The 143,833-nt window shown below is 44.2% G+C and overlaps 2 protein-coding genes and 1 long non-coding RNA gene across 10 annotated transcripts; 1 reads left to right on the top strand and 2 right to left on the bottom strand.

The window, feature by feature from the left end:
- Positions 1 to 47,474: 47,474 nt before the first annotated feature.
- Dll1 (delta like canonical Notch ligand 1) lies at positions 47,475 to 56,434 on the bottom strand. Its single transcript, XM_074069931.1, has 11 exons — positions 55,341 to 56,434; positions 54,831 to 55,124; positions 54,112 to 54,172; positions 53,608 to 53,865; positions 51,784 to 51,844; positions 51,052 to 51,182; positions 50,740 to 50,909; positions 50,410 to 50,626; positions 48,418 to 49,216; positions 48,210 to 48,327; positions 47,475 to 48,105 (listed from the first exon to the last, which is right to left on the bottom strand). Exons 1-11 carry the CDS (start codon positions 55,392 to 55,394, stop codon positions 48,100 to 48,102), a joined length of 2,169 nt encoding a protein of 722 aa, XP_073926032.1. The 5' UTR covers positions 55,395 to 56,434; the 3' UTR covers positions 47,475 to 48,099.
- A 7,571-nt stretch (positions 56,435 to 64,005) lies between these two features.
- LOC109700765 (uncharacterized) lies at positions 64,006 to 70,385 on the bottom strand. Its single transcript, XR_012447057.1, has 2 exons — positions 69,978 to 70,385; positions 64,006 to 64,903 (listed from the first exon to the last, which is right to left on the bottom strand). It is a non-coding gene; the product is annotated as an uncharacterized lncRNA (long non-coding RNA).
- A 12-nt stretch (positions 70,386 to 70,397) lies between these two features.
- On the top strand, positions 70,398 to 134,891 carry Fam120b (family with sequence similarity 120 member B). Of its 8 annotated transcripts, XM_074069885.1 has the most exons (11): positions 70,596 to 70,781; positions 77,002 to 78,287; positions 79,824 to 80,004; positions 93,769 to 93,870; positions 103,319 to 103,491; positions 106,600 to 106,692; positions 123,668 to 123,874; positions 124,999 to 125,107; positions 128,309 to 128,401; positions 134,366 to 134,417; positions 134,578 to 134,891. In XM_074069885.1, the coding sequence occupies exons 2-10, from the start codon at positions 77,022 to 77,024 to the stop codon at positions 134,404 to 134,406; spliced, it is 2,265 nt and encodes a 754-aa protein (XP_073925986.1). In that variant the 5' UTR covers positions 70,596 to 70,781; positions 77,002 to 77,021; the 3' UTR covers positions 134,407 to 134,417; positions 134,578 to 134,891. The 8 variants fall into 8 exon arrangements, with proteins under 8 accessions (XP_073926013.1, XP_073925979.1, XP_073926001.1 ...); XM_074069912.1 differs by lacking the exon at positions 70,596 to 70,781 and adding an exon at positions 70,398 to 70,523 and having other exon boundaries at positions 134,366 to 134,891; XM_074069878.1 differs by lacking the exon at positions 70,596 to 70,781 and adding an exon at positions 70,557 to 70,565 and having other exon boundaries at positions 134,366 to 134,891.
- The last annotated feature ends 8,942 nt before the right edge of the window (positions 134,892 to 143,833 follow it).

Here is a 143,833-nt window from a genome sequence, read left to right as displayed (position 1 = left end):
CCACCAGAAGTTGCCCAGCTTCCTAGTGCATGGCAGATTCACAAATCAGATTGTCTCTTTGTTTTGAAGGCCAAAATCTAGAATGTAAAGAGAAACCTCTGTATGAGTGTCAATTTTTGCTTCTCTCTGACAGAGAGGCTCAGCTTGAAATTGTGTCTTCTCTGCTGTGATTTCAGAGTTGCATACCTCCTGGGCTGTGCACTCTGCCTACTCCTTCACCTGTGGTGGGACTGGTTATTCCGTGTCGTATGCCTTCATTGTCCTGCTGGTTCTTCTGTGGTTGTAAATGTTACGTGACTGACCAAAGACCCTCAGTGCTGCACCTAGCTATTAAAAATCCCCATAAACTGATTTTAATCACTAAAGTTTACTTGTCAACCTGAATGCTATTATTTTCAAATCTTCACTAAAGATTTAAGAGGCTCTGAGAGATTTTGAAATTGGTGAAATATTTAATACTATGAGATTTATTTGAATGAATGACAACTCCATTAAAGTAGTTAGTCAGTGTAGTACATTCAAGAAAAATCATGCCAATAAAAATGTGTATTTGGAAGCAAAAATAAGACTGTGAAGTAGGAGCAGCCACCATCAATACTGTCAGGAGTTTTGTTGTCCTTTCCTGATACATCCTTTTTCTTCTGTTTTTTTTCTTTTTCTCTCTTTTTTTTTTTTTAACACTGCCAATTAGATGGCTTTAAAATTCAACCCAGGCATCTTTTTATTCAAAAGAACCATTTTTGACTGAGAGCAATGCCTGAAAGCGGAGACCCCTGTGGTGTAGTGATTGACTATTGATTTATTGATTGGGGGGGTGCAAGCTTAATCGTCATTGCTAAATAATGGGCCTTCAGCTCAGAGAGCCTGGGTTGAACACATTCGTTATAGGAAAAGCAAAGCCAGCCTTTTGTGGAGAACCAAAGGCCCTGGTCTCTCTGGAGGGAAAGAAATGTTAATTGAAAAATTCCTTAACTAAGTGAAGGCTCTGAAGTTCGCCCAACATAAAAGGTATGAAATCACCATGGGCTGGAAAGAAAGGGCCCTGCCGTTTAAGTGGAAGTTTTCCCCTAATGGTGCTGATTAATTTCCTATTCACGTGACAGTTTGGTGGAACCAGCCCTTGACATCTAGACCCGCATACATAGGAAAGTCTGAATTAACTGGCTCCTTGACAGGGAAAATTAAAACAAAGAGACTTCCTATTGGATGCAGAAAAACAAAGCCTGATCATTTTTGTAAATACCTAGCACAAGGCTGTTTTCTATTTTGTGGGATGATATTCAGAGAAATCCCCACTGCCACCATGACAGTTCCTCAGACAGCCCTGAACACCTCATCTGGGGAGCTCTTCCTTCTCCCAGCACCCTGCTCCCCAGGAGATGAGCAAAGAGGAGAATTCTGAGGCAGCATTAGGAAGTCGCAGGCTGGAGGATAGGTGGGCAGTGACAGCAGAAAGGAGGGTGGGTGCTGGGTAGTGCCTTCTGCTGAGACATGAGTCTTTAGTCCTGCTCGCCATTCCACCACTGGCCAAGGGAGCAGGTGACACACTGGCCAGAGTGGAGAGAAATAAAACACTCAAGTTCCTTTTGTCTTGGCCAAAAAACTACCCAAGGACAAGGCGAGTAACTGCCCAGAGCACGTGGGCATTAGTCAGGCAGCTGGGATGGCTGAGAGATGCAGGAAGGGGCTGCACAGGGATGTGAGGCACCCAGGGACTCCACAGAGCCACAGGCCTCCACGCTTAGAAGGGTCCACAGGTGACAGCCCATGTGCACCTGTTTGTCCCCGTGTATTGACCACTTGCTTGGAAAGCACTCACAGTGGAGGAGCAGAGACTGGAGGATGGCTCTCAACCTTGATCAGTCACAGCAGCTTAGAGTTGGGTATCCAAATGAGCTGTAGTACCCCTGAAACTTGCACCCCCACATACACAGAAGCAAATATCTCTTTAATGTGACCTCTTTCCTGTTAATTGAAGTGCACACTTAAGAGTTTCCATTCAGACTGGTGTTCCTCATCACTAACCAACCTGCTTTCTTCTCCCTCCTCCCAACAGCAAGCCCAGCACAGCTTCTTTGCCCCCTGGTCTGGTTGGAGAAGTGTCTCACCAATAGGACACAACAGTAAGCAGGTCGCAGTGAATCCCATAGAGGGAGCATGCATGGCAGCTGAGCTTGGTCTTCACTGTGCAGGAAGTCAGGCCCAGAGGGCAGGTGAGCACTTCAGGCTGCATCTACCCATAGGTGCTCAAAGTTCCAGTAGGACCAAGGGTCTCCTTGATAATTTTTTGCTGTATGTTCTTAAAATTAAACAGAACAAATTCCACTGACCAAGGCAGTAGGCCTGGCTAGGACATCCATGAGGTTCTATTAAGCAAGGGGCACTCACAGAGAGACATGAGCAGTCTAAACCTTCTAGCATTGTGCAGACACCATCTGAGGAAATGCTTGGGATGGGGGGGTTGGAATTGGGAGCTGCAGTCATGCCCCGGGAGAGGCAGTGGGGACCAGAGCTGTCTCCAACTGGAGAGGGGCCAGCACACCCGTACCAATAGGACCACCAGAAGGGCTGTTTGGCCTGGGGGATTGGCTGGCCCTCCTCTCCCTAGAGGCCTCACTCCTGGGCCCAGCAGGATTGCCTAAAGCTTAGCTCAAACATCCTTCCTCAGGGAAGCAGGCTGTCATCACACAGAGTTCACAGAACAAGGTAGAGCCTGTGAATATCATCTCATGGTCCTGAGCCTGGCCAGGTCCTAAGAGGGAGTTGTGCATTTCCCTCTAGATGTCCTATGGGGTAAGGCCTTGCCCCCATGTCCCTGTGATCAACATGAGCTAGATTCACAGGGCTCACATGGGCTGCCCAGCCAGTAACACGAAGCAGAAAGCCCAGGTCAGGAGGGACTCCAAGCAGAACCCACACACACACCCCAGTGATGCAAACCCACAAGCAGAAGCCATGCTTGATGGGCAATGGGGTGAGGGAGACCCAGAGCAGGCACACAACAGGACAAGCGCATTGCTCTCTGCAGAGTTTGCACCAGCCCTTACCATGATCTTCAAATGACCAATAAAGACCAGAGAAGTTCTTGGCAAGGTCTACAGTACTGTGCACCTCCCAAGAAAGTAGAGGACAGATTCCTCCAGAAAAAAAGCAGGAGCTTACAAGGTGGTTCCAGTAGACAGCAGAATCAGCTCAGGACAGTCATATTCTGAGCTCAAAGGTAGGCAGAGAGGGGCCTGGAAGTATCTCTGTGGAACCTATGGCTCCATCAGAACCAATGCTCAGAGCACCTGGAGGGAGAGGAGGATGGGGGTGTGGAATATGAGACATGTGTAGGAAGGTTCTGCTGCAAAGGTGAGCATTAGACAAAAGAAACAACCTGAGAAGAGAGCAATCTGATAGAATTACGTTTTTACAACAAAGCACAGACAAAATATAAAACCTGCAAAGGGGATTGACTAAGTAAATTCAGAGCCTATTCAAACAACATATCCCATAAACATCAACAATCATGCTTTGAAAAGATTTCAAACCAGCACAGGGCCTCTCAGTCTGGCTTTACAAGAACAGTCAGTGTTGAAGTGGGCAGTGTCACCCTCCCTGAAGCCAGAATTTGTGTAAGAGGTAGCTGGCCTCCATGTCAAAGGTCTGCACAAGGAGCTTAATTATTAAAGAGAAATTGACCCTTTGACAAGAAACTGTGTGCTTGGAAGAACTCATAGAAACTTACCATCTTGCCCAGTTTTAAGAGACCCAAATCCAGAAGTCCAACTTCAGGTAAAAGTCCCATTCTAGGCTTTCCCAGGGCACACAGCACTGTCCTTGCTCACAGCACTGTCCAGGACCTACAGTGCTCTCCATGTCTCTTGTCTGATACCCATGCAAAGACAAAATCTCCCGCATGGGCACGTACTGGAGTGGGGTACATCCACTCCAAGACAGAGCCTCCTTGTTCCCTCCGTGTCACTGCTCTTAACTTAATGGACCCCCAAAGTCAGAACTCAGTTTTCCAGACCTTGGGTTTTCTTATTTTTTATTTTTTTTATTTATTCATTTATCCATATGTGCATACATTATTTGGGCCATTTCTCCCTCCCAACCCTCTCGCTTCCAGGCAGAACCTGTTCTGCCCTCTGCTCCAATTTTGTTAGAGAAGACATAAGCAATAATAAAAAAGACATAGTGTTTTGTTAGTTTGAGATAAGGATAGCTATACAGAGAGATTCCTAGCATTGCTTCCATGCACTTGTGTATTACAACCCAAATTGATTCATCTCTACCAGACCTCTTCTCATAGTGACTTCTGTCATTTTAGGGTTACTATATTAGCTCCTCTACAGTGGGTACATCAAACACTTTCAAGTTTTGGATTTCCTACCTTTCCCTATTCCTCTTGTATGTGTTCTCCCCTTAGCATGTGACCCATGTCCAACAATATTACTGCATTTGCTTTAGGTCTAAGGTCTACATATGAGGGAGAACATATGAGTTTTGGTCTTCAGAGCCTGGCTAACTTCACTTAAGATGATGTTCTCCAGTTCCATCCATTTACTTGCCAATGACAAGATTTCATTCTTCTTCATGGCTTAATAAAATTCCATTGTGTATAAATACCACATTTTCTTTTTTTTTCTTTTATTATTCATATGTGCATACAAGGCTTGGGTCATTTCTCCCCCCTGCCCCCACCCCCTCCCTTACCACTCACTCAGCCCCCTCCCTCTCCCCGCCATCCCCTCAATACCCAGCAGAAACTATTTTGCCCTTATCTCTAATTTTGTTGAAGAGAGAGTATAAGCAATAATAGGAAGGAACAAGGGTTTTTGCTGGTTGAGATAAGGATAGCTATACAGGGAGTTGACTCACATTGATTTCCTGTGTGTGGGTGTTACCTTCTAGGTTAATTCTTTTTGATCTCACCTTTTCTCTAGTTCCTGGTCCCCTTTTCCTATTGGCCTCAGTTGCTTTTAAGGTATCTGCTTTAGTTTCTCTGCGTTAAGGGCAACAAATGCTAGCTAATTTTTTAGGTGTCTTACCTATCCTCACCCCTCCCTTGTGTGCTCTCGCTTTTATCATGTGCTCAAAGTCCAGTCCCATTGTTATGTTTGCCCTTGATCTAATGACCACATATGAGGGAGAACATACGATTTTTGGTCTTTTGGGCCAGGCTAACCTCACTCAGAATGATGTTCTCCAATTCCATCCATTTACCAGCGAATGATAACATTTCATTCTTCTTCATGGCTGCATAAAATTCCATTGTGTATAGATACCACATTTTCTTAATCCATTCATCAACAGTGGGGCATCTTGGCTGTTTCCATAACTTGGCTATTGTGAATAGCACTGCAATAAACATGGGTGTGCAGGCGCCTATGGAGTAACCTGAGTCACATTCCTTTGGGTATATGCCTAGGAGTCAGATTACTGGATCATATGGAAGATCTATGTTTAGTTTTTTAAGAAGCCTCCATATTGTTTTCCAGAGTGGTTGTACTAGCTTGCATTCCCACCAGCAGTGTATGAGGTTACCTTTTTTCCCACATCCTTGCCAACATTTTTGTTGGTGGTGTTTTTGATGATAGCTATTCTAACAGGGGTGAGGTGGAATCTTAGTGTGATTTTGATTTGCATTTCCTTTATGGCCAGGGGTGGTGAGCATTTTTTCATGTGTTTTTGGTCATTTGGACTTCTTCATTTGAAAAAGTTCTGTTTAGTTCTGTTGCCCACTTCTTTATTGGTTCATTGGTTTTGGCGGAGTTTAGTTTTTTGAGCTCCCTGTATATTCTGGTTATTAGTCCTTCATCTGATGTGTAGCTAGCAAATATTTTCTCCCACTCTGTGGGTGGTCTTTTCAGTTTAGAGACCATTTATTTTGTTGTGCAGAAGCTTTTTAATTTCATGTAGTCCTATTTATCCATCCTGTCTCTTAGTTGCTGAGCTGCTAGGGTTCTATTGAGGAAGTCCTTGCCTATACCTATTGCTTCCAGAGTATTCCTTGCTCTTTTCTGTACTAGCTTCAGAGTTTTGGGTCTGATATTAAGGTCCTTGCTCCATTTTGAGTTGATACTACTGCAGGGTGATAAACATGGATCTAGTTTCAGTTTTCTGCAGGCAGATAACCACTTTTCCCAGCAACATTTGTTGAAGAGGCTGTCTATTTCCCATCATATGTTTTTGATGCCCTTGTCAAAAATAAAGTGGGCATAGCTGTGTAGATTCATATCTGTGTCCTCTATTCTGTTCCACTGGTTTTCATAGGTTTTTATGAAACATAGGTTTCAGAGGTTTGTTGTTCAGGTCATTCATATCCTTTGTTAAGTTTACTCCTAGGTATTTGATTTATTTTTTAGGCTATTGTAAATGGAATTGTTTTCATATATTCTTTCTCAATTTGTTCATTGTTGGTATAGAAAAACTAATGATTTTTGTAAGTTGATTTTGTATCCTGCCACATTGCTGAAGCTGTTTATGGTGTCTAGGAGTTTTGGGGTAGAGTTTTTTGGGTCTTTGAGGTATAAGATCATGTCGTCTGCAAATAGGGATATTTTGACAGTTTCTTTACCTATTTGTATTCCTTTTATTTCTTCTTGCCTTATTGCTCTGGCTAGGAATTCCAGGGCTATGTTGAATAGGGATGGGGAGAGTGGGCACCCTTGTGTCATTCCTGATTTTAGGGGACATGGTTTCAGTTTTTCTCCAGTAAGTATGATGTTGGCTATAGGTTTGTTGTATATAGCCTTTATAATGTTGAGGTACATTCCTTCTATTCCTAGTTTTCTTAGCGCTTTTATCATAAAGTGGTGTTGAATCTTATCAAAGGCTTTTTCTGCATCTATTGAGACGATCAAGTGGTTTTTGTCTTTCCTTCTATTAATGTGCTGTGTTACATTTATAAATTTGTGTATGTTGAACCAACCCTGCATCCCTGGGGTGCATGACTTGGTCATGGTCAATGATCTTTTTGATGTGTTGTTGGATTCAGTTTGCCATTATTGTATTGAGGATTTTTGCATTGATATTCATTAAGGAGATTGGCCTGTTGTTCTCCTTTTTGGATGTGTCTTTGTCTGTTTTGGGGATGAGTGTAATACTCGCTTCATAGAATGAGTTAGGCAGTATTCCTTCCTTTTCTATTTCATGGAAAAGTTTAAGGAGAGTTGGTATTAGTTCTTCTTTAAAGGTCTGACAGAATTCAACAAAGAATCCATCAGGTCCTGGACTTTTCTTTTTTGGGAGTCTCTTTTTTGCTGCTTCAATTTCATTTCATGTTATAGATCTATTTAGGTAGTTAATATCCTCTTGGTTCAATTTTGGATGGTCATAAGTATCTAGAAATCTGTCCATTTCTTCAAGATTTTCAAATTTATTGGAATAAAGCTTCTCAAAGTAGTCTCTGATGATTCTCTGGATTTCCGTGGTGTTTGTTGTTATCTCCTCTTTTGTATTTCTGATTTTACTGATTTGGGTTTTTTCTCTCCTCATTTTAGTCAGATTTGTCAGGAGTCTGCCAATCTTGTTTATTTTTTCAAAGAACCAGCTTTTTGTTTCATTGATTCTTTGTAATTTTTTTTGTCTCTATTTCATTAATTTTGACCCTTATTTTTATTATTTCTCTCTTTCTGCTTGTTTTGGGGTTTGCTTGTTTTTGTTTTTCTAGGAGTTTGAGATGTGTCATTAGGTCATTGATTTTGTATCTTTCAGTCTTTTTAATATATGCACTCATGGCTATAAACTTTCCTCTTAGGACTGCCTTTGCTGTGTCCCATAGGTTCTGGTAGGTTGTGTTTTCATTTTCATTATCTTTCAGGAACCTTTTAATTTCCTCTTTTATTTCATTAATGGCCCACTGATCATTGAGCAATGTGTTGTTCAGCTTCCAATTATTTGTGCTGTTGTTTTTGTTGTTGAGTTCTTGTTTTAATGCATTGTGATCAGATAGAATGCAGGGGATTATTTCTATTTTCTTATATTTGATGAGGCTTACTTTGTGCCCTAAAATATGATCAATTTTGGAGAAAGTTCCATGGGCTTCTGAGAAAAATGTATATTTTACGGTTGTTGGATGAAATATTCTGTAGACATCAGCTAGGTCCATTCGATCTATGGTGTGACTTAGTTCTAGAATTTCTTTACTGATTTTTTGTTTGGATAACCTATCTATTGGTGATGGGGAGTATTAAAGTCTCCCACTACCACTGTATTAGAGTCTATATTTGCTTTTACGTCCTTTAAAGCATGTTTAATGAAATTTGGTGCATTGAGATTGGGTGTCTATAGGTTGATAATTGTTATTTCCTTTTGGTGTATTTCCCCTTCTATTAGTATGGAGTATCCTTCTTTATCTCATTTGATCAATGTAAGTTTGAAGTCTACTTCGTCTGAGATAAGTATTAGTACTCCTGCCTGTTTTGGGGGGCCTTTGGCTTGGTAAATCTTCTTCCAGCCTTTCACCCTAAGCCTGTGTTTGTTTCTGTCAATGAAATGGGTCTCCTGTAAACAAGAGATTGTTGGATCTTCCTTTTTGATCCAGTTTGCCAAATGGTGTCTTTTGATGGGGGAGTTGAGTCCGTTGACATTCAGTGTTAATATTTATACGTATATGGTGATTTCTGTCATTTAGTTGTTTTGTTGTTTAAGGGCCTCATTGTGTGCAGCTGAATCAATGTTACTCTCCGATTCCTTATTATTTCTTCTCCAGTGGTTTGATACTGCCTGTCCTCTTGTGGTTTTGTTTGATTTCATTTTCTGTGTGCAGAATTCCTTGGAGAATCTTTTATAGTGGTGGTTTGGTCAGACCTTGGTTTAGAATGACAGAACTATGGACAGTACAATTGTCATGCCCTCAAGAGAATCAGGAAGGGCCAAGGGATCTGAAGGGTGTAGAGCTCATGTGAATTCACTGTTGGGTTCTCAGTTCTTTCACACATGAGGAGAAGAGAAAACACCACCTGACCTCTGCTTGAACACAAGTACCAGACCCTGCAGAAACAAGCCACAACTGTGCCAGGCTGGGACTCAGAGACACAGTCCCAGAAGTTTGCTTCCCAAAGTCCTCCAGAGATTTAGCAGAGAAAAGTGCCACCACACTGTCTAGCAGCAGCTCATCATCACCAGTGTCAAGCATTTTGGAGAGGTTCTAGAATGACCAGGTTACAGAGAGGAAATGCAAGTGACATGCAGTCAAAAATGTAAATTAATATGTTGTAGTAAGTTTGCAAAAAATGTTAAGGTATCTGTACTTGGTGTTAGCAGTGACACAGAGTGCTGGGGGAGGACACATATGTTCAAATCTTGAAGGGAGATGTGGTATGTAATAAAGAACCTTGAAGGCTGGAAATATAGCTCAGTGTCAGAGCACTTGCCTAGCTTTGAGCTTCAGTCTGAAAAAAAAAATCTTGAAAAGGTTCATGCTGTTTGTTTTAACCAGTAATTCTGCTTCTCAAAATTTATCTTAAAGAATTAACTAAAAATTTACAGAATAATTTTTACCATAGTACATTCATCAATGCTTTATTTAATAATAACAAATAGACAGCAATGACCAACAAAAACAGGTTAGTGTTGTGGTTTGTATATGAAGTATCCCCCAAAAAACTCTGTGTTAGTTCCCAATGCAATGTTCAGAAGTGAGTCTTTGGGGAAGTGGTTGCATCGCCAAGGCTCTGACCTCATCAATGGATCAATCCATTGATGATCAATCCATTGATGATTCATAATTTGATGGTATTGTTGGGAGGTGGTGGAAACTAGGAGTTAGGGTCTGGTTGGAGGAAGCCTGGGCATGGAGGTGTGACTTTGAGTGGTGCATTTTGTGCCTGACCCTTCCTCTCTGTTTCCTGGCCACCATGAGCTAAAAGCTTTGCTCCACCACACCCTCCCCACCATGATGTTCTCTGCTTCAATATAAGCCCACTTCAGTGAAGCAAAGTGACCGTGTACTGGAGCCTCTGAAACCGTGGACCAAAAGAGCTCTCCTCCTTTAAGTTGATTAGGTTTGCTATTTTGTCACAGCCATGAAAAGTGACTAATGCAATTAGTTAAATACATTTTAGAAAATCCATGTAACCATTATACAATCACACTGAAAGTGTTCGGTGACGAAGGAAGATGCTTGCCACATAAGAGGTTAAAGTTCATGATTGACAGTATCATTCTGCATGCATGGAAATTGTTGGAGGGTGTATTTTGCCAGAATTTTTAAAGGCTTAGTACAAAACTGAATGACTTCAGTTTTGATAAAGACTTACATAATGTAAACATAAGGAGGAGACTATAAGGGCATTCATTACACATTGACAATGGCTCCATTTATTTTTCTTTCTTTCTTTTAGCTGCTTAATACCTCTCTCCTTCACAACCCATTTGCAATGGCTTTGTACTTCCAGAACAGGGAAAATGGTAACTACAGTTCCCATTCCTGCATCTATCCCATTGTGCTGCTCCTGAAAGTTTAGCCTAGGGAAATAAATTTGGCTCTAGAAAATAATTTTTAAAGTAAGTTCATCCAGCATTATCTATAAAAGTGCTTTACCATTTCAAATACTCAACTAATACTGAAAAGAGATAAAATAATGAATAACACAATATATCAAGTCAATGGCATATTATATACACAAGACAACGCTTGCAAGGTAAAGGTACATATAAAAAGGTAAAGCAAAAATATCAAGATATAAAGTGATATGTGATGCACAATTCTAACATTCTAAAAACAACAACCATACACACTTGGCAAATCCAAGAAGAACACAGACCCAGCTGGCCTTTGTCGCCCTTAGCACTCTGCTGTCTCTACTTCCAGATTTTCAGGAAGAAGCAGCTATTATTTTTTAATTGGGGCAAGTGAATAAATTTCATTTGTACATATAAAAATCATGTCCAGGTTTCCTTCCACTTCAAGGAGAGAAAGTTTAAGGTCAAAGACTCCAGACACTTGCCTCCTGCTCCACCACTGAGAGTCCTGTGGGCTGGGCCAGGCTAGCCACTCCAAAGCCATCTCCCAGCCCAGGCTGCTCCACGAAGCCCTAACTGTCTGTCTGGAAACCACCCAAGTCTTTGAAAGGAGGTTTAAAATATAGAACATAAGCATTGCAGGAAATCCTAGAGTTGGAGTAACCTTTAAACAGTCTTTCAACCCATCGCTGAAAGCATTTAAAACACATGGCTTATTTCTCATAAGGTACAATCATTGAGGGATGTCCCTGTGTTCACCCAATGCACACACACACACATACCTCAAGTCCATGCACACATATGCAAAGACACTCACACATGTACATGAGATGCTGACCTCACCATAGCCAGGTACAGGAAGAAACACTCAGTCCACAGCTCCTGTCATGTTTCTGGTCCTCCCCATAAATGCTGCCTCTTTAACGGAAATAAGAATGTCCCCTAGGACATCATGAAGCATCAGGGCCCTATCCTGAACTTTTGGTTAGGAATCTGAACAATTTATAAGAATTTCACCTGGACACTCATGTTGACATAAATACAGTCGTTCTCAGCCGACACACTGCACAGGCCAAAGATAAGGAAGGAGAATGTTCTGAGCTCACACTGTAAGAGTGATATTTGTTCCACAACGAAAACAGCCCACGGCACACAATGAGATGACAGACAACACATCAAACCAAACATTCAAGGCTTTTAAATTTTCACATTTGGCATTGGTCGACATCAATTATTTAAATGCAAATTAAATTAGCAAAATATTCAACATATGTTCTCTTTAAATTCTGCTAAATCGGATGAGGCCCCCAAAAGCTGATCCAGGGTCAGCGGCCCAGGCAGTGGGGCTGCCTCTGGGAAGGGTCACAGCAAAAGGCGGCGAAGGTGGTCAGCTCAGCCCTGTACTGGAGGCCTGGACTCTGAGCCTCCAGAGGCGGGTGATTAATGCCTACACCTAACCCTGACCTCATCAAACCCTGCTGCCACCATCTGCTGTTTTAATTCCTCCGCAATTTTTGTATTTGCTGCCTCCCTCCGACAAAGGGCGGGGGCGGGGAGAAAATGCACCCTGCTCAGTGGTGAGTGCTGGTTGGCTGGATGGCCAGGGCCAGAAGGCATCTGTTGCTCGTGGCCCAGCAGCATCTGCTACTATTTCTCACTTTCCCCAGCATGCTGTGAGATATGGTTTCTCCCAAAGGTGGCCTTTCCCTGCACACTGTCAATCCCATCATTGTCCGCCCGCCTGTTCCCACGGTGCTGGCCTCGCTGTCATGCTGCCGGGCTTTGCTGGCTGTCTGTCTGTAATCCAAGATATTGTGCAATTGAGTTATGCCATTAGCCCTTCCCTAAGCATCAGGACATTCAATTAAGTTCACAGGAGAAGCAGGAAGGCAGCTCCAGCTGGGAGAGTGCTGATCCCAGGAAGCTGGAGGTTCAGGACCATCCTGTAGGTGCTAAAACTTACTTCCAGAGGGGCAGCAAGTGGCTGCCAGCTGTTTTCTCCTCTCTGGCTTTTCTTGGTTTTATCTTAAAGTGTTGTAAAAGGATGCATTGTTTCCCTTTGAAGTCTTGATATGGTACCAAGTGTTATAATAAAATGCATGTCTGTGCTGCTCTTCAAACACCTTCTGCTGATGGGGTGCAACCTGGCTGCTGATGCACACATTGTCCCAAACTGTCACCTCCCTGTCATATCCAGATCTTCTGCTAGGGACTTTCAAAGATGATGTCTGTCCTTCCTACTCTGATGGCATCCTTAGTCACCTTGTAGATGGAGGAAGAGGAGAGAACAGCAGGTCCTCGAATCCTTCAGGACATTCTGAGAGTTTACGGGAAGCCTAGTGAATGTCACCTAGTAACTCTCAGGAGCAAATGAACTCTGACAAATGGCAAGGTGTTGTAATGGCCTCACAGGTACAGGGCATCCCCAGGGCTCCCACTCCCCCTTGCTCCAGAGTGAATCTGAGCCATGAAAGCCTAACCTCTTCTCTGCAGGGCAATGTGAGAGAAGCTGTTGCTGCCCAGATGTCCTGCCTGCTTCTGTGTGGCCGTGTTGTCCTAGCCTCCAAGGCTCTGAGATCACCCAACACCATCACTCTGTGAAGGATCGTAGAGCACAAAATAAGTTCTTGATCAGGAAGTTCAAAGCCAGTGTGGGCTTCATAGTGAGAACCTATCCCAAAAAAGAAAACAACACTAAACAGGGAAAGATTTTCTTAAATTAGAAAGAATTTCATGTCATAACTAAGAGCATATGAGTATCAGTAACTCCTGGATAGTATACATTTGTAAATAACTGGCAATTTGCTGACCAGGGACACTTATTAGATACCTACTGTGCACCTGGCAGCACAGAAGTAATTAACTTATTGTCCGCTCCCATTATGCTAACCCCACACACAGGAGAGAAACAAGGTCAGAGAGGTCCTGACACTTGCTGGCGCAGGCACTGCCCACCAATGGGCAAAACCCATTCTTGGTCCAAGCTACCTCTCCAAGGCTTTGTGACCCCGAAATGTGGGGGAAAATAAATGTGAAATGCAGGGAGAGCACCACGGTTAGTTCTTATCCATGGAGCAACAAAGAATGTGGGCTTGTCCCTGGTGAAGCAGCTGGATGTGTCACACCTCTATGGGGAAGAATGAGAGTGGAGAACAAACCCGAAGCCTAAAGCTATGTCAAGGGCTAGGAACTTCCCAACAGTGGCTATCCTACAGCCTCCCAGTGAGGCTATCTTGGCCAGAGCACTTCTACCCATAGTCACCTCTGAGATGTCCTCCGTCAATGCACCCAAAACTGATACCAAACAAGGCCTCAAGGTCACAAGGTGCCTCACGGTGCAAGAGACATCAGCTGTGTAGTATAGCTCCTGGCCCCCTGAGGGCCATGGGAAAGCAAGTTTATGAGTTTGGGTGTTTGCCTGTGTGGTCACCCACTGCCATGCTATTAATCACAATGTACCCTGTCCCAGTGAGACTTCACTACCTCATGAAACGCATGGACTCACCACCCAGCTGAGGCATACTCAGCACACCATCCCTGGAAAGAAGAGGCCCTGGTGGCCTGGTGCTTAGGCCTTCCTCCAGGATCTCTTTCCATGGATGGAAGGCCATGTCTCTGACATACAGACAGTACACAATTGTCAGGCAGATCTGAACAGAAGAGCTGCTGCTCAGGCAAGGTGTCCTCTCTGGTTCATGGGGCATGTCTGTGAGAGCTGCCAGAGCTCTACAACACTGAGGCTAGAGCAGTTCCATCTCTGGACCTCCATGGCCTCTTCCTGCTGCCTCCAACTATTTGTACTTTCCTGTTCACCACTGCACCTTACACACTTCTCCAGGCTCCCCTTAATCAGTCAAGGGGAGCAGGTCAGGGCACTGGGGCACTGGCACTGCTGGTGCTTGGTGCCTGGTGACTTTTCTGATCTCTTGTTGGGTGCCAGCTGCAGCCTCTAGGCCTTTCCATAGCCAGTATCTCTGCACCCTGGGCAGAAAATGCCACCCAGAAGAGGAGCTCTCAGAGACTGGATGACCTCAGCAGTGGGTGCATGAGGCACCACCAGTGCTGGGTCCCTCATCCCATGTCCTCCTCAGCTCTGCCCACAGGGAAAGATGCTTCCAAAGAATAATGTCCCTTTTACACTGTATCACTGTGAAGCTTTAGGGCAGAAACATTGAAAAACAAAGTCAATAGGCCACAGAGCCCAATGTCCAGGTTCATCATGGGGCCTGGAGGGGCCACCTCTGACTCTTTCCATCGGGTTGCTACCTGAGCAAAAGAGCAGGTAGAAGACTAAGGAAGAAGACAAGGAAATTGGGCAGGCCTCTGCTCCCTGGAAGGAGTTCCCAGAATCCCACACCAGTGTCCCACACTGTTACCTCCTGCAGAGCAGTCCTGCTGGACCCAACTCCAGACACTGTAGCAAGGAAGCAGTGTTGGACTCCTCCCTTGCCCCCAGAGGAAAAACTGCTCATGGCAGGCAGCCAAGGAACAGGTGTGCTACATAGTACAAAAAGGGGTTCACACACAGGGTGAACCACAGAAGGAAACTCCCCCACCATATCCTGCTGGGTGTCACCCCAGCTCTCCTAGACACTGGACCCTTGGAAACAGAAACCACCATGGCTACGTAAGCATGTCACTGCTCACAGCCATCTAGAGCACTGTGAGGAAACCAGCGATGGAACCATCTCTGGCCCTAGGATGCTGCACAGCAGCTCCCCAATCTCCTCATTCATGTCTCTTCTCTGTCCTGAATACCCTGCTACCTTCTGGGAGAGAAGGATGGGTTCAGCACCCCCTGGCCCCCCACCAGTCTTGATAACAGGTCAGAGCAGAGACCATGGCCAGGTCCATCTTCTTGCTTCACTCTGTACCTGGAGTTAAAGCAGACATGTGTCCCGAGAGTGCAGGGAGCCAATCCTCCCCGGTCAGGAGGACTCTGCTGCCAGCTCAGACTCAAAGCATTCCTGAAAACTTACCTTCAACCCAAGATTTGTTTCTCCCCAGAAAAAGAACTGTACGTTAAGATGCACAGTGGTTGAATATTGGGTACAGTCAGGTGACTTCTTGATCTTTGGGAGAGGTGACCAGGAAGGGAAACTGAGACTGGGAACTTAATATCACAATTTATGGTTGAAAGCCAGCTGTTCACAAGAGCAGGGCTAATGAGGGCGGCCGCATGCACACACAGAAAGGGGATGTGGATGACCTGCTTGCTCCCAAGTCCCTTGCTCCATAGTGGGAGCAACGAATGCACTGTGACACCAGGGCTCTGCTTCCACCGCCCTTGCCAGGATCATAAGGCTTCTCTCTGCTTCATCTTTTCCCATTTTGAAGTGTTGCCTAAAATAGGTCTCTTGGAGAATGTCATTGTCACTCTGCTTCTCCAGAGGCCCCTGAGATGAGACATCCCCGAAGCATCAACTCTGCCCCTGGAGTACTGGGCACAGCAGAGTCCACCTGGCCACCAGAACCCAAAGCAGCATTTATTAGCCTGTGACCACAGGAACAGGTCAAGGCATCAGGATGAAGTTCCTGGCCTCTGCACCTCCAGGAAGACATAGAGGGCACAGGCAGGGCTCCTGCGATAGCAGCCATCAGCACACAGGGGAGCAAACAGCACCGAGGGAGAAAGTTAATTTTCCCTAAGGAGTGTTAAAATTTATCTTAAAATATTTTTATCTACCTAACTTTTTGAAATTTCTGCCAGGTGCACTTTAAAAAGGATGAGGGGAAAGGAGCCTGGCTGCAGGCTCAGCAGGCCTGAGGCAACCAAGAGCGGAGGTAACCCCACAGTGGAGGCCACAGCACAGGATGCACACATCAGTCACTCACCTTTTCAGCGACACTTGCACTGTTGTGGAAATAGCCTGATTCATCCTCACTGCATTCCGGGGATTGGGGATACAAGAAATGGCTTTACAAAGCCAGTGTCTAAGTGAAGAAACCAGGTAGAGAGCCACATAACAGTTGGAAGAAAACCTTTGGCTCCTGTGAGATTCCTGGCTCTCACTTCTGTGCATGCTGTTTAGTTAGGAAGCCTCTTACAGAATCTCCACCTGACAAAAGGCTTCTACTCCAGCATTCCATGACAAGAGGGGACAAGTCCTTCCAAACAGAGCTGTCATGTTCAGTCAGTTGATTCAACAGGTTAAAAAGTCCAAGGTGAAAAAGGAAAGAAAAAGAGAGAAAAGTGTACTCATTGAACACTCATGGCTCCCACTTGCAGACCTTCTACAAAATGCAAACACCAATTATTAGGAATTGAAAGAGATCTCTCAAATTGTTCTGAATCATAGGCAAGAACCAGACAGGCTGCCTTCACCTGACCATGTTTTTGGCTAGGAGTCCTAAGAAGTCAAATGTTTGTGGCACCCACTCAGCAATGACAACCCTTTTGTTCCAAATGAAATGTAAACAAATTTGAGACCCATATGACATCTCCCCTTCCCACTACCCCTGGGGCCTGCATCATGATCTCACCACCTCATGGCAGACACTTTTGGCTTGGAAAACAGGTGCCAACAAAATGGGCAAAGATTACATTAATATGTGTGGGGATAGAAAATGGAGTGGCCCTTTCCAGCTGGTGGAACCAAGCCAAGTATCTAGGAAGAAATGTCCACAACACCAAGAAATGAACAAGTTCCAAATCCTCTATACGGAAGACCCCAGGATGGTGGCCACAGCCCACCTTATAGGCAGAGACATGCTCACCAAAAATAGGAATATGTTCCCCATATCCAAACACCTACTCTCCAAAGTTTTCTACTCCCCAACATCCAAGAAATCCTGGATTCTGGTCCCTGCTAACAGACATACCAAGTCACCCTTCCAGCTCTCAATATAGCTGATTCCTACAGCCAAAACAGCTGCAGAAATAACAGGGACACCATGGTGTTCCATGTGCTGACCTGAAGCTCCTGGCACCATGTTTCCTTAGATCACCAACCTGACCCTTAGTCTGCCACCTCTTGTGCTGACAGGGATCAGCCCAAAGCCAAGTGGCCTTAACAGGTGTCATTGTTTTTAGTCTAGTGAAGAGGCCCCCTTCCTGAAGAATTAAGTGTGTATCTCCAGGGATGGCTATGAGCAATTCCCCAACATGGCTGACAATGTTCAGGGGACCTGAGACCTAACAGGCACAGCTTGGGTGGTCACACAGCCCAAACCCCAGGGGACTGGTTTTCCCCTCACATGATTCCTGCATGCACAATAGGGTGCTGCTCTCCAGCACAGTTCCTGCTCTCTGGAAGACCATGTCACATGACCTGCAGGCTTGGCACCTGACCTGGAGTCCTGGGAATGCAGAAGTCAACTGAAAATCAAATCTATAGATGCAGGGGCCAGGGCATCTTTATTGGGTGGCAGGTGGGGAGCAAGGCAGCACTTTGCCATCATTCACTGGTCACTTTGCACCTATCTTTTCCTTTGATCAGGGAGATGTCTTGATCCCACCCAGAGAAGGGAATGGAGCCAGTGTACACAGCTGTAAAGATAAAGCAGACTGGAACTCAGCCCACTCTCCAACAAGCCCTTTCTACACAGAGCTTCACCCCAACCCAACAAGTTGTCCAAATGAATTAAACAAATGAGCGCATTTAAACATGGCCATTCTCCACCCTTTTTCCCATCCATAGCAACTTTGGCATCTTAATCAAATGCCATATCAGTCCTGTCTAGAGCTTACACCAGAATTTTCATTAAAATGACCTCTTGACCTACATTACCTTATCTACATTGCCTGGATTTATAGCCCATGTCCACCTGTGTAGGCAGCACCAAGTTCTAGTGACAACAAACAAAGCTTCAAAGGGGCGTGAGTTTAGTGGCTCTGTTGGTGGTCAGACCAGGGAACAATTTATAGGAAGTTTTGAATAACCCTTCTTCAGACTGTTTCTAAGGATGCTCAACCAAAGAGCAAGCGTCAAGGACAGACAGGGTCTTCCCCCACAGCCGGGGCTGATGGCATTACTGAATCTCCTCACCCTTTCCTTGTTTTCTTATGGCTCTGCAGTTAGCAGGATGTTGGATAACTGTTAAGATTCTCAGGATAAAGTTTTAGGTAGAGGCTGAAGCTTTGTTGGGAGTCTGGAGGAAATCAGCTTTCCAGTTATCACCCTGCCAATCCTGCACTCTGCAGGGTGCTGCTGCATCTATGTGTGGTGCAAAGCCCCAGCATTGTGAGGTCTTATGGAAGCTCAGCATTCCAGAGCTTGGCTGGATCTCTCCAGCTGGACTAGAGGTACAGATGGGTGCATCTCAACCTTACCCCTTACCTACACAGAGCCTGTGTATGTGAGGTGATCAGACTCCATGCTGATCAGGCTGTATCATCCAATGACCCAAAAGAAGGATTTAAACATTTGACCCAGAATACTGCTTGTAAAAAATTCCAGATTCTTAGTTGAAATTTCCAAAAGAACCAAAGTGTAATGTCACCTATCTCTGCTGCATCCAAAACATTGTGTAAGAAGCCACACGGCCATGAAGCTCTGTGCTGTCTGTGGGTTTCAGACCCCCACTGCCCTTGGTCTTCAGCCATGAGTTCACCAGCCAGGGATGGTAAGCCAACAGTCAACCACCCTGTAATTATCCTTGAAAAGTCGAGGGCATCAGACACTTGTTTTTCTGTGGCAAGACAGATACCACTGAGAACCAGGTGGGCCCATATTCAGCTGAACAGCTGGGGTAGTAACTCTGAGGAAGGAAGCGCAGGCAGGCAGCATGGGTGCTCAGCATGTGGAAGCAGAGATGGACGAGAGTGGCACACATGTTTTACCAAGCCACCTGTTTTTGTTTTTGCACATGATGGAGGTAGTAGATCTTGTAAATCTGATACGGAAAATACCTAATATATACACTAATTCAGTATTTCCCATCTTTCAAATTGACCACAGGCCCAAGAAACACTAAGTGTGGGCTAGATCCAGGAAAGAGATGAGTGTTTTATGGGCCCTACATGACTCACAGTATGTGTGGGGGAGACAGGCAAGGTCCAACGCCCAGTGGATAGGCATTAACCCTCCTGGACCATGGGATGGGGGCTTCCTGGAGAATGAACAAAACCTTCCTGGGAACACAGTGTGTGAGGTTGTGGTTCCTAGAACAGGTCATCACCCAGTGGGATGTGACCTCTCCCTGCAGTGAGGTGATGAAACGACAGGAAGAGTGAGCCCAGCGGTGTGGATGCGTTCAGCCTGTGGAGAAGCACAGCATTGTGACAAGCCCTTTAAGGCCCAAGCGTGCCATGTGCTGCAGAAGCACTGAACACTCAAACATCCTGAATGTAACACTTGGGGCTGGAAAAGTGGCTCAAGGGGTGGAGTGCTTACCTCACAAGTACAAAGCCCTGAGGAAAAAATATAACACTTGTCCCTTCTAAAGTGCGTACTTTTGATACCACATTTTCTTAAAATTGTCTATTTCTTTGTTCCAGTATACCTGAAAAAGTAAACTGCATTTCTTTGAAAATACTTTGTTACTTTTGAACTTTTCACTATTTAGCCACAGCTTTGCACTGCCAGAGGCATTTGGCCCTCCTCTGCAGAAGTGCAGGCCACACACAGTAGCCTGTGTGGCATTCACAGCTAAGCCTTCAGAGAAGCCATGCTCCAACCAGAAGGGGACATGAACCTTAGATAAAATGCTGCTGTATGCTGAATTTAATCAGCCCAAGTCTACAACCTGACAAGCTGTTTCAGGACAGCTTTCTGGAAAGTCAGGAAATGACAGGCCAGGCCTCTGGCAGGCCCTGACCAGTGTTCCTCAGTCTGAGTGTGCACAGGCTCAAATTCAGTCAGAATGCAGCCCTGCAAGAGGCTGCTGCTGAGGTAGCCCTAATTCCCATCACGCCTTCTTCTCAAACCCCTACATGAGGATGCCTGTACTCCACTTCACCTGAACTCTTGAAGCGGCTGTGGCAGCTCTTGTATGTGTTCAGCATGTGAAGAAGTTACATCTGTGACACTCTTCTGTTCTAGAAATGAGGACCCATTCAAAGGACACAGAGGAGAATGAGAGGAGACAGGGAGACAGGAGTCACCCTTCATTCTTTATTCCCAGTCTTATTGTTCTCCCTTTATTTATTCCTTCTCTTTGATTCTCCTCATGTAAAACCATGTACACGAACTGATTGGCACCCAGCCAGGCACTAGGCACTCCCTAGTGGTGACAGAGCAAGTCCTTTCTTCTTTTTTCTTTTAAAAATTGCCTTAACTAATACATAAAAAGTATACAGATTTATAGGATGTCATGTGATGTTTTGCTAAACGTACGCATTGTATAATGTTCAAGTCAGCGTAAACTTATCAGTCTCTTCACTTATCGTTGCTTCTTTGTTGATCTCAATAGTTTTTTTCAAATAGTTTTATAGCATTTTCAATTAGTATATGTTAATAATAGGAGGATACTTGGGATATTTTCATACATGTGGATAGTGTACTCTGAACAAGCTCACTTCCTCCATTGTATTCCTGTTCCCTCTTCTTCCTCCCTGCCCTTTTCAATGTTTAGTGGGTTTCATTGTGCTGCTTCATGTATGTGTGCAACATATCTCAATCTTCTTCCCCTCTCAGTGTCCATTCCATATGACTCCCTTTCACATTCATGTCCCATTATTATTATCATCACCATCATTTTAGGTCTAGGTTCCACAAATGAATGAGAACTTAGTTTATCATACTTAACATAGTCATCTCCAGTTCTATTAATTTTCCTGCAAATAACTTTAAGTCATTTTCCTTTGCAACTGAGTAATGGTATAAACCAGTTTACATTCCCACCAATGGTGTATTAGGATTCCTTTTCCAATATTTGTTGTTTGTTGTTTGCTTGTTTTTTAATTGACATCTGACCGGGGTGAGATGCAATGTTAGTGTCATTTTGACTTGCATTTCCTTCATGGCTTAGGAGGTAAACATTTCTTCAAATATTTATTAGCCATTTATATTTCTTCTTCTGAGACCTGTCTGTTCTGTTCACTTGCCCATTTATTAATTTAATTGTTTGTTCTTTTGCTGCTTAGCTTTTTGAGCCCTTTGTATATTTTCATTATTAATCCTTTATCTGTTAAATAGCTGGTAAATATAGTACTAGAATTCCTAGCCAGAGAAATAATACAAGAGAAAGAAATAAAAGGGATTTGAATACAGAAGAAAAAAGTCAAATTGTTTGGAACCTGAAGGTTCCACCAAAAGACCCTTATTCTGACAAATACTTTGGGGAACACAGTAGGAAAAAAGGCAACATACAAAATTCAGTGGTTTTTCTTTATACCAACAATTCCATCAACAATAACCTCAAAAAACCTAGGTATAAACTTAACCAAGGAAGTGAAAGACCTCTACGGTGAAAACTACAAAACCTTGAAGAAATTGAAGAAGATGTCAGACGATGGAAAGACCTCCCATGAATTAGTATCATGAAAATGGCTATACTACTGAAAGTAGTCCACAGATTCAATGCAATTCCATCAAAATCCCAATGTCATTCTTCTCAGAAACAGAAAAATCAATCCTAAAATTCATTTGGAACCATTAAAGGCCCTGAAAAGTAGAAGCAATCCTGAACAAAAAGAGCAAACCTGGAGGTATCACAATACCAGACTTCAAATTATACTACAGAGTCCTAGTAATAAAAACAGCATGACACTAGCACAAAAACAGACATGAAAGACCAGTGGAACAAAAGGCCCAGAAATAAGACTACATAATTACAGCCATCTGATCTTTGACAAAGGAGCCAAAAACATACACTGGAGAAAAGACAGCTTCTTCCATAAATGGTGCTGGGAAAACTGGCTATCTATATGCAGATTAATGAAATTAGACCCCTACCTCTCATCGTGTACAAAAATTAACTCCACATGCAGCAAAGATCTTAATATAAGAACTGAAACTTTAAAACTGCTATAGCAAAATTCTGAAAGATATAGACATAGGTAATAATTTTCTGAATAGGACTTCAACTGCCCAGAAAATAAGAGCAAGAGTTGATAAATGGGATTGCATTAAATTAAGAAGTTTCTGCACAGCAAAAGAAACAATTACCAGAATCAAGAGACAACCCACAGTATGGGACCGAGTCATTTCTTTAAGTCGCCCTCAGAGGGCGTGACAGCGCTAGCTGTGGACAGCAGCCACAGGGAATGATTTCACCCACTGGAACCCAAGGTCTTGTCTGCACAGTCAGCTGCTCCTCTTGGCCCCAGTGTGTGTGGCACAGCCGGGGCCTCCCCAAGGCTGTAGTTGGTACAAACCACATGGGGCAAAAATAAAACTTCATGCCAATAAGTGACCAAATCAAAATAGAATTTCTTTTTTTGGTTCACCGCCACCACACAAAGACCTATCTTGGGGACTGGCTGAGGCACTCAGAACACTTCATTCCACATTCATGTGGCTCCTGAGAAGCTGAGAGTGTTCACAGATGCTGGCACATTCTGTGCTGTCATTGGTGTGTGACAGTGTGCTGTTGGTCATACCATGACTGCCCTCACAAGAGTCTGTTGGGGGCTGACCCTATGCAAAATAACCATAGCTGCTCCTACACATCTAAAACATGCCTCTGCCCTCAAAGAGCCTGTGATCCAATCAGACACAAACACAGACCTGCACACAGCAATGTAGGCCACAGGAAAGCTATTGCCTGCTCACCTTGGCATGGACAGAACCACTCAAAGAGCTCAGGTGGAATAGGAGGGACTTCTGCCCAGGATATCACTAAGCTGTCTTATAAACTTATTTATGTCTGGGGTTATTCTGAGTCATGAAAAGCAGAGCTTGATTTGGGCGATAGTGTTCATTTCTGGGTAGAATAGATGTGACTGCTGAGAAATGGTGTGAGGAGTTTATAACCACCTTTCCATCTACATATCCCATTGAACCTTTCCAGCAGCACTGTGAAGTCAGAACAATCATTCCAGTTTTCAGATGAGGAAATACCCTAACTGAGGAGCAAATGATGGAGGGCCATCAGAATGCAGCTGTCTTGGCTGAGCCCCCAGAACCCCATTGGCAATCCTGCCTCTACTACCATGGCTGTTGGGACTCTGATATGTGTAGATCCATGTTCAAGAGTTAAAAGAAATAAAACCATTCACTGCTGTGGGCTGAGCCCTCAGTGACTGTCACAAAACCAAAGGGGCTTCATGTTCCCCAGGTGTCTTGCCCGGCTGTCAAAAACCGGTCAACACCCAAGGGCAATGGTACATGATTTCTCCTTCTTATTGTTAGCGACTGACTTGACCCCTGGTGAAAAGAGGGAAATTCTAGGGAAAAAGCCATTTCTTCGGCACTGAGCCCTGTGACCATTTCTGTTTTGATAAGCAAATAATTTGCTTAATAAAAGTGTTTAAAGCTCTTACTGTATTTTTCTAATACATGCTTATTGCTAAAAGACTTCTAATTATAGAGAGAGGACAAATAAGAAAATAGATCCCCAGACAGCTTGTCTGACCCATGTAAAGCCAAGCCTTGCCTTATACCAACCATCAACACTAAAGCTCCAGGTGAAAGCCAATGGATTCTACAGGGATACATGCATGGGAACAGCTCCATGTCTCCAGGGCCAGTGGCCAGTATAAAAGCAAGAGATGGTCAGACAGACATGGGCCCTGGGCCTCTCTAGCTGCTCCACCAGGAAAACCTCCTCACCTTCATGAGATCCAGGTCCCTGTAGCTGGAGTGAAGCCTTTCAGAATTGTCATGAGAGACAAGGTCAATGTGCATAAGGTGCCACTGCACTTGACCATTGGCACAGTTGTCAGCTGTGATTTTCATCCGCCCAGCTTTCTCAATGCTTTGGAGATAGAAAGATTCCTTGGGAATTTCCATGGGTCCCCAGAGTTAGGAGTGTATTGTGATTTTGTAAAATGAATGAATTCCTAGTGCCTGAGAGGCTTCCTCACCATTTGGGTGCTGGTTGAAGGACAGAGCCAAAGTTGCCCCTCACTGCCTGCAACCTCCCCAGAAAACTGAGCCAAGGCTCAAGAACCCAGTAGAGGCTGGCTCAGGGCAGGGGTGGAGTCATGGCTGCTGAGTGGGAACTGTGCTGGGAATCCTGGAGTGTCCTCCAGACTATTACAGAGATGAATGGATCAAGGTCTCAGTCCAACTGGAATAATCTCAGGTCAGGTTGGTGTTCTGGCCAGCCAACACTCAACAGCTGCCTTCTTTGGCAGCTAAATGTGCACACATAGCAAAGGAGAAATAAACAAGGTTCTATGAAGAAAATAACAAAAAGGGCCTTTGACATTCTTAACATGTTCTAATAGCATAAGTTAAAAATTAGTTATAGCAACATTGGAAAGGATTATTTATGTAATAAGATCAAATAAATCAATAGGAAAATCATTAATATCCTAGTAGATAAATGTGAAAGAAAAACCATAAATCTTACAGAGGGATTGTCAAACTTGCCCGTGGGCAAACAGGATAATTAAAATAATTTCCTTTCTGTTATGTTACAAATGTTCATGATGAGTAGTGATAAAACAGGCATTCTTAAACATTGGTGGTATTGACATTGATTCAATTTGTGGAGAAGAAATTTGACAATGTGAGTCAAGAAACAAAATCATATTCCTGTCCTATGACCCAGTAATTACTATGTCAAAGCGGGGGGGTCTCTGGGACATTGAGGGTCACAGAGTTACTTCTAGTGGTAAGAAATTTCAAAGTACACGAAATGCCCAAAACAGTGTTAAGCAGCCTTTTAAAATTATGGTTTTTAAGACTATGTGGTGGCATAAAACTTGTAGATAACATAATGTCTAGTTTTAAAAAGCAGAATATAAAAAGTTGTTCGTAGACTATGATTGCAACTTTGTAAAACGTGTTCATAGGTGATAGAAATGCAAAATAGTTAAGAACTCTAAGAGTGGGGAGGGGTAAGATGGGGGTTGGAGCACCTCCATTTGGCTCTGTGAATGAGAACAATTGGGGTAACAAAAGAGAGAATGAGAGTCTTCTGAAGACAGAAAGAGGGAAAGAACACCGGAATCACGACAGAGGTAACAGAATAGCTGAAGCACATGGAGAAGCAGAAAGGCAACGGAGGAAACCAGAAAACAGCCTGCAGCTCCAACCCTGGTTCTCCAGGGTGGGGGGAGGGAAGCCAAAGTCACAGCCACAGAGCTAAGCCAAGCACTCTGAGGACAGACTGGCAGACATAGCCACAGGATAAGTCCATTTCCCACAAGCCTTAAACCCATGGTGGGATGTGATATGACTGTGAATACCCCTGCATGGCAGGCCAGCTTCAGAGAGGAAAGACATTTCAGAGAGCTGTAGTGAGGTGCCATCTTGAGACTGAGCTACTCAGGGGACTTGAAAACAATCAACAATTATGGCTTAGGGAGGTTTGGAACACCTTGCCATAGTGTCTGAGAAGGAGATGGGCATGAGAGGTAGTCATGCAGACAGAGAAGTTTAAGCAGCTGGGAGATTGGGCAGTGAAAGGCATGGTGGTCAGTGACCCCACCTCCCTGGCAAAGAGTTAGTCCTATTGCCTGAAAACCACTGAAAAGCAGAGAATCTAGTCCATGGCTGGCAGAGCTCTCAGCCTCCAGGAGTTGCCTCCAGGCTATATGTGCTTGCTGACAGGCAAGACTGAGACCTATGAGCCTAGATCCAGAGAGCCACACGATTTCCCTGGCTCACTTCCCCCACCCACACACACACACAGGGTAGGTAACTGCTGGGCAGACTCTGAAAGCACTGAGACCAGCCTCCAGGAGCTGCCTTCCAGCTGCATGTGTTAGCTGCCAGGCAGGACTGAGAGCTCTGAATGTAAGACCCTTGGATCGTGTGATTCTCCCCAGTCTCCTATCTCCCACAGAGTGGTGATTTGAAAGCTCTAAGTCTGGCAACCAAAGTGCTTAGGTCCCTCAGTTCTCCCACACTAGTGGAGACTGCTCTCCATTTGCTCCCCCTACTCTCCCATGCATTCAGGGGACAGTCCTAGGCTTACTCTCCATGGAAGCACAAGCGAGGGGGCTTGCAGAGCAAGTGGGAACCTTCCCACTCCACAAGCTGCAAAGCTCCATAGGCCAACAGCAGCTCCTGGTACGCAAATAAGGAATTCTCTTTCTTTTTCTTTTTCTTTTTTTTCTGGTGGGGCTGGAGTTTGAACTCAGATCTTTGCACTTGCAAATAGGCACTCTACTGCTTGAGTCCATTTGTTATTTTGGAGATGGGGGTCTCATGAATTATTTGCCATTATTGAACTCAAATCACAATCTTCCCAATCTCAGCCTCCCAAGCAACTAGGATTACAAGTATGAGCCACCAATGTCCAAGGGAATTTTCTAAAGTGCAAGAAGCCCAGAGGCAGACAACTGATTCCTGACTGGCCCCACCCTCAGCCCACACATAGCAACAACCTGTGCACTAGGGACTATAAGAGACTCTGGCTACTTTTTCTGTATCTGTGAGGTGCTGGGGAATGAGACATGATGCCCTAAGCATGTGAGCAAATGTTTAGCTACTGATCTATCTCCCTAGTCTAATGATGAGAAACTAGACCTTGACCCTGCCACTACACAGTCCTACCTGAACATTGGCAGTACTTCAACTGAAAAACCTGGAAAGTTTTAATTGATTAAAACTTCCAGCCAATGACTTAGCCTTAGATGTGCAAATCCCAATGCAGAAACAACAAGAAATATGATAAAGCAAAGCAACGTGACCGCTCTAAAGTTAAAAATTCCACAATAATGGACACTAGTGATAGTGAAGTGGATAAAATCCCAGGCAAAGAATTCAAGAAATGATTACAAGAATGATGAGAAAAATTAAAGAATCCATGAATAAATACCTGAATGAATTCTAGGAGAATACAGACAAAATAAGGAAGACAATGGAAGATAGGAAAGAGGAATGTGATGAAGACATAGAGATCCTCTGAAATAAATAAAGATGCACTCAAGCTCTTAGAAAGATAAGAATAAGTCAATCCCCAAAGTAGTAGACAGAAAGAAATAATACAGATCAGGCAGAAATGCTGAAAGAGAGACTAGATGAACAAAAAGAATCAATGAAACAAAGAGTTGGTTCTTTGAAGAGATGAAAAGATCGACAAACCCTTAGCTAAAGTAACCAAAAGAAAGACAGAAAGGGTACAAATTAATAAAAACTAGAGGTAAAAAAGGGGAAATAACAAGAAATACCACTGAAACTCAGAGGATCATTAAGGAAAACTTGGAAAGCTTATATTCTAATAAATTGGAAAACCTAGAAGAAAAATGCTAGATGCATATGACTTACAAATTGAACCAAGGGGATACAAACAACTTAGATCCCTAATAAACAATGAAATTGAAGTAGTAATAGAGTCCCTCAACGAAGAAAAAGTCTTCACCAGATGGATGTACAGCTGAATTCTACCAGACCTTAAGAAGAACTAACCCCAACACTCTTCAAACTACTCCAGAAAATAGAAAAAGAAGGAATGCTACCAAACTCATTTTATGAAGCAAGTATTACCCCAATACCTAAACCTGACAAGAAGTCAAAAAAGAGAAGTAATAGTTCTATTTCCTCAGTGAACATAGACATAATAATTCTCAATAAAATATGTGCAAGCCAAATTCAACAACACATTTAAAATATCATATATCATTATCAAATTGGCTTCATTCCAGCCAGACACTGGGGTCTCATGCCTGTAGTGCTAGCTACTCAAGAGGCAAAGATCAAGAGGTTTGTGGTTCAAAGCCAGCCCTGACAAATAGTTCATGAGACCCTATCTCAAAAACACCCATCACAAAAATATGGCTGATGAGTGACTCAAAGTGAAGGTCTTGAGTTCAAACACCAGGACCAAAAAAAAAAAAAAATTGGCTTCATTCCAGGAATGCAAGGATGGTTCAACATACACAAATCAATAAACATAATACAGCATATAAACAGAATAAAAGACAAAAATTTCATGATCATCTCAATAGATGCAGAAAAAAACCTTTGACAGAAAAAAACCTTTGACAAAATTCAACATCTCTTCATGATTAAGCACTGAAGAAACTAGACAAAGAAATAATGTACTTAACATAGCAAACCTATAACCTTAAACCTATACTTATATACCTAAAGCTATAAACCTATAGCAAACATCATACTAAAAGGGGAAAACTGAAATTATTTCCTCTAAAATTAGGAATGAGACAAGGGTGTCTAGTCTTCTCACTCTTATTCAATATAGTGCTTGAATTCTTAGAGCAATAAAGTAAGAGAAAGAAATAAAATGGATACAAATAGGAAAGGAAGAAGTCAAATTATCCCTATATGTAGTTGATATGATTATATATTTAAAAGACCCTAAATATTCCACCAAAACCTCTTAGATGTGATTAACACTTAACAGCAAAGTAACAGGTTACAAAATCAACATTAAAAACTCAATAGCTTTTCTATATAACCAAAATGATCAGACTAAGAAGAAAATCAGGAAAGCAACCTCATTCACAATAGCCTGAAAAAATAAGATACCTAGGAATAAACCTAGCTGAGGTGAAAGACCTCTACAATAAAAACTATAAAACACTGAAGGAAGAAATTGAAGAAAAAACTAGAACAGGAATGGCCTCCCATAGTCATAGATCAGCAGAGCTAATATGAAAATGACTATAATTCTGAAAGCAATCTAGAGATTTAATGCAATCCCCATAAAATTCTACTGCCATTCTTTACAATAACAGAGAAAATAATCCTAAGGTTCACATGGAAGCATAAATGTCCCTGAATAGCCAAAGCAACCCGGAGCAAAAGAGCAATGCTGGAGGTATCTATCACAGTACCTGACTTCAATATATGAGAGAGCTCTAACACAGACAGCACAGTACTGGCCAAAACCAGACATTAGACCCATGGAATTGAACACAAGACACTTAAATAAACCCACACAACTATAAGCCATCTGATTTTACAAAAATACCCAAAAATACATTAGAGAAAAGAGAGTCTCTTCAACAAATGGTGTTGGGAAAACTGGATATCCACTTGTAGAAGTCTGAAGCTAGATCCCTATCTCTCACTCTGTACAAAACTTAATTTTAAATGGACCAAAGATTTTAATGTAACATCTGGAACTTTTATACACAGAAAACATTTGAAAACATAAGTATAGGCATAGGCAACAACTTTCTGAATAGGAGTCCAATTGTCCAAGAAATAAGAGCAAGAATTGACAAACAGGATTGCATCAAATCAAAAGCTTCTGCACACCAAAGAAACAATTACCAGAATGAAGAGACAATGTACATAATGGAAGAAAATCTTTGCCAGTTATTCATCAAAGGATTAGTATCCAGAATATATAAAGAGCTCAAAAAAAAACACCAAAAGAACAAATATACCAATTAATAAGTGGGTAAATCAATTGAACAGACAGTTCTCCAAAGAAGTACAAATGGCCAGTAAATACAGAAATGTTCAACACCCTTAACCACAAAGGAAATGCAAGTCAAAACAACACTGAGATTCCATCTTGCCCTAGTCAGAGTCGCTACCACTAAGAAAACAAGCAACAACAGATGCTGGCAAGGATGCAGGAGGATAGGAGCCCTCGTACTCTGCCGGCAAGAATGTAAATTAGAGCAACCACTATAGAAAACAGTGTGGAGATTCCTCAAGAAACTAAAAATGGAACTGCTATATGATCCTGCTATATCACTCCTAGGCATGCATCCAAAGGAGTGTATATTAGCATACAAATAGAGATGCCTGAACATATATGTTTGTCGTAGCACTATTCACAATAGCCAAACTATGGAATCAGCCTAGGTGCCCATCAGTGGATGAATGGATGAAGATAATGTGGTATATCTACACAATGGAGTATTGTTCAGCCATAAGGAAGAATGTAATTATGTTGTTTGCAATAAAATGGAAGAAACTGGAGATCATCATGTTAAGCAAAATAAGCCAGACTCAGAAAGACAAATATCATATGTTCTATCTCATATGCAGAATACAGACCTAAAAAATGACATGAATATAAAAGGGGGACTTTTGCAGTGAGGGACCAGAGGAAATGGGGAGGCCAAAAGAAGATATTGGAGTGGGGTGAATATGATTAAAATATTTTATGTATGAAAATAGAATAATGAAACCCATTAAAATTATTTAAATATGGGGGTTAAGAAAGTGTAATTAGAGAGGATGAATCTAATCAAAACACATTATAAGCAAGTATGGACATATCACAATGAAACCCCTTTGTATAATTAATAAACACTAATAAAAAAGAATGTTAGGATTTGTTTTTACAATTTTATGTGACTTGATTTTATGAACTTAGAATTTAAAACTAAAATTATTTTTATAGCACAGAAGAGTTTGGGTTTTCTTTCTTGGTAGAATGATGAGACAGCTCCAGGCTAAAACAGGACACAGGCTCTAAGCAGAATCACAGAGTGTCCACCTGTGGCAAGTGACCTTGAAGCCAGTGTCCAATGCAAATTGATAGACCCCATAGCCCTCCCTATGCTGCTTTTCCTGCTTGAACCAAATAAGCAAATAAGCAAGCCTCCTCAAGAACAATGTAACAACCCAAAATAAGTAAATGGAAAATAACAAATGTTGCATAACACAGGTACAATACCTAGCTAGCCACTTAAGAAAATTAATTCATTTGGACCTATTTTAAACTTAAAGTTTATTATCTAGAATAACGTTATTGAGCAATTATCCACACACCCCTGTCCACCATGCTGAATGTCATCTGATGTATGATCCAGACCTCTATTTATCTTGTTAAGCATAATCTTAGTTGCAAACATTTCACTCCATAAAACAGCAACTGTTTTCAGAATAATAAATCTGAAATATACCAATACTCTTCCAAAAACTCACTACCTCAGATGTTCTTGAATGTAGGCCTCAGAAATACTTTTCCATGCTTATGTCTCCTTAATGGAGCCCTTCCGAGCTTGAAGGCTGGTTTTACTGATGTGAATGCAATAAGACATGAGTAGAAGATGTGAAGTGAGTCCAAGCTATGACTATTGCTACTATCATAATATGTATCATTGTCACTACTGTTGGAAAGTCAAGTCCTAATCACACAGGACCATCCCGAAACCCACAGAAAGGTGGCATGTACAGCAATGTGATGGGTTGACACCGACTCTTGTTGGCCTGCAGAAGCTTTAGGTCTTAAACGGAAAGTCCATCTCCTCAGTTGGCAGCTGCAGAAAAGCAATTAAACAGCAATCAAAGAACAGTGTGAAAATCTGCCAGTACCAACTCTTCAGAGAAGAACCCAGGGAGCCGCCATTTTCTCATTAAGGCCATGTCATGCTGTCTTGGAAAGGTCTCAAATCACACAGAGCCACCTAACAATCTCTCTCAGACTCTCAAGCACCCAGTGAGGAAGGATTGCGGTGACCTCCCTGTGTACCCAAGTCTACTTTAGCTTGGCCAGGAAGGCAACAGAGGATCTCAAACTGTAGTCCCCTCTCCATGGCACCAGCCTCAGGAGTCAAAGGTCAACATACCCAGGCACAACACACCTGGGTGCTCTCCTCTCCAACTCATTTTGGCTCATTGTACCAGCAGCGGCAGGGAGGGCTGGTCAGAAGCTCCAGCTGCACACCTTGCCCTATGCTCCCTTGGGTTGACATCTGAGCCACACCGGCACCAAGATGAAGGAGAATGTGAGCAGAATCTAGTGCCTTCTCTGCGGCACCAGTGGGAACACACACTTGCCCGTCTCCATGGGAGGAGGTGGCATAGACGCACACCCCTAGGCCCAAAGCTATCTTTCCTACACAGAAAACATTTCCCCAGCCTCAACCCAAGGCCTGAGCTGGTCAGCCGATGTAGACGACTCTGTTCCTCTCAGTCAAATCCACAAGACATCATCTCTAAAGCAGCTTTAAATTGACAGTGTATCCCACCTTTCAAAACTGCAGCACCAACAGGAAGCAAGACTTCCAACAGTTGGGAGGACCAGGCTCACAAATGCCAGGTACTCACTGGGCTTGTGGCACATGTAGTGCCCAGGAGTACAGCCGGAGTCTCATGCCATGGTCAGGGAGGCAATGAGCCTGTCATGGAGTCTAGTCCGCACCCAAATTTATTATTTGCAAATATTCCCTAATATTTACTAATGACAAGAAAAACACATCCTGAAGGACAATTGGAAGTCCTGAGTGGAAGTCACAAACAACACTGTGGCTGCTATGTGATCTTAGGCCAGGCTGTCAACCTCTCTGGCCCTCAGATGCTTGCACATTTTGAAACTTCCTTCCACCCTGACACTGTAGTAAAGAAGAAATGGGCTTTCAAGTATCTAAACCAAATCATGCATTTTTCTCTCTCTCTCTCTCTCTGTCTCTCTCTCTCTCTCTCTCTCTCTCTCTCTCTCTCGCTCTCTCTCTCACACACACACACACACACACACACACACACACACACACACACAGCTTTTACTTCTCAGACCTATGCAGAACATTTTAGGGAGGTCTGCATGATTTCAAAGTAGTTGATGCAGTGCCCACATCCACGAAGAATGGGTGGGGTCAGCGCAGGCAGAGCAGAGGCCCTCAACCTGGATCCCTAACCAGAGATTCTTGGAAGAAGTGAGTCTGGCTTCCTCCATCAAACCTTCAGTGGGCTCTGTGTGCACAAGGTGAGTGGTATAGGCACACACCTGCAGCTGTTCCTTGCAGGCAGCTCCCAGGTCTACAGGTAGGAAGCACCAGGTCGGGTTTGGGGCTCTGTTCTTTCTAACACTTCCTTCCCTTCAAATCAGTACTCCAGAACCTGGCTTTTTTCGAGATTTGCATTTCTCTGGACTCTGATCCTGGAAGTAATTGTCGATTCTTTTCCTGTACTGTGGCTGACCCCAGGGAAGAACTAGTTTCCCGTGTTTCCATTCTGGGATTTCTGTTATCTACTCAATCAGCTGGGTGGCTTCCGTGGAAAGACCCAAACTGGAGGAGGCAGGATTCCCTCGAACTCATTGCCTCGTCCTGTGTCAGACACGAGCCGAGCCCATCGCTGCGGGAGGGACCCACGTTCCTGCGTCTGTGTGTGGTGCAGGAGAAATATTCTGGACCTGGATGTCCAGGGTGCAGAAGCCAGAGCACCTGATGGAATGGACATGGCCTCAGTTTCTCTACCTGAAGTCCACCCAGGATCCTGCTATCCTGTGTAGCTGGTGTGCTATTCTCTGAACACAGGGCTTCTCCCTTTGTACAGCAGACTGAATAAACAGACACAAGAGTGCCACATGTTCCTCAGAAGGGCAGTCCTGCATGGGGTGTCCTCAGCCTATGGGTGCTTGGGAAAGGCCTCTGCAGGTGAAGCCAGAGGCACAGACCTCTGGGTGGTCTTGACCCCCCAAAACCAGCCAGCCCAGTCTGGAAACAATGCATTGCCTCTACTTCCCTTCCAAAACTGGCTCATTTCATTAGCATTCTTGGGAAAATCAGACAAAAATGACTGGACAATTTCAAAGAAAACATTGATAAAGTTGAATCAGCTGACATTATTTACTCTTGTACAAACTGAAGCCTAAATCCACCCCCCCTACACACACACCAGAATATAGGTGGTGAGAAGGGGGAGAGCTGTGGGTTGTGGAGTAGACACAAACAAGGGACTCTCATCTCCTGAGTCTACAGTGTGTGTTTACAATGTGTCCTGGAGGGACCCAGAAGTCAAAGTTAGGATGTGAGTTACTCACCATCATTTAATTTGTGCATGCCAGTTACACTGCAATTTAGGCTGACATGGCTTTGGACATGGCACTAACTTTACTTTTTGTTTTTCAAAGAGGTCAAAGGTTGGAGGCTAGAGGTTGAAGGGGCTGAGGAGGGAAGTGGCCAGGGACTCTGATTTCTTGGAAAACAACCCCCTGAAAATACTTCTGTCACAAAACGTTAACATCAACCAGACATCACTGGGTTATTATTTTTTTTGCATGTGTCCCATAACAGTTGGCAAGAACATTGGCTTAAATTATTACCCACGAACACACACTTTCTGTTTGTCTCTAGGTAAAGGGATTTGAAATGCGGTTTGTCAGTTAGGGGTGAAGAGATCTGAAGAATGGGCTTTTCTAGGCAGAGGGTAGGTAATTCTCTTCTGCCCTGCAGCCCGCTGCATCTTAGGAAGCAGAAGAACTGGGTGCCAGGCTGAGGCTCCAGGGGTGGCTCTAGGTCCTACCCTTCAGGACAGCATTTGTTGGTGTAACATCAACCCCCTAGGTTGGGAGTTCCATGGTTTCTGCCATGCCTGTCACATTCAGTGTCTAGTTTAGAATATTGTTTCATATCCATGCACCTGAGTGCTCACCTAGTCACAGAGTGGCCTCGGGATCTCACACCTCGGGAAGATCGTTTTCAACTTCATTCACTTCTCTGGATGCTTCAGACACAAGATCTCAGAAAATACTCACTGAGGAAAAGTCAGAAGCAGACGAGCTTTTGGAAGCTTTGCTGATTGATGGTGATATGACACCTCTAGTGTGTTGAATGGTGGCCCCAAATTTCATACCACTGGGACCTCACTGTGTGGCCTTTGTTGAAAAGAGAGTCTTTGCAGATAGTTAGTAAGTGACATCACACCAGACTCAGCTGGGGTCTACATAAAGACTGGTGTCCCTGTAAGAAGACATGAGTGGGAGACAAGGAGAACGCACATGAAGGTGGGGGCAGGGGTGAGGTTGCACCTATAAGCAGAGGAGAACCAAAGACTTCAGCATCTGCAGAAGCTGGGAGAGGCCAGGAGCAGACCCTGATGGACAACCAGCTCTGCCTGTCAGACCTCACATTTGTGATCTCTAAAACATGAAAAGAATAAATGGGTGCTGCCTCAGCCCACCCAGTTTGAGCGATTTGTTAAGGCAGCCATAGAAAACCAACACAGAAACCAAGAAAATAGTCCTGACTAGTTCTAAGATAAAACAACCACACCCCAGATGAAGAGGCTGCTGACCTCCCAGAAGGCCTTGGCATTGCACCTGATGACCACTGGCCTGTAGTCCCTCTGAACACCATGCTGCTTTAGGCAGGCTAAGGAGCCCACATGCAGGGAGACAGGCTAGGACCTTGGGGAGATTCCAGAGCCTTGGGCCCTAACAGGTCAACTTGGGCACATAGTGGGCCATGAAGTAGGAAAGAGCCAGTGACATCATTCTGTACAGTGGCCTCAGAACTGTGTGCCTAGATTATTGCATACTTTCCTGATTCCCTTAGGATTGATAAAAGCAGAAAAGGCAAAAGACCAGACTCTCATTTCACCCACCCAGAAGCCAGGAGATTCTTCCTAAAGTTGTAGAGTTAGACTGTTACTGATTGCAGACATGGAGACCAGCTCACACTGTAGCTTATGGGAGGCACAGGAGAAAAGAAAGGCAGTGAAGAGCTATCCTGAGACCCAGGTGGTGTGGTGTACAGTGGAATGACATCCAAGCCTCATCAGCTTTGGGGTCAGCAGGCTTTTGAGAGTGACATCCTTATTTTACTGCTAAAAATACCTGTGGCCAGCACTTATCCTCACAACCTGTGGAGGTTGAACACACAGCTCCTGCTGTCACAGCAAGGTGAGTTCCTCCTCAGCACAAGTGCTCTGGGGCCTATATCCAAGCATTGATGCTTATGCCAAGCAGGAACGCTCGTGATTATCCAGCTAGAGAAGCAGCTTCATTGACTTTAGTCAAGCATCTCAGGGAGATGCAAGGTATGACTAAAAACCAAGAGTGGAAATTGGTGTTGGCAGTGTAGTCTGTGTAGCATGGGGCCATAGGACCAGGTTCCATCCTGCAGGCTCAAGGCCTCCTTTTATCGCTTGTGCAAATAGACACACTGCACATCTGTCCTGTGGGCCATAAAAGCTCCACCGTGACACATACAGCCCTGCCTGAGGTAACTCAATAAATATTTATGGAGTGAGTGAGTGAGCATGATCACAGCCGAGGAACTTTGGTGTGTACTGGCTTATTCACAGGACAGCCAATCCTGGGGGGTGCTGTGTGACAGGAGGGCAGGAGGCCAGCATTTGTGGAGTCTAGACATTGTTGTCCCTGCTCCACCCCTACTCTATGCCCCATTTGCACAATTCACACTCTCTCCGAGAACTTGTCATGGCCTAGGTTTGCAAAGGAGCCAACAATTCATCTCAGAACCATGCCAGTGGAGACCCAAACACTGTTCCAAAGCAGCTGCAGGGGTTAGTAATTGAGGTTTTCCTTCTGACCTGCACTTCCCAGCTCCCTGCCTCCTGACTCAGCTTATAAACACCAACACTGCTGCGACAGGGAAAGGCAGGAAACAGCCCTGAACATTCCAGAGCAAAGCATGCTGAAAGCCCTTGGTTTCCCCACAGAAAATATATTTGAAAGAAGAACAGCCATAAGTCAGCAGCAGCTGCTCCTGGCACCTGTTATTTATCCCCATTGTTGAAGCTCTCACAGCATTCTGGAAAGAACTGCACATTTTTCCTGGAGAAGTACCCTGGGCCCTGGACATGTGGTTGACTGCACCCACATGTTGGTTGAGACAAAGGACCCCAAGAGGTGAGTCCACAGCAGAGCCAGTCCCTGACAACACCAACCCCTGCCTGCCTCCTATCCTGGGGACCTGCATAGGTCCAAGAAATAAAGCACTAATGAGCAAGCTTTCAACCTCTAGCAGGCTGCTCAAGACACTGCACAAGACTCCACTCCCAAAACCTCCCTCTGTCTACCACAATCCCTCCTGAGTCACTGCTCTTTGGGTTGCTATAATGCCCTTCCAACACAGGCTTTAGCAACACAAGTTACCACTTAGAGTCTGAAGGTTAGGTGTGGAGCCCAGGTTTTGCTGAAGTCTGGGGATCATAGGGCTGGTTCTTCCTGGAGGCTCCAGAGAGAATCACCTTGCCTGAGCAGATCCTGGTGGCTGCACCCCATGGCTCACTCCATCTTCAGGGCCTCATTTTATCTTCTGTGCATGTCCTCCAGCCCCACTCTGACTCTCTGGTCCCTGTGTCAGCCCTCTTGTCTCCTTTCCCAACTCTGGCCCTTGTGCCTTCTTCCTTCCCTCCTGAAGACCCTTGTGACTACATCAGGCCACCCAGTGACCCAGGAGAGCTCCCCAATGGCCAGGTCCCTGATTTAGTAGCATCTAAAATGCCCCACTGCCACATGAGGTGACTGATACCTTCACAGTTTCTAGGGTTGGAATGTGAACGTCTTGGAGGCCATGGTTCCATCTGCACCACTGATCCCCATAGATGTCTAATGATCTCCTCAAATTGGACCAGTTTCTGTCATCCTGCACCCAAGCACTAACCTGAATTTTAGCCTCTTAGGACTCTGGAAGATGGACAGGTGGCCATGGTGGGAATCCCTTTCATCTTCATTTTTCCGCCAATAACCTACTCAGCAAGTGTAGGTTGCTGAGTGCCTACCGTGTGAGACCATGCTGGGGACATGAGGTGGTGGCAGAGCCCAGAGCAGCCTAGGTCACAGCTGGAGAAGCTGCCAGCAAGGAGCAAGCTTGTGAAATGTAGATGCCAAGAGCACAACCAGAAATCATATGACCTGTAGACAGAGCCTGACACATTCCTGAACCAGAGGTAAACTTGGAGCCAAGGAGTGGTCCACAGAGGAGAACCACTTTCTGAGAAAGTCTGTCACTTGGGAAAATGCATCATATTGACCTGAATGGCCTCACATGCTGATTTGGGATTTTCACTTCCTTGGTAGACCAAAGGAGAAAGTGGAAGAGGGCAGAGGGGTAGGAACCTGCTTCCTAGAACTGTCAGCGTCATGGCAGATAGACTTCTGTGGATAAGAAAAGTTGATCCATGAAGCACAAAGATGTCTTTTTGCTTCAGTCCTCAGTGGAGGAGAAGGTCCTGGGAGAGTCACCACATGTAAGAATTCATCCACTTCACCTATGCCTTTGTTGTCCTCACTGCTTGCATCACACCGTGTGGCCCCAAGGTGAGTGGATGGACATTTCTGTGCTTTGATTTTGTGAGGAGTAAAATGTAGAAGGGTAGAGACAGGTGCTATGATGTGGGTGTGGACTGAGTGTCCCCCAAGACTTCATGTTTTGAAATTAATCCCCATTGAAAGGGCTCAAAAGGGGGAAATTTAATCTGACTGTGGTGTTCAAAGGCAGAGCCCGTAGGAAATGATCAGTTTGGGCAAGGTGGTCAGGGTTGATTTCCATGACAGTCCTTGTAAGGAGAGACACTTGCACATACATCTCTCACTATGTGATGCCCTGTGTCACCTGATGATTCCCCAGAAAGACCCTTGCTCCTTGTCACAGTGTAGGTAGGCTGGTCTCTGATGACTCCCCTCTGTATGTGAATCATGAACATGTTTTCATCACCTATGTGTACCTCACTGTACATGAGTAATGCACCTCACTTTGTGTAAATCACACATGTGTACCCAACTCTGTGAATCATTGACCTTGCTGTGTGAGAACCATTGATATGTGTATACCTCACTGTACATGAGTTGTTGACACATGTGCACCTTGCTTTGTGTAAACTGTTGACACGTGTGTACCTCACTCTGCATGAATCATTGACAAGTGTGCACCTTACTGTTTGTGAACCACTGACAAGTGTGCACCTCATTGAGTGCAAACCATTAACACCTGTGCACCTTACTGTGTGAACCATTGACATGTGTGTACCTCACTGTGTGTATATCATTGACATGTGCATACCTGTGTGTGAATTATTGACACATATGTGCCTTACTCTGTGAATCTTTGACATGTGTGTACCTCATTCTATGTGAATCTTGACATGTGAACACCTGTGTGTGAATTATTAACAGACATACACCTGGTTGTGTGAATCATTGACATGTGAGAATCTTGTGGTATATAAATCATTACCCAGATAACATTAGCTTTAAAAAATAAAGACAAAGCTATACCCACAAATAAGTAAAGCCTAAAGCACACAAAGGAGTTCTCTTATTAATGGATTTCCAGCAGGATGGCAAGGCCTTCCAGGAAAAGCTCTCACCTCGGGCCTGGCCAGCCCTAGACATAAGAACAGAGCACCAACAGGCCTCCAGGTTCTGCTTAATCACATGAGAACATAGCCTTTTTGTGCCTGATAGGAAGAAACTAATTATACCTACTTGATGTGTTATGAACTATAAATTAAACACACAGTAGGTCTACACTGGTGGGTAAAGTGTGCCATGGTGCAGTGGGAATATGCCAGCCAAGTGACAGACAGAAAACTCTCCAGTCACTCTGTTAAACAGAGTCAAAATAATTCTGACACACTATTTTCACTAATCAGAACAATGGACTTTTTTTGTGAAGAACAGCTGGTAGGTTTATAAATTGGTATACATTTTATGGTAGGAGTTCATAATTATATTTTAAGAGTCTCTAAAATGTTTATGCCCTTTGACAAAATAATTGTACTTCTACAAATTTATCATAATGAAAAATGAAAGACAATTACGATGAATTACATGGATGTCCAATGAAATATCGTGAGTGCCAATATTTGCAAACATTCTAAATGTCTTAATAGGAAAATGATAAAAATACATTAGGATACAGTTAAAGAATAGCATACAGTAATCTTTCTTCACCTGAGATTTTTGCCTATTGCATTATAAATACTGGGCAGCTCTTTGGTTGGTTGGTTGGTTGGCTGGCTGGTTGGATAACAAATTTTACAGTCAAATTCTTTTCATAGGTCTTGGTGCAGTCTCCAAGTGAAACATCCCAGGACATGCCAGAGCTCTTGGGATCAGTAAAGGGAGTCTGGAATGTGAACCCAGCACGTACCACTCCAGTGCAGGTCACCTGCCTTCCTTCCACTCTGGGTCTTTGGCCAGGGTGATCACATAGCAACATGCCCCTCTGAGTTTGAGGAAGTGTAACCCTCTGTGCGCCTGAGGGAAAAGAGCTAGTGAGCATCAGTGCTGTGCCATTTCTTTCCAGAGAAATGTGTGCCCTTCAGGATAGGTGTGGGTCTCACTCATCACTTACCTATTGTGTAGACCAGTGAAGAGGCTGGAGGAGAGCTCAGAGAATACTCATGGGAATCGATGAACTGCACTTAAAAGAAGTACAAGTCTTTCAGAAAATAACTAAGCCAGGAAAGGCAGGCAGGCATTTTTGTGCTAAGTCCTCATTTCCAAGGTCAAATTGCCCCAGTAATCAAGTGCCATTTTGTTACCTAAATGCTGGTGCTCTTCAAGACAAGGGGAAAGACAGGGAAGGAAAAAAAGCACAGGCCCTGCCTCCTCAACCCACACACACCCCCACACACACACATATACACTCACCACCCAAATGTACGTGCACACACCCCCTCACCAAACATGCATGTGCACACATATACATACATACATGCACACATGCACAGACACAAACCACATACACAACAGCACAGTACACACACGTGCATGCACAGTAAATGCCTGGAGTTGCTCAGGTACCACCTCAGAAGTGAGAGGAATGTGTGTTCGGTCTGATGCTCTCCTACCAAGTACAGAGGGCTGACTAGGTTCCTCTGTAATGCCAGCTCTGGAGACTCAGTGCTCAGCCACCCATCACTCCTAGAGGATCTTTCCTCAAGAACTGCTTGGTTCTCCAGGGAGACTCCCTACCTTTGCACCCTAGAAGACTGGAGGAAGCTCAGGTGTATCGGGGCCACAGTCCTCATTTCCATCTTGACTTGTCCTTGTGCCAGAGAAGCATGGGACAGAACTGTGGGGAGGAAGGGAAGTTTCCAACTATAGGGCCCCTCCTGGGCTGCCAAGGGAGCAGAATGCACTGTATCCATGAGGCAGAAAGGGGTTGCAACATTGCCAGCCTTCCCAGCTCTGCTCAAGTCTACCTGTTAAAGTTGGTTTGTCTTCTTGGGAACACAACCAATGCAGGATTTTCTGGAGCAGAAGTCCAGGGAAATCTCACGTTGGCATAACCAACTCATAGAGCAGAGCCTCCAGTATTGTCCATGGAGGATAGAGGGGTGCTGTCTCCCCTTTTTCCCTTAGTGTTGAGATCCCCAGCTCCTGCAGGGGCATCCAAAGTGTGAGGTGGGCTCAGACCACCAGGTGGGTCAGGAGAGTGGCCAAACACTGAGATGAAAGTGCCCTGAAAGAGGGCTAAGGCTGAGGCTAGCCATAGATCCGGCTTGCAGAGCAGCTGGGTGAGCAGTCCACCTTCCGCTTGTCTTTTCTTGACCTACAGACCAGATCCCACCTTAGCCTTTTTTTTCTCTCCTTTCTCTCCTGCCCACCAGCCATGCACCACATTCCAGACACCCATCTGACAGCAGGGACACTGGGTACTCTTCCAAGGGCCTGAGTCCCGGGAGGGTTCATAAGCAGCAGCACGGAACCTTCCACCTCCCACCAGGCTGCTTCACAAGGGTGTGACCCAGAGGAACAGTCAGTTACCTGGCATGGCTTTTCATCTGAACAAGAACTCCCACACTTACATCAGTTTAAATGCTGTGTGTAACTTGACTTTTTATACCATTTCTTGTTTGTTCTTTTAGGTTGTTTTTTTTTGGTGGGCGGCAGGGGGAGTGGTGCTCAGGTCTGAACACAGGGTCTTGCACTTACTAGGCAGGCACTCTACCTCTTGAGCCACTATTCTAGCCCTTTTTGCTTTAGTTACTTTTCAAACAGGGTCTTCCAGTTATCCTGGGCTGGCTAACGGAGGTAGGAACTGGGGTTTGAGCATGGTCCTCCTACCTACACCTCTGACATAGCTGGAATTACAGAGATGTACCAACACATCCAGCTTGTATAATGAGATAGGGTTACACTAAAGCCAAGCTAGCCTCAAACTGTGATCCTTCTATCTCCTCTTACTAAGTAGCTGATATGAGCCACCACTCTCAGCCCCAAAGTCTTTTCTCATCTTCCAAAAAAACGTTGAAATTCACAAAATCAAACAGATCCATTCGAACTCTTAAAGAAGTGATGTGTGCCATTCTGCAAGTATACAGGCCACCTGAGATGTACCTGTCTGAGACCAGAAGCTCACCTGCTCTGCCTTCCTCCTTCACTGTTCCTTCCCTCCCTCCCTTCCTTCTTCCACTCATCAGGATTGGAGTACAGCAAGAAAGCAAGAAAGAAAGTACCCAAAAGCCTCACCAATCCTATCAAAGACACAACTCAGCTCACTCCTTAAAAGTGCAAGTGACCCTAAACATCTAGCCAAAGCAGGACTTGCAGTCTTCACTGTCTTTGAAGTGGTATCCAAATTGTGATCACCCGGGGTTCAGACTGCAGACCAAGGGGCGGAAAGTCACAAATGATGACCCTGTCAATGAAAAGTGACTTTACTCATCAAACATGCAGCACTCAGTTGTGTCGAAAAGTCTTCCGCCTCCTTGATGGTCATGGAGAGCCTGCCTTCCTCCCTTCTTGCAATAGGAGGCCAGGTGTGTGATCTTCTGCTGTGTGCTCTCATGCTGCCTCAGTTTCTCCTTCAAGAATATAATCAATCACTCAGGTTTTGTTGTCACTCCTCTCTGCTTTAAGGATAGACTCTGACGAGATGTAAGCATCCCGAATGCAGCTTTATCCAGCTGCTTTGGGTGCCCATTCTCATCTCTACTGAAGTTGAAACCTCGAGAACACAGATTAGCAAAGGCCAGATGTGGAGCACTGGATGCTCCCTAAGAAGCATGAAAAATAAGAAAGAGCATATTGCTTTCAAGGCTTGTCAGCAAGAAACCACAATGAAAATACCCCATCTCCCAGAGGAAGTGACATGGGTCACACCAGCATCTCTAAGATGGAAACATTTGCTTATTCAAGCAAATAAACATAGAGTTGCTCTGCAAAAAAAAAAAAATGCTAATAGTCTACACTGACACATATCCTCTTAAAAATTGTCTTTGAATTGCTTCCAAATAACATGTTATTTCAGGGTGTCTTGTACTTGTAGTGGGAAACACTGCATTCAGTACCCAGTTATGATCACCTCCAATGTGTGAGGCCCATGGCCTTCAGACTACCATCCTTCCCTATATGCCTATAGTTTTAGGCATTCAGCTGCTTTTTTGTCAAAAACCATTTACCTTCCCTAACCTGCTTTATAAAGTTCATAGACTGGGAAATGACTTACTGTAGACTTTGTTTGCCTGGTGCCAAGTAAACACACCCTCACCATATGCTTGGGTTGTGTCTAGGTGACCAGTTATGAGAGTAAACACAAAGTAGCATGGTCATCTGCTCAGTTAATCTCTGTTTGGCTTCATGCTATGGTTCAAAACTCCCGGTGACACTGATCACGATCAAATGTCCAGAGAAGGCTTCTTGATGGCAGGACATATCCTGGGGAGTTGATTAGAGTAGCAGCAGAATACAGCATTCAGACAGATGGAGGGTCACATGCCTAGTTCCAGAGCTAGGGAGCTACCCACGGCCAAGTGGCTGGAGCCAAGAGCTAAAGGATCAATGGAAGAAGAAGACGAAATGAGGTTTTGGGGACAGTCAGGAGCCTGATCACTCAAGGGACCAAGAGACCAAGTTAAGGATTTTGAACTCTGTGCTAAAAATGTGTTTCCAGAGCACATGCTCAGATTTGTGCTTTGAAAAGCACCCAATGGTAGCAATAGGGACAAGGACCCTCAGGAAATTCCACAGATACCATCTTAACAGTATCGCTCTCCTGTCACACACTCAGGAGAGTGGATCATCACCCACATGCTTAGGCAGAAGGTCACAGAGTCTGAATTTGGACCCGAGTTCTTAATCAATCTACTATGTCTCCACCCTACTTGCTTAGTTTGGATCCTAGGAGACTTCTTATCTGGAATTGCATGTGCAGCTATGGAAAAACCACCTAAAATCTACCAAGCCCTTGCCACAAAATAGAGCATCATAGGTCATCTCACATACATGCATGTGTGACCACTAATTGCTGTACATGTCATCTCAGCACTTCTCATGAAAAGTTCCAAACACACAAAAGAAGAGAGAACCATCTAGCCTTAACCTTAACCATCTAGTCCAGGCTACTTGGAATAGTCCCTCCTGCTTCACCTGTACCCCTGCTTTCTTGCACATCCCATCTGTGGTGGAGGACATTTGAAGTAAATCCCCTAACTCCAATTTTTTCATCCATAAATACTTCAGAATTTTTCTGTAAAAGATTAAGGCCCTTCTGGGTTGGAGGCATGGCTTAAATAGTAGATTGCCTGCCTACCAAGAGCAAGGCCCTGAGTTCAAACGCTTGTATAATCAAAAAACAAAAAGTCAAATTCAACAGTAATAACATATCACCCCTCAAACTGAGCAAGTACACTTTAAAATAATTGAGGTATCCAGGCAATTTTTACATTCTTCCAGTTGATTCATAAATTTTTTGAATGGTTTGAAATAGAAACCAGGTCTGGACCTATTAAAATTGCTTGGTATGTCTCATCTCTTTTAACCTGTAGGTCCCTATCTCTTTCTGTATTGTCCTGGCAGCTTATTTGCCCTGCGCAGCTCCTAGGATTCTGAGTGTAGATCCTTGATGTCCTTCAGGTGCTTTCAGCCCCTGTGAACCTGGGGCTGGTAACGAGATTAAGATCTAGGATCAGATACAAGTTCATTTCAGGGAGCAAAAGTACTTTGCTGCTGGTGGTGGTGTCTGTATTGAGCACAATCTCAGCAATTCTTAGCAGGAAGCAAACCGTGAATCCTTCTGGAGGGTGAGGAAGCCCTTGCACTGAGCCCCTCTGAGGAGCCCTTGTGTAGCTTGTCCACCTATACCTTGTTGCCTGTTGTTGTTTTGAGCCTCCCAAATACAAAATTAATAATGCAATCGCTGTTGTTGCCCACCAAAAGGAACCAAGGATGCTTGCAAAAGCAAATTCTAATGAGCACTCAATGAACCTGTAAGCAAGATGGCACTCAGACAGGGGCCTGCCAATCGGCTCCACCAAAAGGCCAGTCCAGCTCAGCTCTGCTGCCCCATCTGTGACATCAAGAAAGGATGGCCACAGCTGTCATTGTCAGGTAAAGAGCATGCAGGAGTCTACATGGAGGTGAATGAGCCAATATGGGAGGGTTTGCCTTTACTATGAAGCATACCAATAAACGTGGACGGTAATGGAATAGAAAACTGCTTAGACGATGATTTTAATGAGATTCTTTGCACTATTCTCGTGATGCTTATGGAAGTACAAACTTATATCCAATGAAATGAAGGGAAAAAGGATCTAAAGGTGAGTGTATGCCCCTCTCTCCTCCCTGGCCTGTGGTCTCACTGAGTTTCCACATTCTGACACTCCTTAGAACTTGGAAATGCTGGAGCCTAGCCTGAGCACTACTCCTGTTGAGAGGATCTGCTATTTTACATTGTCATTTTAAGTGCATTTATCCATCCCTCCTTCCTCATTCCTGTGCATACTTGGAGAGAAGAGCCGGGCAGGCCTTGGTGGGCATGACTGGAGGCTAATAGTGGTTGGGCGCCATTTGGTGTGGTGAGTCGCCACTGGCCTATACACGTCCATGGTTTTATATGGCTGTTTTTAACCAGTGTACCTGAATTTCCCACTACAAGTAGCATAAACACAAAGTCTGAGAACCTATCCAAGCTCAGATAAAATGTCAACTTTGAAAGGACAAAGTCACCTCTTCCAACAGGGCACTGGTATTCACAGCCTGAAGTTTTAAATCACCAACTTTCTCCTTAGGCAGGCAGGTCCCTTGCTTGCCCCAGATGAAAGATGAATCATTGTAATTTTACAAGAAGCCTGGGAAGATGAAAGGGAGATTGTTTCAGTGCTCTGAGGAATGGGCTTCACAGGAACCCAGCATGTTACGTATGCTGAACGTGATGAGATTTCATTCATCACCCGACCTGAGCTGGTGGGAGTGGAAGTGGAGCTATTGCTAGGTCACACTTCCTTCAACAGGACTAAATGCAGAGAGCTCTGGAAACCACTTCTGGACCCTGGAAAATGCTGCCATACCGTTAAAAGAGGAAGGCACAGAGAATGGAGGCTCCCCCCACCCCAGCTCTGCCTTGCTTCTCTGGGAGGACAGATTTAGTTCACTAGAAGTCCTGGCTGTTAAGCATTATTCCAAAATGACAGTACAAAGTGGTCATTGGGTCAGGGCAAGGCTGGGTTGTGTTGGACACAGAAGCACCAGCTGAATGTTTGGGGCTTCTCAGTGGTATTCAATCCCCCTCTAAGGCTGGGTCTTGTCAGCATCAAACCTGCTGGGCCCCCATACACTCCTGTGGACATAGAAAGTGGTGTGGAAACTGCCTTGCCTCCTCCTTTGCTAACCAGGCTCAGGTGGTTCCATCCCACTGCCTGACACTTCAGATCCCAGAAATAGGCCCCCGCTTTCCCAGCATGGACTTGCCATGTGACAGAGCTAACATCTGCACAATGCCAACTGCAGAGTGGTCTGAGATCCCAAATCCTTCTGTCAAGAGAAGCTAAGTCTCTGGCAAATACGACTTATGATTCAACTAGGGTCGAGCCTCTGTGCCTGGATCCTACTGTTGATGCAGTGAACCTGGAGTCAGTAACTTGTTTCTCATTTGTAACATGAGAATGACAACACCTGCTTCATGAGCATGCCCCCAGGACTGGAGAGGTGGCCTGGCACACAACACAACGGGCACTCAATAAAGAGTGAATTTATTGTTATTATTATCTGTCCCTCCATGACTATGCTTGAATTAGAAAACAATTAACTCTTTGGATCAACTAAATTCACAAATGAATGCTAAGTGATATCATAAGACAAAAGGCTTTGCCATAGCAATATAATAGTGCCTTGTAGGTATCTGACTCCAAATGAAGCTTTGTTCCAGTATTAAGAAAAATAATAAGGTTCAGAGAAAGTAACCAGCTCTCCGAAATTTCTCAGTACCACTCAAATATGGCATCAAGACGTGTTTTAGCTCAATGAGCTGCTTCACAGTCCTGCCACTATGACAGAGGCAGCTCATGACAGCCAGTGGGGAGCTCCAGATGAGGCACAGGACATTTTTCACTGATCTGGTGGAATGGGTGTGCAAGGAGCCTGCAGCAAGAGGCAAATGGTGAGGGGCCAGCCAGTTGTCATTCATAGTATTTATTTTGGAAAAATATTTTAAAAAGGAATTTCTTCATTAACAAAACAGTAAAAAACTCAAATAACATTTGCACAATATTCCATAAATACATTTATATACAAAAAATATAGTCACATAGACCCGAAGTGCCTTTGTACATATTTACCAAAATTTAAATTATAAAAAAATGAACATCACAAAATACTCAAGCTTTACAGATATCGTGAAAAATATTTTTACAAATCCAAAAAATAACACACGCTTTTTCCATCTAGAAAAAACACGTTTCAGTATCAAAAAGGACGAAAAAGGCAGTTTGTGTTTCTAGTTCAAGGAAAGACTGGCTCATAAGAATCCAAGACAGACACATCGGCAGTGCATGCTTCCGTCCATTTAAATAGATACTCTCAAAAGCAACTGTTCATAGTGCAACGGGATGTCCAGCAGGCAGGGCAATGGCACCGGAGCCCTTGGCCAGGTGGGTTGGTGCCTCTGCCCACTCCGAGAGGAGAACCTGCTTCTCAGCAGCAGCCCCTGGGCCCCCCTTCCTCTTTCAGCAGCATTCATTGGGGCTATATCCTTGGAATTTTATTTAAGAGAAACAGGAACTTCGCCATATCACTTGCATCTTACACCTAGAGGGGCCCAGGAGACAGAATGGGAAGTTAGTGGCAGACCGAGATGTATCTTCTCCGCATCTCCCTGCGCCCCCCACCATGTCCCTACCCAGCACACTGACCTCAGTTGCTATGACACACTCGTCCTTCTCCTCAGATATGACATACACTGACTGGTACTTGGTGTCCTTTGAAGTGGAGTAGACAGACTCGGGCCTTTTTCTCTCAGGTGCTTCCCCACTAAAACAAAAACCATAGAGAACCATGATAAACAGGAGGAAACACACTCAAATAGAAACATAGCCCTTTTTCCCTTCCCACAGCACACACCCCCTGAGTGTTGGGGCGCCCTTCTCGTCCCCAGCAGAGCCCTGCTGCTGGCACTTGGTGTCCCTCTTGCTGTGTGCATCTCTGACAGCAACTTCATCACTCTTGAGGTCCTGCACAAGGTTATAGTCCACCACGGGGTATCGGGCCTTGAAGCCACTCTTGTCAGCACCATGGTCCCCTTGGAAGTCCGCCTTCTTGTTGGTGTTCTTGATCTGCGTGGTCCCAATGACACTGACGGAGATGTCCTTCTCACGCTGGCAGTTGGCCAGGTTGTTCATGGTCTCTGTCTCCCCTCGGCAGGGGTCAGCTGGAGGCCGGTGCTTTGGCAGCCTCAGCCGGACACAGACCACAGTGGCGGCACAGCCTAGCAGCAGCAGAAGCACAAGCACCGCCCCAGCACACACGGCCACCCAAGGCAGCGGCCCGCCCTGGCCCTCCACATACTTCTCGGTGAGGTCCACCACCACGGGGCCTGGGGGTGGCTCCGGGAGCAGGAACTGGCAGTTGGGACCCCCATAGCCCCGAGCACACTCGCACACGTAGCGCTGGCCCCTCTCGTGGCAAGTGGCTCCGTTGTGGCAGGGTGAGTGCTCACACCTGCTGACAGGGCTGCTGCAGTTCCTGCCCATGTAGCCAGGTGGGCAGGTGCAGGAGAAGTCATTCACGCCATCCCGGCAGGTGCCCCCATTTGCACACGGGGAGAAGGCGCAGTCATCCACATTGTCCTCACAGTGCCTCCCAGAGAAACCGGCCTGGCAGCGGCATAGGTAGGCATCACCGAGGTCCACGCAGGTGGCACCTAAAACACAGATCAGGAGCAGTCACACATGTGTACACAAGTATGCTCCTGAACAAATATCCTGATGCAGTGCCTATGAGTCTGTCACTGATAGACACCTGAGATACACAGACAGCCAAGGGCACACAAGAGCCCTAGTTGAGGGCTACATAGCCTAGGACCTCAAACATGAGCCCGTGGAGGAGTCCAAGTACAGGCCCACACATTGGAAATAATAACAGCTAATACCTTGAGCAGAGTGGCTCAAGTGGTAGAGCATCTGCCTAGCAAGTGTGAGGCTCTGAGTTCAAACCCCAGTACCGCCAAAAAAAAAAGTATCTTTTGATCAGCATGGTTTGATAGGCACCATGAAAAGCATTTTACCTGATTATTCATATTTACAACTACCAGACAAGGGACAGACACCACTAGACTCAGGTTATAGTAGGAGAGACTGAGGTTTAAAGAGGGTACCATGTTCACCCACAGCTGCACTACTAGTGAGAACAGCAGAACTGAAAAGAGAGAGGAAGGGAGGGAGGAGAAAGAGAAAGAAGCTAGGGAAGGAGGGAGGGGGGAAAGATGGAAGGAGGAAGGGAGGAAAAAGGAGAAGGAAGGAAAGGAGGAAGAGAAGGAGGAAGGGAGGGGGAAAGAGAGGAAGAAGGAAAGGAGGGAGAGAGGTAAATGGGGGAGGGAAGGAAAGTAGGGGAGGAGGGAGGAAGATAGAGGGGAGGAAAGAAAGGAGGAGTGAGGAAAGAGCAATCATTAGGGCCAGCTTGCCTCCTGAGTCTGCTTTGGACATCACATGCTAGCAAGTGACTCCTGGTTCACAGAACATGCCTCCTTATACAAAGACACCTCAGAGCTGGGCTCCCCTTCAAAAGTATCATGGCTGTGTTCACATCTGAGTAGGGCTTTCAGAGCCACTGACGGTAGCAGACATCTGAACAATGCTGACCCTGAGCAAGTCATGTCCTGCTGGCCCCAGGTATCCCCTATAGAACAAGCATTAGAACAAACACTCCTGCTTGCCCAACTCCCTCCAGACTCAAGAATAAAGTCTCTGCAGACTTTATTCTCACTTTGTGGATGAAGGGCTCCATGAACTCAGGTGGTTCACAAAGTGATGTACGCCCATTACACAAATGCACATGTTTTAGGGGCTCTTAGTGTTAACATCGGACAGTCTCTGAGCAATCCTGTCACCTCCTCACCATTAGAACAGGGGGAAGAGCTGCAAAGATCCATTTTCTTCTCACAGTTGAAGCCAGAAAAGCCCACTGGGCAGCGGCAGGTGTAGCCTCCATCAGGGTTGTCTGAGCATCGCCCCCCATTGAAGCAGGGGCCATCTGCACAGGTCATGGCACTCAGCTCACAGATCTTGCCATAGAAGCCAGGCGGGCAGGTACAGGAATAGCCGTCCTCAAGGTCCTACATAAGGAGGCCACAAGAGGCTTTCCAAAGCTGCTCCAAGAAACTCACATGCTTTATTTAAAACCAGGGCTCCTGGCCTCAGATAAGACAGTGCAGGGCACCTGACTCACCGTGCAACTCCCTCCATTCCTGCAGGGACTGGGGGCACACTCATCAACTTCCAGTTCACAGTTGGCACCTGTGTACCCAGGTCGACAGGAGCATGTGTAGCTCCCCTGGCCTGTGTTAGTGCAGGTGGCGCCATTCCTGCAAGGCTTGTGATGTGTGCAGTAGTTCAGGTCTGCCAGGGGTGGAGACAGGAAAAGGAAGGATAGGAAGCCCAAGGTCAAATGCAGGAAGAATTTATTTTTCCAGTGGCTGAAGAGCCAGGCAAGTCCAGGCTCTTTGGAGGGGACCAGGCAGCCCTAGGGAGAGGGGCTTACCCTGATTGCAGAAAAGGCCCCCCCAGCCTTCCTGGCAGTTACACTGCCAGGGTTGCTGGCAGGTGCCGTGGAGACAGCCTGGGTATCTGATGCACTCGTCACAGTAGCGGCCCTGCCAGCCAACTCTGCACCTTGAAAGAAGCAGAATACAGTCACAAGGACAATGAGCATTCCTGGATTCATAACTGACTTATTCTCACACACTAGAAACTATCTCTTCATCATTAATAAGTCACTGGTTCTCAAGCTAGGCAGAACATGTAACCACCTTGAAAGCTTAAAATATCCTGACCCAGTCTCAACTCAAAGGAAGGTTCTGACTAAGAGCACAGCAACTACCCTGGGGGAGTCTAACATGTGCAAGGTCTGAGGACCATAGATATAAACTCTCGTTTTCCATACAAACTGCACATGTGCATTTTCATAACCACGAGGAGCTTAAGTCAGTGACAAACCCATGCCCTTATACATTTCCAAGCCCTTACTAAGCAGAGTAATACTAACCCCTGCTCAACTCTTCTTACCATTCTTTCAAGTGATCATCCAGTACAAATACTACAGGTATAAAGGGGCAATTAAAAAAAAAAAAAAAAAAAAGATGAGCCAGCCTCCCAGCATTTGGGAGGCTGAGGCAAGAGGACTGCAAGTTTGAGGCCAGTCTGAGCTACATAATAAGACTATCTCACAAAGAAAGGTGAAAAAGAAAATGAAAAAACAACTGTGCAAACTTACTTGCATTCTCCTGGCTTGTCACAAAATCCATGCTGGTCATCACACCCTGGCAGGCAGATTGCTGCAGACAGATAAAAAGACAGGTTAAGCCCCATGTCAGGGCTTCCCAAGCATCACCAGGTGGGGCTGGGCAAAACTAGCTGAGCAAATCCCAGCCTACAAGAGGGCTGGCCCATCCTGGCTAGTGGCTTTGGACTTTACTCAGCCCTGAGATGAGCGTTCTTTTTAACACAGTGGCTCCAGGACAAAAGGGCTCTCGGAAGCCCCCACCCCCACCCCATCCCCTTTTCTTCTAAGAGAGGGTCAGAAGTCTTCCCCCTCCTCCTCCCCCACTTCCCAATTCTATGCACAAAGCTCCACCTCTTAATATCCCAGAAAGTGTGTGTGCAGATAAGAGTGGACAGCTGGTGTGCAGGGTGCAGGGCAGGACAGCTGCTCCATTGTCTCTTCCCTCCCGCAGCTGCCCCAGCGCAACAATGCCACCCCCACCCGTGCCCCCCCCAGCCACCCTAGCAAGTGTGTGTGTGTATGCGCACATGCATGTGCACACATTCTTCTGCCAATGGGAGCAAACAGTGTCCCTGCTGCCTATCCCAGAGATCTAATGTATGGCACGTGTGAGCGGGGGTAGGGAGAGACTCCCATGTTTGAAAGAAGAAAAAAGTTTAGGTTTCTGTCTACCTCAAAACTATTGACCAAGAGAGCGAGGGTGGGAGGCAGCCTAGGACACCAGAGGTGCCCAAGGGTGTGGGGATGGTGCTCACTTCCTCAGTTATGAAAGTCATTTACGAGCAGCACCTCCAGTTCCTAAGAAAACACAACAGCTCAGTCCAAGGCAGGGCTTCAAAGGAGCTTAGTGTCCTTATGGAGATGGGAAGCTAGGCAACAACAACATCCAGGCTCCTGCAAATGTGAAGACCCCCACGGCCCCAGCACAAATAAAGCTAAGAAACTGCACCCCTATCCCCTACCCTGTCCCTGTCAGAGGTTCTGGGCCTCACAGAGTCCAAAGTTCGCCTGCTGAGGCCAGGAGAATGGAAGTTCAGAACCCCTGACTATAGGGAAATGCCCTGCCAACAGGCTGGGGCGCCAGTCTGCAGGTGAGGCCTCAGACAGCTAGAGAGAAGCACACTTAAGTCAACATGAACATCCCCACCCCTAGTGGCACTGGTCCCTCTGCCTGCAGGAGCATTGTGGATGTCAGCAGCTACATTTCTTTGCAGGCAGGGTGCTGAGTATTCAAACAAGATAGGGCACGTGTGACCCTCACCCATGCAGCCTTGTAGGCCAGCCTCAACATACACTCTCCAGCTGTCCACAGTCTACAAGAGTAAAGACCTCTCTTAAGACAGTGTACACAGTATGCCTCACAGGGAATCTGGGGGCAAGTCTGACACCCCAACTCTGGCGAGAAAAGGAAGCTCTTCTCAATGAGACATTGACACAGCAAGAACTTCAGTGGAAAGCATGTCCCCACACTCCCTCCCTGTTCCTCCCTTCCTTCCTCCCCTCCCTTTCTAATGCACACGCCCTGAGGGGGAGTGCAGTCTTACTTCCTGACCCCTGGCCCTATCTCTGAACTCCTCCCTGATGAAGAAAGGCAGCTTCCTATAGTGGATAAACACTCCTGGATGTTAAAACACACAGCTGACCCCGACCTTGTTGGCTATTAAACCTTAGCAAGGAGCTTCTGCTCTCTGGGCCTGTTCCCCCACCATAACACCTCTACTGTCCCCTATTGTAATCAATCTTGTGACCCTGGAGGCTCAGGAATAGCCTCCCATAAGTACACCCACAGAAAAGGTGGCCACCACAAGGACTCACGTTCTGTGCAGTACTGGCCTTTCCAGCCGGGGTTGCACACCTTCTCCCCTCTCTCCCCACAGGTGAAGTGGCCAAAGGCATCATCCCGGGGCCGGCAGAACACGGAGCAGCCTTCCCCGTAGTAGTGCTCATCACACACAAATCGGTAGGAGTACTTGAGGTCTGTTCGGCCACTGCTGTGCAGGTCCTGGGACCACTCCTCTCCCACTGTCAGGTGCCGCTGTGTGGCCAGGCGGCTAATGAGCCTTTCAGGGTTTTCTGGAGAAGATGCTCTGGTTGGTTTTGACCAAGAACCCAGAGGCTGGGGACTGAGGGGTGGCAGAATGTGGTCAGGGTGATGGGATGGTGTCAGCATGAGAAGGAGGCCAAGGACCCTCTACTCTGCACTCATGGGGGATATTTAGAATTAAAGACATTGAGTTCTTGAGGGAGGGGGCAAGTAAAGTCAAACATGTATCAAGTAGAAGCAGTTTGCACAATTTGGTGTTTGGAGTTTGTTTTTACCTGTTGCAAGGTCATCAGGAGAATCTGTGTGGAGGGCTTCAATGATCAGAGAGAAGGTGCCCTGAGAGAAAGGGAGAGGGGGCATGCTATAAACCAGAAATGTAAAAAATAAAAACAAGAAAGCCCAAGGCTTTGGGGATCCCTAGGTCAGGAACAGAGGTTTGGGGGCCCAGATTTGTGCTGGAATGGTGAGAGGAGGGTGTCACCACACTCGCTTTCCTTAAGGAAATGGAAGAACTTTTAAAAAGAGTGGTTTCCTGACGTGTTTTCTCAGCCTGTTAGTACAGGATATTATGCTTTTTTTTTTTTAAGGGAGCGTTATGGAGCAGGCGGGGTGGGGTAGTGGAATAGGCCTGGAGGGCAGCTGTCATTAGTCTTCTGGGATGGGACTGTGAGGGTAGGGACTGTCGCTCCTTGGGTAGTTGGGTAATGACACAACCAGCGAGATTAGAAGCAGGGGCTCCCACGTTACAGGGCTCATTCAACACCAGACATACATACAGAGGTCCATGCGAAATGTCCGGCGTTGGACCACTAATCCAATGCCCAGCCTTCCTCCTCACCCAGCTCAGTGTCACCCTCCAGTGTCTGCTGGGCAGTTCCCAGCAAGGAGTCCAGGACGCAAGAGAGGCCCACCTGCCGCTGCCAGAGTCTCCAACCCCTCCAGCGCCCAGCCCCTCCCTCCAAGCCCAGCCCTGTGCGCCCAGATGCGCACTCACTGGCCAGGTGAAGCCGAAGGGGAAGCGGATGGGGTTGCTGAAGGCAGGGTCGGCGCCCGAGCCGTCCGGCAGGCTGAAGGAGTCGACGCCCAGCACCGGCGTGACTGCGCTGCCGTAGGTGCAGGGCGGCTCCGGGGACACGCTGGCCTGGTAGTGCTTGAGGCACACGCGGAAGAAGGTCCTGCAGGCGCACGGCGGGCCCGCGCCCCCGCGGCAGCAGTTGCGGTTGCCTAATAGCCCCTTCTTGTTGACGAATTCCTGCAGCTTCAGCTCAAACACACCAGAGCTCCAGACCTGCGCAGGGAAGGAGCGTGAGCACGCGCCGGCTGCGGAGGGGCCCGGGGCGCGCCAGCCCTCGCGAGGACTCGGAGGCCGAGCACACCGCAGCATCCGGCCCGGAGCCAGCCAGGCCCGCGGTCGTAACTCCCGGAGTCACTTTCGGAGGGACAGCTGCACGGCTAGTCGGGCTCCCCTCCCTCCACCACGCTGCGGCCCCGCGCGGCTCCCTACCTGGCACAGGAGAGCCGAGAGGACGGCGAGGGCTAGCGCACTCCGACGGCCCATGGTACCGCTGGACGCGCTCGCCCTCCTTGAGTTTCCTTTTTGCACCGCTTCTCTCTTCTTCAAAGACCAGGGGATGCCAAGAGGGTCAATGTGCCCTATGGAGCGCGGGCAGGAAGGCACCCCGCTTTGCTGTAGGTGGAACACTTGGGGGTCCTGGCTTCAGGAGTGGTCTCCCGCTCTCGCAGGCTGCGGTTCTTTAGATCCGCCCCTCGATGGCTGCCGGCGGCGCTGAGATGCGCGAGAGAAAGGACTCGCCCTGAAGACCGCGGCTGGAGGGCAACTTTCGGTTTCCTCCTTTCTTCCAATCCACGGGTAGGTGAGGGTCGCCTGCTTCCTGGTTTTGTCTTACCCCGCGAGAGAGCGAGCGGTAGAGATGTGACAGAGAGAGAGCGAGAGAGAGAGAGAGAGGAGAGAGGGAGTGAGGGAGAGAGGGATAGAAATTGAGAAAGAAAGAGAGGAAGAGGAGGAAGCGTCCAGATATTCAGTTTAATTCCCAAGAGAGCTGCAGCGGCTTCCTCCCGAAGCCGATTAGAAAGCGACGGTCTCGAAATCCCACGGGCGAGGCGATAATCCGGGGCCCCGAGGAGGGACAGTCCGCGGCGGTGACGGCGGGCGTGCGGCGCGCGCCCTGGTTCGCGGCTGGGTGTCACTCGGCGGCGGCCGCCGCTCTGGGAGCGCTCTGGACCTGTATCTCCTGAGGCACCGCAAAGACTCGGCTCTTCCCAACCAATCCAGCCAACGCCATCCGAATAAACGCACACAGGACTGGAGGCCCGGGCGTGGGAGGCTCCGCGCGGTGCCCGTCTTCTCCCGTGACCTGCTTCGGCCGGGCCGGGTCTCCGCGAGTGCGCGCCGAGGACTGGCTCCGGCCGGCGCCTGCTGCCCTTATATCCCGCCGGCCGCCCGCATGGCTAATGAGATGCAAATGAACAGCCCCCCAATCTGGCGAGAGCTGTCACAAAGGAACCACTTTTCCAAACCCTCCTCTCAATGGATCGCCAAATGGTCAGTGAGCTGTAAAATGTGCAACCCTCCTCCCCGCCCCCACCCCTCCCCGCCCCCAGAGTCCTCCCTGCCCCCGCCCCCAGCCCCCCTCTGCCTTCCTCCCTCACAGCACAAAATGCACTCATTTACATTCCTGCAAAATGTTCGCGGCAAGAATCTCCTCAGCTCCTGGAGCTGGTGCCTCCGCCGCGTCCCCCTCCGCACCCGGGGCCGCAGGCCCGCAGACCCTTGGCGGCGCACGGGGGCGGCCTTCGCCTCCTGCCCGCGGTCAACCTCCCGACAAGCTTGCCGGCCGCGGCCTCCGGGCGCTCCAGAAGGCTGTGTCCGCCGCCTGATCTAGCGCCGGCCGCGTCCAGGGGGCTCCGGAGGGCGCGGGGGCGAGGTTAGAGGCCCGAGTCCCGGGCGGCCGCTCCTCCTTCGGGGAAGGCGCTTCCTAAGGAGGAGTCTCGGGGCGGGGGCGGGGGCCGGTAGGAAAAGGGCGGGCAGAGCGGTGGGCAAAGGGTTCCGTGGACGCGGCGGCAGTTTCGGGAAGTTTGAAGAGGATGGACACGGATACACCTCCTGGTCTAGGATGGCGATTGCGCCTACGGGAGCGCAGATCCGGCGTGCGGGGCCGGGGAACCTGGCGTCCCTGTGCCCTGGGAGTCCCCGCCTTGTCCTCGACCACTGAGGATGAGAGTCGGAGTCCGGGCAGTGCGTCCCCAGAGCCGGGAGAACCTAAAGCTTTAACCTACCCCTCTCCAATACACACCCACCCACTCCCGAGCGATTTTCGGCCGCTACCACCTTTCCTGTGTCTCGGACCCCTCTCTCCTGGGTATTCCCCCCAGGCCTCCCTCTGCTTAGTAAAAAGTGAGTTTGGTGTGTGTCGTTCGCGTGGCTGTCATTAAGGCAGTCTGTTATTGTGCTAGGCTGAATCAGTGGCTCTTTGTGCGCTCAGCTGTATGGTAATGCAGACAGCACCTGCTCCCTGCACAATGCCGAGAGAAAGAGCTCCCCTCCGCGCGCGCCGCGGCCTCTGCGACAATGTCCGGCACATGTTCCAAAGACCCCTCCAGTCCGGCCCCCCATCCCACAACCTTTACACAACCGTCAAGTTATTAGGTTTTTACACATCCATCAGACACTAGAACTTTTGTTTTCATTTTTAAAGGGAAATGAAGTTTATTGGGGGGCTGAGAACACACATATCACAATGAATTACCTGAACTGTTCTGTTTACAGGCACCAGGGAGAAGTTCCAAGTGTAGACTCCTACTTGGCACCTAGCTTTGTGCTGGGCATGCACTGATTGCTGTCTCCCCACCCTGGCTATTCCTTCCTACCCTCACCCCCACCACCACCTAGGCAGCTTCATTAGAATGCAAGGCGTGAGTGCTAGAGTGTGTCCCTTTGATTGTAGCGCAGCTCCCAGAATGCCCCTGGTCAGTGTCCTCACCGTAGGTGTTACAGCTCTTACTGTTGAGAGAGTGCACTATCTTGGCAGACTGTTGCTGTCATATACTTTCTCAATCACCATATATAGAATGCACAGAAAGGAGGAAAGCCTCAAACACCCAGAAAACACTAGCAACAGGAATCTAAGTAATTCACTTAGCAGCAGCATCTGTGTCAGGCCCTCTAGCCATCTGGCAACTGGATTCACAACTCCATGACTCCTTTTCAGTTGACCCAGCCTGTCTCCTCCTACCTTGTTTCCCAGATGCCTGTAAAGTTTCAGGATCAACAGGGATTTGCACTTCAGGTTTTCATTGCTGCCTCATGGGCAACCAAAGAGTTAACCAAAAGCCATGTGCACAGTGTTCAAAGCTGAGGTGAGAAAAGCAGGCTTGGGCCCCACTAAGTACCCTACTGTTTGGTATAGAACAAATGGAGGCTTCAAGAGATATTGCTGCCCCCAAGGCAGTTGCAAACCCAGAGTCCTTGTCCTTTGCAAACTCTGTAGGAACCTGCTATGTCACCACAGGGCTGGGCTAGCTTGAATCCTAATTTAATCTTGCCACCTAGTGTCAGCTTCTTTCTTTCACTAGGTTGATGCTGTCTCCAAAAGCTGCTTTCTGAGAACTCTGCTCCTGGTGGCTGGGAAGCTGTTCCCTGGGGGTGGGTGGGGGGTGAGAGGGTTCCCTGAGCAGGGGAGATGCAAGGGAGGAAAGGAATGTGAGGTCAGAATGCAGACTCCCCGAAGCCTGCAAGATTGTGTACACATTTCAAGAAGAAATGAAATATCAGGAACCTTTTAATTAGGAGATGGAAGTGGAAAACATGCTCATTTGAATGCCTGTTTAGAAAACTGGAAATAAAAAGTTCCACGCGCAAGGGCTTAAACCTCTGGGGAAATGAGACTTGCCCCAAATCTTTAACAACTCCCCCCCTTAGTATCAAGTATTTGTTAAATTGACATGGCACAGATTTCTCGATTACAGCGGCAAAGCGGAACTGAAAGGCATCATAAAATCCATCAGAATCCTGCCCAAAGCGTTCATTCTTTTCCAACTTAATTTATGCCACACGATTCTGTATTGGGGAAATCAAGCAGAAAGCCCCTTTCTTTTCCCTCATCCTCCTGCTCTTCTCCATTTTCTTTCTTGCTCTCTTCTTTCTTTCTTTCTCCTCCTTCTTCCTTCCTCCTCCTCCTCTTATTCCTCCTCCTCTTTCTCCACCTCCCATTTGCCCCTCCCCATTTTCTGTCCCTCACCCCCAAGTTGGTTCCTCTTCTCCTCTCTTTCAAAAGCTGAGCTAACGGGGAGACTGTTTAACTTCAGCGTTTCTATAGGAGCCTGTTGTAGTTTAACTCCTGCACACCAGTAGCTGGGATGAACAAAGGAGAGACTCGAGGTCCAACTATTCATCCTTTCTTTGCACTTTAATTTTCATTGATTGGGAAGACAAGGGGAGTCCTTAGGGATTCGAGCTGGAGGGGGATGACACGCCTTTAGACGCCATCAGCCCCCTAGCCAGCCATCTGCTCCGAACCAAATGGCGTTTTTTCACTCCCTAACTGCATGTCTCTATACTCCCACAGCTAAGCACTGGAACCCCCCAAATACAGGAGGGAGTTTAAGCCAGAGTATATTAAATAGACTTGCCTGAATGTTGGGCCTAGTAGACAGGTTCCCCCTCCCCACGCACCATAAATCCTCACCTTCCCCATTAGAAGAAAGCAGAAAACTTTTTTTTAAATACTTTTTGATGTCCCAGCAAATTTACTGTACAAAGTGAGGCTCATTAGGGTTTAGATACAGGAGTGGAAGGAGGAATTTGCTGCCTGGTGGTGGTGGTGATTTTTTCTAACCATACACAACCCATACTCTAAATAATGTCAGTGGCTAGGGTAGGCTCAAATTGCATAATAATCAGAACCATGGCCACAATATGCACATCTGGAGCTCTGTGTTTGGGAGACCCTGGTTATTTCCTCCACTTTATTAGACCACATGGGAACTAAAGTATCATCTTATCAAATGAGATGCCCATCTTGGGCAGTATGTGATCTAACACTGCTCACCCAAACCTGTTCCAGCCCCCGTGGCCCAAGAACAACTCGATTCGCAAGGTATGTGTGTGATGGTTGCTGTGGATGGACACTGGGGCCTGGGCAGACTGCAATCACAACACCCAAAGCAGGCTTCAGACTCCAAGCCAGCCCAGGTTCAGTTTTCAGTGTAAACAAGTCTGGAGACTTGAGTGGGGTTTGTGTTTTTTCAAACCAACTAAACTGTATACCCAACAGAGAGGTTCTCTCATTTCTAAGAAGAATTAGGGTCCTTGTAACAACAAAATAAAAAACTTGCAGCCCCAATTCTGGTGTTGATCAAACATGCCAGCTTGCTTGAAAAGGAGAAAAAGAAAAAAAAGGGGACGGGAAGCCAGTTTATTAGTATTAGTATCACATCTCGCTCAGCACACACCCCCTTTGCCCACTCTCCTCAGCCAGTTTTGGAATGGAGAGCAGTTTAAATAGTAGAGGACCCCCTGCCTGCTGTGAGAGAGAGCCAGCAGCTTCTGCTCACCTGTCAGGTGTGGTTGTCATGGCTGCTCCTGGTCTTTGTACACACACACTTAAATGTGTGTACAGACACGTTCACTCTTGGTTCCAGGTATGTCTGGACCTTTACATTCTAACCTGGGGTATGGGTTCACCCACAACTAAAAGGATGCTTTTTGGCTTCCATTTGGACAGGAGACCCTGCTCCTGCTGACCCGCAGATGCCAGGTGAGCAGGCAGCCCGAGGTTCTCCTGCTCTCTGTCAGAGGGCAGTGGTCCCACAGACGCTCCGACCCCCAAGAGAGTTGGAGTCCTGCCTGCCCTATGCAGCAGGGTCATGGCATGTCAGCTGGGACAGGCAGCTGTGTCGAGGAGGGAGTGCGCCAATCCACCTGGTTGGTTTTGCCGGAGGTGGGGCGGTGGGGAGGGGGGATTTGGGACGTAGAGCCGCGCTGCGCGCGCCGGGACACCCACCTCTGGTGCGTGGTTGGAAGGGGAGGCTGCAGGTCCGCACAAAGTTGCAAAGGCATGTGCTGATTTGCATGAGAAAGCGTGAGTCGCGTGGCTCAGCTGGCGGCCCCGAGCGCAGATGACTGATCGCCCCCCGCCCGCCAAACCCCGCCCCGCCCCCCCCCCCCCCCGCGCCGCTTCTTCCCCTCGGAACCGCGGGTCATCTGCTCCGGGCTGTCCCGCGCTCATCTCCATGACAAAGCGCGTGTTTACCTGCGGCCCGGCACCGGCGGACGCGCCTTTGTCCCAAGATCAGATTACCCCCGCAGCTGCTCCAAGCCCGCTCGCGCGAGGCGCGCACGGCCACTTAGTGCGGTCCGCAGTGCCGGGCCCACCTCAGGGTGGGGGGCGGGGTTGAGTGGAGACCTGTGTGGCCCGGTAGAGGATGCTTTCGGTATGGTGCGTGTCGGTGCTTGGGAAGCACGACCCGGAGCGGATGCCCCCAAGGGCTTCCTGGAGGAGGCGGTGGGGCGGGCGGGCGCCGTTGCCGAATCTGGGTTGGGAAGGCGTAAACTGGACCATTGGAGTAGGGTGCGACGTGGGAGCAATGCGCGGGGTAGCAAGAGGCCTCCGGTAGCTTCGAGTCAAAGTTGTGCAGCGGGGAACCAGCAGGCTGTGCCGCAGTCATTGGAGTGATGAATGCGAACCGCCGAGACCTCGGGGCCGGGGGTCTAGGCAGCCAGGGCGCTTTCTGTGCGTTCCAGAGCAAACCCCACGCTTCTGGGGCGGCACCGTCGCAGACACCTGGGCAGCACCCCAGGAGTGTTGGGGTATCCACAAGGGTGGGGTTCTCTAGCCAGGGCCTCGGCCTCGACATCTGTGTGGCCTGCGGAGCCCCCTTCACTACTCACAGAGTGGAGGCTTCGCACCTTGAAATTGCAGCCAGTGACAGTGAAAGAGAGGATGCAAGGAAAGGAAAAAGGTGCAGAAGCCCTGCTGAGGGTATGAGCCGGTCCCTTCTTGGTGCCAGGATGCGCCACCATCCTGGTGTGGTCATGGGCACCACTCGCCACCCCCAGTGTCCGTCAATCACCCACCTTGCGCCCTGCTCTCAGGGACCAGGGCACCAGGTGAGGGGCTTCAAGGCCAAGCTCACAGAGGCTCTAAAACAATAACCTCAAAAACGTAGCGCACCTGTAGGCCTAATGAGACCCCAGCCGCTCCCTCAGCTGACTGCCCAAGTGTGCTTCATAGTCTCTTAGGCCTCCCCCAGGAGTGTCCGGGTTGGACCCTGCGTCACCCAAGGCCACTCCGAAGGAACCCTGGACAAGGCGACCTGGAAGCTTTCAATGCGCTGTCCTACCCTGGCCTCCCCCACCTCCCTTTTCTGTGAGCATCTGCCGGGGAGAACAGATGTGGGCACCTGCAGTGACAGGCCGCATATGCTCTGTCCTATTCACAGGCATTCAGACGTGGCACAATGAGCGGCCTTTGTGTGCAGAGAGTCACTAAATATATTAATCTGTACTCCCCAGAGCACCGGGCTGTTTAATTTTTCACTAGCAATAACATCTGATCTAATCCTTAAATCGGCTCCCAAAAGCCTTCTCTCCAGCCCACCCCCCCTCTCCTGAAAAACGTGTGAAGTTATTCAACTTTCCACCTGTTGCCTGCTGAATTGGGCTGGGTCACTGCAACATCTAATGTTGTTTCCGGCAGGGGGTGAGTAAATGAAGGGGGGCTCCATGTGGGGAGCTGAGGGCCACATGGACATGGCCAGGGCTTGTTTATCAGAGGGAAAATAAATGCCAAGTATGGAGTGTGGCTCCCCAAATGTTGTGCAAACAAAGAACAATAATTATTAAACAACTTCCAAAGCAACTCAGCACACTTACCCTTTCTGTGTGAGCCCCTTTAAAAATGTCCGTAGAGTTCCCATTTATCTTTTTGTTTATTAAACTCTAGTGGTTATTATAAATACTGGTCAACAGACCAGGCAGCCAAAAGGTAACATAAATCTCCGAGTAAGACTGATTTTTTTTTTAAAGCAATTTTGTTGCAGGGCTCTTTTATCTTAGCATCCCTTATTCTATTTTGATTTGTTTTCGGCCACAATGAGTCCTTTAGCGCCATTGTGGCTATCACAATGCACATGGACATCAGGCTGTGAATGAAGACAGAGGCAGTTTAAACAAGCCAAACTCTTTCTTTGCTTTCTGTCCAGCCCATTGTCATATGAATGGCCTCTGCATTTGGCTGCTAGGAGACAAGCAAAGCCCTACTCCAGTAAACAGGCTGGGGAGAAAGGGACCCCAATAAACAGTCCTACAGTAAAAGGGAGGGACAGATTTAGACACTTTTTACCTTCAAGTAAACACATTTCCTAATTTCAAAATGTAAAACATACTTCCTATCATTGCATTTCATACTTCAAGTTTCCTTCCTTGTCTTTTTAATTCTTTCTCCTCTCTACCACTTCTCTTAGGCAACACAGAGTGAGGACAGTACTGGACCATTAGCAGTATTTGTTTTCAAAGTAGTATTTTCTCTTTTATTTTAGGAATGTGGAGGAGTTGGCATGTCCATTGCTCACCATCACCAATGACTCATGGGTACCCAGGGACTTCAGGATGTGCACATGGGACCACTGCTAGCCAGCAGGAATATAGTGATGAGTCTAGACTCTGGAGAATAATCACAAACTATGTTCTGTTTCAGTGGTGGTTGGAATTGTTCCTGTTCCTATTAATAAGCTAATTGAGGTGAGACAGGTCTCTGTTTTCCAGTTATAAAGGTCCCCAGCTCTTATTGTGTTATCAAGGGCCAGTCCAACACCTGCCAGCAGGTAGTCTCTCATTTCCCAAAGGCTAGATGGAGTTCCATGGCCACTAAGGAATCAACCACTGTCAAGGCCAATGGAAAACCACAAATGACTTAAAGCAAGGGGTAGGGTCAGTCATGGCAGGAAGTAGAAGACTGTTCATTCTATTACTGATCACAAGGCTTGGGGTTCAACATGAAATTGGATCTGCTCTCTGCCGCCATTGCAAATTATAAAATGAGTTGCAGAAGGCTTTTTACACTTTTACTTCCTGAAAGGGTTTGTACAAAATCAACAAGCTTCCTTAAAAGCATGACACAATTCACGATTGAGGCCATCAGTGCCTGCCATTTTCTTGGTGGGAAGGATTTTACTTACAGTTTAAATTTAACAAATACAGGTTTACTCAGATTTTCTGTTTTTTTGTGGGGGTGTCAGTTCTGGCAATTTGCATGGATCAAGGATTCCTTAGTCATCAGAAGTTGTTCAAATACTCTTTTCTGTTTTTGCCGAATCTGTAGGTATTCATAGTGATAGGGTCTTCCATTGTTAATATGAGTCATCTGTGTCTCCTCTCTTCTTATGATCAGTGCAACCACAGGTCTGTTTTATGAATGTCATCAAAGAACCAACCTTTTGTCCCACTGATTTTCTCTGCAGATTTAGGGCAGAAATTAGGACAGTCATTAGTCTCACTCACCTCATTTGTTTTCCTCCTTTCAAGAATCACCATTCTTTACTTCATAGGTCTATTGTCTGAAAACAGTAATTTCATATTTTGTTACGTTTTATTTAATTATTTAATTATTTAAAGTGAGAGAACAAATTCTGAAGGAATTATTCCATCATCGGTGGAAGCTGAAAGACAGGATACTTTTGGCTGTAAGTAATAGAGAAGCCTGGTTCCGTACTTAACTACAAAGAGAGGTGGTACCTAATCGGGTCAGGAGAGAGGGGGTGTGAGTGTGGGTGATTTGGTGGCTCCACCACATCACCTGGCCCACAGGCCTCCATCTGCTCTGCATGCTGGTGAGCTCCATCCTGAAAGTAGGCAGTCTGCAGCAGTTCAGGAATCTCACACATAGTGACTGTCAGAAGAAGAGGGACATTTTCTTTCTAGATCACCTTTTATCAGCTGCAACACGCTGTAGTAACATGTAATGTGTGCCAACTATGGGTTTTATGGTTGTGGCTTTTCTTCTTTTCCATTTTCAGATAAACTGTTACCCAAATCTTGGGCCCACGTTGCTGCAAAGAAATTCAATTCAACATCTAAATAAGTCACAATTTTTATTTAGTAGCAAATAAATCTTGCAGTCTACTAAAAGGACCAACTTGTTACCAGAGACACTTGCCTACACACACACACACACACCCGTTTTCTGTTTATCTATTCTCTTTCTCTTCATTTGCTCTCCCTTAGGCCCCAGCTTTGACCTACAGGTTTTCACCATGTTCTTCCTCTTTCTTTCCTTTTTTATTTTTCTCTTTTGTGTCATTACATTCCATTTTTAGATTCTCTTCCAGACTGATACATTGGGTGTAGAATAACCAAGGGAAAGAAGTCTGTGTGATATTGTTATTGGCACTCACTGTTCTCAGAAAATCTTGGTTCTTGTGCTCCAAATGGAAGAATCCAAGCAGAACACATGGATGGAGTGAGGTAGAATAGCTTTATTGAGGGAAGGGGAGTAACCATTCTACCAGGTGAGGGTAGGGAAGAAGAAAGGCCAGGGTCTCTTGGTAGGTCATTTTTATGCCACCTTGAACTTGGAGGTAGGGAGACAGTCTTTGACTGTCCTTCCCTTCTCTATGTGCACTATAACAAGTTGTAAAAGCTTTAGAATTTTAGCTGGGCTACTTACTACCACTTGTACTAGTTATTTAAACACTTTTTAATATTTTCCTTTTATCAAAGTAATATAATTAGAAGTTCAAGCAGTATTTCTAGGTTTGTAATGTAAATAGCCTTCACCCACATCACACCTTCCTATTCCCCATACCTTCACACTGATCTCTTAGCTACTTCTTGCAGAATTTATTTTCATATTTTAAAGAGGTGTTCCTGATGCTGCCTTTATTTCCAGCTGCGTAGTCTCTAGACTTCTGACTCTGGATCTCCCATGCTCATTTCCTGGACATGTGTATCTGTAAGTACACAGAGTCACTTTCCTTTTTTATTAGATTACCATTCAGCATTTACCTTATTATTCATGTAACAGTTATTCACAGTTGAGGCATAGGGTGTAGTTATGTGTCCTTTTTGAACATTGTTTTGTCTTTACTGGATTCAGTAATTGCCTGGTTTATTTGCTTATTGATTTTTGTATGTATTTATTACTTATTACCAAACTTTGAAGATCCCCTAACAATAGTCTAACAGATCAGGTGTTTTGAGGGCTTTACCCTTTTCTGGAACTATTTCTTCTGGACGCCCGGATCCTCCAAGCTACAAGAGTTTCCAGCTTTGGGCTGGGCATGGTGACTCACATCTGTAAACTCAGCTACTCCAGAAGTGGAGATCAGGAAGATCAGGTTAAAGGCCAGCCCTGGCAAAAAGTCCGCAAGACCCTATCTCAACAAAAAAATCTGACTGTGGTGGTTCATACCTGTCATCCTAGCTTCATAAGTAGGAGGCTTAAGTAGGAGACATAAGTAGGTTTGGTCCAAACTAGCCTTCATAAAAATTACTAAAGCAAAAAAGAAATGGGGGGGAAGTGAGGGATGCCTTAAGATAGAGTACCTGCCTAGCAAGCATAAGACACTAAGTTCAAACTGCATTACAGGAAAAAAAAAAAAAAAACTTTACAGTTTTTGTCCTGGGACTCCCTCCATCTTCTATTGGGCCCCACTTCCAAGATCCTAAATATTCTTCTTGAACTCATTTCTTAATTTTGAAGAATATCCTTTGGTAGTATTCTGAGATAAGGTAGAGAACATTTTTGAGCTTGTGCATCTAAACATCTTTATCCTATCTACAACTTAACTAAGATTTTGACTGAGCCCAATTCCATGTCAGCATTACTTTCTTCAGAATTTTGAAGTTGATACTCAACTTCCTGGGATCCTGTGGAGAGTTTCCATGCCATTCTGATTTCCAATTCTCAAAACCCATGTGTTTATCCCTGGTGTCTTGAAACTTTGTGAAGGTGTGCCTTATGTGGTTCCTTTTAGCTGTTCTGTGCTAGGCACCTGGTGACCCTTTAACTTGAGAACAAGTCTTCTTAGCTCTGGGAAGTTTCCTTGAATTATTTGAGTAATTTCCTTCTTTTCATTTTTCTCTATTTTTTCCTGTAATTCCTACTTTTCAGATGTCAGACCACTTGGTTTAATCTTCTGTCTTGTGCTTTCTCTTTCTCCATCTCTTTTTCATTTTCTCTTATCATTTGAGAGATGTCATCACATTTATCTTCTATGAATTTATTGTTTCTCAAGAGTTCTTTCTTATTCTCTGAATGGTCCTTTTATCTTTTCTCTTTCATGAATGTAATTTTATCTTCTGAGACTGAGGATAGTAAAGTTTTCTACAACTTTTTTCCTCCTTGTATTTTTTCTTCTTTCTAGTATCTGTATTTGCCTCCTTTGTCTGCCTTCCTCAAATATCTGTTGATTCTTGGTTATCTGTGCCTATTTAAGAGTGAGTGAGAGAAATGTGGTCTACTTGGAAGAAGCTCTGTAGTCCATGAAGAGTGTCATAGACAAAGGCTTTGGCTGGCCTGCCTAAAAGGTCCAGCCCTGATTCCTATTGCTCCTTTGTGTGAAAGTACTGCTTCTGAGTTTAGTCTCCTTTGTTGCTCTGTCTTAACACCTGAGTTCTTACCTCCACCTCCTAGGTTTGTACCTTCGGCCTGAAAGTCCTTTCTCTTAATCCTGTCTCAGCTTCACTGCCTCCTTTCTATCTTTGTCATTCCTATCTTTGTCCTCAGGCTGCTATAACAAAGTACCACAGACAGGGTGATTTATAAATAACAGACATGTATTTCTCACAGTTCTGGGCTAGAGTCTTGAGATCAGGATGCCACTCTTATCCTTATATACCAAATGGTGGAAAATGAACAATAGGGCTCTCTGGCCTGTCACATAGGGGAACTGATTTCATTCCCCAAGGCTCCATCCTCATGACTCAATCACCTCTCAATGACCCCACATCCAGATACCATCATGGTAGAAACTAGATTTCAGCATGTGAATTTTGTGGGGACACAAACATCATAATCCTTACTGTATGTTTCACTTATTTCTTAATACTTAGTGTGATAGTTTGTGTCCCCAACCACAATGTGCATTCCTTAATATAGAAGACATTGCACATATTTGTGATGAAATCCCTCTACCCTCAACTAGTACTGTTTGGGCACTGTACGTTGATTTTACTTAGAAGGAAAAATTAGTAGGGAATGAAAGCCTTGTATACTGAATGGAAGATTCCTTCACAAACTCCTTAATGTATCTATGGTGTCACTTCAACTTGGTAATATATTTTGGGTGCTCCATCAAGTGCTGTGCTAGAGATTCTGAAGGAAATCACTAATACTTTTGCCACTTTGCTTCTCTGATCAGGAGCCGTTGATCAAGCAGCCACTCCCTTGGAGTCATAGGGACAATTGTGGCTGTTCACCAGGAACCCGTCTATACAATGTGTGTATAGATAGGTTTGGGATGCATCTTAAGCAGTTTGGCACATTAATAACTGAAGCTTGTCAATAGTTTACAATGAAAAAAATTACATTGGTCCAAATATTACTCTTTGTTTACATGTGGTTACACAAATGCTCTCCTGATTGTTGAGAAGTGGGTAGAATGGAAAGTAGAGGAAGGTATGGAATTGTGTAATCCAGGACCTGAAGTGATCTTCTGCACAGGCACTGGGCCTGGGGTGTTCTGAGTCCATGTGGCCTTACTGAGGCAGATCAAAAGGACCCAACCTTCCTTAAGGTCATTTGGCTAGAGGTTAACCATTATTAGAACAAGTTCACTGAGAAAATTATTGAATGCATGTTCTAAGTACCCCTTAATGCATTTCCTTTTAAATGATGGAAGCAAACAGTTGTAGGCAGTTTGACTACTTGATCAATATCTGTCAAACCCTTTTCCTGCATCAGACTATGGCAGCAGTTGCCTGAGAGCAAAACTGAGCAACTACCCTAGGACCTGGAGAGATGAAAGCTGGATCAGGGGCCACTACTATCATCTCCATGGTTCCCAAGACTGTGAACGATATTGCTGCTATTCCTGAAGAACCATACCAGAGGCTACAATTGCAATTTCTGCCCTAGCATTTTCTGCAAGGCCTGAGAACTATCAATCAAGCAGCAGCTCCCTTGGAGGTTCCTGGAGCTGTCAACAGGACAATTCACCTGTCTTAAAACCCTCTTGGTTGCCATGGGGAGATGCCCCCAAAGAGACTGTCATGGCCACAACCCCAACTAAAATTTTGCCTTGGGAGGCTCTGCTTTGACAATGACAGCTTCAGATGACCCTTAGATGATCCCACTACAGACACTGCAGACAGGGACACTTCCCCTCTTCACTTGCCCCTGTGCTGCAGCATAGGCCCAAATAAAGCCTTGACCGAATGGTTTTATTGCCTACTTTAGTCTTATCATAGGTACTGTGCTGAGCAGGTTGCAAAAAGAGGTGATTTGCTAGACTGCTACCCCCAGGCACATCCAGCAGTAGCTAGAGGGCAGCCAAGCACAGAGACTGCGCAGAGCTGAGGCTATGAAGCACTGCAGAAGCCCTGAGAAGGCAAGGGCGGGCAGAAGTGAGAGACTACATAGAACTGAGAATTGTAAAGAGTCACAAGCCAGAATTGTTGGAAGAGTTCCAGAAAGCCACTTAAGAGTCACTAGCCTCCGCTGCTGAGCGGCATCCCACAGTCGCAACACTAAGAGCTGAGGGTCTTGGCACCCTAAGCTCAGAGCTGTAACATTAGCTGCTAAGTGCTGGCCCACTGGCATTGAAAGCCCAAAGCAATTAACAATAAGGTTGGATTCCTGACACCCCAAGCTCAGAGGTGCTGACACAAGGGGAGCTAAATTTTGCCTATTTGCGATTTCCATCCTAATACTGCACCACTGGGACAGGGCTGGCCTGAGTGAGCGTGGTCCCCGCTGCACGGTCGGGCTTGGTCTTACCTACCGGGCCCAAACCCGCCACACGATGCGGTGACCAGACACCCACGGTGTTCCTGTGGCTACTCCCTCTTCCAAAGCGCCACCCTGTGCCCCGAACCCTGGTCCTCTGCGGACCGGCGAGCAGTGGAGGATGAGGACCAGTCACTACCCCGCGCAATGACTGAGCTCCGAGGCAGCCCCCGTACCGTTATCCGCGCGGAGGTTCCAGGCTGGCCGGCGTCCTCACTGCCTCCCCGGCTTTGCGTGAACGAGGGCAGCCGCCTGCGGGGTGGAAAGGCCTTGCAGACCGCATCCCCTCGGCCTGTCTGCATGCGCCGCGGAGGCAGGGAGATCACGGCTTGAGGCCTAGGCCTAGGTCTAAGTAAGACCAACGTACGCTAGAGCCGCGCTGCCTCAGGATCCCCAACCAGGGCGGAAACTACGTAATCCTGAACCCGCCCCTGGGGCCGCGACGCGGTTGCTAGGGCAACCGGCCGACGCGTCACGTCCCCTGGCGCCTGCGTTCCACATACCTCATGCCCGGCTACTCCCGAAGCCCCCGCCCTGGCGCCTGCGCACATCGTTCTCCGCGCCCTGCGCCTGCGTGCAGCTGTCCTCGAGTCCCGCTCCGCTGGTGTCTCGGCGGTCCCGACCCACAGGCTCCGCCCTGCCCCTCCTCCGCGGACTGGGTGGGCCCTGGGGCGGAAGCGTCTTGAGCGAAAGCGGAAGTGCGCGCCGCGGAGGTGGTGGAGGTGAGGGCGGAGGTGGTGGAGGTGAGGGCGGAGGTGGTGGAGGTGAGGGCGGATCCCGACGTCTGCAACTGGTGCTGCGCTTCTGTAGATAGTGCCGGCATCTGGGTCTCCGCCTTGGCCACACACAGGTCGTCTGCGCTCGCCGCCGGGTCCGGTGTGGTGTCGAGCCGGCCGCCTACTGCAGTGTGTCAACGCCCGGCGCGGCGCAAACCCCGGCGCTCCCCCGAGGTGCGTCAGCTCCCAGCCTCGCCGGGTCAGGTCAGTCATTCCTCGAGGCCGCGCCTTTCCGGGCCCTGCCAGGCACCCCCAACTCTCCCCGGCCGCCGGGGTGCGCGAACCCGGAGGGGGGCGAGGCGAGGCGGCGCCCTGCCTGCACCGAGCGGCTCCCAGGGACCGGATGGCGGGAATCGGGACGCGTCGGCATCCCTGAGCGGGCTATCAGGACACTGCTGGGCAAAGGAGCGAGGCAGCGTCCCAGTGGCGCGCGTGGGCAGTGCTTCTGGTGTGTAGGATCTTCTTGTTTTGGACTCTTCCTCTACATTTGCTCTCTGATATTCCCGTCTTTGGGTCTTGCTGTTAGCCTCCCTCCCTGCCAAGATCCCATTTTGGAATTTTTTTTTTTTGCTGTAGTGCGGTTTGAATTCAGGGCTTCGAACTTGCCTAGCAAGCGCTCTACTACTTGAGCCACACCTCCAGTCCATTTTGCTCTGGTTATTTTTGAGATGGCACCTTGCAAACTATTTGCCCATGCTAGCCGTGATCCTATCAATCACAGCCTCCCAAGTAGCTAGGATTGTAGGCATGAACCCACTGGCGTCCAGCTCAAGTTCGTTCTTCATGCATTCCCTGTTACGGTTTTCTCATCCCATTTCTCCCCTCTCCAATCCACTGCTAGCGGGTTTTCCCAGACCTTGCCTTTCCTTTAGTGTGGGAGCTGTAGGTGCCCTTTTCTTAGTGTCTTTTGGAAAGCACCAGCAACACAACCTCAAGTCCCTCTCTGTTCATTTTGACCATCATATCTGTAGTTTTTAAAATTTCTACCCACCTAATCTTCCAAACATAGTGATATTCTTGAATACGTTTGGCACACCCAGAAGACGACAGGTAACATCTGAGGTCTCTTGCCATTTAGAGCATTTTAATATTCTACCCCATCTTGAACTGGAATCTGGGTATCGTTTATGGAATAAATTTACCAGAAGCTAATAAATTCAAGATTTGAGATACCTGGCTTGCCACCCACACCCCTCCAAGGCACTGGGAATTCAGTGACCTTTTGTTTATAATTTGTATCCTTTTTAAAAAGAAAGACCCCAAATTGTGTATTTCAGGCCCTGTACAATTTTAGTCATATCTTGCTTGCTGCCTTGAGATTTGCAGTCTTGTCTTGACCTTCCCCACCAGTCCCCACTTTCTACTCCTCCACCTTCTAGGTGTATTTGAACATAGGGAGATGGTCAGGAGATAACACATTGGGCAGAACTTGTAACTCTAATGTTGCAAATTCAAGCGCAGATATTATTACATTCATTTGATTGCTGAGTTGCCTCCACCTGGGTGGAAAGGATGGTAAGGATACTCCATGTAGCTGAGATCATAAAAGCAATTCTTAGCTCCATGGAAGCTAGAGTTCTACACTACAGATTGATTCAGAGCAATTTATTGCAACCTTTTATTACTTTAAAAATGAGGCAACACTAATGCTATCTGTTATTTTTATAGAGCTTAAATAACAAGTAAAAGTACTTCATTTTGCTTTCTATATTTTTGTAAGATGTTCTGTTGGAAATATCTTCAGGGATTTGAAACATGCCATTTAAAGTTAAATGTAAGGAACTGCTAAAGGATTTTTAAAGTAACAGTTTGAAGTTCACCCAATTTCAGAGGTAAATAATTATCTTATTTCTATAAATAAAGAAATCAGTGATGTGCAAAGAGGTTAAATAGTTTGCCTTCCTACAGTAAATCAGTGCCCTTGTTAACCAAAAAGAGCGGTACCTGAGCATCATTTTCCTTACAAACATACACATCTTCTTAAGAAGACACTTAAGTCAGCTTTTTTTTTTTTTTTTTTTGGTAAAGGATTGCACATGCAAGCAAGTGTTCTACCAGTTGAGTTATGCTTCCGGGCCTTTTGTTTTTAAGACAAGGTCTTACCCCTATCTTTGCCCAAACTGGTCTCCAATCCATCTCTTGAGTAGCTGTGGTTACAGGTGTGTACTACCACGCCTGACTAAGTCAGCTCTTATTATAGAACATTTAATATAAAGTGGACCAAAATTATACCCTTCCACATATCTGTTTGCACATATCTATATATGTCTACTGGGTTCTGGTAAAATGGGTAGTGTTAGAAGCTCAAAGACTTAACTCAGTACAGATTCCTGTCAATTGTTACAGTGTCATTTACAATAAGACCACGGCCAACTTGGGCAAGAGGAAAGTACCTTCTTGAATAGAGTTTTCAAGACAGTTTAGGTTTTTGCTGATTAAGCACCAAGGTATCCCAGTTATGATGGTAATTTTTCTAAAATACATTCTTTCTCTGTTTTTAAGTTGAATGTGGTGAATGTGATATAAACATTCCTTAATGATCTCAGGTGAACATGTTTAACATAATTTTTGTTGAGGTGGAAACAGTATGTTCTTAGGTTTGTTGATGCATGTGCAGCTGATGCCCCTGTTACTCCTTTGGAGTTTTTAATGTCTTTCTGCTTTTAGTTTGTCTGTCCTTTGGTTTCCCTGTGTCAGCTGGTAGCATACCTGCTTGAAATTGCCCTTTCCCTATACTCTTCTCTAGTCTGGCTTCAGGAGCTAATTGTTAGAACTGAGTAGAAAAATAGTCCATAAGTGGTAAAAGAGCCTGAAGGAGTTTCTCATGAATGTGTTGTTTTAACTTTGTGGACCTTTTAATTTATGCCCTGAATTCCAGATAAGTGAGGCATTATAAATGTGTATAGGTGTACACACATTTTCTCTTTTCTGTGTTCAGTGACAGTGGTTTTCATACCTCAGCCTCTAGGAGTTTTTGTAGACCTGCAGTGGGGTAAGGAAAGGCCAAAGGCACAGAGTTCTGGGTTTCTGGGAAAAGCCAAACACTACTGTCTTGACCATCCTGTTAGGGCCCTTGTGAGTGAATGGAAATAACCTATGGGAAGGAGGGCTGGGCCCACCTGGCATGTAGTAACCAGGTCACCCTTAAGTGCATCGAGGTCAGGTGAGGGGTGAGGCCTAGTGAAAGAAAGCCCAGCAATTGAGACCGGTGAGCTCAAGTCCCTAGTATTCCTGTTAGTTATTGCCTCCCTAACAAGTGCACCTGCCTTCTTTGCTGGAGTTTGTCTTTGACAGAACAGGGTAAACAACATTGACAGTGTGTCAGATTTGGGCCAGTGAAACTAGTGGGCACATCTGCCATGGAGCTTTTGGGATAAACTGCACACAAAGTGTCTACTCAGTTACATTTTGACATTCGTATATATACCTCCCGGCTTTGAGCCCTTGTCATCTCCTTTCAAGATCATCATCTAATCAGGGATTTGGTCTGTTTGTTGCTATATCCATGGCCCTAGCAGGGACCTGAAACATGGTAAAATACTCCACTCCACTGGCATTTACCAATGAATATAGGAATTTGGTTGTGTGGCAGAGTACTGCAATGCTTGTTTGCAGGTCATGCTTCTGGGGGCTCTGCTTGAGTCCATGGTCTCTGGGTCCAGACCTTCCCTAGATAAGCATTGGCTTATTAGCAGTTGAAGACTTTGAAATATACCTGAAGGCATCCTTAGGAATCAACGGAAGAAGGGTGCTGTTGTTGGTTTCTACCAGTGTTTGTAAGTTGAAAGACCGAGAATAAATGAGCTTCTGGATTTCTCCTTCTCCTTCCCAAATCCCTATTCACTGGTAACCCAGTAGTTGGGACTGGTCTGGCTGTCAGGAGAGTGGAGCCATACCCAGGGGTATGGATATTCCAACTGCCCTGTGTGCCTACAGCTCTGCACAACAACTTCCAAAATTTCCTGAATTGATGTTTGCTTCCCAAGCCCTGGGGTAAGCTGCTGGAGGGCAGTGTTGCTAATTTGCACTCTATCTTTGGCCAGAATTGGGGTCTATAAACTGTGGATCCCTGATTTTTCTGTATATAGCTGCCCTTGGGTTCATTCGTTTATTCTTTTTTTTTTTGCAGTACTAGGGCTTGAACTCAGGCCCTACACCTTGAGCCACTCCACCAAACCCTTTTTTTTGTGATGGGTATTTTTGATAAAGGGTCTCGCGAACTGTTTGCCTGGGCTGACTTCAAACTACAGTCCCTCCTCATCTCTACCTACTGAGTTGCTAGGATTACAGGATTGAGCTTCTGGCTCCTGGCTTCATTCATTTATGCTTTCAAATACTTATTGGTCTCCTCATATGTGAGACATTGTACTGATTGTTGTGATGTGACAGAGAACGATGTCATTGCTCTGAGAGACCCACCTTACTGGTTGTGATTCCCAGAGTGCCTCAGCTTCTGTTTTGGCAATTAAGAGGTCTACCTAATGAGTTATAACTTATGCTTTTTTTCTAAATAACCATTATCTAGGTGTGAAAACTAGAATTCATTTTATGCATACATTTTTCAGTCATCCTATAATAACTACCTTTAGAAAATGAAAAGTCACCATACATGCTCTTAGCGATAAAGGAACACACACAAAAAATAATTAACTAAAGCAGTATTCATAGCTTTCTTTGTTGGACATTTTTTTTTCCCACACCGCATGGAACTGAGTGGATGTTCTGAACAGTCAGCAGTTGAAGACCCCAAAACACACTGAAAGGCATCTTCTAATGTCCTTTTCTACCCAGGCTTTTCTTCATAAATGCCATAGAGCACACTGTTGTGCTACACTTCCTGAGGTAGTTTGTGATTCCAAATGTGAGAACTTGGCAATGTGAAAGACAGGAAGAACTAGTGCCTGCTCTGTAAGAGTCACAGTTTTTTTTTACTACAAGGAAACATTTGAATAAAATCAAAGCAGAGGATTGAAACTGAGTTACTGCAAAATAAAGAGAATATTTTGAGAAATTCACTGTTGTCATTTGCAGTTTTAATAGAAAACGATTGAAACAAAAACTCATTGGAAAGGGAAGGCAGCCAGCTAAAATGGCAGAAGCTGTCATGCACGTGTGGGTGTGTCTGTCTGGAAGGAAAGTGCCAAGTTTGTTTTGTGCCCTCCCAGCTCTGCCTCCCTGTGTGTTGGTTTCTGTGTCATGAGCCGTCTATCCACTATCTCTGAGCCCAAGAGCTTTCTGGAAGAGAATCTGCACATAGTTACTGAGTTAGGTCTCATTAGTAGGAGTCTGTTGGACCCCAGCACCCAGCATAGAGCTGGAGAGAAGCGGGGTTTTCACACAACATAGAAACTGGTCAGACTCCAGATTTATCTTTGACTTGTTCATCCTCAACAAAACTATGCATGCAAAGCCTTCTTAATTGAAAGCTAGGCATGGGACCAATTGTTTAGAGTTTATAATATCCGAGTGTTGTTTTCTGTCCATTCCGACCAGCCCTTGTGTTCTTGTATACCCTTTCCAAAGCCTTTTCCCTATTTATTTATTGTCTAGGATAATATTAAGTGATCTCCTGCACTGCAAAAAAAACAAAAAGTGTCACCTTCCTGACCATAGGGGTCCAACAGAACCCTCTAATAGCTAAGATAATCATGTTTGGATCCCAGTTTCAACTTTAGTAACTCAAATACCTTGGTTACATTTCCACGATAAACTCTATACCAATAATAGTTCATTTGTGATTTGGCGGGGGGGGGGGGGGCATATGTATTCATATCGTTTAGTAATGTCATGAGTAAGACTTCTAGATTTCAACATAAAATGTGTGATATTTATGTCTGTCTACCCAACTTTTGTATGTCTTCCCTTTTTTGACAGTATTGGAGTTTGAACTTAGTGCTTCACACTTGCTCTATGACTTGATCCACACCTCTAGCTATATTTCTTCCCTTTTAATGATTGTTAAACAGATAAGTTGAGTCATATAGTATGTGCTGTTTTTGTCTGGCTTCTTTTAGTTAACAAAAGTATTTTGAGAATTGTCCATGTTGCATGTTTCAATTTATATTTTAAGTTTTTAAATATAACTTCTACTAAGTTCTTAAGTGGAAGATCATTACTGTTTAAGAACTTAACCTGTTTTTGAATTTGGTTGAGAAATACTTTGAATAATAGTTTTAGTGAAAATCTTTAAAGATTGCTGTGGTGTACATTGTCCTTATGAAAGTCCAGCTCCAGTCATTACATATGCTTAGGTAAAGTGGCTGCTGTTTCATTTGAAAACTCTTCAGGCTCCTAGCCAGCATGTCATATTAGCTCAGTGACATGAGCTTTTTGGAATATTAAATATTTTGTTTGCTTTGAAGAGTGCCATCTGTCTAGTGATAATACCGTAGTTACTAATTATGGATTTATTTTTTCTTTGCAGATCCTTTCCAAAGTTCAGTTATGGGTGTGAGAGGTTTGCAGGGGTTTGTGGGAAGTAGCTGCCCACATATATGTACGGAAGTAAATCTCAGAGAACTGGCAGAGCACCACCAAAGCAGGCACCCTGGATGTACTCCTACCATTGTAGTGGATGCCATGTGCTGTCTCCGTTACTGGTACACTCCAGAATCTTGGATCTGCGGTGGCCAATGGCGAGAATACTTTTCTGCTCTGCGAGATTTTGTTAAATCCTTTACAACTGTTGGCATCAAGTTGATATTTTTCTTTGATGGCATGGTGGAGGAGGATAAAAGAGATGAGTGGGTAAAGCGAAGACTTAAGAACAACAGGGAGATATCCAGGATTTTCCACTATATCAAGTCACACAGGGAGCAGCCAGGGAGAAACATGTTCTTCATCCCCTCAGGGCTGGCCATATTTACTCGTTTTGCTCTGAAGGCACTGGGCCAGGAAACCTTGTGTAGCTTACAGGAGGCAGACTATGAGGTAGCATCCTATGGTCTCCAGCACAACTGTCTGGGGATTCTTGGGGAAGACACTGATTATTTAATTTATGACACTTGCCCCTACTTTTCAATTAGTGAGCTGTGCCTGGAAAGTCTTGACACCATCATGCTCTGTCGAGAGAAGCTCTGTGAAAGTCTGGGTCTCCAAGTGGCAGACCTTCCTCTGTTGTCCTGCCTGCTTGGCAATGACGTCATTCCAGAGGGCATGTTTGAAAGCTTTCGGTACAAGTGTTTGTCTTCCTACACTTCTGTGAAAGATAACTTTGATAGAAAAGGCAATGTTATTTTAGCTATATCAGAACATATATCCAAAGTTCTTCATTTGTATCAAGGTGAGAAAAAACTAGAAGAGATGTTACCTTTGGGACCAAACAAAGCTCTTTTTTACAAAGGAATAGCATCATATCTTTTGCCAGGACAGAAATCTCCATGGCTTTTCCAGAAACCCCAAAGTGTAATAATGGACAAGCAGGTAATATCCATGAATTCAGATCCTGACTGCAAGCAAGAGATCCCCATATATGCAGATCCTGAAACCAAGGAAGAAGTTCCCATGTGCACAGATCCTGAATCCAAGCAAGAACTTCCCGTATGCACAGACCCTGAAGTCAAGCAAAAATTACCTGTAGGAACTGACCGTGAATTTAATCTAGAAGCACCCATGTGTACACACCCTGAAATTAATCAAGAAGACCCCATGGATATGGAGCCTGAAATAAAGCAACAAGTAACTGTGGTCTCAGACCCCAGAATCTTAAAGGTAGGTAAATGTGCCTCCCTCAGTCTAAGAAGCCATGATAAAAATATATCCACTGGTGAATGTGTTAGTGAATATTTATTGACCACCTGCTAAGGGACTGCAGGGAAACACAGATAGGCACCTCTGAGTCTAGTTAGTAAGGATGACCCTGTATGTAAAAGCACATTGTAACCTACTTTTGATACTGTCACATGAATATGATGGGAAATAGCTGTAGGAATTGTAAGGTACAAGGAGAAGGCTCCAAAGAAGTTTCTTTCCCCTAAAAATGTCGTTATTGCATCTTTATCTTTGAGGTAGTGTTTTGCTGGATATGGAATTTTAGGCATTTTTTTTGTTGTTCAGCAGTTTAAAGGTGTCATTATATTTTCTGGCTGGCATGTTTCTCATGGTGACAATGATTCTTCTTACTGTTGTCCCTGTATGTCATATGCCTTTTTCCCTCAGCTGTCTGTAGGATTTTTTTTCTCCTTATCATTGATTGGTTTTCAGCAGTTTGATGAAGAAGAGCTTTGCATTCTAAAGCTCTGTAAGTTCCCTGTCTCCCTGTGGGTCTCTTGAGCTTCTTGGATGTGTGGGTTTGAATTTTCTGTCATGTTTGAAAGAAGAGCTTTATTTCATCAAGGATTTTTTTTTGTCTGAATCCCTTTTATGTCTGCCTCTGTTTATTGACTTCCTATATAAGGGGCCCACTTATTGCTTATTCTCATGTCTAGTATTTTTTGATAGTTTGCTGGAACTTTTGGGTGCTTTGAAGAATGTTAAAACTTATTCTGCCAGCACTTAATTTTCCTGGTCCTTCCTCGAACCTCACCTTTAAGGAGGTTAAGGAGAGGTTAGATATGATAAAGATTAAAATGCGTAAGCAAAGGGTGGTTGGTTCTGATTTGGAGAGGAGGAATCTGTTTAGAAGCCTGTGAAGTGGGGGTTGGGAAGCAGTTGCAGGAAATGTTCCAGGTGGGATTTTTGCTCTTGAGGCACAGGAAAGGTGAGAGAGGACTGTTGGTGAGAAATGACGAAGATGTTCTGAGCCTGGAGACCGATAATTTCTATGAGGACAAAATGGCATAAAAGGAGACAAAGGACACTGAGGTGTCATAGTGGGGCCAAAAGTATGATGAAGACTTTGTTATTCAGATGTCCTGAGGAGGGAAGTAGGGAAACTTTTTCTAAGAAGACAACATGGCAGTGATGTGAAGGATGGGTTGGAAAGAGGGCCCAGTTAGGAGTCTTTTGCAGTGACTCTTGTGAGAGTCACTTAGGAGGTCTTGAGTAGATGAGGAAATGAGATACTACAGAAATATGATGATTGGTAGACAGTTGGAGGCAGGAGGAGGAAAGGTAATATAAATGGATTTGAACCTGGTAGTCCAAAGGAAAGAAAGCACAAATGCCACTCAGTGTCAAGAGTTTGAATGGCAGTTACTCATTTGTAAGTGCTTTAGCAAAACTGGCCTATGATGAACACTGTCAACTTTCTGTTTGAAGCAGGTTTTGTTTCACTGTGTGTTTTCAAGAAACCTATTTGAGTTTCAGGTTGCTAGGACTCATCACGTCCATGCAGAAAGCTACCTGGTGTACAACATCATGAGCGGCAGGGAGATTGAGTGCAGCAATACCCTGGAGGATGAGCTGGACCAAGCCCTGCCCAGCCAGGCCTTCATCTACCGTCCTGTCCGACAGCGGGTGTACTCACTCCTACTGGGAGACTGTAAAGGTGAGAGCTGCTTGGTCTTTTATAGCAGTAGTTCTGCTTGGAGTTGAATTCTGGGAAACTTCCAGATGAAGTAGAGTGCTTTCTTTCAGGTCAAGCAGACAATTAAGCAGGTTTTGTTTTTCTGTAAAATCTACAGTTAAGAATGCCACTCACATCTGCAAAAAATTAAGGGTTAATGCCACAAGAGATCTACATCTTAATTAGCAAGCAGTTGATCAGAGTCTGTTCCCATTGCCTACTTAGCAAAAAGAGTAGGAGAGAACCATCAATGTCCAGAGCAGTAAAAATGAGAAGACTTTCAACACCAGGTATAAAGTTAACTAGGGCCTCTTAACTCACTGTTAGGAATAGTTTGGAGTTAAGTGCCATGGACCTAGAGAGAAGAGGGATGGTGTGCGCATTAAAAAGAAATTTCAAGTTGAAATTTGGAAGGAAGGGGGAAGGCTGGGGTTCTGAGAAAGGACTCAGACTCCGAGTGCTCAACTCCCTCCGTATTTATTGAGTTGCTGTGTATAGCTATTGATCACGAAGCACATGTGGTTTAATAGTTAACTTCCGGGCAAAACAGGATATATTTTTAAATTTCTGTGCTCTGAAAAACAGCATGTAACACTGTTGAATGCTGAAACAATCATGCGTGCAAGGAATTCATGGTTCTTAGAACAATGCTGGGAGGACATTGTCTGCAGTATCACATCCCATAACCAGATACTCAGTCTTCTAAGTAATCTGGCCACAAGTTCATGAACTTCTGATATTCATTACATCACATGGTCTCCAACAGTTAAGAGCATAGAAGAGCACTTCATATTACACACCAGTGAATTGTAATGCATGTAGTTTACATCTTAGGTTAGACCTTGTTCATCCTAAGGAACTTTATGGTCTTGCATTTTAGACAGAAGCTTTATGGTCTGATTGGAGGGCTTTGATGATAGCACACTGTGACTATGATAGGAGGGAGAAAGTAGGATGCTGGGTAAAGGCTGTCTGAAGACCATTATTTGCCTGAGTACCATTATTTCAAACATCAGTTATTAACAATGTTGGTCTACTATTTCAGAAAGTAAACATTTACATAATCTTAAAATGGTGATATGAACATAGATTAAAAAGACAGTATTCTTTTGGTAGTAGTACATTCTTAGAGTCCAGGGTTCAGTAGACTTCTAGCACTACTCAGCATGTGCTGCCTCTCCCTACATGCACTGCAGACACCCATGTAACCTAAGGAAGAAGACACAAAGATGTTCAAGATGTGGTTTAAACACAGAAATGAAAGAACCTGCATAATAAACTCTGGAGCTAAATACTGTTTAAATATTTTTTCCTATTTTTCTTATGAGGATTTTCTGCCCATGTTCTTTCTTAATTTGAGTGATTACACATTAACTAATAATTTTTTTTAAAAAAAGTATATCCCTTAGGCTGGCAGAATGATTCAAGTGGTAGAGCACCTGCCTAGCAAAATGTGAGACCCTGAGTTCAAACCCTAGTACCACCAAAAAGGTATCTTCCTCATGAAACAAATTTTACATTATAGAATAATATTTACTTGGAATTATATTTCATTTAATGAGATTAAGCCATATAAACTTCATATAAATTTCATACTTTGCTGATGTAATTTATTTATAGTCATACAGAAAACTTTATTAGATAACCACATAAAGAGGGAAAATTACTCAAATTGAACTTGTCTTCATAATTGATCTTGAATTCCTTTTTCCCCCTTCAACTTTTTGGCTTTGTACATGAAGTTTACATGATGAGGATATGAAAATAAGATGTTGCTGTTGGTTTTTTATTTATGAAGTATGCTCCAGTATCTTCTTATCTTAGTTTATGCCATATGCTAAGATTGTATGTCTTCTCATTGTTGGATATTGTGTTCTATCAGTAGTGCCTGTATGGCTCATTCTTAGCTGTTGAGAGAAGACATTAAAGTGTCCGTCTATTACTGGGAATTTGTCTGTTTATTTCTTCAGTTCTGTTGCTGATTGTGTCAAGTATTTTAAAGTTCTGTTGTTTGGAGCATATTTATTGAGGGTGGTTATTTTGTAATGAATTGAGTATAGTAAAAATGGAAAGTTACAAAATTTCCCTTTTTAAAAAATCTGGGCTCAAACAATAGATACCTGCCTAGCAAGCATGAAGTCCTGAGTTCAAATCCCAGTACCACCAAAAAATAAACAAACATTTAAAAATCTGAAATAGTCCTTCTCCTGAAGTTGACTTTGATATTAATATATGTACTTATGTTTCTAGCGATTAATGTTTATGTGGTCCATCTTTTTTCCTATTGTTTTTCTTTAAAGCTATTTCTTAGTATTTAAAGTATATCTCTTTAAACTGCATATTCGGCCTAACAATCTTCCTTTTTTTCCATTAATTTTTTTATTAGGATATGTTTGTTGTACAGGGGATTCATTGTGACAATTCCATATAGGCTTATATTGTACATTGGTTAGATCACCCCTACTGTTTTCTCTCCCTCAACTCCGTCCCTGCCCCACTTAAAACTGTTGTAAGAAGTTTCTTTGTTCTATTTTGTATAAGTATATGAAGTCCATCAACTATATTCCCTCACCTTAATCTCCTTCATTCACCCTCCTTTCCCATTAGTGTCCCCCCAATACCTATTTTACAATCTTGTCTTTGTTATTAATAGCTAAGTCCATGTTCAAAGGAGTTTTTCAGTGTATCCCTGTCGTGAGTATACTTTACTTTAGTCCATTCAACCCCTTTCATTTCTCTCCCTTACCCGTTTACCTCCAACCCCCCATTTTTGACAGTTTTCAATATATATCCTTATTTCCTCTGCCTTCACAGATACTGTGTTTTATGATATTATTAATGCTCCTTCTCCTTTCCTCTCCCCCCTCCCCGAGTTCCACAGAGTAGTTCCACTGTTACAGACATGTTCTATGTATGAGTTTGTGTATAGTCATGTTTGTTTTAGTGGATATGTTTATCTTTTGGCTCTGTCTTCCACGTATGAGAGAAAACATGAGGCCTTTGTGTTTCTGAACCTGGCTTACTTCACTTAACCTGATGTCCTCCAATTGCATCCATTTACCATCAAACCACATATTGTCATTATTCCTTGTGGCTGAGTAAAACTCCATTGTGTGTATATACCACGTTTTCTTGATCCATTCATCAGTTGTAGGGCTTCTGAGTTGTTTCCATAGCTTGGCCATTGTGGATAGTTCTGCGATGAGCATCAGTGTACAGGTGTCTCTGTTATATCCTGACTTACATTCTTTGGATAGATGCCCACGAGTGGTATCACTGGATCGTATGGCAGTTCTGTTTTTAGCTTTTTGAGGAATCTCCATACAGCTTTAGATAATGGTTGTACTAATTTGCATTCCCACCAACAGTGTATAAGAGTTCCTGTTTCACTGCATCCTCACCAGCATTTGTTGTTTTTCTTGAATATGGTCATTCTAATCAGGGTGAGATAAAATCTTAGTGCAGTTTTGATTTACATCTCTTTTTTAGTCAGGGAAGTTGAATATTCCTTAGTTATTCATTGGCCATTTGTATCTCTTCCTTTGAGAATTCCCTGTTTAGTTTATATGCCCATTTCTTCATTGGGATATTGATTCTTTGGGAGTTGAGTTTTTTGAGTTCCCTGTAGATTTTGTATATTAGTCCCTTACCAGATGAAGAGCTGGCAAAGATTTTCTCCCATTCTGTGGGCAGTCTCTTAAGTCTAGAGACTATTTCCTTTGCTGTGCAGAAGCTTTTTAGTTTAATGTAGTCCCATTTGTTCATTCTTTCTCTTAGATGCTAAGCCTTTTGAGTTCTATTTAGGAAGTCACTCCCTATACCTATATTTTCCAGTGTATTTCCTACTGCTTCCTGTAGTTGTTTCAAAGTTTCAGGCCTTATGTTAAGGTCTTTGATCAACTTTGAGTTGATATTGATACAGGGTGAGAGATAGGATTCTAATTTCAGTTTTCTGCATGCAGATATCCAGTTTTCCCAGAAACATTTGTTGAAGAGGCTGTCTTTTTTCCATTGTGTGTTTTGGGCTCCTTTATTGAAGATCAGTTGGCTGTATCTGCATGGCTTTATAGCTGGGTCTTCTGTTCTGTTCTGTTGGTCTTCATATCTGTTTTTGTGCCAATACCATGCTGTTTTTATTGTTATGGCTCTGTAGTATAGTTGAAGTTAGGAATTGTGATACCTCCAGCATTGGACTTTTTACTCAGAATTGCTTTGGCTGTTCTAGGTCTTTTGTGTTTCCATATAATTTTAGGATTGATCTTTCTATTTCTGTGAAGAATGCCATTGGGATTTTGATAGGGATTGCATTGAACATATAAATTGCTTTTGGTAGTGTGGCCATCTTCACAGTGTTGATTCTACCAATACATGAGTATTAGAGATCTTTCCATCTTCTGAGGTCTTCTTCAGTTTGTTTCTTCAGTGGTTTATAGTTTTTATTGTAAAGGTCTTTTGTTTCCTTTGTTAAATTCATTCCATAGTACTTTTCTTTTCTTTTCTTTTTTTTGAGGCTATTATAAATGGGATTGTTTCCCTGATTTCTTTCTCAGTCTGTTCATTATAGGAAGGCTACTGATTTCTATTAATTTTGTATCCTGCTACTTTGCCAAAAGAGTTTATTATTTCTAATAGTTTTTTTGGTGGAGTTTCTATGGTCTTAGGTATAGAAACATGTCATCTTTAAAAAATATTTTTAATAGTTCTGTGAGTTTTTTTTTTTCTTTTTGAGACAGAATCTTGCTGTGTCACCCAGTGTGGCCTCAAACTCACAATCCTCTTGCCTCAGCCTCCTAAGTGCTGTAATTACAGCTACCATACCTGACTCAGTACCTCTGTCTTTTAATTGGAATGCTTAGACCATTTACATTTAATGTAATTGTGGACATTCTTGGGTTTGTCTTCCATTTTGTTTTTTTGACTTCTTTAGGATTCATTGAATGATTTTTATGATCTTGTTTTATAGCCTCATTTAGGTTTTTAGATTTGTCCTTTTTTTTGTTTGTGTGGTCACCCTAGAGTTTACAGTATATATCTTTAACATGCAACTTACCTTGGAATAATAGTGTGTTAACAGATGCATAAAGTAAAAGCCTCCCGACAGCTTTACTTTGGTTTTGTGTCTCCTGAATATTTTTTGAAAACTTCAGCTTGAAATATAGACTTACACAAAGAGATAGTACATAGATTTCCTTGGACTTTTACCCAGCTTCCCCCAAAGATGACTTCAGTGACTGTTGTGTAACATCAAAACTAGGAAATGGACACTGGTACAGTAAGATTAACTAGGCTGCAGACTTTACTCACTTTTGAACACATACTTGTGCATGCATGGGTGTGTAGTTCTGTCTTGCCCTCTGTAAGCACCTCTACAACCAAGATGCAGAGCTAGTTGCTATTGCCCTTCCGGGCCAACTCTTCCTCCTCATCCCCTGCAGCTACTATGGGCCTCCATCTCAATGTCTCCATTCATTTCAAGACTACTGTAGTGTGTAACCATGCTTTAAACCCATAATACATGGTTGATGTTTTTAGTTTAAACCAGGGGTTGGCAAAGCTTTTTCTGTGAAGGACCAGACGATAATAAATATTTTAGGTTTTGAGGCCCCCACAATCTCTGTAACACCACTCAGCTCTGCTGTTGTAGTGTAAGAGTAGCCATAGGCAGTGTAGATAGATGACTGAGATTACACCAGCAGATCTTTAGTTTTCCCTTACAGCAAGATTTGAATTTTATGTGATACTCCTCAGTCATAAAACATTCTTTTTTCTCCCGACCATTTAAAATTATGAAGAGCTTTATTGGTTTTCAGACTATGAAAAGCAGGCAGGCCAGTTTGGCTCATGGGAAGTAGTGACAATGCCTATTTTAAGCACTGAATTGTTTTTTTTAAAGAAATTAATAAGTGAGAGTGAGTCTTTTGTATTTGGCATTTCCACTGTTTGTCATTTCTTTGTGTGAATTCCAACTCATATCTTCCTTCTTTATCAAGAGAACTTGCTTTGATATTTCTTACTGTGAGTCTGAGATTTCCTGAGGTTTTTTTTGTCCTGAAAATGTCTTTAATGCATCTCCATCTTTGAGGTAGTGTTTTGCTGGATATGGAATTTTAGGCATGTTTTTTGTTCATCAGTTTAAAGGTATCATTATGTTTTCTGGCTTGCATGTTTCTCATGGTGACAGTGATTCTTCTTACTGTTGTTCCTATATGTCATATGCCTTTTTCCCTCAGCTGTCTGTAGGATTTTTCTCATCATTGGTTTTCAGCAGTTTGATGAAGAGCTAAAGCTCTGTAAGTTCCCTGTCTCCCTGTGCGTCTCTTGAGCTTCTTGGATGTGTGGGTTTGAATTTTCTGTCATGTTTGAAAGAAGTTGAGCTTTATTTCATCAAGGATTTTTTTCTGTCTGAATCCCTTTCATGTCTGCCTCTGGACTGTTTATTGACTTCTTATAAAGGGCCCATATATTTGCTTACTCTTACATCTAGTATTTTTTGGTGGTTTGCTGGAACTTTTAGGTGCTGTGAAGAATGTTAAAACTTATTCTTTCAGCACTTAATTTTCCTGGTCCTTTCTCAAGCCTCACCTCTAAACTTTAATCTCAGGGTTAGTCTGCTGTCACTTCTGCAGAGCTAACACCACCCTGTTCTTCAGTCATGGCTTTATTGGACTGTCACCTGAGCTCCTTGATTACTAGATGATGGGAACACTGCTGTCATTAGGCTCCATATAAGCTCCAATGGTTGGTCAGCTCCTGTAGCTGATACTGCCTGATAAAGGGACAGCCTTGTCTTCAGCCATTTGCAAGGGTACTTGGCTCTACATATCCCAGGTGTGACAACTAAATCACTGTTTGTTGTGAGGCTGCATTCTGGAAAGTGCCTCTGGAGGGAAGTTGGGGTGGTTTAGCATTGTTTCTCTTCCCTCTGGGATCATAGGCTGACACTGCCCAATGTCCAGCAGTGAGAACAGTTGTTTCAACTGCTCATCTAGTTCATGTGTTGCTGATGACTGGCAGCACTACCATTCTTAGCTGCCTTGTCTTCTAGTACCACAATGCTGATGAATTCAACTGCAAGGTGCCTTGTGTTCCTTTTTATCTTCGGGGTAGTTTGGAGGTACTCTTAATCCTTCATGTTTAGCACATTTGTTCTCATGATCTATTTTCTCTTACTGGAACTGCCATGAGTTGAATGTCAAACTTCTTAGAGTGATATTCTGCTTCTTCATCTCTTAATTCCTATTTTTGTTTTCTTGTCCTACATTATTTTTCAGCTGTATCATAAAGGAGCTTCCCCCACTCTTTCCACTTTGTATCACAGCCTGTGTTCCCCTGACCTGCTACTCTTGACTCTTCATTAAAGCTCTGTGTCATCTTTGTAGCATCTGCCCTAACACAGGAGTTGTGATGAAATCTTTCCTCCCTCTCTGAGGTTCCTGTTCTCTGCCAGCCTCCACACCTTGGAATCCTATATACCAGAGCTATCTCACTCATTTGGCAATGCCTGAAAAGTTGTTTCCAGTTGGCAAATATAAAATCTGTTTTTCTTGGTTAGGCCAGTCTTCTGATCTTTAGGCATGGACCTGATCAATTCTTTTTATCCTTCAAGTCCTTAAAACTAACTCCTCCAAAAGTCAGCTCTCTAAGCATGTGATGCCTTTAATTCTGAGACTTACCACAGTGGTACTTGCATGCTTATTCATGTGCTCATTTGTCTGAGTCCCTTGTCCTCACTGGGGCTGAGAGCTGAGCTAGATGGAGGTCATTTTGCTATACCTAACAGATTTCTTGGTGTGAATCAAGAGATCAGTGTATATGTTTTGAATATATGTTTGAAATATTGTCTCTTCAGGTGTGTTTGCATTTAGTAGGGCATTCCTTAGAAAAGGGTCACTCTGGTAGTTGAATTCTCTCCAGGTAAGAGAAAGACTTGGTGAATGGCTATCTCTATCTATGTCAGTCTGGCTAGCTGAATGGAGCCCACTCACGTAAAATCCTGACCACATGGTATAAGCCTGTCTCATATTTGCATGGCATTTTGGCACTTGAGGCCTGAATTCCAAGGTCTGAAGTAGCAGGCTAGTGTGCTGGTACTTAGAGCTTCTCATTGTAGGTGCCTGTTGGATCCTGACCTGCTGAGCCAGCTTCTGTGATGGTCCCAGAGGGAACCTCTTTAGGGTGTGTAGGTTGGTATTACTGTGTATGTACTTTGTATAGTTGAATATGTGGTATTCATATGATCTGATGTTGTTGCCAGCACCCACAGCCATCTGCCCATTCTTGGCTTCATACCCAGTCTTGCCTCTGATTCTAACTCTGTTTTTTTGTCTTCCTAATGTCATCATAGCTTAAATCACTTTATGAAACCTTGTGCATTTCAGGATGTAGAAGAGACTTGAAAAGATCAAAAGGCAGATATGTTCTCTAAGTCTCACAAGTCATGGGGAAGCCCACACATGCTGGCAGCCTTGAACAGTTGGTTAGTCCTTTGTCATTTTCATTCTCCTCATTTCTGCCCAGCAGACATTCTAAAGATGCAGGGAAACTTTGGAGTTGTTGGTAGCATGTAACAAGAACAGTCATCAGTTTCTGAGTACAGACTTTGTCCATTGGTTCATCAGCTCCTCAGAGTCCTAAAGATCTACTTAAAGGTGGATTTTTCAAATATATACAAAAAAAATAAGAATATAAGAACTAAGGCCACACACAATTACAGATTAAGCCTGTAATATAAAAGTATTATAGAACCATAAGGACAAATATATTTTCTTAAAAGACTGGATGATAATCATTAAATTGGACATCCCAGTGATGAAGAGGTTAAATTAACGTTGCTTCTCCTCATTCCTTTTGCCCCTCCCCAGTGCCAGCCCCACCCCTACCCTGGAATCCTCCCAGTCTGTCCCCTTTGCCTATGAGAGGAGGTTGAGCACCATTTGGGAATGTGTGTGTGCATGTGGTCCAGGCATAGTTTTTAGGCAAGACATCAGAAATATAAATAGTTCCACAGTTTTACTCCCAGGAAAAACAAGATATGGTTAAAAAAAAAAAAGATTTTTCATAGTTGAAAGGTATATCTGCTTTTTGGGAATATCAAAATAACAAGCTTGATGTTGTTGTCTGTTTGCCTGTAAAATGGCCAGCATGAAGGTGTTCTATCGCAGAGACACAGTATTTCTTTCACCTTTGAATTCATCCCAGCACAGGAAAAGTTCCTGTGGCAAAAGCAACCTTCTCTTAATGAATGCCAGGCTATGTCTTCTTTTTCTCAATGTATAAAAGATTATTTCATTTTTAATTCAGACAAACCAAACTATGGCAAACATTTCTGACAGAGTTTCAGAATGATGAGGTGCCTCAGAGAATGGGCTACATTTTAGATTTTCCAATAGAATTCTTACTCTAAGCAGGTCTCAGCCTGCTTTTGAAAGGCAGTGGGAGGTGCAGCTGCATCTTAGCGAGCCATTACCTGGGCCAGAGGTCCAAAAATTCCTAAGGATGCATCTGAAGGAGTTAGGTCAGATAAAGACATTGTCCAGATTAGACTTACTCTTTGCAGATGCCACTGTATGCTGCACTTTGGATAGAGGGAAACAAAGCCACTGAAGGCCTGTTGCACAATGAATGACAAAGGTGAGTTTGGAGCACAGTCTGTAGGACCCTGGTTGTGATTTAAATTGCCCCACAGAGAATATGAAGGGTTTCTTTCTTTTCTTTTTTTTTTGATATTTTGGTTTTGGTCATGGTACTGGGGGTTTGACTCAGGGTTTGAATTCAGGGCTTCATAGTTGTTAGGTAGGCACTCTATTGCTTGAGCCACTCCACCAGCCCTTTTTGGTGTTGGGTGTTTTCAAGAGAGGGTCTTGGGAACTATTTGCCTGGAGATGGCTTTATACTGTGCTTCTCCTGATCTCTGCCTCCTGAGTAGCTAGGATTTTAGGCGTGAGCCACTGGTGCCAGGGAAAGATGAAGTTTTTAATATCCCTTCCTGCTTATTTCTCATTTCTTTTCCTGTGTCCTTCATAATTTACCACAATTTCAGATGGAATGTCATTTAGACAATGAAAAACCATGTCAACAGGTATAATTCATCTTTTATCCTTTGTCTAGTCAATCTTATATATGAAAACCAGTTTTTCCTGTGCAAACCTCTGTATAATGCATGGCTGTCAGTACTGAATTCTGACCAGCATACTTTTAATTTTGGTGATTTCCTGAGACAGTTAGCAATGTCTTCTCCAGTGAGTCAGTGAAAGCCGTAGCAGTTTAGGACATTGTCCACTCAGGCTGTCTTTTTAATGTGGCAGAATCCTCCACAAGAGGATTACATAGTAAGTGGGCAGTGTTTTTCTTTCTCTTTTAATCTATAGGACTCTTTCTCAGGTTTTCTTTTAGTGTGAAATTGATGTTGAGTTGAACGTGTTCATTAAACTCAGTTCATGAGCATCTGGTTTATCCTCTGCTAAAGCATGGCAAGTCTTTGCTGTCGGGAGGTCATAGTTAGGGTGGGTAGTAGGCTGCATGTAGGAAGGAACTTGCAGTACTCAGCCAGAGCACTGCAGTGGGTGAGGGGTGGAAAGGCATTGTCCACCAGGTGATCTCTGATCTCTGAGCTGAAATTAAAGGGAGAGTAGGAGTTAATCAAATGAAGATCAAGGGAGGTGGCAGGCAGGGCAGCAGGGTATGTTTTAAATGGGGAGGCAAGTAGAGGCATGAGTTTGAAGACCCTGAGGATCTGCAGCCTGGCTGGTGCATGAAGTATTCTCAGTTCCTAGAATTTTTTATTAGAGTCCTCAATTTTTGCATTTCCACAAGAGAAGAATTCAAGCAAAAGCAAGAGCAGTATTTATTAAGAGAAGTGGAATTACACCCTTGACATCTAACCTTTGGAAGTTCCAGCCTTTATAATTGGTGTAAGGGGGGAGCTTTGTTTGAATCCCTCCCTCTTCTCTACCTCTAAGGGCATGTCTTCTTCCTGTGATTGACGTCTCCCTCATTATATAACAAAAAAATCATTCTATGCATGTGATTACCCACAACCATCTATGAAAAGCCCATGAGGGTCAGGGGAGAGAATAACTGCAGTTATGATAAGATTAAAATGACGTTACTGACCCCAAAGTAACTCTTGGTCACTCCAGCTGGTTTGAGCTGGAGCTGGTAGTGTGCTTTGGCAGCCTTTACATTCTTTTCTGTAACTGGATGGGAAGATATGTAACTCCTGTGTAGCTGATTGTCTTAGCACTCAAGATCAGTATGTTGCTAGGCATGGACTGAACACTCTGTTTCTCCTTGGCTCATTGCTATGTCTAACTGCATCTAACATCCCCAGCAGTATCTCATGGTCTGGGAACAGCTTAGAGATGGGACCTCCAGCCCAGACAGAAACTCTGGGAACAGGCCCCATGTGTGCTTCCACACAACCTCTGCAACTTTGCTGCAGCCCACCTGAGAGTTGCTGCAGCAAGGCAAGCATCAGGTGGGCTGGGGTCTGCACTTGTATTTGAGGGTCTTGGGTAGTGTTGAGGGATCTTTATTGGGCAGCAGCCTGATTTTCATTTTAAAAAAAGCAAAACCTAAAAGGCCTCCCTTCATTTACAGTAGAAATGGCCCTGGTTGGAGTTGAGAGACTACAGACAGGAGTTGTAAGAGCCTGTTCTGACTCGTTTCAGCAAGAAACAGCTAGGCAGGCACCAGTGTGGAGGAGTGAGTTGCAGGCAGAGTTCTCTTTCCAGGCCTAAAGGTTCCTTCTGAGAGTGTGCTTTTGAGGGAAAGGCATAGCTTAGGAGACTGTGGTTTGAGTATTTTGGGAGCTGCTGAGACAAGGAGTGAGTGCCTAGGATCTGGAAGTCCACTGTTGAGACAGAGAATAGGATAAGGAATGACACATGGAGGGAAGATAGTCAGTTTGTCTTGGGCTTGTTGACACTGTTGGCACTCTAGGAAGAGTGGGGTAGTGGTGAGATGGGGTCCTAGAGAGACTCCAGGCTTGTCCCAGGTGTTGTGCTGACTAGCTATGCAGTGGTGTTTACCTCTCCAGCTTTTTCTGGAGTAGTTGTGTAATGTGGGGATGATAACTACTTGTAAAGCTGCACAGGTTCCAAGAGGTGCAGGATAATATGTTTCCCATGGGAACCAGTGAGGACCAGCAGGTGGCCTGTTCCTCAAACTTGTGTCTGAACTTCAAGGAGGCATGGGCTAATGATAGGCTTGGAGCCCTGGGTAGAGGGCTGTGGGTGTGCACTAGGGCAGGACCAGACCCAAGGAATGCCAGTGTTTTGAATGGGTAGGAAGAGAGCATCTTCACAGAGGAAAGAAGACCAGGTGGGGAAGAGCTAGAGACAGGCATGGACCAGATGCAAGGAATGCAGGAATGTGAGGACAAACAGGACCCACTGGGTCTCATAAGTAGGAGATCATCAGTGGCGCTGGCAGCATTGTCTCAGTGGAGCAGTATGGACTGAAGCCATACTAGGGGACTGAGTGAGCGAGCAGGGCAAAACTGCTACTGTCTGAAGGCAGGAGAGAAGCAATAGCTTAAGTCCGGGGGGCTTGAGCACAAAGGAGCCCAGATGAAGGACCAGTGGTTATAGAAAGGTCTCTGAGGATTGGGGCCAGAAATGAAGACAGGTTTTCCAACAGGGACATTGGACCAGTGGCCATAGAGAAAGTGGCAGCTGCTGGTGAAATTGGGAGTTTTAGACCACAGATCCAAACTCCTGGGCTTCCGTATCTTAGGTCCAACCACTTGCCCCCATACTCCAAAAAAAGATGGCAGTGGTGAAGAGCATAGAAAGATTTATTAAACGGCCCAGACATACCATAGGATGAGGTAAAGTAAGCACTCAGCCCATCTTTAGCTATCTTCAGGATACAGACATAAGCTGTAGGCTTAAATAGAGAACTGGGGGCAGAGGGAAAGAGGTACACATTGAAACAGTCACAAATGTGGTTGTGGATTCAGGAGAAGTTATTATCCACAGTCATTGTCACCTGGTGGGTGATCTATCCTGAAGAAAGTCTACCATTAAGGGATAGTTTCTTTCCCTTGTGAAGATGTTATCAGTTCTCTTCTTCCTGGAGTCCAAGATGATTTCAGAGTGACTGCAAAGAGAAAGGCTTACAACAAAGACAGATACAACATGACGGCCTTTGCTTCAGTAGCTCTGCTAAGTTTTTCTCCTGCCATTTAGTTAATTGTGGGCCCAAGTAAGGAGTCATTTCTTAGCAAAAAGCAGTTTAAAGCATCTCTTATGCTGCCATTTGACAGCTTCAAGACAGACTGAGTGAGAATGTTGAATAAAAAATTTCACATTGCTTTGATGAATAAAAAATTCATGTCAAACTGAGTTGTTTATAGCAATTATTCATCCAACATAGAAACTTTGTTCTATGTTATTGCTACCAGTTTTTAAATTGTATAGTGTAACAGTTTTGATAGTGGATTAAAATAGTGAGTTCAAGACCAAAATGTACTCTATCATATTCCAGCAGTTTTCTGTAAATATTTTCTGCATTAGTGGGGAACAGAATGGAAGGAGGCAGGCAGACATAGTAGCATCTGTCGGCTGGTTCTACAGTTTTGGCTCTTACTGGAACGAGTGGGTCACCATCAGACTGGAAGTAGGCAGCAGCTGTTGTTGATCACAGTCACTCTAGTCCCCTGGGTGAGAGGATATACTCTGGGTGCAAACAAGCACTCACGGACCACATGAGTGTCGTACCTACTGACCTACTGTCTATCTTCAGATGGAGCTGGCACTGGCCCAGTTGTCAAGGAGTGGTTTGTGTACCCTGGGAACCCGCTGAGGCACCCGGACCTTGTAAGGCCTTTGCAGATGACCGTTCCAGGTATGGACAGCCTTGATCTATTTTTTATAGTATGTTATTCTCAAAATTGGATCTAAGCCAGGCATGGTGGCTCACACCTATAATCCTAGCTTCTTGGGAGGTGGAGATCAGGAGGATCATAGTTTGAGGCCAGCCTGGACAAAAAGTTAGCAGACCCCATCTCAACTAATAAAACCTTGACATGGTGGCGCATACCTGTCACTCCACCTAGGTGGGAACATAAATAGAAGGATTGTAGCCTATCTTAAAAATAACCAAAGCAAAAAGGACTGGAGGTGTGATTCCACCTCCAGTGGTAGAGTGCCTGCTTAGCAAGTGCAAGCCACTGAGTTAAAACCCCAATACCACCGAAAAAGAAGAAGAAGAAAGAATGGATCTGTTGTGCAAATGTCTGTTTTCAGAACTGCATGTAAACTGATTTTCATTTTAACCCTTGGCCCAACATGAATGTGTCTGTCTAGTAAGGTGCTAAACAGTAGCAGACAGGACACTGTAGCAGACTGTTGGATATGAGCTGTCCCTCCAAAAGCTCTTATGTTAGAAACTTGTTTTTTTTTTTTCAATAATTGTATCCTGAAAGTTCTGACCTAATTAGTGGATTAATTTATTGATGGAGTCATAATTTGATGGCTTTACTGGGAGGGAGGTGGTATGACTTAGGAGATAGGGCCTAGGTAAGGAAGGGTTGTCACTCTGGGCATGCCTGTGAGGGGCCATATCTTGTGGCCCTTCTCTGGTCTCTGCTTCTTGGCCCCCCATGAGCAAAGAGAGCAACTTTACCACATGCTCACTGTCATGACATTCCACCTCACCACAGGGCCCGAAACAGCAGAGCCAGCTGACCATGGACTGAAACCTTTTAACACCGTGAACTGAAATCTTTCCTTCTTCAAACTGTTTCTCTCAAGTATTTGTCATAGTGACAAAAGTCACCTTAACACATGGACCTATCCTGGATCAGTCTCCTATGTGGCTCTTCTTCTCCTCCTCCTGGCACTCAAGGCCCAGAGCAGATTGGGTGGTTGTGGTCAGAGGCCACTGTTGCCTTGAGCCCTGCCTCACACGTCGTGTCAGTCAGTAAACACGGAATTTTACAAGATTGGGTTCTACATACTTGCTTGAACCAACCCTTCAGAAATATATTTTGATGAGCAGTAGAAGTAGAAAAGCAAAATAAGAGGTTTATTAAAAATAAAATAAGTTTTCATGGCTGGCTTCTTGGAATAAGAGGGAGGGAAAAACAAAGTTCACCAAAAATTACATGAAGTAAATCAAAAGAGCACCCTTTCTCCCCTGCAAGTTCTCAATATCTGAACCAGGTGAGAAGTCCCTTTACTCTGGCTAGTCCTACATGTGGACAGCTATAGGGGAGGAGGATCAAGAGTGTCCAGCACTTGTATCTTATGTGTGGATACTACAAGGGAGGAGGGTCAGGAGTGTCCAGCATTTGGACTATGTCCTATGTGTAGACAGTTATAGGGAAGGAGGATCAATAGTGTCTAGCACTTGGGCTGTGTCTTACGTGTGGATAGTACAGGGGAGGAGGGTCAGGTATGTTCAGCAGTCAGGCTGTGTGCTACATGTGGACATGTTATATGTGTAATTTCTGTCTTACAGTACCTCTCCAAAAGTACTGCTAAGCAGATTATTAGTTCTCTTCATTGTTTGAATTAAAAAGAAGACTGACTATTCACTGTACCATGAATTAATCTTAAAAATCACTCTGTGTCATGTTTTAATAAACTCTTAAGAGTCATGTAAGGATCAGCCTCATGGGACTCTTGAAAACATTCTTCTTGGCACTTTGGGCTATAAAGCTGATGTGCATGCAGTACTGTGGACTACTGCCAGTCTCCCTGCCATCAAGGGCATGGCTTGCAAGCTAAATAGACTGTGAACTTTGTGGCCAGTGTTTAGGTGAAGGACTTTGAACTTAATTTGCTTACTTACTTTCTCTGTCTCTCTCTGTCTGTCTGCCTCTCTCTCTCTCTGGTGTTACTCAGGTTTGAACTCAGGGCCTTGTGCTTGCTAAGGCACAAGCCATGCCTCCAGCTCTTTTTGCTTTAGCTGCTTTTCGAATAGAGTCTCCCTTTTGTCGGGGGCAGACTTTGAACAAACCACGATCCTACCCACATCTCCCAAGTACCTGGGATTACAGATGTGAGCCACCACACCCAGTTTTGTTTGTACTTATTTTAATGATAGATAAAAGGGAAAGATTTTAAAATTTAAATGTTTTTTAAATTTCTCATGGATATGAGGAAAATTGGCAAATGATTTTAAACCAAAGTGGCCAGAAGAACATCCAGTTTCCTGTCACAGGAATTCTCACTTAACAAAGGGCAGGATACAAATAGTGGGATCCTACAGACTGACCTCTACTCCCTCAGTCAGGAAAGCCTGGGAGGTGCTTTGTTGCAACCTTGGAGCCACTTGTATCCATGTCAGATGACAGCAGTGCTGCTCAGAGTTGAGTGTTTCTTGGTTTTTCTTGTTCTTCGGAGGTAGTTTCCATTGCCTATCCATTCAGTGAGTCTCTTCTATTCTTTTTAGACTTCTTTCTCACAGCCCATGTGATTTACTGTTTTGCTTTCTTGAATGGTAGAACTAAGAAAGAAGTTCTTTTCAATAGATACTTCTCAACAAAGTGGAAAGAAGACAAGAAGTTCCAAAAAATATAATAGACTCCTTAAAAATTAGGAAGGGAAGCTGAGCATGGTGGTTCATGCTAGTAACCCTAGTGCTCAAGAGGTGGAGGATCATGAGTTCTAAGCCAGCCTGGTTGCATAGAGAGACCTGTCTCAAAAATTATAGATCAGAATGGAGTGGAGCGTAATAATCAGAAAAAGAATTCTCATTCCTGGTTGCTAGGGTCTGAAATATTTGTGCTCTTCAGATTTATACATGAAACCCAATCACTAATACAATGATTGTAGGAGGTGGCGCCTTTGAGAGGTAAGTAGGTGGGATTTGTACCCTTATAAAAGAAGCCACAGAGAGCTGCTTTGCCCTTCCCATTGTGAGGGTACAGAGAGAAGGTGCCACCTATGAGTTGGGAAACAGGCCCTCACCAAACACCAGCCATGTCAGTACCTTGATCTGGGGCTTCTGGCTTGCAGAACCTGAGAAGTAGGGCCGTTTTAAGCTGCCCAGTGTTTTGTTACAGTGGCTCAAGTGGACTAAGGCACCAGTCTGCTGTATTCAGGGAGCTAATTTTTATGTGTGTGTTCTTATTCTGTATTCCCATATTTATAAACATGCACATGTGTGCACATGTGTTGGATATAACACTGCATTCCACTTTGCAATGCATTGTGAAAGATGATGTTTTGTATAGCATGAAAAGGGGTGCCTTGGAACTTAGCTTACTTCCATGTTCTAGTTGTGTGCCTGTTTAATCTTCACAGGCTGCCCTGCTCTCCTTTCCTCCCTAGCTCACTAACATTCTTCCTTCTGAGGGTAAGTCTGGAATAGCCATGTCTATCTCCAAATCTAGAGGATTTTCTTTAGACAGTGTACAGGTGGTTTCTTCTCAGGGTTATTTTTGAGTCATTATAACTATATTTTAGAAGCCTAGACAAGCTGATTGTACATGTCTAAGTGGTAATTTGTCTGTCTTGAGTGACTGTTAAGTCTTACTCAGCATTCAGTAAGTAAGCTTACTATTTCTTGGCTGTGTAAGGGCATTTGACTTACCAGAGGTTTGCAGAGTATATTAAAAGATTTATAAAGTAGGTAAGGTGAAGTGATACATTTCATAGAAAAAGCAGTGTTGTTTGACTCATTTTGTCCTTGCTTTCTTGTTTAAGCTTCTCTTTTGTGTCCTGTTAACAACTCTCTCCTGAGAGTTAATGTGTACAGATCAGGAAAGTATTGCTGCATCTTGGGGGTTCCTGCGTGTACACACTGCTATATGGCCACCTGTCTCTGGTACTCCCTTCTCAAATCGTTGTGGACCAAGATAAATGGGCTAAGTTACAATAGTGGCTTCTCTCCCATTTGTAGAAATACTGTGAAGCTTTGTAAAATAAATGTGTTACAAATACATATTGTAAGATAAGAGTTGCATTTTCCATTCCATTTTTATAGCCACGATGACTATGTTTTGAATGTATTAAATAGAACTAGTGTAAATGTCTTTTTGCAAGCAAAAACTTACCCATGTATGTATAGAGCTTTGTATATTGAGATGCTAACTTGGTCTACTTCATTTATATCTGTAATTTTTTATTGTTACAAATAGCCTATTGAAGTTTATCCAGCTAGAATAAAGGTTCATTTTGCATGTGTATAGTCAGGGTTTTTATTTATTTTTTCTTTTGGCCAGAAATGCTCTACTCAAAAAGATAGCTAAATGGATATTTATTTAAATTGAACCTGTGTATTAATACCAGTACAAATCAACTCTGGGAGTTTCTTTTCACAATCCTGACTGTACACAAACCAGGCAGTTCTGTGGATATCCTAGGAATATTCAAGGCAAATAACTTTAAGGTAACTAACAACCCCAGCTGTTAAAATGTTTTATTTTTATATAAAGAACACATAGAGGTGTGGAGGCTTAGCATCTTTATCCATTTATACTGTATGTCTTTGTCCATTCACTTTTATGGCTGTAAAAACACAAATGGAGCATTGTTACTAATGAGGCATGTCCACACCCTTCCCCAAGACATTTCCTCAGGCAGTCTTTAGAAGTGATCTCCCCGGCTTGGCCTGTGGGACTCTGTTCCTCTAGAAGAATCCCACAGAGACTTTTACCAAATATGTAATTAGGTTTTCAAAACTGGGATGCCTTAGGTATGACCTGGAGACCTGAGTGTTTTTACTGGTCTCTGGATCTCCTTGAAAATGCCTCAGCTGCCCATGAGCTATGGGGAGATGGATGAGCCCCTCTGGTCCTCCTTGGCAGTCTGTCTTGTTCCATGACTTAGAGAATATGTGAATGAGAGTATGAGAATGTCTGTAAGAGTGAAAGTGAATGTGTAAATAAATGTATTTATGAGAATATGTGAGTGTGTTGTTTTTGTTCTCCTCCCACACCAGCTAGTTCGAGCCACTTTCCTGAGTTGATCTGCCTTCCAGATCTGGTTGGAGCATGCTTCTTCTGAACTGAAATACCTTACAAACTACTATCAGTGGGTAGTCTCAGCCTCTGTAGGTTATCTCTCCAGAGTTAACCATTTTTCCTACAGCAAGCTTACTCTAGAAGAGAACTAATCAAAACAGTTCACACCCTGCCCTGGTGAAGATGGTAATTGGAGACTTACTGGCTGAGATGTACATCTCTGTGTGGAAAAGGAACTAACATCTTCTGATGAGGAAAAGTAAAGTCCTGTAACCAAGGTCTAATGTAGACAGAATATATGGACAGCTCCATATATTCTGGGGTGTTCCGTACATAATGTCAGGAGGCAAGGACATTTTGTTGGAAAAACCCCACAGTTTCTGGAGAAAACCCTGAAGATGCCTTGCCTCTTACATTCACATGTACATAGGCATTCAGTACTTCTCGACTAAACAAATTATCGATTGATCTTGGGGTAAAATTTCTCCGATATTAAGAGATTTATGAGAATGTGGCTTTTCACTCTGGTGGTTCTCTAAAATGTTAGATCATTAGGCCTCCTCAAGGATCAGTTTCTGTATTGGTAGGCAACTCTGATTTGTCTGTAAGCGATCTTTTGCTGACTGTTTGTGCATGAAAATCTCCTGGCCCATGTGTTAGAACACAATTTTTTCTCCGCTCCTCAAGTCTCTACTCATGGACAGTGAAATGGACCCAAGGTTTTGTACTTCTAAGTTCCCAGATGATACTGTGGCTGTTAGTTAAATAAAAGACATGGGGTAAGGAGTAGAACCAATCAGTTCTATAAATTGTTGACTAGCTTTTGTTCACTGATACGTCACTAACATGTCATAGTTTTCAAAGGCTAAGAGCCAAAGAAGTCAAGCCTATCTATTCATATGCACTAATGCCTATAGTTCTGGGCTCTCTACTATAAGCAGCCACACACTGTAGTGGATGTCACTACCTTCCTTCCAGTCCAGATACCACAAATCCAGCCATAGTTCTCAGCTTCCTTTAGACCCACCTAAAATCCATCTGCTGCTTTCCTCCACACCTTGCTGCCCTCATCTCATTTCCCTTTTAATGTTCCTCCAGTCAGTTCCCACTTCAGCCAGAGCCCTTTTTCATAGCACAGACCTTATTATGTCATTCCTTTGGCATCACCCTCCATTGTCTTCCTATTGCTCATAGGATAAAGTCCTTTGTGGACAAGCTTCCCTTCCCCTAATACCGCCTTCCATCTTCAGTCTCAGCTCTTTTCTTCATGACACCCCTTTGCCGTGGTTGTATCATCTCTTCAAGGCTGTGAACTCCCAAGGGTCAACACTGAGTCTGTCATGTTCCCAGTTGCATCTTCAACATCCATGGGCAGTTATTCAGAAGCAGATGTGCTGTGAATGATTTGCTTCCACTATACTTGGTTGTGGATATAGTCCCTAGATCTCCTTTTTTTTTTTAATGTTCAACTTTAATATGCAGGCAAGTGAACCACAAGGTGAAATCTCCCATTGCTTTTCTGGGTGCTCTGACAGGACCCTCAGCTGTGTTCGTAGTTGTATAAAAAGTGTATAACCACTTGATGTTTGGACAGATGAGTAGGTAGAGAGGTAGGAGAACAGTAAGAGCTCATCACATGTCCATCATTGCATCCTTGCAATCCTAGAGTGTCCTTCATGCAGCAGAGACTGTCTAATGTGCTAATTTGTGAAAATCTCCCCAGGCCCCTTCCTTGTTTGTTACTCCCTCTGACCATCATTGTTCCTCTGATTTTAAACTTTTTGTTCTTGAGTTAAAATTTGTTTGTATGACCTTCTCCTGTAAGCTCTTCCAAGGCAGCAACTGGTCATCTTTCATGTAGGCCACTGGGAAACCTGATAGAGCACCTGGAATTATAGGCATCAACATGTATGAGTGGAAGGAGGAGCTTCCTCAAGTCTTAGCTATCACAGAAACTTTGTGAAAGAGAGATACGAGGTAGGGGTGGGGAGGAAGCTTGTTAACAATTGTCTGGTTTTATGTTTCTTTCTCTTCCTTTTTTTCTCCCCACTGGGGATGGAACCCTCAATGGTGCTAGGCAAACACTGTCACCTGTGCCACACCCAGTCCTCTCTCCTATGTTTTATTAGTTCATTGAATATCTAAGGTATCTCTTGGATTTTGGCCTTGGAAGGAATCACTAACAGGGGCTATGTTAATTGTTCATTCAGGAAGTCTCTCATTTGTCACTTCCACTGTAATTGGTTCTGCATGCACTCCTCCAGTCTTCATGTATTTATGTTGAACTTTCATGTGCAAGCAAATGGAACACAAGGTAAAATCTCCCACTGCCCATCTGGGCACTCAGACAGGACCTTGGACTGTATTCATAGTGTTTTATGCACATTGAAAAAAAAGTGGAAGCTGTGTTCCAAAATACAGTAGTGTCTGGGTGTTTTGTAGTCAGAAAAAAATTGTTTTCTAAGTAGAGTACTTTATCTGAACTGTGGTGGAAACTCATTATCTCTCTTAGAGGTTTGCAAGCTTTTTCTTTAAAGGGCAAGATAGTAAATATGTCAGGCTCTGAGGACCCCATGGGCTCTGTTATTGACTTATGTTATCAAAATGTGAAAGGAGCCCAAAATGTGAAAGGAGCCACAGATAGAGCATGGTGGCATTCCATTAAAAGTTCATGAACATTGAGACTGGAATTTCATACAGTTTTCTTGTACTAGGAAATACTAATTTTCCTTTGATTATTTTTTATTCATTTAAAATTAAAAATGATGCTTGGTTCATGGGCTGTATAAAAACAGGCAGCAAGTTGGATTTGACTCAGAGACAGTAGCTCCTGTCTTAAACATTGGAATGTGTTTCTAAAAGTCTCAGACACCTGTGATTATCTTAGATGCTAGCTCTATCTTAAGTACTCCAGTGCCATAGATGGCTCAACTATCCTTTTTCTGTCAAGAGAAAAATAGATTTTCTCTCAAATAATGAAAAAGCATTTTTGGCAGAGGAAAGGCTTCAGCCTTTTCAGAAATGCTGCTGACTTAGTCTGACTTAGTTGTTTTGCTGATGGTGCTGGGAAACACACTACTGAGAACAGTGAATGACAGGTGAGAAATGAAGGAAGAGAATTTACTTTAGAACCATTCGATTCTTGTACCATTTGGTTATCGGGTTTGTCTCCTTGGTGAGCGTGTGGGATATTTCACCCCATCTGCTTTGTGCTTTTGGTGTTTGGTATACAGTCATGGCCCCAACAGAGAACCAGCTGTTGGGAACAAGAGAGATGTGTTATTCACCACAGGTCTCATGCTGGCACCTTCCTGTTTGTCCAGAGCTCTGACATCCACTGTCTCACCCAGACTCACTGTGGCTTGTCCTGATTTAAGTAAATGAGTAAGGGTTTCTCTTTTGACTTTTTTAACTAGCTTATGTATATAGAGAGAAATGAAACACTTAAAATTACATTTTAGGAATTTCCTGGGCTGGGGGGTGTGGTCAGTACTGTTGTTTGAACTCAGGGCCTTGCACTTTGCTAGGCAACCACTCTATCACTTGAACCAAGTCCCCAGCCTTTTTGCTTTAGTTATTTTTCAGATAGGGTCTCATGCCTTTTTTGCTGGGGCTGGCCTCAGACAGCAATGCTCCTACCTACTTTTCCCACCTAACTGGGATTACAGGCCTGTACCACCACACCTGACTTATTCTTTGAGATAGTTTTGTTAACTTTTCTGCCAGGGCTGGCCTTAAGTAACAGTCCTCCTGTTTTCACCTTCCTAGTAACTAGGATGACAGGCATGAGCCATTGCACTGGGGGCTTGCATTTTAGGAATTTAATGGTTTTAGGGATGTGCTTTTCAAAGCATGGGGTCCAGAGATGCCACATCGAGGCCTGTGGGTTGTTGAAATACAGACTTCTCAGCATGCATGCATCTCATCAGATCTGCACACAGATCCCAGAAAGTGCATCTCAGAGTCTCTACAACTGATTCTTTTGCATATGAAAGTTTGGAAACCACCAGTTGGACGTGGGTGGGTGGCATTTCCATGCAGATATTGTGACTGTCATGCAGCATGCTCTTATGTGCTGCCTCGGTGCGGCAGGTGTTTGCTACATCTTTGAGTGTGGCATTAGTTGTTCTGAGAACCATTCCTAACAGTAGGGCACCGAATTTAGCTGTTAAAAAGAAGAGATCTTCAGGGAAGTGTGCATGCCTGCCTCTTATTTTTTTTAAACCAGGAAGCTGTGCTCATGTTTCAATTCTGATTCTTTTAATCTTTGACGCTCAAGTCTATTGAGTAAGGAAGAGATTAGTTTCTGTTCATTGTGTTTCCAGAAGAAGCATATTAATGTAATGGTAAATAGACCTTTTTGGTTTTGTTTTCAACTAGGGGGAACACCTAGTTTGGAAGTTTTGTGGTTGAACCAAGAACCAGAAACACAGGCCCAGCGCCTGGACACACTGCTAGCCTGCTTCAACCTTTCCTCCTCTAGAGAAGAGCTACAAGAGGTTGAAAGTTCTTTAAGAGCTCTGTGCTGTCTCCTGATCTACCTGTTTGTCCAGGTAACATTGAGTTCTCTGCTCTCATTGCCATAACTTCTGTACTTTGGGTTCCATCTTCCTATGGTACGGTGGGCGTTTCCACAGTCATTTCCCTGAGTTGTCTTTTTCCATGTGCTAAAATATTAAGAAAGATCTGAGCGGAAATGTGACAGAGCCTGTCTGCTCTATTAAACCCTGGGTTGTGATGCACACAAGAATGTAGATGCTTTGGAAGTCTTGTGGGTCAGGAACTGCCTTGTTTTGGTTAAGCTTTCTCAGCTGTCATGCCCTGGTGTGTCCTTTTATCCTTGTGCATTTGTTGGGGGTGGCTGCTGGGAATGTTGAAATGATAGAGATCTTGCTGTACCCCAGCTTCTGCATTGGTTGCACTGTGCCTCTGGACAAATCACTTCAGTTCACCTTCCTCCAAAACTGTCTGCTGAACAATTTTCTTTCTAATCAGAAAACTAAATAACAATAGCTTCTTTCTAGGGTTATTAGGTGTTCACAGTCTAGAAAACACCCAGTAAAATGTCTTCTCATCTACTAATTACCTCGTTTCTCATTGTTAATGTCCTCTTCCCATCCTGTTGGACCTGGGTACGCTGGCCACAGGCTGCACAGGAGGAAGTGCAGTTCCAGGTCCTTCCGCTTAGTGTCACACAATAGGTTGTTCTATTACTTCTTCCTTAGCATTATATGTAGTTTGTGTAGGAAATCATAAAAGGCTGTTAAAAGCTTGTTCTTGTTAATAGTCTTGTACGTTTGTGATGATGTTGGACACCTTAATAAAAGAAGGACTGAAGATACCTTTTATCCATAACCCTGCCCTGATTAACAACTTCTAACCCCTTTCCTGCTTTTGTTTGAAGATGAATTTGTCTTTGGCTGGTGAATATCTGCTCTATTGCTGTGGAGACTTTCTCACAGACCCTCTCAGCCCTGCAGGCCATGCTGTCCACTCTCCTCTCCCTCCGGAGTGGGTCTGCTGCTGCATATCCATTCAGTTTTCACTTGCCTAGAGTAGAACGTTGTGTAGTTTTTGGTTGTCTTTGAGAAATTTACCCTTATTGTGGAATTCTGTCTGCACACTGACACTTCCTTTCTTTGTGTCCTCTTATTCTGTAGCTAATGAAACATTTTACATTTTGTAAAAATGTGGTATGGTTAAATAATTCTTCAATATTGGTTTCATGTGCACTGGCATTAACTCTAATTTTTGTGTTACTGTTGAGTAGAATACTACTTTGTGTGAGGCTTAGCAATATTAATTTAGGATGGCTAGAATTTTGAGATATTTAAATGTTAAAACATTTCCTAGTTCTTCTATTCTCATTAGTTGTGCAAATGATTGTCATTTACTAAAATCCATTCAGGCAAAAAAAAAGTTCAGCATCCCAGGGCACAGCTTCATATCCCTCTTTATATAAACTCTGAAGCAAGGTAAGCATTGAAGGAAAGTTTTCCCTCCCTCCTCCTGTTGACAGTGACCTGTAAAGTCAAATCTCAGTGTAAGTTGGCACGAGGAGTTGTGGTTTGACCTTAAAGAGGTTGTTGAGTCAGACTTTTTTACAATGAGAATTCAGCAAATCAACATGTCATTGGTATCTGTTAGTGAAAGGTGATGCTGTGTATTCTTCCACAAGCATGATTATTCTCTCAGAATTAGGCTAGAGAGATAAGTTTATAAAATATTATGGTTTCGTATTGTTGAGCTGAAATGAGCTGTTTCTTTATACAGTGTGCTATAAAATTGCATGCCAGTCAGTATATGAAAACTGCAAAAAAAGTAAATACTCTGATCTGGGTCGACCTCTAAGTTAACAACAAGAAGATTTAAGATTACTGATCTAAGGAAATCCTCTGCAAGGTGTTACAGAAATGATACATGTTTTATATAATCTATAATAGAGCAAGTGCTTTATAACATGCTACCTAATCATAGCCACTACTGAAAGCCTAAGCAATTGGATATTACTAAGAATCTTTGGAAAATTTAGGTAAATTTTAGATTTGTTAGCTACAAAAGTGATGGTACAGTGTAAAATTGGTTACTTGTAAGAAGATTTGACATATGAAGGAGTAACACTGTTCTCTAGGCTGGTGTTTTAAGATTACTCTTAAAGAGTTTCTAATGGCAAGAAGTAATTATACACCAGTGAACCTCAGCCTAAACAGAAATGGGCTTTATGAACTTAAAAAAATATACCCAGTGCTTATAAGTCCTGTACATTTGCACATCCCTCACCCCCTGAAGTAATTAGAATTGTATAAAGGTGATGTGCCTTTGGAATAAATGTGGAGCAGCGTAGCACAGGTCAGTGGCAGTTATGCCTCTGCCTGGATAAGTGGCTTGTGCCTCAAAGAGGCATCTTTCCAGGAGCATTTCAAGGGTAGGGTCAGCAGTGATCCCCAGCCAATGGTCTTTGTAGTTTGTGGTGGGTCATTTTATCAGGAGTAGATAGACTAGAATTTATCATCCAGGAGGAATTGGATCCACCATTTTTCTCCTGTTTCTTTCCTCCCAGCCTTTGTTGGAAGGGGCTGTTGTGTGATTTTGGAATTGCTCAGTAAGTAGATGCCACAGTGCTTCTAGCTTGGTGGCAAATGTGATGTGTGATGGCTGAGAGAGGATGGTGGCAGCCTCAGAAGTACAAAGCAGAGAGGGCAGAGGTACAACCTGTCTGTTCTCTTTGGGTCTCCTCAGCTTATAATGACTTGAGACCCTGCTAGTCCCACTCTTTTTTTCATTGTTTCTCTGTCTTTCCTTGTTTCTCTTTCATGGTTTTGAAAAACTTTTTGATTCCACAAAGAATGGAAAGAGTTCATGCTGTTGACCTTGCTTTTCTTCAGTCTGGGATGTGAGGACAAAATTTCCATCCAGGGAAGTCAAAGGTGGATGTTCCCACAGTCCTGGCTACACCAACCCAACCTAACTGTGGGTGCTAGGTCTGGAAATCTCTGAATTGTCTGCCCTGTGCAATTTGTGCTACAAAGGTTTGCCTGTATCGCACTGCGGAGTATCTTTGTGCGCCTATGTGTATATATTTATGCTAACTGATTAATTTACAAGAAGTGTTGGATTTTATTTTCAGTAGCCTAATGCTGGACTTTCTTTGTCCTTTTCAGGTGGACACTCTTTGCCTGGAGGATTTGCATGCGTTTATTGCTCAGGCCTTATGCCTCCAAGGAAAATCGACTACACAGCTTGTAAACTTACAGGTACATACATGGCCAGTCAGTTGTCACAGCCCTTAAGACAGTAATACTGTCCAGTCTTTTCCCCATTGTGGTTGGTACTTCACAAAAAGGGTAAGGAAGGCAAGTTTTGTGAACATCTACATGAAGCAGCTCTTAAGCACTCTGGAATGAGCACTGGGTTAGATACTGACAACTGCTGCCTACCTGCCAATTGTGAAGAACTTAACTGTTTCTCAGTACCATTCTAATGGTCATGTTTGTCAGCCTCTCTGGTGTTAGGGAAGGTGTCAGTGCCTTCTCTGATGTTAGCATTTTTTTTTGACCTGTCTCACTTACTGTGTGAGTGGGAGGGCACGGCTACCCTGCCCTTCCCTGTCCTTGCCCAGCACCTGTCATTTTACATGCACTTTGAGTCTCTGCTGTCTTGTCCTCCATGTACAAATGAGGAAATCATAGCTCCTGAGGGCCTGTGAACAGCAGGGTGGCTCTGGGTCTGTCACGTAGAGCTGCTGATCTTAAACATACAGCAGCTAAAAATGGCCTTAAAACTATATATGCATTTACATCATTATTAAAAATTTAGAGGGCTGGTGGAATGGCTCAGATGTTAGAGTGCCTGCCTAGCAAGCGCGAGGCCCTGAGTTCAAACCTCTGTTCCACCAAAAAAAGAAAAAGAAGTTAAAAAAGAAAATCAAGTAATTGGATTGAAATTTGTGAAGGTACACACTATATGTTTGTGTATGTAGTCAGTTTTCCATATCCATACGTTTCACAACTCACCAGGGGTTGAAAATATTTTTTAAAAAAGTGCACCTGTGCCCAGTGCCAGTGGCTAATGCCTGTAATCCTAGCTACTTGAGTGGCTGAGATCAAGAGAATGTGATTTGAGGCCATCTCCAAAAATAATCAAAGAAAAATGGACTGAAGATGTGGTTCAAGTGGTAGAGTGCCTGCTTTGCAGGTGCAAAGTTCTAACCCCAGTCCCACCAAATCAAAAACAAAGCTGCACCCATATTAAACATGTGTAGACATTTTTTCTTGTCATTATTTCCTAAAGAATACAGCATAACAATTACTTATGTAACATTAACATTGCATATTATATATGTTAATTAACACTAACATGTTACAAGTAGTATAGATGTGATTTAAATTTAACAGGAGCATATGCATAGGATATATCCAAACACTGGGTCATTTTGTATGAGGGACTTGAGCATCCATGGGATTTTGCTGTCCAAAGGTGTCCTGGAACTAATCCCTTACAGGTTACTGAAAGACAGCTATATATATATTAATTTACGTGCATAGAGATCCACTATTTATGAAATCACGGAATATAAAATCCCTTAACTTGAAGTATTTATATAAAGCAAGAAAACAGAATTACTTACAGTTTTATTCTAAAAAAAACAAAACAGCTTTTGTTTACAATGTGCAAAGGGCAGTCCTGCACATGCAGGAGGCTGCTGCTCATCCTTGCTGAGGTTATGCAAGAGATAGGAGCCTGATCCTGGAAGGGACTGTCCCTTTTCCTATTTGTAGCTTTGTCATCTCTGGATGCAAGTCATGTATTTCCTGGTCTTTCTGTTGATGGGTATGTCTGTCATTATGAGCTTCCAGCTAGTATTCTAAAGGACAGGTTTGCTTATAGTAAGTAGTTCAAATAGGGCACATTTCATAATACATAATTGGTGCAGCCCATGTGAAGATAACACACATAGATAGATTTGGGATTTGAGTTAGAATCACTTTCTAATAAGGAAGTAAAGTAAGTGAAAGAATAGATTGGATTGTATGGAAGTAGTAATACGAAGTCTCTCTCTTTGAAAGTTTTAAGAGTGGAGGGTAGAATCATGCCCAAATAATTTAAGATGAGTTTGCTAGGGTAGAGGAGTAACCACAAACTCTGGTGGCCTCATAAGTCTGTGTCTGAGGTATGCTGTGAAGTCTGTGCCCCTGTGGACTCCCCCCTCTCCCCGTCCCCCACTCTGTGTCATTTACTTCCCCAGTCCATTCACTGTAATGGGGAGGAGGAGCCCCACCCCTAGAACCAGGAGTGCTTGTTCAGGATTCCATCTGCACTAAGCATCTTCTGACTGTAGCATACCATCTCCTGTCTAGAACTGTGAAAGGGGAGAGTACTACCTTGCCTGCCTTCAGTGCTTTAGACTGATGTTTTCCCAGAGTAAGTTCCTCTTTGAAACATAGACAGTGTGGCTATGTTATCTGTCACTGAGCCATATGAGTTCATACCACATGCCTTGGTGGGGCCAGAGCTGGTGTCTGCCCCCAGCAGTGCCTTTTATACCTGCTCCTGAACTAATGTGCCTGGTGACTTCAGTTCAGCATTGTCTTCTTTTGGCAAGAGGCAGCAAAACTCCTTCAGCTTTCTTTGCCCTTTTTTTGCCCTCTTTTAGGTCTCACCCCTTCCTGCCAGCTTAGTCTCCAGCCTCCTTTCAAATCAAAGGCTCTCCATACCAGAAACTTCTGGATTCTTCACATGGAGAATGTGGTGACTTGGCCTTATGGAGGAGATGCCAGCCACCTGTTCTGGTCTCATAGCCACTCATTAGGGAAGTTCTTAGTTGTATTTTAGCTGAGGAACTAAAAAGAAAAGAGCATGAGTTGATGAAAGGAGGAATCCTGTTATAAAATTCATGTTGTGTCCCATTAAGAAGTTACCTGTTCTTATCTGTGAGAATGGTTCAGAAGTTCCCAGATGTGGCCATGGAGCACAGGCAGGACCAGGGCTGGCTGGTGCATTTGAGGATCAGCATCAGTGGCACCCTGAAAGACTGAAGAGTCTTGAGAGGGAGAGAGCACACTGTGTGCACACTGTTGTTGCAGCTGTGAAAGTGCTGGGTGACTGTTGTCCATGCCAGCACTGCTGCTGTTAAGCATTCTGCAGAGGCCTCAGACAGGACCTTGAGTCCTTGTATTCAAGGATGCTTGAGTACCCTAGGATGCTGCCTGTTTGGGGGCCCAGTTACTTAGGGCCAGCTTTGTGGAGATAGTGTGCAACCAGTTGAATATGGTGCTTGCACTGTAAGCTCCTACCAACAAAGCATTCATTAAACATGGCTTCTTGAAATTATTTTCTTACTGGGGTCTCAGTTATGCCAATTAAAACAGCTATCTCTTAACTTCAATGCTCTAATGACCTATAAATCTCTGTGAACTTCTGGACAGTGCACACACTATGAACATTCATACTTTGATAACTTAAGTTATAAAGATTTGAGAGGTGATTTGGAAGATTACTTAAAATATGTCAGCTTCACTATTCACTACATATGTATAGGGCTGCTCTTAGTCCTCAGGGCTTTGGGGAAGGCCTTGGGCCCAGTCCCACTATCCCTTCTATGTCTGTCTTCACCTTTATCCTCTCTCTTTAACTCCATTGTTTCTGATGGCTCTGCTCCCTGGTTGGAATATTCCAGTGCTTCCACTTAAGGAAAAATCCCTCTTGTAGCAGAGTTTCCACTCCATCTGTTGTTGCCCTTGTCGAGTCTTCAGGGGCAAGCTGCATGTCATAATTGCACATTGACTGTACTTCATTTCCTCTTCAGCCCCTTCCAGGAAGAACTCTCCCATACTGCAAGGAATTGCTGAGGCTAAGGTGAAAAAATACCTAACTGCCACATCCAGTGGGTACCAGTCTGCTGGTGTGTGTGTGTGTGTGTGTGTGTGTGTGTGTGTGTATGTGTGTGTGTGTGTATCTAGATAGAGACACAGATGTAGGTGGATTTAGGCTGTTCCTAACTATTCCTCTTTCCTCCTCCCTCCCTTACTGTTTTTTCTGTCCCTCCCTCCTTCCTTCCCTATTCCTGTTTTTCTCTTTCTCTCTTTCTTTCTCTCTCTCTCCCTCCCTCCTCCTCCTGCTTCTCCTCTTCCTCCCTCCATTTCTCCTTCCCTCCCCCCATCTGTGTATGTGTAGATAGAGACACAGATGTAGATGGATTATTTGGGCCAGTGTCACATTTCCTTATGGAGGCAGAGGGACCCTGCGGCCCAATCTAGCCAATAAGGCAGGAGAGAAGGTTAGGGTATTAGAGAAAGATTTTGCTTATCTAGATTTTCAGCTGTTCCTAAATGGTCAGGACCATGCTGTCCTTTTCTGCTTGAGTATAGACAATGTTTAGAACTGCAGTAACCCTCTTTCTACACAAGGAGAAAATATTAACACTCTTAACAAATGACAGAAAGAGCCTGGGTCTGAGATGATACTAACTCTGATATCATTGACCCCTGCTTTTGTATCCAGTAAGCTGTAACTGTTCTCATTGTTTCTGCCGCTGTTATTTGTAGTATTCCTATGTTTAATGTATCCCTCCTTCAGAATGACCATGCTTGCTATGGCACATCTGCAGGTCCAGGCTTGTTTCAAGTGTCTCACTTTTAATAGCCAGCCCATCAATGCTCAAGAGGAGCTGCATGGTAAGTCAGGTCAGAAATCTTCAAGGCCATGCCCACAAGGTGAACTTTAGATAAGAAGCAGAAGTTTCAGGGACATCCGAGGAGAGGAGGTCAGGGCAGAAAGAGCTACAGATTCAGAGCCTCAGAGAGGGTGGGCATGACAAGCAGGAGGAGAGTGAGGAGGAGATGGGCATTGATTCCCCTTCCTCCCACCCTGCCATCTGTTGAGGCTTTTTGTTGTAATGGCTCTCTGCAAGTGCACAACCACACCAGAGAAATCCCGGGAGCATGCTCTTTGATAACTGGTAACTTCCCAAGGGGGGTGTAAATCTTATTTCTACATCTATTTCTGAACCAAATGCTAGTTTGATTGGGGGTGGGCTTCTCAAATCAGCCATGGACTCGTGTTCACCCTGGTGAATGGAGGGAGGATAAGCCCTAGTGTGTGTCAAGGAGGGTTGCATGGAGTAGGGGCTGAAAAACTTCCCAGAGAAAGGAAACTTGGCAGTAGGGAAAGTGTCATTTGCAGTACTGTGAGAAAAAATGGAGGATACTGGGAGAGTGTATGACAGTCATCTTCCTGGAGTCCATAGAGAAAATACTCAGTCAGCAACAATCACTTTGGGTTGTCTAAGAAGAGCTATTGGTAACTTTGTTCCCTTTCTCTTGCTCATTTGCTCTGCTCTTTTTTTTTTTGTTAATGCATTTGTTGAGTTGTACAGCCCACAGTTAGAATAGCTAAGGATGAAGTGCTGAGAAGATGTGCATATTGCATGTGTACATGCATGTGAGATCATGAGGACCCACAGAAATACACACATGTGTACACATGTGTGAGATTGAGATTCTGCCCAGGAACCTGGGTTCTGAGACCATATGCCCATAGCCAGATCTGTGGAGTAGCTCTGGGCCTTGGCCTCTGAACCCAGACTCAGAACATGCAGGTGAGACCAGAAGGGAGACAACCCTTATTTCTGATAGAAACCACCATCAGGTAAGATAACTGAGAAGCAGGGACAGGAGTAAATTTTATGAGCTCATTTTTGGAGCTGTGGATCCAGTGAGATGTCAGCTGGCTCCGAGGGTTTTGGCAGCTGAGGGAGCACTTCGGAGTCCTCAGAAACACTGTGCTGCTTTTCCTCTTCTCATGTAAATTCTTCCATATTTGCCCTTTGTACTAAGGTGTACTTTCTTTTCTTTGTTCTTGAGCACTTTCTAGAACATATCTGAAAAAAGTAGAAGAGAACTTGTTCATTGTCTGATCATAAAATCTAAGCCTAAGACATAGGTAAGAGTCCTATTAGAAATCACATATGGCTGAAGAGGCTGCCTCTCTGGCCCAGCAGTTCTTCCCTCCTTATTGTAAGCCCCACTGGCCTGCGGAAAATGTCATGAGCAGGGTGTGCTGAAGAGGCTGGCCAGGCCTGGGAACACCAGGGAGCTGAGACAACACCCCTGCTTTGCCCAGGAGCATGCATAGAAAGCTCACTGCTGTTTCCATTTGTCAGGGAAGGCATTTAAGTGATGCTGCTGGAGGTTGTCACCCAGCCTGAGTTAGGGTCAGAGTTCCTAGAGTACGCTAAGCAGCACTTGCTTAATTGCTTTTGTTCTTTCTGTCAGTTAAAATTCTAGGAATGCACTGGAACACAATTAGCTTTGTGCCTCATTTAAAGTTGTAAAATAAAAATAAAATGGCCCAGAATAAGAATGTTGTATAGGAGGAATAGGTTTTGGCTTAACTTGCTGCAGACAAGAATGACACGATAGTTGGCAACACCACTGACCTTGGTGTTCAGTGGTTCAGTTCTTGCTGCCTTTCATAGTAACCCAGCATCTTAGGCCCTCTGGCCAGAATCCCACCCCTGACCCATTTGCATTATGAGGAATAAAGGGTTTCAGAATGCAATATCTGGATTCCTTGTTGTTAACTTATACCCCATATTTAGTTTTTTCCTGTTAAGTTAGGATCAAAAACTGGTTGTTTTTCTGATGTGGTCTTATTTAGTTATAAGTTTAGCAAACTTTAAAATATGTACTTTGTACTAGGCCTGCACTTGACCATCGACAAGATAGTCGTTCTCAAAGCTGAAAGTCTGGTTACTTGTCTTACACTGAGCCCCACACACAGTATTCTTCGAGGTCAACTTGTGTTGGACATCCTTGGTCATGTTACTTCTCTGAAGACAGAAGGCTCTCTAATAGAGAAAGTCAGTGTCCCTGGTGTGCTCTCAAGTCCCTGTAAACTACAGCTCCCCATCCTGCTCTTCCAGCACCTTCTTTTCCCCCCAGCCTCGCCTTCTAAGCCAGAAGTCATGCTGTCAGCACAGGAGCATGTTGACCGTCTCTGGATGCATTTCTGTCCCCAACCCCAGTGTTTGGACCAAATCTGTACTGTTTTGTCTGTGGTTGACCTACCCATGTTTCCTTACCTGCCACCACCCCAAGCAGCTCTTCCTCCTCTGCACAGCACCTCTATTCTTGAGTGGTGTTCTGTCCAGGAGTCACCATCAGATGACATAGTTTACTACAAGATAACATGCTGGGTGTACTATTTGATGTGTAAACTAGCTAAGACGGGAACTGTAGAAGTTAAAGTGGTGAATACTGCTGGGATGTGGAAGATTAGTATTTATTTGAAGCCTAGTAATATTTCTAGGCTGTGGTGCATAACTCCTGTTGAGGGCAGCAAGATCCTGAGGGCTGGCAACAAATCACAAGTGGTCATCCACTTACCAATGCTCTTAAGCAAATGAGAGTGTCCTTTCAGAATGAGAAATGCCAATCATAGGCAGAGATGCTCAGGGAAGAGGACAAGTAAAATATCTGATATGACACTGGAATTCTCAGATGTGTACAGTTGTAAAGTACAGTGCTGCTGAGTGGCGGTCTCTGCCCTCATGAACCCTTCCAACAGACTTTCATAAAAGACTTTGCACTCTCTTCTTCTGTCCTGACTTAAGAAGCTTGCACAGTGGCTGCATGTGAGTGAGGGCTCCTCCTGCATTCTGCTAGACTGCCCCACCCATCAGGACAGCTCCATTGTGATTTATTTTGTAAGATTATACCCAGCTCCAATCAGGAGACTTCTAAGAAAGAATTCAATGAAGCACCTCTAAAATCAACCCAGGACTTTTGATCCAAAGAAAATCAGTTTACTTTTGCTGCTTTGTTTGTGCATAAATAGTATTGTGTTTATAGTGTTGCACCTACTTATAGGGCTGGACCCTGATGAAGCTTAGAATAGCAGTTTTGTTCCATGCAAATAATGATTGCTAACAAACCCTAGTAAATGAGCCTTCCTTAGCATATAAACATCCCACAGTTGAGCTGTTTACTGTTAAATATTTACTGTGAAGCATTTGGGACATTAAGACCTGGTTTTTCCTGTTTCTCTGTTCCCATACTATACCAGGGGACACTGGGCTCCATTAAAGCTCAGCTTTTCCTCACCTTTCATTACAAAACATCTTAAATCCTATTTCCAAAATACAGAGTGTTTTTATTTATTCATTTCATTTGTTGAATTGGACAAGCCAAAGGTCATGCCTTTTAGCTACATTGATTGCTCAGTGCTGACTGTTGCTTCTTGCCTTTAATCTGACCACTGTTTTACCACACTACCCAGGGATTTTCCTGCATTTCCTGTGTCCTTCAGACTTTCTCTTTGCTGTCATTTATCTTACATTAATAGTTTGATGAGTAATTTGGAAATTGGACTTGGTCACCCATTTTTTTTCTCCCAGACTTCTGTCTTCAGGCAATTGTGTACTACTCTTCCTAAACAGAGAAAGACTTGCCAAGAAGGAGAGGTATAATCTGTTTTCTGAAATGTGAATTATACTTAGGGAATTGAAAGCACAGGGCAGATATGCCTAAGGAGCACATGTAAACACATTCTGGGACTTTTAAACATTTTATGCCTGGAACAGTCTGTGCTTCCCAGACCTGGAGAGGATCTGACCACAAGAAGCCTAGAAGTGCTTCTTGCTACAAACTCAACTGTAATTAGTGAACAAAGAGGCTGCTAGCAGCTGGTTCATCCCTCAATCTTATTGGGATTGTTTACCCTATATAGAACAGTGGTGAAACAAAGCCTTATTTAGGAAACTGAATTAATGTCTGTGCAGCTTCTTGAGTTAAAAGTTTACTCTAGTCCAGGTCACCACCTCTGAGGCAGTGTAACTAAACTGTACCCCCATCCTGCACTTTGCTGACCTATTTTGGATTTGATCCTGTGCTTAATTCTTCAGGATGGGGGGATAAAGGAGTCCGTAAATTCAGGTTACTTTCAGCTTAGATGAGTCTGAAGGAAATTGTTTAGGAAGAAGAACAGGTAACTGATGGGGCCTCTGGCCTCCCTCTCAGCCATTGCTTTGCTCTAATAAGATTTCATTCCTCAGGAGCTGTCAAGTTCTAACCTGTAACTGAATCACTTATCTTGATGTTTGCTTTTCACTGTTAGGCTTTATTTCACTAAAATATCAATGATGAGAAGGACCTGAGTTCAGAGCACATTTAACCTTTTAAAAGCAAACACACACCTGTCATTTAGGGATAGTTATTTTCAAGAGCAGACTTTCTCATTTAAAACAATAAAAACCTTTCCACTTCACTGAATGTTTGGCTACATGAGTGAGTGCGTAGGTGTATTTTTGTGTGTGTGTGTGTGTGGTGATGGTACTGGTGCTTGAACTCGGGGCCTGCACCTTGAGCCACTCTACCAGTCATTTTTTTTGTGGTGGGTTTTTTCAAAAGGTTCCCTTTTCTCTACAACTTTGCTGGCAGTTGTCATCCATTATCTTTTTGACAGCAGCCATCCTAGTGAGTGAGGTGGTATCCCATCCAGAATTTGATCTGTATTTCCTTGGTGATTAGTAGTGGTGAGCACCTGTTCATATCTTTATGTCCTCTTTAAGGATGCATCTATTCACTTCCTGTGCCCATTTTTAATTGGGTATTTGTTTTTTTGTCATTGATACCTATGAGTTCCTTATTTTTTTTTTTTTGCATGTGAGCCTCTTTTTAGCTACATGTTTTACAAATATTGTCTCCCACCCATAGGCTACCTTTTCATTTTATTGATTTTTGTCTTTTCTTTGTAGAATCTTAAGTAGTTCCACTTGTTTATTTATGTTTTCCTTTTGTTGCCTAAGCTTTTGGTATGATATTCCAAATATGCCAAATCTAGAGAGAAATAGTTTCAGAGCTACTCTAGGAACACAAGACAGATAATCTGGACCAGTTTTTGGGTTGAAGGTAGAAAAGTTAGCAAAATATTTCTTAGGAATACATTTGAAGGTATCAGAACAGGGTAAGACTGTTATAAGAAGTTAGTGTGGTCAGGTGTTATAGAAGACAAAGTCACAGAGTCTAGCCTGGTATTTGAAGCCGGTTGTGATCTAGGGTGTTTTACTGTCAAGAAAAGAGAGAACTCAGAGTCTCACTGTTAAGAGTAAAACAAGGGATAATACCACTATAGACTCCACCCAAAGTAAAGGAATATAAGGAAACACTGCAAGCAGCTCTATACACATCCATTCAGCAACTGAACCTTACTCATACTGTATCAAGTAGATAATTACATAGTCCTATAACTGTTAAAGAAATTGAACTCAGAGTTTAAAAATTCCCTCCAAATACATGTCTAGCCTAGTTGGTTCTACTGTATAGTTTGCCAAACATTTAACAAAGAATTAACATCAATTCTGTAGTCTATTCCAGGAAATAAGAATATGGAACACTTCCCAGTAAGGTCAGTAGTACCCTGACACCAAAACCAGGCAAAAATAGTGCAAAACAGGAAACTACAGGCCATTATCCCTTATGAGCATTGATACAAACATTCTTAACAAAATAGTTGCAAATCAAGTCCAGAAGTATGAAAGGAATCATACCAGGATGCCTGCCTGGTTCCATATGTAGAAGTCAGTCTGTATAATCCTCATATTAGTAGTCTAATGCAGAAAATTTGCACCATCATATCATTTGTCCAGAGAAAAAAAATTTTTTTTTGACAGTACTGGGGGTCGAACTCAGGGCCTTGTATTTGCTAGCCCCTCCTAGCTTTAATCACACCTCCAGCCCTTTTTACTTTAGTTATTTTTCAGACAGGGTCTTGTGCTTTTTCCCTGGGCCTTTCTTGTACCACAGTTATCCTTCCTGTGCCTCCCATGTAGCTGTGATTGCAGATGTGAAACACCACACCCAGCTTGTTCTTTGAGATAGGGTCTTTTTTGCTGGAGCCTGAGCCATGATCCTCCTATCTCCACTTCCTGAATAGCTGGAATTATAGACGTGAGCTACCACATCCAGCCAGAAAAAGCATTTAACAAAATCGAAAGCTGATTTATGATAAAATCTCTTAGAAAATGAAAATGGAGGGACTTTCCTAAATTCGATAAAGAATATCTGCAAGCCAGGCATGGTGATTCATGCTTGTAATCTCAACACTTGGGAGACTAAAGCAGGAGGATTGTGAATTCAAGGCCAGCTTGGACTACATAGCAAGACCCTGTCTCGAAAAACAAAATAGAGCAACACAGATCTACAAAAACTGCACAGCTAGCATTGTGCATAATAGTAAGAGACAAAAATGATTTCCCCCAAGATCAGAACAATGCAAGAATACTACTCTTTCTTCTTATCCAGCATAGTGCTGGGAGCTCTAGTTAGTTCTGTGAGTTAAAAAAAAAAAAAAAAACATGAAAGGCAAGCAGATTAAAATGAAAAAACAAAATGGTCTCTATTTGCAGATAAAATAATTCTCTCTCCTTTTTTTTTAGGGGGGAGAGGAGGCAGAACTCAGGGCCTTGCAATTTTCTTTAAATAGAAAATCCCAAGGAATCTGTTATTAAAAAAAAAAAAAAGAAGGGAAGAAGGAAGGGAGGGAGGGAGGAAGGAAGGAAAAAAAGAAAAGAAAGAAACCTCAAACCCCATTAGAACCAGTGAAAGCATAGCCTCAGGCTAAAAAATCCACATACCAGGACTCAGTTGCATTTCTATATATTGTCAGTGAACACATGGAAACCTAAATTTAAAGATAACACTGTTAATAAATGTTATACAAAAATAAATTGCCAAGGTATAAATCAAACAAACACATAATAGGATCTGTTGGCCAAAATTTACATTGATAAAAATAAAGGAAAACCTAGCTAAATGGGGATGCAGACATAACCATGTTTATGGACTGATGAGGTGTGCATAATAAAGCGGTTGGTTTCTTGCAAGCTGATGCACAGGCAGTTGCCAGCAAAAGCCCAGCAAGGCTTTTTGTAGATATGTGGATGGGCACAGGAACTGACACAGCTCAAACACTTTTTTAAAAGAATGTAATGGGAGGAATCATTGTGCCTGCTGGGTACCTTGTGGTAGGACCACAGTAATCAAGCAGTATGGTGTTGGGTCCATGGAGTAGGACAGAAGATCCACTGGGGTATTGTTAGTCCAGAGAACAGAAGCAGCTTGTTGGAAGAGGCATCTCGGCTAGAGGTTTGGAGTACTCAGACATTCCTAGCAAGGAAGTAAATCTTATACAAAGACTGATTCATATAAGACATAAAATTTAATGTAAGGCACTAAATTTTTGGGACAATAATAGGAAATCTTTGGGACCTAGGGCTTGGCAAAGAGCCCTTAGACTTCACACCGAAATTAGGAACTTTAAAGGAAAAATTGACAAATTGAGTATCATCAAAATTAAAAATTCTTGCTCTGTTAGGATGAGAAAAATATAAGCCACTAACTGCAAGAAAACAAATATGCATCAGATAAAGGTCTCACATCTAGAAAATAGAAAAAACACCTCAAAACTCCACACTAAAAATAATTAGATGAGAAGTGAGCAGACACAGCACTGAGAGGCTATAGGGATGGCCGATAAGCACATGAGACCCACAGTGAGGGGACAGGCAGAGTAAAAAGAGACACACCACTCTCTGCTGAGTATTCAGCTTCCTACTCTAGTCTTAACTGTTCGGTGGCAGGATGTATGCAGTCACTGGAAAATAGATGAGCAGTGTTTTAGAAAGCTAAGCATGCCCTGGCCACGTGGTCTAACAGTCACATTCCTGGGCATTTATCCCAGAGAAATGAAAACTTAGTTTCATTCAAAAACCTATACATGAATATTCATAGCACCTTTATTTGTAATAGAAAAAGTTGGAAACAACCCGAATGTTTTTATATGGGTGAGTGTTTAAACAGACGTGTATCCACACTCAGCAGTAAAAAGGAACAATTTTCTGACATTTGAAACAGCCTCAGTGGATCTCAAGGGAATTACACCAAGTAAAAAGTGGTTCAAGTGGTAAACTGCTTACCTAGCAAGTGCAAGGCTGAGTTGTAACCCCAGTACCTCCAAATAAAAGGCCAGGTTCAATGGCACATGCCTGTAGTCCCAGCTCCTGTGGAGGCTGAGTTGTAGGATCAGAAATTTGAGGCCAGCCTGACCAAAATAGCAAGATACTGTCTCTGAAAAAGAGGGAAGACCTTAGAAGGTCACATATTTCATGATTCCACTTATGTCACATTCTGAAAATGACACAATATAGAGATGGAAAGCAGTTTGTCTTGCAGTTTCAGAGGTCTGTTGGGTACACACAGGTGCCAGCCTCCTAGATTTGGTGTCTTACTGTAGTATGCCAGATTTATCACTGGGAGAATTGAGTGAAGGGTGTATGGGATCCTCCATATTGTCTTTGCACATTCCTGTGGGTTGCTAATCATTTCAGAATAAATCAGTATATGCTTCTGTACTCACACCTGAGTTGTTGGAAGTATAGTAACAGATGATGTTGATGCAACCACGAACCCAGAGAAACTACTTCATAGTGATGACCAGCCACAGGGCTTATATCACAGCTTTTAATTGTTTACAGCTTTGAAACACACAGAATGAAATGACAGTGGAAGAGACAGCAGATATATCCATAATCGTTCATGGGTTGGCAAACTGTAGCCTGTGAGCCTTTTCTGGCCTACAAGCTAAGCATAGTTTTTACATTTTTAAAAAGTTGGTTAAAATATATATAACAGAGGCTGTATAGGACCAGCAAAGCCTAAACTGTTCATTGTCTTGTCTTTATAGAAAAGTTTGATGGTTTGTTCTATGTTAATCATTACTATAAAGAAATGCTTGAGGCAGGCTGCTATATATACAAAGAGAAGAGGTTTGTTTAACTCCCTGTTTGGGAAGCTAAAAGTCCAAACAGCATCATGCAGTCTTTAGGGAGGGGACCCCTGGGCTACAGTACACCATGGTGTGAGTATGGGTGTATTTGTAGATTGAGTTATGGCGTCTCCACCCTAATTACCTTATGTAATTTCAACATTGTCCAAAGGCCTCTCCTGTAAACATCAAAGTAGGGTTAAGTTTCCATTTCTCTTGATAGTATTCTAACCTGTGTGAGTTCTGGGGCAAGGGTGGGTGAATTATCAAACCATAGCACCTATTTGAGCACAGTCTCAAAAGCTGATGGAACAATCAGTAAATTTGATGTAATAGGCCTAGAGTACATGCTGCTCAAGTGCATGTGGAAACCTCACCAAGCTTCAGCAGATGTCTAACCATTGAGATCACTGGTTCCTTTTCAGACCACACTAGAGACAAGCTAGAAATCAATAATACAATAGAAAAAAATCCTGATCGAAAATTAGATGGTACACTCCTGAGTAACAGGTAGAAGTAGAAATCAGTGTACATCATAAAGTATTTTGAATGACAGTAAAAATGCTGCTTATGAAAATGTGAGATAAAGCCAGAAGCTATTCTTAGAAGGAAACTTACTAAATTACTTGAAAATCAACAATCTAAGAATATAGCTCCTTAAATTAGCAAAAGAACAAATCAGACTGAGAAAGTGGTAGGAAGGAGATAATAAGGAGCAAAAACAAACATACAAGAGAGAAAAATTTGCAGTTGGTTCTCTGCAGGAACTCTGTGCTGGGGGAAGTGCAGGATGACACAGCCACTCGGGAAGACACCAACACCATGGGAGCTTTTTACGAAATTAAGCACACTCTGACCATATGATTCATCAGTTGAACTCCTTGCTATTTCCCAAAATATTGAAACTTTATGTTCACTTACAACTTGTACACAGAGACTTTAGCATTGTATTTATAATTGCCAATTTTAGTCTATTTTTCAGAGGCAAAAAATAAACTTATGAGAAGACACAGAGAAACCTTAAATCTTTAAATGGTGCTTTTTCTTTTCTTTCTCTCTCTGTTGGTTTTTTTTTGAAACAGAGTCTCACTATGTAACCCAAGCTGGCCTGGAACTTGCCATCCTCCTGCCACAGCCTGTATAGTGCTGGTTTTACAGTTGTGTACTACCTTGCCTGTCATCTTAAGTTGCTCTTATTAAGTGACAGAAGACAGTCTGAGGAGGCTGCACAGTGTATGATCCAGTTTTATGATGTTTGAAAAGGAAAAACTATGGAGACATTGAAAAGATCCAGGGTTAGAAGATGACTAGGAGCGACACAGGACTTTGAGAGCATAAGACAACTGTATGATACTGAATGGTGAATACTTGTCATACCTTTGTCCAAACCTACAATAGGTACAACACAGTGAGCCCTTGTGTAAACTGTGGAATTTGCCAGGCAGGCGTTCTACCACTTGAGTCACTCCACCAGCAACTGTGGACTTTGGTTGACATGTCAGTGTAGGTTCACTGACTGCAACATGGATATCCTGGTGGGAATGTTGAAAGTGAGGGAGGCTTTGTATGGGTAAGGCAGGAGATACATGGGAAATCTTTACATAGTCTCTCAATTTTGCTGTGAACTGCTCTAAAAAGCAGTCTTAAAAAAGTGACTTTTTGCAAAGATGAGTAAAATTGGCAAGCCTCTAGGAAAAGTGATAAGGAGGAAGCAGTTTGCCAATAGAGGGAGGGGAAGGACGGCCATCTATGGATGGTGCAGACATGAGAGAGATAACGGGAAGATACTATATCAGAACATTTGGAAATGTAAGTAAAGTGAACAGTCTGTGAAAAACAACACCATGCAGCTGAAATGGGGAGAAACAGACAGCCTCAGTGGTCTTCTGAAATGAACACACTCCCAAGAGAAAAACCTCAAGGCAGAGGTCTTGCCAGAGACCTTTTCCAAACACTGAGGAGCAGCATCTGGGTTACACTGACTCTTCTGAAGACCTGGAAAAGAGAAACTACTTTATAGCTGCTTTACATGAGTCCAGGAAAACCTCAACACCAAGGTCTAGCAAAAACATCATTCGGTCCTGTTTCATGAAAACAAATTCAGGGTTCCAAGCAAATTGAAACCAGTAATATGTAAAAGTGATAGTACATAATAACCAAGTTGGGTTTGTTTTTAGAATGCAAGATTGATTTAATGCCTGAAAACCATGGCAATTCACTTTAGTAATAAAGTAAATGAGAAAAAAAAACATGGTTATATTAATGGATGCCAAAAATACTTTATTAAATTCAGACCTGTTCATGATAAAAACTCAACAGAGCAAGCCTGAAAGAGAATATATTGTTGCTCTTGTAAAGAAATCTGCAAAATGACAACCAATGTCCCTGTGTGGTGGTCACTATTCTAAAGAAGAATAATAATTCTAAAGGGTAACTTTAAAAACTCATGCTGTGCAACAAAAACCTTTGAATTAACTTTACATTGACTTTAGGATAATCTCAATTCATGGGGCATATCTTAAGATGATTGCCAAACTTCTCATAGTGAAGCCTTACTTATGAAGAAGATAAAGCATCTGTCACTTTTCCCTAATTTATCTATTTTATAAGCTGAGTTAAGATATATGATGACACTTAGAGTTGTGCTTGGTCAATGTGAACAAAATAGATAACTGAAGGTGACTGGTTCACTTGTGCTTACCTTGTTGGTGGGTCACTTGGACACTTGCTACATTGATGCCTGTGTGGGTCAGAGTGGCCAGTCAGGTCTGTGAGGGATGCCTGTGGCCTCTGTGGGATACAGGATTCCTTTGCAGCATCAACTGTGGTTTCTTCCCTCCAGGCCAGTGAAAATGTTGGACATCAACGTAGATTTGGCAAGGAAAAGAAAGATTTCATGTTGACCTGTTGAAGTACATATGCCATTTTATTCTGAAATGATACTCATTTAAAATGGGGTTTTTAATAATTAGTATTCATGGTTGTAATAATTGAATGTGGTTTTGGAAACACGAGCTCACTGTATCTGAAGTGATGCCTCAGCTGCTCTCCCTTTCCCTGTTCCTTTACAAGCATCTTCCTAGTGGGCCACAACTCTGCTGTGAGTAAATGGGCATTTCTGTTTGCAGCCCAGAGGTGCTTAGGGCTGGAACACTGTGTTACAGGTCTGTTTGAGAAGCAGGTGGTTGAGTGGATGGTGAACAAGACAGGCTGTCTTTGGGGGCTCCCTCACATTCCCGTAGTGGAATTTGTGCGGCCTCTTTCATCAGTGGTGCTCATGAGGCCTGGTTTGCTATCCAGTGGTGGGCAAGCACCTGTTCTGAAGAACTAGTGCTGCAGTGTTGAAACTCCTTTGGGAATTTCCTGCACACATCTGAATATTTGAGCTGTGTGTGTGTGTTTCCACAGCTGGATTACATCAACTCCAGAGCCGTGCAGCTTGGATCCCTCCTTGTCCGTGGTCTTACCACCCTGGCACTGGTCAACAGTGCATGTGGCTTTCCCTGGACAATGAGTGAGTTCATGCCTTGGAATGTGTTTGATGGCAAGCTTTTTCATCAGAAGTACCTGCAGTCTGAGAAAGGATACTCTGTGGAGGTTCTTTTGGAACAAAATGTGAGTTCAGGGTTTTGTTTTTTTGTTTTTGTTTTTGTTTTTTTGCATATTCATAAACAATTAATAGGTTTGAAGCCAATAGCTCCAGTGCATCTGAAAATTCATTCCTGGGCTGGACATCAGAAAGGTGAGAGGCTGCCTGTTCTAATGGTCACACAAGTTTAGAAAAACAAAAGTGTGCCGCAGAAATCCCAGGCTTCAAAACGTCACACAACTAACATCATGAATATGTTTTACTTTTCCACAGCTGCTCTCCTGACAGGGTTAAGTTGCTCCAAACATCAGAAACATACAACCTATATTATCAGTGTCAGTGTATACATAGCTAACAGGCTCTGTAGGGAGGGTGTATAGAGTGAAGAGCTTGCACTCTCTCAGAGGAGCCTCCCAGACACCAGACTAGCCAGTGAGACACTCACAAATACTCCTGAAGGCTATGTCCTTGGGGACATTGGCTGCTGCTCCAGCTTTCTAGGTACAATTGCTGCATGATTCCTGGAAGATTTCCAAATAAGACCTCATGCCAAACTCATTTGGAATGTTTTATTACCCACAGGGTTGCTGTGGCAGTGTGATCATGAGAGAGCGTGCTGGTCTGTTAGATAAAACGCTCCAGGCTTTCACACCAAAGGGAAAACATTTGGCAGTGTGTTGCCATCACCATTTCTCACCAAAATTCCAGGATGTCAGGACTGTAAGTGTTCAGAGCTTAGGAGTAAACCACATTATGTACAGGCAGCAAAAGCAGAAAAGGAAAACTATTCCTCAGACTTGGGTATTGCTGTAGCAGTGGTGGAAGGAGATGGAGCCTGAAGGCTACAGTAGTAACACCCATCCTGTGTAACTCAAGGTACCTCACGATGGCCTCACAGTAATTTGATGCTGTGTTTCTGGGGGGTTAAGGGAGTGAAAGTCTTCTAATATGCTCTTGTGATCACAGTGAAGGAGAATTGCAGCTATCTTGTCCTGGTGCATTGTGGGTAGTCACATTGGTTGATGTCTTTGGGGATAGAGAACCCTCATGTGTTGTGTCCCATTCCTACCACATTGGACCCTGCTCTGCGTGGTCCCAGCCCTTCATAGAATATGTGGCCAGCTGTTGTTTGCATCTGATCTGTTTGCAGAGATCTTGGCTCACCAGATTCCACAACCTGAAGGCAGTGATCTGTAAGGCCTGTGTGAAGGAGAACCGACGCATTGTGGGCAGATCTCACTGGACCTCTCACCATTCAGGTGGGCAGACCTTCATCTGTCAGACTCTTCACCTTGGGTCCTGGAGCCCACCTGGGGCTCAGGGTAGCCCCCGGCTACTTCCTGTGGTTTACTGGTAAAAGAATTCTAAGAAGAGACTGATGAAATTACAGAAGATTAAAATTGATATTATAGGGCTCTCCTCAGTGGTTTAAAATTTTGTTCCTATTAGGAAAATAATTTTCAGAAAAGATTCACTTGTTAATTGAATAATGAGGAACTCACTCTGGGCACATTTCCATCTTCCCACGACCCCCTGAGGCTGTGTGGGGAGTGTTTGTCTACTTAACAGAACTTCAGGGTTAGTTTTTCCCATAACAAAGACATACTAGAAAATAATTAAAAACGAAATATAAAAAGCCTTTTATTTTGTCACTTGAAGGTGACAGGCATTGCCAGACAATGTACTTTTTCAATATTTTCTTGTGTTTTTATCTCATGGTTTAAACTTGATGGCATTTTGTGTTTGCTTTTCCAGGTGGCACTTACCATGTTTAAAAAAAAAAAATTCTTAGTGACAGGTGGAGATGGGAGGAAGCCAGCTCATGCAAAAATTAGACCTGATCTCAAAAACAAGCCAGGCATGGTAGTGAATGCCTTTGATCCCAGCTATCTGGGAGGCAGAAGTAGGAGAATTATAGTTCAAGGCTAGCCTGGGCCAAAAATGCAAGATCCTACCTGAAAAAATAACTAAAGCAAAAAGGGTTTTGAGGTGTGACCCAACTGGTAGAATGCCTGAGTTCAAACCCCAGTACCACCAAAGCAATAAATAAGTAAATAATTTTTAAACAGCAGCCAGAACCTTCTGCTATGGACAGGCTGTATGCACTTCACCATGTTCCTCTGCAGCTGTTTCCATTTTTCATTATTCATACTGCTTTTATGTGCATTGTTGCCTTAGAATAGGATATATTACAGCTTATTGAATTGTAGATCAAACTGTAATAGAATTGTAGATAAATGTTGCTGGCTTGTTTCCTAAAATCCTTTCCATTACCCATACCTTCACCAGCCACGATTAGAGTCGTTTTTAGGCAGTACCTTGACAACATTCAAAAGTGGTCCTTTTTTTTTTTCTTTTAAACTTAATTGATAGAAGAAAAAATATATCTCTTTGATTGCATGCTTCTTAATTATCCTGGAGTTGGACATCTTTCTACCACCTTTTTGTTAGCGAGATTTTAAAAGTATTTTTTTGGTGTCTTCCTTTGGTATCTATAATGTAACCATAACAGTCCTTTATTTTTCTTGATGTAACGAGAGAACTCACCCCAAACTTCTACCAGCCAGACTGTCTTCAGGAGTCCTGCTTGAAATCAGCCTTGCAGTTTCCATCCTTAGAGCAGCAAGGCTCCTCAGGGTACCCAGTCCTACCAGGCTTTGTCCATGGACCATTACAAGAGAGCATCTGAGGTGTGGAGCCACTCCTAATCTGGAAGAGGAAGGCATCTTTTCCCCACTTGCCATTGTGTTTTTCTTCTAATTTTCTCCTACCAGCTGCAAGTAGATAGAATTTGAGACCCAAAACAAAAGTTTATTCATTGCAAAGCACATGTCTTGTACTGCATTCTCCTTACGTTTCCTGTTTCGGTAAGTTGTTGGCAACCTGGGACTTAGTGTCTGCTCTCTGTGTAGGTGCCTAGTTCAGATTGTTAGAGAGCAGGACAAGTGGCAGGTATCTTGCCCACTACTGCATGGGGCGGTTTTGAAGTGGATGTCATCACTGGAACTTGCCTGCCAAGACTCCTTTCTGGTCACGCTGTCCACGTGTATCCTGCAATGAAAAAGTCAGCTCCACAAGTGCTGACTGCTGGTGCCTGCTCACACAGACTGCACAGCAATGCTGCTGCAAAGCTGACTTCCCTGTGAGTTTGCATCTAGAACTGACAGCTGTGAAGTGGCAGCTATTCAGATCATGAGATCAGGTATAGCTCCATGTACTGGACTGTGGAGACATCCAGAGCTGGAGATGCATCATCCCTGTGCATCTTACACTAGGCACTGAGCAAACAAGGGGCTCAGTGGTGAGGGTGGCACTAAACAGCATCACAGAGGAGCTGAGTTCTTAGCCACAGCAGAGAAGTCTAGTGGTGGGGAGAAGACCAGAGTTAGACTTGTGTAAATCACCACAGTGGGAAGAAAACCAGGGAAGAAGATATGGGAGGCTGATCAGTGCTAAGCTCAAGAATAGAGGTTTGTATCTCTCACAGGGTGAGCTTTTGGAGACTTTTGAAATGATGCTCAGAAATGTGCTCTTAGTGTGGTGGCTACACCAGCAGTGAGACGACAGCTCCAGGCCATCCTGAGCCCCAGATGAGGGTTGACCCTGGGAGAAGTGCTGGGTAGAGCCTCTTAGCACGTCACAAAAGCTGTGGGTCAGTCTTCCCCCCTTACTGGTGATTGAAATACTAGAACCTGGGGTGTGGACATGTTGAGTATGTCCTTGTCCCTTGTGTCCACTGTGGCTCCAAACAGAAGAACTGGCTCTCTGAAGGAATTACACCACACATGCTGTTACACAATGGGGAACATTAGTTGAAGGCTACAGGGCCCAGCAGACACTTCCCTGGTATCTCTGGTTGGTGTCTTGGTCCTCTTTGTGGAGCACTGTAAAATACCAAGACATTTTAAAAAGTACAAGTAATACTTATTCAGGCCTTCTAGTGGAAACAGATGGTGCAAGGTATCAGGGTTTAGAAATTTCTGGAAACTTTAAAGTACAGAAGTTTGTATTAATGAGTTGTGGGGAACCAGGAAGAGCTTACCAAGTTCCAGAATGTGCTCCAGGGAACAGCATCCATGTGAATGAGTTGGCTGAGGGAACCAGAGGTGAGCCCATCTCTATTCTGGGGGACCTGGCTTCTGGACCCATTGTCCCTGGGTACAGAGTCTGGGTCGACTCCATTTTGAAGTCATATTATGGCGTGTCCCTGTCTGGCTGCTGATTCTCAGACCACTCATCATAGGTCAGAGTCTCCCATTTGGCTTCAAGTACAGATTGGCCGTTCCCTCTCCTGAGCCAAACTCAGCTACAACCCTTGCTCTGCATGTCTGAGAGAACCCCTGGCCCTTGTGAGCACAAACCAAAGGTTTGGAGATTGCTGGCCTGGTGCTGCCCAATACACTGTTAAATTTTGGATATGGTGAGTAATATCATGCTGACTCTTGACTGTGTTCCCACAGGGAGATGGGGGAGACAGGGCTCCAGCTCCTACAGGACAAGTAACACATACAGCCATTCTGGGCAAGGACAGTCATGGAGAGACCAGGGTCCAGGTAAGAGGTCACCATACCACTACCCATCTCTGATAGCCATGTTTACTGGGAAAATTGTATCTTTACAGTTGAGGAAACATAAATGTGCTGGTATATCTACTTCCTTATTCAGTGAAATAGAGACCGGTTATTTCCCTGCTTGCTGCTTGTCTGTCTGCACCTAGCTACTTTATCTTCTATCAGTTCCTCTGTTCAAGACCCAGTTTTTGTGATTTATTCAATGAAAATCTATAAAGGTTGCATGTAGAATGTTCATCTTCTGATGAAAAAAGCATAAGTAGGAGTGTTCTGGTATATTCCATGTCATGGGTCATATCTGCAATGTAGAAAAAAAATCTCACCCTGGGCTTCCTACACATGTGATGCATATGTCTGTTTTAACACCCATATTGTGCTGAATTGAATGCATAGTAATTTGCATTTAAAGACATAGAGAACCTCTCATCAGTATTTAAATTCAAATTCCTTATAGTTTTGAGAGCCAAACTAGGTAGACTTTGAGATTACCTAAATTTTTAGCCTTTCATACAAACACTTTTAATTCAATGTGTGATCATTTTTACTTTTGCGATCTCTAAAAATGTGTGGAGACTTCACACATTGCTCAGATTACTGTCCACAGCAACTCTTCAACATTAACCCAGTTGGCACTTTGGACACCACCTCTGAAAGCAGGTGATACAGGCCATCACTGTGAAGCTGCAGAGAAAGGGCATGCACCAGGCTGTGGACAGCATGATCATCCAGTGCCAAGTCATGTCCTTTTGTCCTCTTGAGTCTACAGGTTTAGCAGACATCAGATCCTACTGAGTAGTCAGTATATTCCAGAGTTTCTGATGAGTGTCTTTATATATGCCCTCCCTACACCACCACCCACCCCAGGAGGGGGAGAAAAGCTCAATCAGTGTAGATTTATGTTGGCTTTGGAGTTTCCGTGAGTTAGGTGAACCTACCACATCCTGCCACTGCCTGTCCTCTGGATTTCTGCTGACCTAGTTTGACCTGTTTTGCCATAGGCCTTCCCCTAAAGAGCTCTAGCACAGTGAGCTCAGGAGGCTCCCACCCCTTCTCACCAGTCTAGTGACCTGTACACCTGCTCATGTAGTGTAACTTTCTTGTGCTCCAGTATAGTATCTTTGGGATTGTTTTTGATTAATTGGTTGGTTTGTTTTTTGGAGACAGGGTCTTACTATGTAGCCTAGGCTAACCTTGACCTCGTGATCCTCTTGCCTCAGTCTTCCAAGTGCCGAGATTATGGGTATGCTCCAAGCCTGGATGAGATTGTTTTTTAATTTGGGAGATGCTGCAGTTCATTGGACTAACAAACCAGAGGCTTTGTGACTTGCCAAGAACAGCATGGCATGATCCTAAGCAGATAGGTGGTCCTGAGTGTTCTGCAGAGAGTACAATACTGCCCTGGGGTTCTACAGCTGCTTGGTAAGGGTCAGCACAGTGCCCACTTGTGAGATCCAGCTGTCTGCAGGGATGAACAGGTGTAGGCTGCTCGGAGGGTACAGTACTCTTGCTTCTCTGTTTTTAACATTTTTGGGCCCTTCAGGTGAATCAGAGTGATGCCAAGAGAAAAGCAGGCCCAATAGGTGGAAGCACCCTCCTGGCTCCTGTTCTAATTGATGGTCTCCCTGAGGAGGTGATGTTTAAGCAAAATCTGGGGAGTACGGGAGAAGCAGCTGGAGGTACAAAAGGAAGGCAACAAGGCAGAGGAAATGGCCAGTGGAGTGGCAGGAAGCTGCATACCTAGCAGGAGATGAGAGTTCACCTGATGCTTACCCAGATGGAGAAGAGAACTGACCTGATGCTCACCCAGCTGGAGGAAAGAGCTGACCCTGATGTTCACTCAGGTGGAGAAGAGAACTGACCTGACACTCACCCAGCTGGAGGAGTGACCTAATGCTCACCCAGGTGCAGGAGAAGGAGGTCTGCTCTGAAGTTACCAAGTCTGCACAAAAGGATGTCATCTCAGATGACTCTCCTAGCTCTTCAGCCTCTTGGCCAGGCAGCTAGCTCTATAGCTGTGAGATTCTTTGGTACTTTCTTTGCATGGGGAGGTGAACCATAGTAAATTTCTTACTTTAGCAAGTAAGGAAGTTGGGCCAGTGCTGCTCTCATTTGTGCCTGTTCATTGTGGACCTGCAGTTTGTGGGACACCGAGTGTTGCAGCTTCCTTGCCTCTCCTGCCTTTTCCAGACATAGCAACCACAGGGCTGGAGCCCTCCTCCTGGAGACAGGTAGCCCTTGTCTCCAGCCCTATGCCCAGAACCCACCTAAGGTCACAGCTATTTCCCAAACTGTGCCAGAGTGCTTCTAGTATTTTCCTAATTATTTTTCCAAGTGCTGGGATTACCGACATGTTTTAAAGGGGCCTTTTATCAATTATACCTTACTTACAGCTCTTTTTTTAAAAAATTAAATAAAGCAAGAAAGCACATAGAAGCCTAACTATACCCTTGAACCCCATGAAAAACTGTCTATGTCAACACAGGTCCTACCTAGGCATGGCTGTCAGGCGGCCTGCCCAGGAACAGTGTCAGAAGCATTGGTTGATTCTCTTCCTTAGTGCAGTGGCAGAGATTGTAAGGACATGTTTAAAATTAGGTGAGATAAGCCCTCCTTCTTGAATTGGTAGGAAACAGAGTTGGCTTCTTCATATTCTATTAGCAGAGAATATTGATAGTGTTCGGAAATTTTTCCTGACAGAGATGAGAATGATGGAGTGACTGACTCTCCCTAGGGCAGAAAGCAAATACTCACCCTCAGCCCAGGTTCCTGTCAGAGAGGAACCTGCATCACTCAGCACCTGCATCCACACTCCTGTTGGTCAGTCTCAGCTCCAGTCCCCATTGGTCCTGCCAGGAGCCCAGGGCCTTCAAGGTTTTCATGTGTCCACCTGTGTGTGACTGTCCTCATGGCCAGTGATGTCAGGCTGAGAGGTTTAGCTGGAGAGTCAGGAGCATGCAAGGTTGTGTGACAAGACTGTGGGCTGGTGAGAGGACGGTGGTGGCCTCCTGCTGTGCCCTGAACCTGAGAGGGAGGCAGTCATGCAGCAGGTGGGTCAGGAGAAGACAGCTCTGGGACTAGGGCTGCAGAGGTTGAGAAGTTAGAAGACTGGTCCTCAGTCAGGTTCCATAAAGAATGGTTTCTTGGACATTCCTGTCCAAGCAGCAGGCATCTTCAAGAGTGCTTTTCCTGCTCCTTTCTGTTTGTATAGCATTCTATGCCACTGAAGGGAACTGGAAGCACTTTGAAGGACCCAGAATGGTGTCAGCAGCCCTGATGTGTGGAGGACATGTTCTTCTCTCTCCTTGGAATCATTCCTCCTTCAGGACTCAGTCCTCCCTGAGCTGTAGTCTCTGTGTCCCCAGCACCATGCACACTCCCACTTTCCAACCCCTCGTCTGCGTTCTGGGCTTCAGTCCTGTTACCCAGCATCAGTGCTCCTCACAGGAACCTTGACACTCACTGAGTGAAGACTGAGTAGCTGTGGGTTTTCTGATACGTGTGTCTGCATTGCTTTACTTTTGCATGCATATTCCTTTGGGTGTTGGGTGATTCCTGAGCTGGTCCACAAGGCCATGGTAGGGACCAAAGTCTTAGATCTTGTTGGACTCAGTGGGTGAGGCCAACCTTTCCATCATGTGCCCCAATGTTTAACTTACAAATCCAGTACATACAGCACTAATTACCAGGTAGTACACACTTCTGACCTACATTTCTTTAGAACTCCATTTACTTTTATAAATAAAAAGCCAGATAACCAGAAACAATGTGCAGTCAATTTTTCCTGACCCAGAAAGGAGCAATGATGACCAAGTTTGTAGGTAGCATCATAGACATGCAGGTACTGGGGGCGCACAGAGCCCTGGCAGTTAGTCCTGTCTTGTGAATGAATGTGCAGCCACTACACATCTGCTTATCTCACCACATTACTTCTGAGTGGAAGTGGGTGCATGACATGAGCCCCAGGAGTGGGCTTCTGTCTCACATCCCACACAGCCATGCTAAACTGCAGGACTGTAAAGGGCATTCGTCTGGCTGACTGTGAAGCCAGAGAAGCACACTTTCCTCTGCTCATGCAGTTACTTGGAGGCAAAAAAACTGCACTGGTCTCAATAGTTAAGAGCCTTAAAACAATTGTACCCTGGTTTGAGACATCGGTCTTTGGAGGAGATCCCTACTTTATTGGGGTAAGTCATAGTAGGAGCACAAAAAGCACAGAGCTGTCCCTTGTGAGGGTCAGGATCGGGAAGGTTCAAGGGCCCAAGTCAAAAAGCTGACCCTAGTGGGCAAGGGCTGGGTTGAAGGGTTAGGAACAAGCCTAGGAAGGGCTCCTGCAAGGCAGTGTGTAAACAAGGACAGTGCATTTCATCAGTACCTTCCTTGCATGGTGCATACCTGATGTTAGGTGTGCTGTGTGAAGATCTGTTACACACAGTAAGGCTTTCACTAGTCTCTGTGATGTGGTTGCTGTTACAAGCAGTCAAGAGGAGGGAGATGTTTTCAGATCAGGCAGTTGACTTTCATGGTGAAGTACTGCTATTGCATTCTAGACCACTGTATTTTTTGTTGGGTTTTCCTACCTTGAACTATTTTTGTATTTCTTGGAGATGTTGAAGCAGTCCCAGTAGAAAGTTGTCACTATTTTCAGGACAGAAGCAACAGACAAAATTTTTTGTATTGGAAGAAAATTCAGAATAGAAGTATTCCACTACTGCCATTGTTAGCAAGTTTCCAGAGCCTAGACCTGGCTTGACAAGTGTGAGGCAGGGGGGTAACTGAGACTCCAGCATCACTGCAGGGAAGGCTGCCTATGGGTGCACCCCAGAGATTGTAAACATCAAAGGGAGGGTTCTCAGCCTCCCTGTGAACATAACCCTTCTTTGCTGCAGCTCAGCCCACCTGGTGAGGAATGAAGTGTTAAATTCCACAGTAGAGAGCTGTAAATATGCCATTGTCCCTTCTCATGGTAATTCTGATGGAGGGAGCTTCCTCAAATCACAAGGGTGGGGTAGAAATAATAAGGCTGATGGGAATCATGCCTCACACCTTAGGTGTCATCAGGAGGGCACCTTAAGGCTTCCTTATGCCAGAAGAAAGCCAAGAGCCAGAAAGATTGTAGGATAGTGTTACTTTTTTTTCTTTTTAGCATACTGGAGTTGAGCTCAGGCTTCCTTCGCTTGCTAGGCAGGTGCTCTACCACTTGAGCCACAACCCATAGCCCCTTTTCTTGTGCTATTTATTTTTGAGGTAGGGTCTCACTTTTTGTGCCCAGGCAAGCCTAGACTACAGTCCTCCTATTTGTGCTTCCCCATGTAGCTGGGGTATTGGTTGAGATGGGGTCTCAGGAACTTTTTCACCTGGGCTGACATCGAACCACAATCCTCTTGATGTCCACTTCCCAAGTAGTTAGGATTACAGGCTTAAGCTACTTTTAAGATGTGAAAACTATCAACTTTTTACTAAGCAAGTAGTTCTGCTTGTAGTCTTTTCCCAACATCCCGTCAAGAAGGCAGGAAGTGGCCAACTGCACCATTGGAGGTTAGGGAAAGGCCTGGGCTCACCCTGGAAAAACCACATGTGGCTTTTTCTGTGCTTGGCAGAAAGTCCCCTCTGAGCCATCTGTATATAAATTTCCATTTCCAAAGTCATTAGCAGTAATAAATGTCTGGATAATATGCAGATGGTTGGAACTGGTGTTAAGAGATACGATTTTGACAGTTTCCTTCCACTAATGGCACTACCTCCTAATTAATTGCTTCCATTTTAATGGAGTAATTATAGAACAAAATTTTAATGACAGGTGGCCACAACTGAAAAGAGAATAAAGTTCTGTCTTCCAAATACAACTCAGCATGCTGTTTTTATGCATACTTAGAAATGTGTGGGATTTTTTTTGAGTATTCAGAGAGATTTAATTCTTTCTTTGATTTTTGTGTCTATTTGGTTCAGGAAACAGACAATATGAACATGACCAATGGAGAAGGTACTAGGCATCTTCCAGGTAAGATTTTCAAACCTGCATCACTGGAAGAATGAGTAGACACTGTCCTCATAGCTGAGTCTTCCACACCAAGTGCCAAGAGGTTATAGGGTCTGTCTGCATGTTGCACCCTCCTCACTGGGATCATAAACTTGGTGCAAGAGACATTTGCTTCCTCCAGAGACGGTTCAGAGAAAGGAGGACCAGCTCCTGGATTCTCCTGACGTGCCCTTCGGAGCAGAGCCTTCAGAGGGATGCCACCCAGCTGCCTCTGACCAGGGCCAGACCGCACTTGTGAAAGAAATTAAAAATACCCCTTACCACAGCTTCTGTCTCAAATCCTGTAGAAAAGCTTCTCGGCTTATTTTCATAGGTTGTGCCCAATGCCTTGGCCCAAAATAATCATTGCTGGCGTTGCATGTATCATCTCAGTCTCTACATCCAATGTATGAAGCAGTTGTTTTCTCTTTTGAATAAATTGGAATCTTAACTATATCTAGCCTTTTTGGAAAAAAAAAAGATTAATACTAGATTATGATGTTCTCTAAAGTCATTAAGTAGTCTTTGAAAACAAAACGTTCTAGTATTTCAGAAATGTTTTCTCATTAGAAATTCTAATCAGGGCAGTGCACTGTGACCTATGCCTATAATCTTAGCTACTTGGGACGTAGAGATGGGGAGGATCATGGTTCAAGGCTCCCCAGGCATAAAATTCACAAGACCTCATCTCAGTCAGTGGCTGAACACAGAGGTGTACATCTCTCATCCCCAGCTACTTGGGGAAGCACAAATAGGATCAGCATAAAGTAAGATCCTACCTCAAAAATAATGAAATAAAAAAGGGCTGGGAGTATGGTTCAAGTGGTACAGCACCTGCCTACCAAATCTACCTACCAGTTGTGAGGCCCTGAGTTCAACCCCCAGTACTGCCAAAAAAAAGAAGGTCTAATCAAAACTCGAATCTCCAGCTAGTCTTCTCTTGGTCCCCAGAATTGTTTGAGCAGAAAAAGAAGTAATAACTCAGTTCTGACCTTCCTTGTAAAAGACTTGGTTCTACCTGGAGGTGAGACGTGGTATGTGAAACTTGGGTCTGTTTGTCATGTCACCCTTTTCATTTCATCTTGCCAGGCCCCACTCAAATTTTTCACACAGTGTATGTAACGACTGGCCTGGTTCTCAGTGCAATCAGAAAGGAAGCCTGCATGAACATGTTGCACGAAAGATGAAGTGAATCTGCCAATGAGCTAATTTAGGGTGCTGCCAATGAGTGGGAAGTTCGTTGCTCTTTATCTGTGAGCATTGACGAGTTTTTGTGTTTAAAAAGCATTTTAAATGAATCCAAGTTCAGAAAAATCCTACTCATGGAAGAATTTTCAGATAACTCCAGAGGTGGAGCTTTTAATCACATCATACTGCATTATATCTCTGAGTATTGGTACTCAAATGCATGCTGGGTTAGTCTCAGAAGCAAGACCAAGGTCTTCCTTGACCTTTGTCTCAAGCTCACCGCCAGCCCCAGCCCCAGTCCCCACCGCCCCCCGACCCAGGGGCTGAAACTGGTTGTGCCTGCCGAGACAGTGTGGCCAGGAAGTGCTCACTTCTGAAAGTGAGTGTCCTTCCTGTTACTGCTATCTTTAAAGTCAGTAGGCCCCTAAACATATTCATGTGCAGTTTACATGTCTGCACGGATGAGTTACCCTGACCAACAGCTCATTTGTGCTGCATACAGCTCCTGGCTTCATCTTGCCTTGTAACCTGTCTTGAATTTGCCTAAAAGGGACAGTCTCCAGGTGTTTGAATACACTCATAGTATTTAGGTTTGAAAAAACCATAGCTACTCTCTCAGCTCCTTCTTGAGGACGTTTGCATATCTAAATGTAGATATTGTGAAAGGCAATGGCTTTCGTAGATGTGTACTCTCAGTCTAAGAAATGAGAAACTTACTTCAAAGTTACACAAAAGGGCAACAAAGAAATAGAGCTTCTAGACTGGGTACAGTGGCTCATGCTTATAATCCCAGCTATGGTAGGAGGCAGAGATTGCGAAGATCACAGTTCAGGGCCAGCCTGGGCAAAATTAGTGAGAACCACCCCATCTCAGTCTGTAAGCTGGGGTGAGGTGGCACATGCCCATCATCCAAGCTACTGGGAGGCATAGGTAGGAGGATCATGGTCTGAAGCTGACTGTGGAGGGTAGAGGGAGAAGAAGGGCTGGAGGCATGGTTCAAGTGGTAGACCACCTGCCTAGCAAGCCCAAAATCTTTAGTTCAAATCCCAGAACCACCATCAAAAAAAAAGGCACTACAAAAAACCAAGGGATCCTACATGGTGGCTCACAGCTGTAATCCCAGCAACTTGGGAGACAGATTAGGAGGGTCACAGTTGGACACCAGCCCAGGCAAAAAGTTAGCAAGATCATCTCAACAATCAGGCTTGGTGATGTACAGCTGCAATCACAGCTACAGGGGACCAGGGAGTAGGAGGATTGTGATCTGAAGCTGGCCTTGGGCCAAATTGAAACCGTATCTGGAAAAATACACTGGCAGCAAAAAGGGCTGAGGGTGTGGCTGAAGTGATAGAATACTTATGTAGCAAGTGTGAGGCCCTGAGTTCAAATCCCAATTCTAGCAAAAAAAATTGAGAAAGAAGGCAACAATGGAGGATACACAGACTCTATGTAGGTTACAAAGCAAGTGCGTTGTTTTTTTGTTGTTTTGTTTTGTTTGTTTTTTGTTTTTGAGCCACTCAGTTGGGGGAGATAATCTATAATAAGTGTACAGAATGATGACCCAGGAGTCATGTCTCACCTCAAAGCCACAGCTGAAACCATGAAAGCTCAGAAGAAAGTGTTGGAGAACATCCCCACAGCATTGGCTCTGGAGGTGGCCTCATGCTGTAACACCAGAAGAAACTGGTGATATGACTCAGAATACACAATTTCTGTGCATTAAGAGATTCTATCAAGAAAACAGATGGAAGTAAATACATAGACGATACAAGATGGCCAGCAGGCACGTGGAGAGGGGCTCAGCCTCCTTGGGCATCGGAAGTGCAAATGGAAATGAGGAACCGTAGCTGCACACCTACCGGGATGGCTGTAAAAAGGAAAGGGAGGGAGGGAGGGAAGGAGGAATAGAAGGGAAGGAAGGAAGGAAGTTGTCCAAAACAATATGGCAACTCCTGAAAAGGTTAGGCATGGATCTACCATATGACCCAGCAATAAAAACTCAAGTGTATGTCCAAAAGAATTGAAAGCAGAGATTCAAGCAGATGTTTATACACCGGGTCCATAGCAGCCTTATTCACAGTAGGAACGGTGAAAGCAATCCCAAGTGGACATAAACAGATGAATGAACAAAGTATGATCTGACCTGTCCACACAGTAGAATATTATTCAGCCATAAAAAGCAGTGAGTTTCAGGCTGGAGATCTGGCTCAAGTAGTAAAGTGCTTGCTTGGCATGTATAAGGCTTTGAGTTCCAATCTGAGTACCACCCCAAAAAAGTAATTTTGATAACGTGTCTTGACAGACCATGAAAGCGTTACATAGTGTGAAGTGAACCAGACACAGAGGGACAGTTATTGCATGCTTGTACTTACCTGAGGCACTTTGAGTAGTCAGACTCACAAAGCAGAGTAAGGTAACAGGTGCTGGGGACATGGGGAGTTACTGTTGAATAGGTACAGAATTTGGGAAGGCTGAAACAGTTACTATGGTTACACAACATTGTGTATGTCCTTAATGCACTCAATTGCACACTTATAATTGGTTAAAGTGATAATTGTGTATTTTACTACTTTCTGAGATGGGGTCTTACCGTGTTGCCCTCCTGGCCTTAGTCCCTTGGATTTAAGCGATTCCCCCACTTCAACCTCTCAAATATTTGGGACCACAGGCATGGGCCCCTGCACTCAGCTTTACCACATTTTGAAGAAAACTTGTTCAAAATGGATTAAAGATTTCCATAAATGCTGTACAGAGCCCTATAATTCGTACCTAGAATATTTAATTAGCAGGTAATCCTTTTGTTGAAATATGGAATGCTAAAATGTAGACTTTGAATAAAACGAAAAAACTAAAAATATAGTACAAAAGTACAGGATACTCTTTCTTTTAAAAAAAAGTTAATGGGATGTATGTAGAACTATACTTAAAAAATTTCAACCTTAAGTACATTTTATTAAAGATTACATTTACTGAAAAGTAAATGAATTGAGCATTCCACTCAAGTGAATATGCAAAGCACACTTAAGAGAAAAAAGTAAATAGTAAGATAAACAATGTTAGGAATGAGAAAGGGTTCATAATTGTGTTTCCAGTTGTAATGCCAAATTATAAGGGGATGGTGTCAATGTATTAGAATTCTGTTTGCAACAAGGAGTTTTTGTGCCTTGCTATTAGTACAAATGCTTATCGATAAGCATTTGCTGGATGTTTCCCCATAGAAGAGACCTAAGTGCTCCGTACAGCCCTTCCCCCAAAGCCAACCACCTGCAAGCCTTGACCAGCAGGTCTTGTGCACCCATAACAACCCCAGGTCATAGCAACAGAGAGAAGTAAAACATCTCACAACCACTTAAGGACTAATCTGTCTAGTCACTGCAGTCTTAAGATTCCAGGAGGGAACAGCAGACTTGGTAGCTGAGAGCACCTGTGAATCAGCTACTCTTGAGGAGGGGCTATGTTCAGGAGAGGGGAAGTCAAGTGAGTGGCTTCCCATGTGCCATGGTAGGGAGTCAGGATTCCCTGTAGTGTGCTGTTAGGGTGCTGGCAATCTTGGGAGTTAGTTCTCCAAAGTATCTAACCATTCAGTGTATCAGATGTGTGTGTTTGTTACTGATAAGACTCTTGTTTTTTGTAGGAGCTTTTTCTGGAATATTTGGTTTTGTCTCTGTCCTGAAATCTCAAAAGGATTTGTGTACATGTGAGATTTTTGTTTTATCATTTCTCCTACTTGACACTTCTGAGAGGTCTTCTTGTCCCACTTATCCTACATTGGTACCTTATTCTCTCCTAGAGTATCTACTGGTTCAGTTCCTCGAGTTCCTCTGTGTTTTCTGTGGTTTTGTCTCAGTGCTGTTTCCTACAAAAGTCCTCAGTGTAATTTCCAACCTAATGTGAAGTGATTTTTCATCACCATAGTTTAGAGAGTCCAGTGGTTATACAAGGCTGTTTTTAAAAGCACATGAATCCCTCTTTCCCAGATGGATCTGCTTGTACTGCCCTCTTTTAAGCAGTCATTTCTAACAGTGTGTCTCCTGCTGTGTTTTGAGCTCCCTTTGAGAACCCAGGAGCAACTACTCAGCTCCTGAAGGCCTCACTCTTGATGTATCATGCCTTCTCCTGCTCAGGCATGACTCTGGTTAGATCATGGCCCTGTCTATGGGAAAGCTGTGCTTGCACTTAAGCTTGGCTCTAGAATGCCTCCACCATTGTGCACATTTGTCCCTAGATTTGGCCACGTGGTGGTGTATGGGTTTGCTTCATTTTCCTCCAGATTCTCCCCAGTCTGCATCATTTCAGTGGATCCATTTGCCAGACATCCTGTCAAGTTCATCTTTAGGAGGCTGTCTCCTGCTTCTTGGGCTCTCCTACCTGATGAGATGTCCTTGAGCTGTGCCCCTGTAAACCATCCTCATCTTGGGAATCCTTTGCTCCTCCCTCTCAGGTAGGGTCCCAAATCCCTTATGTTTGAAAAAGGAAGAACAGGGCATGAATTTCTGAGGCCTTGAAGGTCTGAAAATGTCTTTATTATACCTTAACATTTAATTGAAAGTTACATGGTTATAGTATTCTGGGATGGAAATAATTTCAGAATTGTGAATTGTAGAATTTTTACATTGTTTCGTTGATTCACAGCTCCTCGCATTCCAAGTGAAAATCTAATGCTTTTCTGATTCTCAAACCTATATGTGAACCTGAATTTTTTTCTTCTGGGTTTTCACAGGGTCCTCTCTCTGACCTGTGTATTTGAAGTCCATGATGAGGACCTCAGTGTGGGTCTGTTTTTACCACTGTGCTGGTAAAATAAAAGTCCTTCATCACCTAACGCATATTCTACAATTTAAACTGATCTGAACCTATGGCAGTGTGATGCATTAATTCATCTTGATCCTATGGCTTTGTTATTGGGGACAGGGTCCATTCCTGAGCTTCTAAATGTCCTAACTGGACAAAAAGTGCCATTGATGTGTTGCCAAGGTTTCTGTCAGTCTCCATGTCTTCAGTTGGCATGAGGTGTACGTTGGAAGGCATTCACTTTCTTCCCAGAGGTTGGGCACCTCACTAATCTGTCCCCATGAGACCTCCTAAACATGACCATGACCCAGGCAAGAAGGAAAGCATTGGGCTCTCTCCATGACTACACAGATCCACTCACAGTTCAAGTCAGAAACATCTGACCTCATCAGAGACTCTCCACTGCCCAGGATCTACTATGTCAAATCCTATCTTGTTTTTAGGTGGGGCTGAAAGAAGCCACATAGGAACGCATGAAGGGTGAGGGCTCACTACCCAAGGTAAGCTTGTGGGGAGGGTAGGGAGCTGGCCTCAGGCACCAACTGTGTGCTGTTCACTGTGGCCCTAGGAAGTACCTCTCACTGCTACAGTGTGTGGGGTTCCAGTGGAGCATGTGAACATTCAAGTTATGACCCTGGGGCATGAAAAGTTGTCTCTGTTAATAGACACATTTTTTTATTATTAAAATAGAGTTTATTGATCTATCATTTATATTCAATAAGATAATGGCTTTTTAACAAATTCATTTAAGTACTTGTGTTATTACCATAATCAATAAACAACATTTCTGCCCAAATGCCCAGTGACCTGTGTCGTCCTGAAGATAGAGCTTCTTCATCCCTGATATGAGTAACGAGTTCATTCTTTGTTTGGGGTATATGAGTTTTGCCAATCTTTCCAGAGAGCCACATTTTAGGTTTGCTAAGTACTCTTGTTTGCACTTTATTATTTCTTTCTACAGACATTTTTTGCTCTACTCTCTTTCCCTAGCATTCTCAGGTCATTGGATTTCCTCTTTCCTAGTGTAGGCTTTCAGAGCTGTCTTGTTTCCACTAAACAGTGGCATGACTCAGTGTCTGAGTCAGAAATTGTGTTAGTCAGCTTTCTGTCGCTGAGATAAAATACACAAAAGAAACAACTTAAAAGAGAGATTTGTTTTGGGCTCATGGTTTCAGAGGTTTCAAGCCATGATTGCTTGACTCCATCACTTTGAGCCTGTGAAGCACGGTACATCATGGTGGGTCAGGTGGTTGAACAGAGCTGCTCACTTTATGGTAACCGGGAAACAGAGAGAAAGGAAAGGGGTAGAGCCTCAACATAGCCATCAAGGGCAAGACCCCAATGACCTCACTTCCTTCCACTAGGCCTACCTACTGAAGGTTCTACCACCTCACAATAGTCGACAGACTGGCAACCAAGCCTTTAGCATGTGTTCTTAGGGGACCATTTCAGATATAAACCATAACATTTCATCCCTCACCTGCAAAGCTCGTGTATCTCACAAAGCAACTGCACTCAGTGCATCCCCAAGAGTTCCAGGCTTTGAATTGATACAGCATTGCTGAAAAGTCCAAGTCCAAAATCTCAGAGACTTAGGGAAATTCTTAGCTGGGAATCCTTATATAAAAAACAAACAAAATTACACACTCCCCAAACATAAAGGCACAGAATAAACATTCCCATTCCAAAAGGAAGGAAGGAATGACCAAAGCAAGACAGAAATCCAGTAGGATAAAAACTAAATCCTGTAGGTCCATGCCTGTCATCTGGGGCATGTGGTAGCATATTAGCTCCAGAGGTCTTGAGTAGCCTGGCCTGTGGTCTTCCCTGTTGTAGCCCACATGGCCTCTCTCCTGGGCTGGCTTTCTTTGCTGCCTGTGGTTTTCCTCACAGCTTTGTGCATCACCCTCTCAGGGCTGCTTTCAGAGACTCTAATTCTGCCACACATTGCCTGGCTTCCTCCTTTAAAATCTGGAAGCCTCCATAACTCCTGGATTCTGCATGCCTGCAAAACCAGAATCAGGCAGATAATGCCATTTCTGCTGCTGACTCAAGTAATAGCCAGTCCCATTTGGATCATTCAGTGTGGCTGAGTGCCTGGATTACTAAACCTGGGGAAACACTTTGGTAGGCAACCCTGTACAAGCACGATACACCTGCCAGAGCTCTCTTCTCAAACAAAAGTCTTTGAGCCTGTGATCTAGGGGGTATTGCTGATTCTGGACATGCCCTCAAAGCATCTTTCCTGTTACCCTGGTAAAATACTTGGCTTCTTTTTGTTTGTTGGCAAACAAACCTTCCTTGACCATAGTTTTAAGTGCTTCATTTCTGGAAAACTGCAAGTTTTTCAGATCTTTCCACTCTGCTTTTTGCTCATGATTCTCACAGTATATTTAACTAAAAGCAGCCAGTTATACCTATATCACTGCCTGACTACTGTTCTACCTCAAAATTTCCTCTGCCTGATAAAGCAGTCTGTCACCTTTAAACTCTACCTCCCACAAGGTCTCAGGACACAGACAAAATGTAGACAACTTCTTTGTAACATAAATGGCCTCTAGTCTTAATTCCCAGTAGAACCCTCATTTCCATCTGAAACCTCATGAACCTGGCCATTGCTTTCCATATTCATGTTCTGCTCTTCTGAGCTCCCGTGAGACTTACCCATTAGATCCACTTACAGCACAACATTCTAAGCTTTCTCTAGCCTGCTTCTCCAAGCTTCCAAACTCCTCCCTCAAACCAATTCCAAAGGCTACTGAACCACATCATCAGGTATTATCATGACAATGACCCTACTTCTGGCACCAAATTTTCTGTTAGCTTTCCATCACTGTGATTAAAAAAAAAAAAAAAAAAAAACCTTTATTTTGTCACAGTGATAAAAAGGAGGAAAGGGCTGGAGATGAGTCTCAATAGAGTGAGTGCCTTCTTAGCTGAGCAAAGACCTGGGTTCAATCCCCAACACTGAAAAAACAAGGAAAGATTGATTTTAGTTTATGGTTTCACTTGACCCTATCACTTTGTGCCTTTGACAGGGGAGTGCAGAGTGGTGGCCTCATGGGGCCACCGGGAAGCAAAAAGGGGAAGGGGCTGGGGTCTCCTGTCCCCATCACAAGCAGGCCCCCAGTGACCTCCCTTCTACAAGGTGCCACCTCCTAAGGGCTACACCATCTTGTAGTGTCTTAGGCAGGCACCCCAGCCTTAGTACATGACCTTTGGGGACAGTTTAGATACAAACCATAACAGGTGATTAAATGTTTTGTGAAAGTTACAGTCTAAAATTCAGGTACACATTTTCTTGAAGTTGTCCCTGCATGCCATGTTGCTGGGGATGTCCGGCCTGTCTTGTGGTTGTAGATCTGTGACCCAGGTACCCATGGTTCTGGGTTTAGCCAAGGGGTGTTGATGGGGGGAGG

Source organism: Castor canadensis, chromosome 1, assembly GCF_047511655.1.
Source record: "Castor canadensis chromosome 1, mCasCan1.hap1v2, whole genome shotgun sequence".
NCBI classification, from domain to species: domain Eukaryota; kingdom Metazoa; phylum Chordata; class Mammalia; order Rodentia; family Castoridae; genus Castor; species Castor canadensis.
The sequence above is the reverse complement of the archived record's forward strand: the minus strand, read 5'-3'. Positions and strand labels throughout refer to the sequence as shown.

What these genes read in the sequence shown, in the direction of transcription:
- Dll1 (XM_074069931.1), bottom strand. Translation starts at nt 55,394, where the DNA reads ATGGGCCGTCGGAGTGCGCTAGCCCTCGCCGTCCTCTCGGCTCTCCTG. An exon ending in TCTCGGCTCTCCTGTGCCAG is followed by an intron (nt 55,125 to 55,340) that starts GTAGGGAGCCGC and finishes TTCCCTGCGCAG; the next exon opens with GTCTGGAGCTCTGGTGTGTT. An exon ending in GGGCCTTTTCTGCAATCAGG is followed by an intron (nt 50,910 to 51,051) that starts GTAAGCCCCTCT and finishes CACCCCTGGCAG; the next exon opens with ACCTGAACTACTGCACACAT.
- Fam120b (XM_074069912.1), top strand. Translation starts at nt 77,022, where the DNA reads ATGGGTGTGAGAGGTTTGCAGGGGTTTGTGGGAAGTAGCTGCCCACAT. An exon ending in CAGACCCCAGAATCTTAAAG is followed by an intron (nt 78,288 to 79,823) that starts GTAGGTAAATGT and finishes TTTGAGTTTCAG; the next exon opens with GTTGCTAGGACTCATCACGT. An exon ending in CCTACTGGGAGACTGTAAAG is followed by an intron (nt 80,005 to 93,768) that starts GTGAGAGCTGCT and finishes GTCTATCTTCAG; the next exon opens with ATGGAGCTGGCACTGGCCCA.